This window comes from Pseudorca crassidens, chromosome 9, assembly GCF_039906515.1.
Source record: "Pseudorca crassidens isolate mPseCra1 chromosome 9, mPseCra1.hap1, whole genome shotgun sequence".
Classification (NCBI taxonomy): Eukaryota; Metazoa; Chordata; class Mammalia; order Artiodactyla; family Delphinidae; genus Pseudorca; species Pseudorca crassidens.
The window spans coordinates 67,053,525-67,197,703 of record NC_090304.1 but is presented as its reverse complement, the minus strand read 5'-3'; the positions used below and the strand labels follow the sequence as shown (position 1 = coordinate 67,197,703).

The 144,179-nt window shown below is 36.4% G+C and overlaps 2 protein-coding genes and 3 pseudogenes across 6 annotated transcripts; 3 read left to right on the top strand and 2 right to left on the bottom strand.

Moving 5' to 3' along the window:
* Window positions 1-31,416: 31,416 nt before the first annotated feature.
* LOC137229676 (disks large homolog 3-like) lies at window positions 31,417-33,442 on the bottom strand (annotated as a pseudogene).
* A 13,927-nt stretch (window positions 33,443-47,369) lies between these two features.
* On the top strand, window positions 47,370-90,333 carry CHORDC1 (cysteine and histidine rich domain containing 1). 3 transcript variants are annotated; one of them, XR_010946230.1, is made up of 13 exons: window positions 47,370-47,629; window positions 51,031-51,080; window positions 53,878-53,934; window positions 56,526-56,683; window positions 58,684-58,787; window positions 59,926-59,984; window positions 64,243-64,313; window positions 65,536-65,641; window positions 67,323-67,442; window positions 68,196-68,258; window positions 68,547-68,693; window positions 71,619-71,676; window positions 90,050-90,333. XR_010946230.1 is itself a non-coding variant. In XM_067750674.1 (12 exons), the coding sequence occupies exons 1-11, from the start codon at window positions 47,566-47,568 to the stop codon at window positions 68,691-68,693; spliced, it is 999 nt and encodes a 332-aa protein (XP_067606775.1). In that variant the 5' UTR covers window positions 47,370-47,565; the 3' UTR covers window positions 90,050-90,333. The 3 variants fall into 3 exon arrangements, 2 of the variants coding, with proteins under 2 accessions (XP_067606775.1, XP_067606776.1); XM_067750674.1 differs by lacking the exon at window positions 71,619-71,676; XM_067750675.1 differs by lacking the exon at window positions 90,050-90,333 and having other exon boundaries at window positions 71,619-80,510.
* On the bottom strand, window positions 79,133-137,898 carry NAALAD2 (N-acetylated alpha-linked acidic dipeptidase 2). 3 transcript variants are annotated; one of them, XM_067750672.1, is made up of 19 exons: window positions 137,758-137,891; window positions 136,962-137,073; window positions 126,093-126,279; window positions 124,882-124,983; window positions 124,057-124,182; window positions 121,775-121,961; window positions 117,508-117,601; window positions 116,270-116,368; window positions 111,244-111,329; window positions 110,848-110,967; window positions 110,660-110,742; window positions 108,359-108,422; window positions 107,329-107,396; window positions 104,223-104,314; window positions 102,068-102,158; window positions 100,238-100,502; window positions 98,427-98,508; window positions 97,139-97,231; window positions 79,133-79,823 (listed from the first exon to the last, which is right to left on the bottom strand). In XM_067750672.1, the coding sequence occupies exons 1-19, from the start codon at window positions 137,837-137,839 to the stop codon at window positions 79,778-79,780; spliced, it is 2,079 nt and encodes a 692-aa protein (XP_067606773.1). In that variant the 5' UTR covers window positions 137,840-137,891; the 3' UTR covers window positions 79,133-79,777. The 3 variants fall into 3 exon arrangements, with proteins under 3 accessions (XP_067606773.1, XP_067606774.1, XP_067606772.1); XM_067750673.1 differs by lacking the exon at window positions 79,133-79,823 and adding an exon at window positions 88,136-90,157 and having other exon boundaries at window positions 137,762-137,898; XM_067750671.1 differs by lacking the exon at window positions 79,133-79,823 and adding an exon at window positions 88,161-90,157.
* LOC137230726 (mitochondrial import receptor subunit TOM6 homolog pseudogene) lies at window positions 112,919-113,151 on the top strand (annotated as a pseudogene).
* Window positions 137,899-138,129: 231 nt separating the features above from the next.
* LOC137230725 (heterogeneous nuclear ribonucleoprotein A1-like) lies at window positions 138,130-142,943 on the top strand (annotated as a pseudogene).
* The last annotated feature ends 1,236 nt before the right edge of the window (window positions 142,944-144,179 follow it).

The window sequence follows — 144,179 nt, the reverse complement described above, 5'->3', positions numbered from 1 at the left end:
GGCAGGTGGTGCAGTGCGGGGTGAGGGACCCTGCTAGCTTAACACAGAAGTCGGGCCTGGCTGACCTAATCTTATCAGTATTTATCTGGCCACACAAATAGGAAGATGACCTAAGCTAATTCAGTGTGAAGCCAAGGACTTATACTGAATTGTGCAGCCTCTGGTGGGGATTGGGGAAGTTTTTCTTGCTTGCTTGCTCTACGTGATGTAGAATGCAAGTGTGAGGCTTTGAATTGCTGCAACATTGTGTAACCATGAAGAAAACCAGCCTGAGTAGAAAAACCACATGAAAGAATGGCTTCAAGGCCTGATAAAACTGCTCATGGACCCTTCTCTTTATCTTCTTTTTTCACTGGCATGAGCCCTTATTTCCTTTATTAATCATACCAATTTGAATGGTTCTCTGATCTAACTGCTAAAATATTCACAAAGGAATTAGCATCTGAGCTAGAATTTGAAAAATGGTTAAGATTGAAGCCTAAAGGGATGGAAGGAAACAATCCAGGCAGAAGGAATAAACACTTAGGAAAGTAGGGAATTTCTGTGGCTAAATGTAATTTTGACTATAATAAAGACTGAATGAGGATTTAGCATGAAAGTGATGGTTGAGGTAAAGGTTCTAGAGGAAATGAATGCCTGGCTAAGTAACCCGGACGTCGTTCTATGGCCCAGTGGTTTTCAATGATTAATAATCATGCACCTTATTTAGAAAAATATCTCACCCCCACTTTTATATTTATTTGCTTATTAATAAAATATAGATTCTTTATTACTATCATAATACAAATAACGTTTTCATATTGTATTTTCCATATCCTAGTGCTCGTGCTTTCACTTAAATATGCTCACGCTCCTTTGGAATAAGACAATGACAAGCCACAGCACATTGATAACTATATCTTAGAAAGATTTATCTGAGAGTAACATCTAAGATTAATTTAAATAGGTATACTGGAAATAGGGCAATTTGTTATTGTTTTTTTTTGTAACAAGCCAATAATTCAAGAATAATTGAGATCTTTATTTTGTATAGAGACATTGGAAAACAAGAGAAGGAGGTAAATCTCATAGCTATCATGCAGATAGAACTGGTTAAAAATATATGTTAAATATCAACCCAAGGCCAGTCACTTGATAGAAACTCAATACATTATACTAGTTTCCTTTTTATTTCTCTAGAATTGAACATACATACTTACCAAGGGAAATAAAACTGGACTCAACATTAATCAGGCCAATTTTATTGCTGTATCCATTAATGCTTTGAAGATAGGGAGTGGAGTAAGAACCAAAAAAATACACATTTATGATCTAGCTTAGGTCGGACATTGGAAAATTGGATAAGATGTAAAGAAAAAAGAATAGGAAAATCAAGGATTATCAGAAGAGCCTAGTTGAAAGTTAACCAAGCAGTCAAGACTGAGTAGGAAGGCATTGAAGAATGTGATCTTTCATGAATGGAAGATGCAATCCTTTGTGAATAAAAGATGCTGTCAAGTGATTATAGACACCAATCTGCCTAAATCACATAAAAATGCCATTCTGTGCAGTGTGAGCAGGAGCATTTGAGGAGTAATTCTGGCTGACCCTGACAAAGTTATAGTTTGTTGATATATAAGGTTTCCCTACCTTCATCAACAAATGGAACATCCAGAAAAATCAGACTGAGTACAAAACTGAAAGCGTTTTGAATACATTACTAAATGTAAACTGAAATTCAAACACCACACATAAGTGCTAGGGAGGAAATAAACCAGCATAATAATAAATTTAGTGACACACTATAACATACTTATTTCAGTAACACATTATAACATTCTTATTTCCTACTTAAAGAAGGTACTCTGCTAGGCACTTAAAGAAATGCCAGTGATCTAGTCTCAGCAAATACTCTAGTGCTTGTCATTATAGATTATGAAAATTTCATTTACAGAGCATTCAATACTTTGCTTTTTTTTAGTGTTCTTTATATTTACATATCATTATGCTTTAAGAACTTTTTTTTTTTTGGTGTGACTTTCAGAGTTTTATTCATTGCTGAATTTTGCAAACTTGGTCTCTGCTCTACTTGAACTTACAGAACTAAACAGTTTTCCCAGAATTTCTCAAGGTCACGTTTATTTCCAAAGATCATTCAAATCACGATCTAAGGGAAAATGATGACCTCTTAGTGGTTTGTTTAGTCTCAACCTGACTGCATTAGAATCACTTGGGGAGTCTTTCAAAATAGTGTTGCCTAAGCCCTACCTGCAGAGTTTCTGATTTTAAAAGGCCAAGGCATCAGTATTTTTAAAAGATACCCAGGTGATTCTATGTACCACTAGGATTAAGAACAATTGAGCTAGTCAATATCTTGGAAGACATTTACTCATTTCTTTTTTTTTTTTTTTCTGCTAGTTTTAAGTTCTTTTTTTTTTTTTCACACGCACACTGTATTTTATTTTTACAAGAGAAAAATAAACTGACACCAAGCATTGTAAATGCATGACCATAAGAAAAGCAACAGTGATTGCAATTACCAAACACGAAACACACTCATACTATGTCATAATATTGACATTCAGTACAGTAATCCTCCACTGTAACAGCTCCTTCACTTTGCAGTGAAAATTGATTTGTGTATTTTTTACCTCTGAGTCTTTGTGGGATTTTTTTTCTTTTTATTCAAACAGAAAATCACAAAAATTATAATCATCCTCATCAGTTCACTCAGTCCCATGTAATTAATTGTTTTTTCTTCTTGATGTTTTGTAAGGCACTTTTATGAATTCATCAGTTTGCCATTAGAGTTCTGAAAATGCTTATTCATTCAGTTCAGCAGTATAGTCAGTTATCAGAAACCTGTACTTGTCAGAGTCTTCTCCATGAATTCCTTGAAGAAGAAACCCTTTCATAGGAACATTTTTGCAAAAGCATCAGAGTACACACAGAACTGTCTGTAAATGACAAAAGACTTAAAAATGACCACAGTTAAAGATTTGATGAAAGTTCATAATAATGCAATCGACAAGTAAATTTAGTTATTTCTGAGATATACATTTTAAAGTAATAACTAGAATTATGACTTATAACATACCAGAACATATAAGATTCTTAGAAATTTCATGTAATGTCTGAAACACTTATATTAACATATTTCCATACAAATAACCCAAAGAAAGTTTAGTGTTATTTTTTGTTTGTTTGTTTGTTTATACTGCAGCTTCTTATTAGTCATCAATTTTATACACATCAGTGTATACATGTCAATCCTAATCACCCAATTCAGCACACCACCATCCCCACCCCACCATGGTTTTCCCCCCCTTGGTGTCCATACGTTTGTTCTCTACATCTGTGTCTCAACTTCTGCCCTGCAAACTGGTTCATCTGTACCATTTTTCTAGGTTCCACATACATGCGTTTTTATACAATATTTGTTTTTCTCTTTCTGACTTACTTCACTCTGTATGACAGTCTCTAGATCCATCCACATCTCAACAAATTACTCAATTTCGTTCTTTTTTATGGCTGAGTAATATTCCATTGTATATTGGAATTGCAGGATTGTCTTTAAGAAATGTAAAAAACATATTCTGGGTAATATGCACTGATGTGAAACAGTCATTTTTCATGATTTGTCAATGAGATTATTGAAGAAATTGTGCAACTAATTAAATAGGTATTTTTAAAAAATTTTTTTAGGTTTTTTTTTTTTTTTGGCCGCACACATATGATCTTAGTTTCCCAATTAGGGATGGAACCATGCCCCCTCCAGTGGAAGCATGGAGTCTTAACCACTGGACCACCAGGAAAGTCCTTATTTTTTTAAATACTATCAAACAGTTGAAATGATTGGAAAATACAAAAAGATATTCTTCTTAGAATGATGCAGAGCTATATCTTTTAATGTGTAGCTGCCAGACAGAAAAGGAGAGGAACTTTTAGCCTGATGAAAAGACAAGCTGAGTGCCCAAACCGCTAAACATATTCATGTAGTAATTTCCCCATCATCATCTTCCAAGTCCTGCAAAGACAGATCCACCACAAAACACTATGAGTAATCACTCTTCAAATGTTATCAGCACTTGTAAAAGATTCCTTTTGAAAATTTAATTCTTACTTAAATCTTAATATTTATTGCTCATAGATATTGTTTGGAGCATTTTTGTCTAAATGTATTTCTGCACTTGATAACATAGAACCACACGTACTACTTCAGCATGGTGTCTTGAGAAGAGCAGTTGGCTGGAAAACCTGGGTTCCAGTCCATGCTCTGGTCACTAAGGATTGTAAGACTTTGGACAAGATCCTAATCTACCTAAAAGTTAATGTCTTTATTTGCCTCTAAGTCTCTCAGAACTTAGATTTTACACTACTTCATCACTTAGTGCTGTTTGTAAAACAAAACGAAACAAACAAAACAAAACCAACATATATTATCAAATATTGTCATTAAAAATGTTAAAGTACAGTTGGCCGTTGAACAATGCTGGGGCTAAGAGCACCGACCCTCTGCACAGTCAAAAATCTTAAAATAATATATGTAGGCCTTCCCTATTCTGTTATTGCATATCCAAGGATTCAACCAACCATGGATCACATAGTACTATAATTTTTACTCTTGAAAAAAACCCACATATAAGTGGACCGTGCAGTTCAAACTCATGTTGTTCAAGGGTCGACTGTACTTTGAATCCCTTGGGGGGAAAAACAAACAGGTGCTTTGTTAATCATTAGCCAGAAATTTATTTCCTTCAAATATCAGCCTCCTGGGATATGTGTCTCCTACTGTCCAAAGACTATGCTAAAAGTTCCTGAGAAATATGATGTCAGAGATACCACCTTTAAGTATATTCTTAATTTTTAGCTAAACCTTTGCTCAAAAACCCTGTCTACTATCTTATCCTGAAAACACAATAACATTTTCAACTCTCACTCTTAAATCCTAGACAGGGTCATCTCCACAAATTCATTCCATATCTCCTTTACTCTTGGCCTACCATATAGATCTGTTTGACTTTTCCAAGTGGAGGGCTTCCCAAACAGAACACATACTTGGTATTAACACTCCAAATGCAAATGACAGAAGAAAAACCTTCCACTATAAAGAAGAGAACCTTAATCTCTTTACTTCCAACAACATTCTATACTGCGTTTGTTAGCTTAGTTGTTTGCCTTTCAGGGGTCATGCCAACACTTTGTATGTACATACACACACAAATATATTTACATAGATAATTACTTTATTAAGTTGTGGTCATAATAAATACTTATAGTTGAGTTATGAAAACATAGAAAGGTAGGAAACTAACCCAAGATCACATCTGAGAACTGTGAGAACTGTGCAGCCATTTGAATTTAGAGTGAAAAGGGTGAGGGTATATGACAACACAACTGTCCATGTGGAGTTCTGGCTACTTCTGTTTACCTGTAATATCTTAGTAAAGTCATTTATAATAAAATCAAAACTAGAAATCTGTTAGGACTTTTATATTTATGTAGCTCTTGGTATAGAAACTTATCAAAAGCTTTATTGAATATCCAAATAAAGTACATGAAATAGCTCACACTTACCATATTTACATTTTATTATCTCACACAATCTGAAAAGATTACATATGCATGGTCCTTATAGAGGTATAATCATATACTTTGTCCAGTTATGTTAAATACACTTTGGAAGATACTTTACATATATTATCTCATTTAATTCTCAAGAGAAAATATAAGTAACAATATTTCCATTTTTAAGTTGAAAAAATAGAGAATCAGGCAATTTAAACTACTTTTTCAAAGTCACCCAGTTTCATAGTTTCATTCCAAAGCCTGTGATTTTTCTTTTGTACTACACTATTGTAGTATTTTTGCCATAAATTATGTTTCCTTAAATTTTTCCTTAAATGTTCCTGAAGTTCCATACCGTTACTTGTTAAAAAAAAGAGAGAGAGACATTTATTCATTTGTAATAAGAATACACCCACTCTTTATTAAGATAGATATTGTATCACAATCTTATTTAATTCCCACATCACCCTCATGAGGTAGATATTGCTATTCCTACATTACAGACAATGGATTTGAGTCTCAAAATATTTAAGGAACTTGGTCAAGATCCCATAGCTAGAAAGCAACAGAACCAGAATTTGATCACAAATGCAATTGTTTCATACTAAAGACCATACTTTCAACCATTACTCTAAACTTTGTAGATCTAGAGATGCTTGGAATAAATTTTATTTATGGAGATCATATTAAAATCCTGCAGGTTCTCTGGTACAACAATTACGGGAGCATTAAAAATAATGAAAGATAATAATAGGGGAAACTGTGCAGGAGGAGAGGAGCTATATGAGAGCTCTCTATAATTTCTGCTCAGTTTTTCTATAGACCTAAAACTGCTTTAAAAAATAAAGCCTGGTAACTTTAAAAGATTATATTATTTTATCTTTGAGATCCCTTACAATCATCAGATGAAGGCCTGTAGTATTAACCTGCTGATAAGATCTGAAACATCCTAAGCACAGTTCTATGAACTGTAAGGATCCAGTATAATGACCACAGACAGGTGATTTGCCTCCTAACAAATATCCAACTGTTTTTGGAAGGAGTGGAAAGGTATTTTAAAAATTGCCTGGACAGGGCTTCCCTGGTGGCGCAGTGGTTGAGAGTCCACCTGCCGATGCAGGGGACACAGGTTCGTGCCCTGGTCCTGGAAGATCCCACGTGCCGCGGAGCGGCTGGGCCCGTGAGCCATGGCTGCTGAGCCTGCGCGTCCGGAGCATTGCCTGGACAAAATCTACCATACAAAAGCTATTTTTATTGTCAGTGAACTTGAATACCTTTTTTTTTTCCCACAATGCCTGTCTGTTCTCTTAATTCCTGTGCTTGACTGCATCCCTTCAAGAGTTCTTGGTACCTTGTTGAAAATACTGGTTATTGATTCTTCCACAGGATTGTGCCACTGAACTTGTTTCCACATGTCTGTTGCATAGCCCCTGACAACAATCTGGCTTCCAACTGAGAAATATAGATCATATAGATGTTAATAACAGCTCTATATTTTACATTACAGTAATAGTTTCACGTTAAATTTTAAGTCAAAAAACTATAAATTGATACATACACCCACTTCCAAAAAGTAATTTATACTCTGATTTATCATTAAAAGTGTTTAATGCCAGGTATATTCCTTAATCCTCATTTAAAAGGATTTTATTTTTTAATTTTCATTAATAATTATATTACCACGTAACAAAAATTATATTCTCTATACTCCAAAAGTAAGTGATAAAGTCTTATGTCTTACAAAAGGAATGGACAGAGTCTTATATGACTACTATTGTGCTGTTTGTTCCAGTTAAAAATATCACTAGCCTCTTCTTCCTGACATATTTACAGATGTCTATACACTGAATACTGCTAGTTTATGCCCTTCTTTCTTTGTACTTTTCCAAAGTACAAATGGAAACATTTGTATTCTGTGCCTTCTATATTTGGTATTTTAAAAATATCCTATCACTTTATCTTACATTTTCATGAATTATAGTCTAGACTCTAAACATGACCTATTCAGACCATGAAAGGTATTGAAAATGTAAAGAAACCAGAAAAATAAAGCTTACATGACACAACAACTGAGGATGTATTGATTTTAAAATGGATAAAATTAGATCTATATGGTTGCAGGGAAGGAATGTAATATAATGTAGTAGTGCAGGGAGGGAGAGATGAGTAATATATATTTTAAAGGGTGTATTTTAAAGACAAGAAAATAATTATTTTGAGTAACTGACTAAGGAACTTTGTTAATACTGATATAGAATAAGCATTGTAAACACTAATAGTAAAGCAACTAGATATTACAAATATTATGCAACATTGCAGGTACCCAAGTATGTGTAACTAAATATAAAACATGAACAATGACATAAATAGCCCTTAGGGATTTAGTGATTCAGACTATATTGACCCAGAGAGATTGTGGTAAGTTCTGAGTTTGAAAAAAAAGTAATATAAGGACTTCCCTGGTGGCACAGTTGTTAAGAATCTGCCTGTCAGTGCAGGGGACATGGGTTCAAGCTCTGGTCCAGGAAGCTCCCACATGCTGCAGAGCAACTAAGCCTGTGTGCCACAACTACTGAGCCTGAGCTCTATAGCCCACGAGACACAACTACTGAGCCCATGAGCCATAACTACTGAGCTCACGTGCCACAACTACTGAAGCCCATGCACCTAGAACCCATGCAACAAAAAGAAGCCACCGCAATACGAAGCACGCTCACCGCAACGAGGAGTAGCCCCCACTCGCCGCAATTAGGGAAAGCCCACACTCAGCAACGAAGACCCAACGCAGCCAAAAATAAATAAATAAGTTTATGTTTTTAAAAAGTAATATAGCTCCTCTCCTCACGGAGCTTATATTTCATTTAGGAAGATATGCAATAGCAACTAATGTTTAGAGCTTGTGAGAAGCATAAGAAAGAAAGAAATAGACTCTATAGTAGAAAATTAAGAGCGTGGGAGTGAGTAGGCAGAGAGAGCCTCTCTAGAGAAGTGACATTTGAACTGTGACATGAAGGATAAGAAGTAATAGGATAGCAAGAATAAGCACAAGATATCTCCAGGAAGAGAGTACAGCAAGCGCAACTTCCCTAAGGTGGGAAAATAACTTTGCCTTAAAAAGAACTTTCATCTAAGAGTGTAAGTGGGTGAGAGAGAAAGTGGCATGGGTTGAGACTGAATAGTGAAAAGGTTCCCGGTAACATATGGTCTTATAGCCATTAAAAGGTGCTGGAAATGTATTCTAAATGCAGTAAGAACCATGAATGAGTTTTAAACAGTAGTGAAATAATGGAACTCAAGTTTTAAAAATAAGCCTACTGATATGTGGAGAATGTATTATTGGAGGACAACAGTGGAAGTGGTGGACATATACTGTTTTCCCAACATCCACTTTCTCATCTCTTAGAAATAGTGACATGATGTTCCTTTAGGGAATGATCTTTCCCTTCTCTCTGTTCCTGTGGATTGGGTAGGTTTTACCCTACTTGAACCAGAATTCCAAAAAGCTACTAGTGACAAACAAGAGCAATGTTTCCCTCTGATACAGTACTTGGATCTGAGATGCCCTTATGATATGGGCCACGCTCATGAGAGCCCTACCATGGATATTTTTTTTTAATTTACTTATTGGTAACTTTTTTTAACATCTTTATTGGAGTATAATTGCTTTACAATGTTGTGTTAGTTTCTGCTGTATAACAAGTGAATCAGCTATACATATACATATATCCCCATATCTCCTCCCTCTTGTGTCTCCCTCCCATCCTCCCTATCCCACCCTTCTAGGTGGTCACAAAGCACTGAACTGATCTCCCTGTGCTATATGGCTGCTTCCCACTAGCTATCTATTTTACATTTGGTAGTGTGTATATGTCCATGCCACTCTCTCACTTCGTCCCAGCTTACCCTACCCCCTCCCCATGTCCTCAAGTCCATTCTCTACACCTGTGTCTTTATTCCTGTCCTGCCCCTAGGTTCTTCAGAACCATTTGCTTTTTTTTTTTTTAGATTCCATATAAAGCATACAGTATTTGTTTTCCTCTTTCTGACTTACTTCATTCTGTATGATAGACTATAGGTCCATCCACCTCACTACAAATAACTCAATTTCATTTCTTTTTATGACTGAGTAATATTCCATTGTATATCTGTGCCACATCTTCTTTATCCATTCATCTGTCAATGGACACTTAGGTTGCTTCCATGTCCTGGCTATTGTAAATAGTGCTGCAATGAACATTGTGGTACATGACTCTTTTTGAATTATGCTTTTCTCAGGGTATATGCCCAGTAGTGGGATTGCTGGGTCGTATGGTAGTTCTATTTTACTAGAGCAAATAATTGGAAAAGAAAAGTGATCTTTCTCTGGGAAGGAAAGCTTGACTAAAACTGAAGTCAATGCAGTTAGGAGACACTTGAAGTAGAGCTGACCCTTGAACAACTGGGTTTGAACTGCGCAGGTATATTTTTATGTGGATTTTTTTTGCAATAAATATGTACTAACTACAGTACTACAAAATCTGTGGTTCGCTGAATCTCAGATGCAACAAGTGGATACAAAGGGCTGACTGGAAAGTTACACTTGGATTTTCTAATGTGCAGAGGATTGGAGGCCCTAACCTCCAAGTTGTCAAGAGTCAACTGTAATCTAGAAAGAGATAATGGTGACTTGATATAGATGGGTGGAAGGAGAAAGAGAGAAGAGGGCACACTGTAAAATATCTATGAAGTAGATTTGACTGGTCTTCCTAATGGAATAGATGGAAATAATGAAGAAAAATACTTCAGACTTTGCCTTATGAGACAGTATGAATGGATGGTGATGCCAAACAGTGAAAGAAAAAGACTTAAATTGGATTTGGTGAATGAGGAAATCAATAAATTCATTCTTGTACTAGTTAAATTTGAGAAAACTTAGGCCGTTTTGAGTGGATATGTCAGGAAGACAATTGGATATTGAATCTTAGGAGAGAGGTATGAATGGTGTATGTATATGTATACATATATCTATATATATATGTATATTGAAATTAGAACAGGTAATGGGGTGAGTGCAGACAGAGAACTTAACAGGGCCCAGATCAAGTCTTAAGTAACCTCAACAAAGTACACTGAAATGGAGCAGAGTATAAGACAAAATATAGGAATTGTTAATATTCATTATAATCCTGTTGCAAAATGTGAATCATAAAGAAGAATCTTAGCAGATGCTTAATTTCAAAATGCTAAATATGATCTTTGCTATCAAAAAACACCTGCAACCCCTTAGGGCTGTCAAAGCAAATATCTACATGAAGGTACCATTTTATCATTATTCAGAAAATTGTGTTTTCCGAAATGTCTATTCACTTGCACTGAGGAAAGATTTCTAATTGACAATTTACTCTCAGAAAAAAAATAAATGCTATCAATTCTGAACTCTTCATGAAGCTACTGGATCTTTCCAGTCCTGAAACTAATTTTAATTCATTATGAGGGCCATGAGGGGAAAATAAGGAGGGCTGTTACAGAGCAGAGACCAATTTAGTGAGGAAAGCATCAGTAAGTTGTCATACTTCCTCCACCTCTTTTCAAGTATAGCACTTTTCAAGTAAAGAATATGTGGATGAGCCAAATGTTCTTCCTTGCAGAGGACTTAATAAAAAGAACAAAGTGTATGAAGTTTCACAGAAAATAGTTCTAAATTTAGACAGAATATAATTATTTATACTATTGTACAACATAACCATGAGTTGGTGCTTAATCACTCATCATGATGTCACTTTTTGTATCATAAGAAAGACAAATTCAAAATGGGAAATTACTCCAAATTGTAGGCACTTAACAGCAATATGAAATTTTATAAGGCAAAGTAACTTCATATATTAGACTGAGGTATATCATCCTCAGAATTATATAAGTCACCTGGATTGAAAGGAATGTAGGATCTTCTCCATTTAAGAAATAATGGTGGCTGTCTAGGTACGGTAGATGTTATGGTAAACAAGAGAGATAGAATCATTGCTTTTTGTTACTTCAAATTCAAGTAAGTAAGCTAACATAAAAGTAAACAAGTAGCAGTTTAAGATAATGGTAATAACCTCTATGGAAATAGATAAACAATAGTGATTAGGGTGATGGGTAGCTATACCAACTGAATAGGTATGGAAATTATGGCCAAAGTACATGCCCCCTTTCCGTGAGAGACCGTGTGGCTTGTGCTCATTTATCCATAGTTCCAAGTCACAGTTGTTCTCATCGTAGATGATGACTCCAGGAGGAAAGAAAATATCTCACACCCCCCCCACATTTACAAGACCTCCCTTCCAGACCACAAGTGCATGAATTCTGTAAGGCCAAAATATCTTTCCTTCCTCAAAGGACTATTGGTACTAAATTCACTAAATGCCTCATATCCCTGCTTTCTACCACAGCTTCTATGTAGAGTCTATGTGAAATGTGTGCCACTGTGGCAGTGACTGTGACTTCACATTGTATCTGTGAAGCCAGATAGATCTTTAAGCTATCCCTAGCTCTATTCTCATCTGTCTGTTTCCTCAGTATGTCTGTTTCCTCACGTGCCACCCTACTCACACTTATTTTTCCTCCAAAACAATCACATTGGGCTTTCTGGAACACTCCCCATGGAACCAGCAAGTCCCTACAATCCTACCAGCTTCCCCAAACATTACTTTAACTGAAAATGGATGACTACTGAGAAAACTTCTGCAGCTTTCCCAAGTAGAAATTGTTTAACATTCTAGAAAATAATAGCCATAATAATTGCAAGCATTTATTGTGCACTTCCTATTTACAGCACTACACCTATACTGTACATGGATTTATTTCATGAATAAATTTCATAACCTTATTTCATTTAATTATTATAGCAATCCAATAAAGTAAGTATTTTATTCATATTTTAGAGATGTGAAACTGAGGCATAGAGAGATTAAGTAACATTAATCAAGGTCACAGAAGTATAGAGAGATGGAGCCAGCAGTGGAATCCAGGCAGTCTGAATCCAGAGCTGGGACTCTTAGGCAACATCTTCTTCTCATGTGTTAGAAGTGGGGCTTGAGTTGTCATTGTTGTTCTACAGAAGCTCTTTCAGCCACCTTTAAAAACTCCTGTTCTTTGTTGTTTTTATCTACCAACCTCCTGTCCAGTTCATCTCATTCACTAAAGATTTTGGTACCCTGCTCATGGTATTCCTTTCCTTCTCTATTCTTACCATCATCTCAGGAAACTCAGTGTCCATACGGACAATGTATCCAACATCGTATTTTAATTGTTCCCTAACTTTCTTATCATTAATGGTATAGTTCAGATCATCTCCACCAATCCCTTATAATTTAACACTGAAAAAATTTCCACTTTCAAAATTACAAACATTTCACTTTCTTCTGAAAATTTCCATTTGCCTGCTCAGAGCCCCAACTCTCACTGTTCTTCAGCCTCTGAGCCTTCAGCTCCACTGACCTCTCCACTCCTTCCAAATATCAAACTCCTTATACCTTTGTTTGATTCTACAATATTTTACTTCAATCATTTTGGTGCCAATGCACTAACCTCCCTTGTCCATTTGTCCTTTTAAAGCCTCCAACGAGAAAAACTCCAACCCTGAATCCAGCAATCTTTGTTACCTGTGTCTATGTCTATACTCAGATAGCTAAGCACTCATAAATGGATTGACAGTACATAAATGGATTGATAAATTCAGTCAACAACTTCACCTATACACAATCTTAATAGAATTCTCTAATCATCTTGATCTAATTTCTGTAACAAATATTTCATATGTCCTTTATTCTTTACAAGCTGTGATACCCTGTCCATACACTTCACTCTCAGCAGATGATTGCATTGTACTTAACTAAAATGATTCGAGCCATCAGACAGGAATTCTTTCAATATTCTACTGCCAAATCTGTCATTAACCTGCATGTGTACCAACCTTCTCCTCCTGCCTTCCTGATACAAAAAGGTGCATGTCTCTCCTCTTCTTGAAGGCCAATTCTTCTACATGTAATCTGAGTCCCAGTTTCCCCCACATTCTTCAGAATCTATGCTAACATTTAATGCTTTCACTTTCAGAGTATTTTTTTTTCTTTTTACTAAGACCCACAACAAGGAATATATGTATTACATTGCAACCCAATAAATTCACATTATACATATATAATATATGTACTTATCACATGTAACATATGCACTGTATATAAGTATCATGTATAAATGTATAAAATATATCTCACTGTGCTTTGCAGTTGACAATTTGTACCAAAAAAACACAATTTTACAAGGTAAGATCACCTTACTTGCATGATACACTGATATTATCTTTTTTCTTTTTTTTTTAATTAATGCTGGTCACCACTCACTAAGTTAATGCTACAACACAATAGTGAGTCATAACCTGCAGTTTGAACCACAATGAATTACTCTATTCCTCTACAAATTTGTCTTTAAATTCTTTCATCTAAAAGTTAAAAAAACCAAATTTTACCTCCGATGCTCTTTCAGCTCATATACTTCGCACATTTAGACTTAATAGAAAAGTTATTTTAGTCTGCACTTTTTTGTCCCATTAACTTCTCAGACCAATTTAATCTGTCTTCTACCACACTACCGCATGAAAACCACTTTCCTTAAGTTTCAGTTAGCTCTCTACAGTGAGTCCCCTACATATGAACATTCAAGTTGCAACCTTTCAAAGATGCAAACGTGCATTCTCATGTCCGATCACGTAAGTTAGTTCACGTGTCTGGAGTACATTGTCACGTGCGTGCAGCCTCTACAAGTGGTTGTGCTTTTGTATACTTTACTGTACAGTACTGTTGCTGTGCAATACGAGGAGCTTACTAATGAAGACCTGATGGAATTGGAGACCCAGAGAAAGGACGAAGAGAGACAAGAGGAAAAAGAAGTACCCTAAGAACCCAAGAGATTCACGATGCAGGAAATGGCAAGGGAATTTTCTTTATTTGAGGAGCGACTGTTAGTTTTTGAGGCACAGGACCCAAACGTAGAACAGTACATGAAGGTTGCAGCAGCTGTTCAGAATGCAATCCAGGGCTACCATGTTATCTATGACAAGGAAAAAAGAGCTACTACCCAGACATCACTGGATCGTTTCTTCAAGAGGGAAGATAGAATTGAATCCAGCAAGGAACCAGAACCTGTGCCATCACCATCAGGCATGACTGAAATTGCAGCTTGGCCTCCATCTCCTATTGCCGACGGTCCTTCAGTTCTACCATCTCCTACCTCCTCTCCCTCTTCCAGTCAGTAACTCTCCTTGCCTGTTCACTTGATGCCAGCAGCTGTATGCCAGTTGTTGTACTGTACTTTTCAAGGTACTGTACTATAAAATTAAAAGTGTTTTCTTTATTTTTTTGTGTTTGTTTTTATATGTTATTTGTATGAAAAGTATTATAAACCTATCACAATACAGTACGATATAATGGATTGTGTTAATTGGGTACCTAGGCTAACTTTGTTGGACTTATGAACAAATTGGACTTAACGAACGTGCTCTCAGAATGGAACTTGTTCATATGTAGGGGACTTACTGTATAACTAAATTCAGTGGACACGTTTCTGCCTTCACACTACTCAGCATCTCAGCAGCATTTAACAACTGATTACCCCCTCCTTGAAACATTAATTTTGCTTTGCTTTCATGACACTACATCCCATTTGTTTTCCTCCCTTCTCTCTGTCTACCTCCTTTCAGCCTCTTTTCGCTGGCTCCTCTATCACTCTCAGGTACTGGGGGCCCTCTATTCATTTTACTCTTCTCTCTTAGCACCTCCTTCTCACTCTTTAGCTTTTGCTCTAGTTCTCCCTTTTATTGTTGGAATTACCACCTTGATTTAGGAAGCAAGAGAGATGTCGTATTTATAGGCTAGAGGTCTTTGGACATTAGTTGTGAAATAAGTCTTCCTATTCCTAGGGAATATAGGAATATTCATAATAATTCAGAATCCAAACCTTCTCCTGAATCAGTTCCAGGCATATGCAGTTACAGAACTCAGAAACATTGCTTTTTATATTCTATGCCCATGAACCTGACTGCTTTATCACATTTAGGATTCACTGTATAATTTCTGACATATAAAGGAATATCAAGATTTTCTCTGCATTTCCGATTTAGTTAAATTCAAGGTTTCCTTTTCTCCCTATAGGACTTATGTATCCCTGCAAGTTAACAGCTTCTCTTGGAAGTCAGCTGGAAGCCTTTGAATGTTACATGCTCAGTATCTGAGGAATAGATTTGCATGATGTATGAATCATCACACCAACCTTTCCTAGCTTTGAAAATTCTGTGATCTGTTCCAAGAGATTTGGCAATTTCTCCTATCTTTAATTGCATTGCCTGGAGGGTAACCAGAAATCCTTTTTTAAATGTCTCAATGACAAAATAAAACTTAGCTTTATCTTCTTGTATATTTTCTCTCCCATTAGGTACTGTAAATTACTTGGTTGATACTTTAAAAACATGCAGATAATGCTCTAGCAAGAAATATTTGCCCAATTTGTAATGTTTTCATCTTACAGATCTGTGTTATGCTCTTTTGAACCCAGTACTTTCCATTTCAATGTTGCATCCCAATATAATAATTTTTATGAATTTTGGGCTACAATTATGGTTCCAAATTAATTTAAAATTCAATCTTGTTTGGATACCAATTTGCAAATAACCTAGCTGAGTAGACAATTAGATAAATAAGCACCTACACCTACAGAGTTAAGTTCACAGGCAGGGTGGACCACATGGCAACTTATTTCTTTACCAAGTTTTGGCATTGAGGCTGCAAATGAACCTTGGATTATACAAGGTACCTCAATTTCAAAATGTTAAAATGTGGAGACAACGTATTTCTGAATCAAATAAAAATGTCCTTCACTAAAATCTGCTGATTAAATTCCTAAAATTACAAAGAATCAATAAACATTTTGAACACTTGTTGCTTAAGCTGTGTAACAAAATAATTTCATTTCACATGCATTAACTTATGCATATTGTAATTAGAACTTTGATATATAGCTTCAGGCTGTAAACATATAGATATCAGTTATAAATATTCACATTTTATTGAAATTCATTCTATTTCTCCTCTAAATCACTCTGATTATTCCTTCTGCCCCCAGGCTACCTTTTTTTTTGGTTTTAAAATGACTAAATAAGTAATTCCTTTAAAGGATCAAACCTATGTCATTTCTTCTCTGAGAATCATAACCAAACAAATCATATTTGTATACCTTCACTGTTATATTAACAATTAAATAGGCACAACAAATAAGACTATAAAACTTTTATTAGAGTAACTAAGTTATCACTCTCTAAGCATTTGGTTTCTATGGTTTAGTAGTTATGGGGACAAGCAATTATAAAATTATAGTGATATGTTGTTAATTAAATGGCTCAGAATTAGAGGAAGAAAAAGCCCAAATTATCAGGTCATCACTAAAAAGAGGTTAACTAAGTTTTATATTTACAATTTTTTACTCAATAGTAAAAATGCACTTAGTGAAAAACATTTCATCAAATTTAAGTTCTATTAATATTTTTTAAAATTTTTATTGGAGTATAGTTGATTTACAATGTTGTGTTAGTTTCAGGTGTACAGCAAAGTGAATCAGTTATACATACACATATATCCACTCTTTTTTTTTTTTCTTAGATCTTTTCCCATATAGGCCATTACAGAGTATTGAGTAGAGTTCCTGTGCTATACAGAAGGTTCTTATTAGTTATCTATTTTATATATAGTAGTGTATATATGTCAATCTCAGTCTTCCAGTTTATCCCTCACCCCTTTCCCCCCAGTAACCATAAGTTTGTTTTCTACATCTGTGACTCTACTTCTGTTTTCTGAATAAGTTCATTTGTATGCTTTTTTTTAGATTCCACATATAATCGATATCATATGATATTTTTCTGTGTCTGATTTACTTCACTCAGTATGACAATCTCTAGGTGCATCCAGGTCATTGCAAATGGCATTATTTTGTTCTTTTTTGTGGCTGAGTAATATCCCATTGCGTATATGTACCACATCTTCTTTATCCATTCCTCTGTTGATGGACATTTAAGTTGCTTCCATGTCCTATTGTAAATAGTGCTGCAATGAACATTGGGGTGCATGTACCTTTTCAAATTATGGCTTTCTCTGGGTATATGCCCAGGAGTGGGATTGCTAGGTCATATGGTAGTTCTATTTTTCGTTTTTTAAGGAAACTCTATACTGTTCTCCATAGTGGCTGTACCAATTTACATTTCCGCCACCAGTGTAGGAGGGTTCCCTTTTCTCCACACCCTCTACAGCGTTTATTGTTTGTAGATTTTACGATGATGGCCATTCTGACTGGAGTGAGGTGATACCTCATTGTAGTTTTGATTTGCATTTCTCTAATAATTAACGATGTTGAGCATCTTTTCAAGTGCTTTTTGGCCATCCGTATGTCTTCTCTGGAGAAATGTCTATTTAGATTTTCTGCCCATTTTTTGACTATTTGTTTTTTTTGATATTGAGCAACATGAGCTGTTTGTATATTTTGGAGATTAATCCCTTGTCGGTTGCTTCCTGTGCAAATATTTTCTCCCATTCTGAAGGTTGTTTTTTTTGTTTTGTTAATATTATTTTTGAAGTTACAAAACAAAAGAAAATCATAAACAAAAACTACTCTTAACACCGATTGGACTAATTCATGAATGTTAAAATTGTCAACAGTCAAAATTGACTTGAATATAGAAACAGTCTTTAAAATATATCAATATAAGCCAAATAATTTCCAACTCTTGTAGGTTTATTTGATCGTAATACATTGTTTTCCTGATTCTTTTTATGCTTCAACATGGCCAGACAGGAAATAAAATCTTTGCATTAAATGCAATGCCTTTACCAGTCCAACCCAGGGCAGTTCAAAAAAGGGTCAGTCATTCTGAAGGAGCCTCCCAAAAGAAAATTGAAAATATTTAGGTAGTGGAGCTTTTTCCTAAAAGTGTAATCAAATTTGGCCATAATAATGACCAAATAATTTCCCCAATTATATACAATTTCCAAAAATGGTTGTGTTAATGTACTGACTGCATTGGCAAAGGGGTGTAAGATGGTAAAATGCAACCTGTAGAACCAATTGACTCAAAGCCTGGCTCTGATCAACCAATCAGATGATACTAATTTCCTTTTGGAGGAAACAATACTGAGTAAGAATTAAAGTCACAGGCTATTGAATCAGATTGCCTGGTTTGAATGGTACCTTCACCAATTATTAGCTGTGGGATCTTGAACAAGTTACTTTAACTCTCTATCCTTTAGTTACTTTAGTTGTCCTTTAGTTACTTAAGGTAGGTAAACAGAACCTACCTTATAAGGTTATATGTATGAGTAAATCATTTAACACATGTAAAGACCCTAGAATAGAACCTGGAAAATAGTAAGCTTTTGATAAATGTTAGCTACTGATGTTACAAACTTAATGTGAATGTCTTGTTTTCTAAACTGGTTAATAAACTGCTCCAGGGCAGGGACGAAGCATTAATTTTATTTTCATTTCTGGTACTAGCACAGTAGATATTCAGTGAATACCTGTTAAATAATAACACAAAAATGCATTATGTTATATCTCAGAAGAACATTATAGTACTAATTAGAATTCAGAATCTGATGACAAGGATTCCATGTGAATCCTTTAGAATAAATTAATTATACCAAAGCAAATACCTGTAGGTAAATTACATATACCCATTTCTTCAAAAGCCTATAGATATGTTTAGACAGATATTATTTTCATGAAAGACCGTGCTGCCAGCTTTAAATAGAAAGATTCAAGATCAGCATTTCCCAAATGATTTTTATGATGTTTTATGTCTTTACAGGGCTTATTGTTTACAAGATTTTTTAGCTTTATGATTTAATTTATATGATATGATATTTAACGTAAGTATACTCTGGATCTTGTGAAAACCATCTTAAACATAAGAATGGCTTCATAAATTCAGTACCCAGTTGGTGTTTATAAAAATAGTACAAGGAAGAGCTTTTAATTGTCAGAGTCTAATAAGAATGTGACCATTTACATGTAACTAGTGAGGTGTGCCAAGTGAAGGCCAACGATATCAGTGTATTGACTAAACAAGGTATTCAAAGTAATTCCACAGACAAAAGTTATGGAGAATTGAGTCATCTCATAGTCATTTCAAACTAAAAGTAGTCCTTGTTTAAGAGAGTCAGTACCATTTTCAACCTCAGAAAATTATTTATTTTGAACAAGACATTCATTCATTACACCAAATTAATTTTCTTAATGTTAGTTTATTTGCTTCATAGTCTTTCTTATACAAATACATAAGAAAATTATACTTATTTCTGTGTTTTTACATATTTCAGTAATATCACAGTAAAGAGTAACTTAAATGACCGTTAGCAATATACAAGAGTGCTTTCCCTTTAAAATGGTTCCTTACATTACTCATGTGAGAAATATTGATTAAGATGATAACAAGGCCATTAGCATGGGAAACATGGTAGTGGCTAGAAGGAAGTTAGCAGTATTTTATAAATATCCAATAGTTTCTGGACAATGAGATTTTTACCTCAGTTATTACTCTCTTCTTTAGAAGAAGAATTGGCAAAAGCAACATCCCTCAAAAACCATAGTCTATGGGCCAAATCCAACCTGCTGCATATTTTTGTAAGTAAAGTTTAATTGGAACACGGCCACCCCCATTCATTTATGTATTATTTATGACTGCTTTTGCCTGACAACAACAGAGCTGACAGAGACTACAAAGGCAAAAATATTTACTATCTGAATCTTTACAGAAAATATTTGCTAACTACAACTCTAGAATTTTCACTTTTTCTTAGTATTAAATATATCTTAAAATATCTTCACGGGACTTCCCTGGTGGTCCAGTAGTTAAGACTTCATGCTCCCAATGCAGGGGGCCTGGGTTCGACTCCTGGTCAGGGAACTAGATCCCGCATGTCACAACTAAGAGCCCGCATGCCGCAACTAAAAGATCCTGCAAGCCACAACTAAAGATCTTGCATGCTGCAACTAAAGATCCCATGTGCTGCAACTAAGACCCAGCACAGCCAAAATAAATAAACAAAATGAATAAATATTTTTTAAAAATCTTCACATAGCTCCATGGAACAGAATGGAGAATTAAAAAATAGACCTACACAAATTATGTCCAACAGATTTTTTAACAAAGTTGAAAAAAACAATTCAATGGAAGAAAGATAATCTTTTCAAGAAATGGTCTTGGAGCAACTGGACATTCATGGGCCAAAAAACAAAACAAAACAAACTTCAACCTAGACCTTAAATGTTATATAAAAATTTTTAAATTAATCACAGGGACTTCCCTGGTGGCGCAGTGGTGAAGAATCTCCCTGCCAATGCAGGGGGCGTGAGTTCGATCCCTGGTCCGGGAAGATCCCACATGCCGTGGAGCAACTAAGTCCATGTGCCACAACTGCTGACACCACGCACCACAACTACTGAAGGCCACATGCCCTAAAGCCTGTGTACCACAACTACTGAGCCCATACGCCACAACAACTGAAGCCTGCGCGCCTAGAGCCCATGCTCTGCAACAAGAAGCCACTGCAATGAGAAGTCTGTGCACCTCAACAAAGAGTAGCCTCCACTCACCACAACTAGAGAAAGCCCACACACAGCAATGAAGACCCAACGCAGCCAAAAAACTTTTTTTTAATAAATAAATAAAATAAAATAGCAAAAGTTAATTTCTTAAAAAATAAAATAAGTTTAATCACAAACTTAAATGTAAAACATAAATCTGTCAAACTTTTAGGAAAAAAACATAAAAAAAATCTTCAAGATCTCTAGCTATAGGAAGAATTCTTATACTTGATGCCAAATGCATGATCCATAAAAGAAAAATTGATAAATTGGACCTGATCAAAATTAAAAACTTTTTTTCTACAAAAGACTCGGTTAAGAAATTTAAAAGATGAATTATGATCTGGGAGAAAATATTTGCACACCTTACACAAGGACTAGTACCCAGAATACGTAAAGAACCAAAAATAAGTATCTGGATTATATGAAAAAACTCTCAAAACTCACCAGTAAAGAACAATCCAATTAGAAAACAGTCAAAAGACAAACAGACATTTCACAAAAGAGGATATGTAAATAGTAAATGAAATTTGCCTTCTATATACCACTAAAAAGGATAAATTGATGACATGGGAAAAGATGTTCAATATGGCTTGCCATTAGAGCAATGAAACTTAAAACTACAATGAGATATTACTACACACCTACCAGAATGGCTAAAATTTAAAATGGTGGCAATAGCAAATGCTTGCAAGCATGCAGAGAAACTGGATCATTCATACGTTCCTGGTGGAGATGTAAAATAGTATAGCCACTGTGGAACAGTTTGTGGGTTTCTTATAAGACTAAACATGCAACTACCATATGACCCAGCAACTGCATGCTTGTGCATTTATCCCAGAGAAATGAGTACTTATGCTAATGCAAAAACCTGTAGCCAAAAATTCATAGTAGCTTCATTTGTAATGGATAAAAACTGGAAACAGCTTAAAATGTCCTTCAGTGGGAGAAAGATTAAACAAACTATGGCACGTACACACCATGGAATACTACTTAGGGATAAAAAGGCAGGATTGATATATATATATACAACAACTTGGATAAATCTCCAGGGAATTTTACGTAGTGAAAAAAAAGAAAAAAAAAAACTAAAGTTTTATACTATAAAATTCCACTCGTATAACATTCTAGAAATGGCAAAAGTATAGAGATGGAGACCAAATTCATGGTTGTTAGGGATTAAGGAAGAGGAGGAGGAGCTGGAGTGTTTTTAAAAGAGTACAATCGGCAATAGATACCCTTGTATTGATGGAACTGTTTTGTATCTTGACTGATAGTAGTTCCATGAACCATTACATGTGACAAAATTGCTTACATCTGAATACACACACACATACACACACACAAATGAGTACAGATCTTCCTTCCTTACGATGGGGTTACGTTCTGATAAATCCATCATAAGCTGAAAATATCAAAATTCAAAAATGCATTTAATATACCTAACCTACTGAACATCATAGCTTAGCCTAGTCTACCTCAAACACACTCAGAACATTTACATGAGCCGGCAGTTGGGCAAAATCTTCTAACACAAAGCCTATTTTATAATAAAGGATTGAACATATCATGTAATTTATTGAATACTGTCCTGAAAGTAGAAAACAGAATGGCTGTATGGGTACAGAATTGTTGTGAGTGTATCAGTTGTTTGCCCTGGTGATCGCATGGCAGATTAGAAGCTGTGGTTCCCTACTGCTGCCCAGCATCACTAGAGTATCTTACCATGTATTGCTAGCCTAGGAAAAGATCAAAAGAGATTATCATACTAAGTGAAGTAAGTCAGAGAAAGACAAATATCATATGATATCGCTTATATGTGGAATCTTAAAAAGTGATACAAATGAACTTTTTAAAATAAATTTACTTATTTATTTATTTTTGGCTGCACTGGGTCTTTGTTGATGCGTGGGGGCTTTCTCTAGTTGCAGCAAGCAGGAGATACTCTTCGTTGCAGTTCACGGGCTTCTCATTGTGGTGGCTTCTTTTGTTGCAGAGTACGGGCTCTAGGTGTGCAGGCTTCAATAGTTGTGGCACGCGGGCTCAGTAGTTGTGGCTCGCAGCTCTAGAGTGCAGGCTCAGTAGCTGTGGCACGCAGGCTTAGTTGCTCTGTGGCATGTGGGATCTTCCCAGACCAGGGATAGAACCTGTGTCCCCTGCATTGGCAGGCTGATTCTTAACCAATGCGCCATCAGGAAGTCCGATACAAATGAACTTATTTACAAAACAGAAATAGAGTCACAGATGTAGAAAACAAACTTGTGGTTACCAGGGAGAAAGGGGGTGAGGGATAAATTGGAAGATTGGGATTGACATATATACACTACTATATATAAAATAGATGACTAATAAGGACCTACTGTATAACACAGGGAACTCTACTCAATACTCTGTAATGATCTATATGGGAAAAGAATCTAAAAAAGAGTGAGTATATGTATAACTGATCCACTTTGCTGTACAGCAGAAACTAACACAACATCATAAATCAACTATACTCCATATTTTTTTTAATTCAAAGTACAGTTTCTACTGAATGCATATCCCTTTTGCACCATTGTAAAGTCGAAAAATTGTAAGTCAAACCATTGTAAGTCAGGGACCATCTGTACGTGTAAAATTGGAAAAATCTGAATAAGAATGGATTGTATCAATGTCAATTTCCTCATCATGGTATTTTTACTATAGTTTTACAAGATATCATCATGAGGACAAACCAGGTAAACGGTACATGGGAGCTGTCAGTATTATTTTTTTACCACTTCATGTGAATCTTCAATTATCACAAAATAAAATTTTAATTAAATTTTCTTAAAGCTTGCTCCATAGAATAAAAGTAACTTCAAATATTGCTCCTCCCCCTTTTTTGAGCAACTTTCTCTGTGAAATTTTAATATATAACTTATGCGACAAATATGCATTAGGTATCCACAGAACTATATAATGACATCGTATCGATACTAGGCACGTAGGAATGAAAGTAAGACTTAATTTTGACTACAAGAGAACAGTTACTGAGAAGATAGTAATAGCCAATTTCCAACTGAAAGTGTCTTCGAATTAATTACACAAGTGCTACAAAATATATTAGAACTTTGTTGTGTTAACTACATGACTCCCAGATACTATAGAAGCTTATTCTAAATGCTTTAGACAGAGCCTCAGAATATGAGCTCTGGATTCAGAATGTCTGAGTTTGAAATAAGTCTTTGGGACCTACCCGCTGTGATAACTTAGGAAAGCAAGTTAACTCCTTTATGCCTCATTTTCCTAATATGGAAACTTGGGGTAATAAAGTATTCATCTTGTCTTTGTGAGGATTATTTAATGTAAAGAGCCTGGAACAGAGTAAGCACTGAATTGTTCTTGTTGTCATAAGCAGTAATGAATGTAAAAGAACAGAATAATCCCATGTTCTCAGCTATTACTAAAAATTAAGAAATCATATTTAGATGATTCAACTGAAGCAAAAACAAGCACGTATTTAGACATTATTTAGTTGGCTTTTGCTATTTTCAAAGACCCCTGATTTGTTAAAATAAATATGGTATACTGTAAATATTACAAAAATATATGCTGATTGAATTACTACTGACCATTGAACAATGTGGTGGGGGGTGTTAGGAGTCCCCACCCTCTGTGAAGTCAAAAATCCAAGTATAACTTATAGTTGGTCCTCTGTATCCATGGTCCCTCCTTAACTATAGTACCCTATTGGTGGATTCAACCAACCTCAGATTGTGTAGTACTGTAGTGTTGACTATTGAAAAATCTGCTAAGTGGACCTGTGAAGTTCAAACCCATGTTGTTCAATGGTCAACTGTACTCTTAGTTTCTGGAGTTGTAGTTTACATCATTGTCTTTCAGACATACTTATTTTAAATGATGAAGAATGAACTGAAATATTATGAAACAGATATTCAAAAGTTTAACCAATGAAATATTTTTTACATGAGATCTTGAAAATGATAATGCTACAAGTAGAAGGTCACTGTTCACAAAAATAGAGAATGTTAACTTTAACACATTTGGCAGAGAAACATCTGGATTTCTTTTTTATCTTAGTATGAATAATATCCTTGAGCTGGCCCCATTACAGCCTGATGCCATTTAAGGTGCCTAGCAGATGTTTTCTGCTTTCCTTCTTATTTATTTTTTCCTTCTCACTATATTAGTTCCCTTTCTTTCCCACTTTCCAGCTTATAGAATTCTTTTTCCAGAGAAGTAATATGTATCAATAAAATATGTAATAGAACCTGACAATACTTCATAACATTTTTTATTTTCAAAATTATTTGAAAATCATCATTGCTCCTATTATTTTATAGGTTAGTAAAATGTGACTGCATTTTATTAAAAGAATTGTGTTACCTGTGCTGGTCACATTATTTTTTAATTTCTCCTTTCAAATGGCAGGTACTATATAAAAGTTGCTATTTTACTTGTCATACCAAGTAGATATGGTAAAGGCCTATTAGGCTCCTAGTTGGCTCAACCACTGTATAAAATTACTCCCTAGGGTATATTTTTTAATGCTGTTTCCAGACTGGTTTTGAATAACTGAAGTATTCACACTTCCCATGGGAAGATATTTCATAGCATGACTTTAGTATTAGAACACTTTTCCTGAAACTCTATTTAAACTTTCTGTTCTTGTATTACAATATGATCTTATTTTCCTTCAGTCCTCTAAACACATTCTGCTTTGATTTTTATGAATTCCTGACTCATTTATCTCATGACCAACTGAGTATTTTTTCATTAATATTTCCCATAAAATAATTTATATTAATTCAGCTATTCAAAGAAATGGAGAAAAGCATAAGCATATATTATTCAGAACCATAGATAATTGATCAAATATATAATTTTTAAATGTCTATTAAATGTTATCTATTAAGCTGACTCACTTTGAAGACTTTAAGGAAAGAAAATGTATGTTATAAATATAGTAAAACATTGAATTAGAAACATTGGTAGTGGGACTTCCCTGGTGGCGCAGTGGTTAAGAACTTGCCTGCCAATGCAGGGGACATGGGTTTGAGCCGTGGTCTGGGAAGATCCCACGTGCTGCGGAGCAACTAAGCCTGTGCACCACAACTACTGAGCCTGTGCTCTAGAGCTCTCGAGCCACAACTACTGAGCCCGCGTGCCACAACTACTGAAGTCCGTGTGCCTAGAGCTCGTGCTCCACAACAAGAGAAGCCACAGCAATAAGAAGCCTGTGCACCTCAACGAAAAGTAGCGCCCACTCGCTGCAAATAGAGAAAGCCTGCGCAGCAACGAAGACCCAACGCAGCCAAAAATAAATAAATAGATGTACTTTTTAAAAAAAGAAACATTGGTTGGACACAGAATGATTGAAAAATTATGAATAATTGGCCTATCCCCAGCCCTGGATATTAGCTTAATCTTAAATTATCTGAAGGCAATTGTTCTATATATTGTCCTAAGATTAGTCAAGAAATAAATGTACCCTTTCAGTCTTTGAAATTTTGGTGAATATGACTGATACGAATAAGACAAATAAATGTATAAATAAATAAAACTCCAAGTATAACATTATGATATATAAAATTTAATGCAAGCACATTGGATTTGGTAGAAATAATGGTGACCAAATAAAATTCCCAATAGTATGAGTTATAAATGAGTTATATGAGTTATAAATGAGTTATATGAGTTATAAATGAGTTATAACATTTTATGCAGACAAAAACTAATAAATGGATCAACTCTTAGTTTAAAATTTTATTTTAAAAAATTATTAATAAAAATAACTTCAGTAAATTTAAAATGAAATGGCAAAATTGTGAATGGCTAGCTGTGAAAGAAAATTGGTCAACAGATTATACTGACATAATGACATCCATCCAGCCAAATATATTTTTATTTTCCCCCAAATATTTTCACCAAAAAAAATCAATTTTTGTTGTAACTCTGATTAAAATATTTTACTTTTGTGAATGAAAATCAAAATGATCCTAGAATCAAAATCTAAAGTTAAATACCTATTTGCTGAAAACAGATCAAAATATTCTGTATCTATATTTAAAACATAATAAAGATCTTCTGATTTTTAAAAATAAATTATTTTGATAAGACTTGGGATAGACCAATTATTCACTATTAATTCATTTAATAAAAATTTGCTGAGGGACTTTTAATTGGCCACATGTGCTTAGTTATAAGAAGCAAATTGCTGTGAATATGGATTTCAAAATCTGTAAAACTTATAGAGAATTGTATACTGTAAATACAGTAAAGCTTCTTAAATAAAAATTGGACATACTTTTACATGAATGCTTCTAAACAGTATACTAATATATTTACAAGACTTTATGGTTCGCAACATATTTTCAAAAATTTTTTTCAATTGATCCTCCTAACAACCTATTTTTAGGTTAGAAAGCATGTGAACCAGAGAAGTGAGGCAATATGCTCAAGCTATATATTTGGATTCAATGTCAGGTCTTCTTACTCCAAATTTAGGCTCTTCTCATTACTTGTTTTTGATTACTATATTGATATCCAACTACTTTTTATTATATTCCTTAATTTTATTTTTCTTATATATTGATAAAAACTCACAGCTTATATAAGCAATTTAACAAAATTTTAGAATTACCTTTGGGAAACAAACAGAAACAAAACAAAAATAAACATTTCCTTACTTTTCAGCAAATCAAATCTAATACACATTTTACATTGACTAAAAGAGAGTGAAGTTTGTGTTTTCAAAATGCAGCAAATTGAATTAAATTTTAAGAGAATTAAATATATTTTCTAAAACTACTGAGCCAGATGAAAACAAAGAACCCCTTCCACTACCTACAAGATTCTCATATGTTTTCAGACCATGAAAGATCATATGCTGTAAGATTTTTCCTTAATCACCACACACACACACACACACACACACACACACACACACACACACACACACACATCTTGTTCCCCTCCAGTATTCTATACTGGTTCTGTTTTGGGAGGTATCATTGACTATTTAACCTGTAACTTTCAGATATGAGAACTCACACTTGAACTGCATCATATGGTGAGTATAGCTTCAAGTAGGAGGTATAATTTGTTTGGAACTTTAAAAATGTATCAGTTTTTTGTTTTTTTTGTTTTTTTTATTTATTTATTTTTGGCTGTGTTGGGTCTTTGTTTCCGTGCAAGGGCTTTCTCTAGTTGTGGCGAGCGGGGGCCACTCTTCATCGTGGTGCGTGGGCCTCTTACTGTCGCAGGCTCTCTTGTTGCGGAGCACAAGCTCCAGATGCGCAGGCTCAGTAGTTGTGGCTCACGGGCTTAGTTGCTCCAAGGCATGTGGGATCTTCCCAGACCAGGGCTCAAACCCGTGTCCCCTGCATTGGCAGGCAGATTCTCAACCACTGCGTCACCAGGGAAGCCCAAAATGTATAAGTTTTAAACAAGGAGATATTAGAAAAGAGAGAATGAATTAAAGAAAACAAAGCATTACAGAAATCACAGGACATATCAGGGCAAGAGGAAGTAATCCAGTTTGACTCATGTATAAGTCAGGCGAAATGTATTAATGAAGGATAGAGACCATGGTGTGAAGATCCTTGAATGCAAACTCTCCACTCTATACCTAAAAACTTAACTATACTTACACTGATTTTTATATCATTTCTTTCAGACTCCAAAAGAAAAAAATGTAATACTCTCTCCATGTATGAACAAATGCTTCATCTAGGTATTGATCACATCTGACCACTTCCAGAATCTTGTTTTATTAGCTATTCCCTATTTTTCTTATATTTTAGCCCTCTATTTGTCTACCAGCTTGTTTCTTCACAAATTATATTCATGCAGAGGTCACCATCCAGGATACTAATTGCCAAATCCAATCGATTTGTCTGAGTTGTCTTCTCAGTTAATCACTCTGCAGAATTTGACACTAAACTATTCTATTCCTAAAAATCGTTCAGTTCTTGTGATACATGGCACTATTCTCCCCATTCCTTTTTTTTAATTTCAACTATCATTTATTTAAATATGTATATATATATATATATATGCCTCCTTGGAAGGAACACTGGTAAACCAACTAGTGTCATGCTTGCTTTGAATCTCTGCTTTCCTTCCCTGGAAGGGGTAGAGGGTTGAACATCATTCAAACTACGTTATTTAACATCAGAGAAATCAACAACACTCCCAGCTCACCCTCTCCTCACCAGAGTCATAATCGGACACCATTTTACCCCTCTTGCCTCCAATCCAGTGTACTGCGCGGGTAAAGCTGCTGCCTTTTTTTTTTTTTTTTTTTTTGCGGTACGCGGGCCTCTCACTGTTGTGGCCTCTCCCGCTGCGGAGCACAGGCTCCGGACGCGCAGGCTCAGTGGCCATGGCTCACGGGCCCAGCCGCTCCGTGGCGTGTGGGATCTTCCCGGACCGGGGCAAGAACTCGTGTCCCCTGCATCGGCAGGCGGACTCTCAACCACTGCGCCACCAGGGAAGCCCGCTGCTGCCCTTTCTTTACTCACATTCTGGGCTCCACACTTTACAGTTAGCCTCATCATGCTGGTAGGAGAACTGTTAACAGACTTCCTAAATCTGGCTGGTAGCACTCAAAGCATCTTCAACATGTATCCTTTGCACCAGTTGTAACACAGTGGGCTAGGAAGCAACAGGCTCAACCCTGGGGCCAACCATGTCCACACTCTTCTCCCCTGGGTCGTGCTTCCAGCGTGGAGCTGAGGGAGGCATGGTGGCTTCAAAGGAGCATGGTGGGGCGGGGCCCGGGCCACACCTGCCGCCTGCATTTGTGGTCAGAGAAAAACCTTCTTGACCACAATCACCGCCATCTGACTCTGGGAAAAAGCAACAAGTTTTCACATCTCAACAGTAAGTGAATCTCAGCTCTACAGCTCAAATTGACAGCATTAAAGTCTACTTTCTTCTTGAAGAAATAGTAAGCTACCAGCTGTTGGTGAGGGATTGGGGTAGGTAGGGCATATGAAGCAGCTGCGAAAAAAACCCAAATCAAACTTTTCATTACGCGGCTGGCCAAGCTCAGGGCCATCCCACTGTCTCTGCGCAGAGCCTGAAGGCAAGTGACTCTCCGTCCCTGCCAGTGGGCCCCATGACAGGGCCTCAGCTGAGCCCAGCATGTCCCTGGCAGGTGAGTGAAGGGACACGTTACAATAGGAGGCCCAGCTCCTGTCGGTTCTCACCTGCCCCCACTTCCCTTTCCGCTGACAGGATGGCCAAGCCCGGGTTGCCTAATCTATCACGGGGCCCGGCTCCTCCAGAACATCTTGAGCCTTTAGAACATGGTCAAATTGGATTCTACACATTCACTTAAATAGTAAAAGTAAAATTTGGAAGAATGAAGAGGCTGACACAGTAGCACAACATGGTTTTGGTTTAAGAGCAGCTTAAAAATGAACAAAAAGGAAACCTTTCATGCAGACACATCAGGTGGCATAAAACAATCGGCAATTTAATACCGTGGGAGCACCGTTAGCCATTCTCTCACTCCCCACTTGCGGGCCTGACTGTGCCCCAAGGGCAGCATTGGCTCTAGGGTCACAGCTCCAAGCCTCTGGCCCCCGGGCAAAAGCCCTTTCTCACCATCCTCCAGCTGACCCCTCCTAAAGAAAAGCCCAGGTCTCAAAAGAATGACCAATGCAGGTGCCCTCCGTACAGCACTTAACTACCACTTTCACTCCCTCCCCAACCAGTTGAGATATAAGATGCCATCTGATTGGAATATGAAAATTAAAGCATTTCTCTAATAACACAGTACCATTGATGATATCTCCATAGATTTTCTAGTCCAAATGTGTGTAAATATATAATAAACTATATGAGAGTATATAATATATATAATTTCTATATATTTCTATAAATTTTATATATATATATATATATGATACTTTCTATCGCCATGACCATGCCATCCCAAGCCTCAAGGCAGTGTACAGATCGTAGCAAAGCCTGGGAGCCTCTCCTCGCGGGGTGCATGGGGCTCACTTCATAAGCCGCACAGCAGTCCAGTCTGTCTTTTCATCAGTCCTCCTCTCTTCTCTTCGCTTCAGCTTGGTTTTATGCAAACAATGACTCTGATGGATTTGCACTTGTGCTAGTGCTTGGGAAAGGTCCATGCAGGAATGGGCACAGTCACATGATGAGTAAGATGACATCATCCCCCAAAATAAACTAAAACAAAACAAAAATTAAAAAAAAACAGAACAGGACTAGAAAACTCAATTTTTTGGATATATCTAGAAAAGGGGACAAGAACAGTAGTCGTTTGTTCTCCCCATGGAGACAGGAATGAAGAGGGAGGAGGGGAGGGGGAGTTGATTTCTTCTGTTCACAATAGAATGGTTGGAGGGGATTCTTCAGAGTTTTTCAGGGGAGGGACCCAAATGTAGTGCCCAGACTGGTCCTCAATGATTTCTTTGATTTTGTTTTAAATCTCTTCCAGTGAGTCACCCTGTACAATGGCTGTGAAGTATTCTTCAAACTCCTGCTCCAGTTCCATGGCTTTGTCATAGGTCTTATTTGCTTGTTCATACCTCTGCCTTCAGTTCATTTCCATAAGCACTTCAATGGACTTGGGCTTGATGAAAATGGCAATGGGATAAAGTTGTGACTGCTGCAGCCTCTTGATAGCATTGCCAGAAACATCTAAGATGCAGTGCTTTCCCCTCTCCCCAACTCCCTTCACTGACTAGATGCTGGTCCCATAGAGATGATCACTGAATTGGCCTGCCTCAATGAACTTGTCCTGAATATCCTTCTCCATCTGTTCTCGGGAGACCACAAACTGGTAGTCTTGCCGATCCACTTCATCATCACACTGAGGCCAGGTAGTATGTTGTACACAAAATCCAAATTTATGCGGGAACTCCGAAATCAGGTCATCGTTGACTCTGTCCTTCATTGGGCCCAGGATGATGACAGGCCTTGCATAGTGAATTTCTTGCTGTGTCACTGGCTCATATGACAAAATAGCATCCTCCTGTCCTTTGGAACTGCTTTCACTGTCACTGGTGTTGGACGTCACTCCCTGTTACTGTACCCTGCTCTCCTATACCATGTTTTCTTTGCTCTTGTAAAATGAAAACCTTTGAGAGAGGTGGAAACTCTTTTTATGTTTCGTTTTTTTTTTTTTTTTGACATCTTTATTGGAGTATAATTGCTTTACAATGGTATGTTAGTTTCTGCTGTATAACAAAGTGAATCAGCTATACATATACATATATCCCCATATCCCCTTCCTCTTGTGTCTTCCTCCCACCCTCCCCATCCCACCCCTCTAGGTGGTCACAAAGCACCGAGCTGACCTCCCTGTGCTATGTGGCTGCTTCCCACTAGCTATTTATTTTACATTTGGTAGTGTATGTATGTCCATGCCACTCCCTCACTTCGTCCCAGCTTACCCTTCCCCCTCACTGTGTCCTCAAGTCCATTTTCTACATCTGCGTCTTTATTCCTGTCCTGCCCCTAGGTTCTTCAGAACCATTTTTTTTCTTTTTAGATTCCATACATATTTGTTAGCATATGGTATTTGTTTTTCTCTTTCTGACTTACTTCACTCTGTAAGACAGTCTCTAGGTCTATCCACCTCACTATAAATAACTCAATTTCATTTCTTTTTATGGCTGAGTAATATTCCATTGTATATATGTGCCACATCTTCTTTATCCATTCATCTGTCAACGGACACTTAGGTTGCTTCCATGCCCTGGCTATTGTAAATAGTGTTGCAATGAACATTGTGGTACATGACTCTATTTGAATTATGGTTTTCTCAGGGTATATGCCCAGTAGTGGGATTTCTGGGTCTATGGCAGTTCTATTTTTAGTTTTTTAAAGAACCTCCACACTGTTCTCCATAGTGGCTGATGGACCTGCTAGACACAATCATCCCCCTCCTGGCATGAAACTTCACGTTTTTCAGTAGAGCCCTTTCTTTCTTTTCCACCCTCTTCTTACTGGGGATCACACTGATTTGCTCACTTTCTCCGTGTGGGGTCACCAGTCTCACCTGCCACCACTCATCATCAGAGGCGTTAATGACAGTAGACTGTCACCAAAGGAGAAGCTGAGGCCTTGGCTTGGCAGGCAGTGGTCCCAAGTCTGGTCATAATCAAACAAGGCCCTGACATACAAGGACCTCTTCTCACTCATTTGCAGGGACCAACCCAGACCCAGAGCTCATGCTGCTGTTCATCATTTGCTCTTGCAAGTCATGTATCTTCGATTCAAAGCGACTGTATTCTGGTGCCAGGTGGGAGTCCAGGTCTAGTGCTGAGAAAGTGTCAGCTCAGGCCGGCCCCTCTGTCTCTCACGGAAGACCACGGACCTAAAGTGGGGCATGTCGGGGGAGGGGAGGAGGAGGGGGAGGGGGATAGGAGGAGGGGGAGGGAGGAGGAGGAGTTGCCTAAGCACACGAGGCAGGGCGGGGGGAGGAGGAAGGAGAGGAGCCCGCCACCCTCTGCCTCTCTCCCCATTCTTATACTGCTTCCTGACCACTTTTTTTTAGTCTCATTTGCTGTCCCCTCCAGGTCCCCCTTCGTGACTTACCATTAAGTGAATTGCAGTTACAAAAACAGAATATGTATTATGACCCATTTATGATATATTTGTATATATAAATATTTAAGAGTATGCAAGTACGAGTTGTGTCTGTGTAAGCTAGGTCTAAATATATATATATATATATATATATCTCAAAATGTTAGTAGGCAATGGAGATATTCTGGGTGAATTTCACATTAATCATTTCTATAGTTTTTTAAAGCTTTTGCAATTATCATGTATACATTTTAAAATTGGAGAGACAATTAAAAATTCACCAATAATATTTATGTGCTGTTTAATTATACTTGTATATTAATTATTCCCTCAAGCCCCAATTTTTTCCCCTGAATTACAGATCAGGATGACCATAGTCACACTCAACTCACTCCCCCATCTTTCTTCTGTGCCTCAACAGTACCCAAATCATACTTTTCTCTAGGTGAGTACTTTGCTGCAGCTATATCTTTATTTTATTCTCTTTTTTTAAATTTTATTTTACTTACTTTTTTATACAGCAGGTTTTTATTAGTTATCCATTTTATACATATTAGTGTATACATGTCAATCCCAATCACCCAATTCATCACACGAGCCCTACCCCCATGCCCACCATTTTCCCCCCATGGTGTCCATATATTTGTTCTCTACATCTGTGTCAATATTTCTGCCCTACAAACTGTTTCATCTGTACCATTTTTCTAGTTCCACATCTATGCATTAATATACGATATTTGTTTTTCTCTTTCTGACTTACTTCACTCTGTATGACAGTCTCTAGATCCATCCACATCTCTACAAATGACCCAATTTCATTCTTTTTTTATGGCTGAGTAATATTCCATTGTGTATATGTACCACATCTTCTTTATCCATTCATCTCTTGATGGGCATTTAGGTTGCTTCCATGACCTGGCTATTGTAAATAGTGCTGCAATGAACATTAGGGTGCATGTGTCTTTTTGAATTATGGTTTTCTCTGGGTATATGCCCAGTAGTGGGATTGCTGGGTCATATGGTAATTCTATTTTTAGTTTTTTAAGGAAACTCCATGCTTTTCTCCATAGTGGCTGTATCAATTTACATTCCCACAAACAGTGCAAGAGGGTTCTCTTTTCTCTACACCTTCTCCAGCATTTGTTGTTTGTAGATTTTCTGATGATGCCCATTCTAACTGGTGTGAGGTGATACCTCATTGTAGTTTTATTTGCATTTCTCTAATAATTACTGATGTTGAGCAGCTTTTCATGTGCTTCTTGGCCATCTGTATGTCTTCTTTGGAGAAATGTCTATTTAGGTCTTCTGCCCATTTTTGGATGGGATTGTTTGGTTTTTTTAATATCGAGCTGCATGAGCTGTTTATATACTTTGGAGATTAATCCTTTGTCCGTTGATTCGTTAGCAAATATTTTCTCCCATTCTGAGGGTTGTTTTTTCGTCTTGTTTGTAGTTTCCCTTGCTGTGCAAAAGCTTTTAACTTTCATCAGGTTCAGTTTGTTTATTTTTGTTTTTATTTCTATTACTCTAGGAGGTGGATCAAAAAAGATCTTGGTGTGATTTATATCAAAGAGTGTTCTTCCTATGTTTTCCCCTAAGCGTTTTATACTGTCCAGACTTACATTTAGGTCTCTAATCCATTTTGAGTTTATTTTTGTGTATGGTGTTAGGGAGTATTCTAATTTCATTCTTTTACATGTAGCTGTCCAGTTTTCCCAGCACCACTTATTGAAGAGGCTGTCTTTTCTCCATTGTATATTCTTGCCTCCTTTATCAAAAATAAGGTGACCATAGGTGCGTGGGGTTATCTCCGGGCTTTCTATCCTGTTCCACTGATCTATACTTCCGTTTTTGTGCCAGTACCATACTGTCTTGATTAAGGTAGCCTTGTAGTATAGTCTGAAGTCAGGGAGTCTGATTCCTGCAGCTCCGTTTTTTTCCCTTAAGACTGCTTTGGCTATTCAGGGTTTTTGTGTCTCCATACAAATTTTAAGATTTTTTGTTCTAATTCTGTAAAAAATGCCATTAATAATTTGATACGGATTGCATTGAATCTGTAAATTGCTTTATAGTCATTTTTAGAATGTTAATTCTTCCAATCCAAGAACATGGTATATCTCTCCATCTATTTGTATCATTTTTAATTACTTTCATGAGTGTCTTATAGTTTTCAGCATACAGGTCTTTTGTCTCCCTAGGTAGGTTTATTCCTAGATATTTTATTCTTCTTGTTGCAGTGGTAAATGGGAGTGTTTCCTTAATTTCCTGTTCAGATTTTTCATCATTAGTGTATAGGAATGCAAGAGATTTCTGTGCATTAATTTTGTATCCTGAAACTTTACCAAATTCATTGATTAGCTCTAGTAGTTTTCTGGTGGCATCTTTAGGATTCTCTATGTATAGTATCATGTCATCTGCAAACAGTGACAGTTTTACTTCTTCTTTTCAATTTGTATTCCTTTTATTTCTTTTTCTTCTCTGATTGAGGTGGCTAGGACTTCCAAAACTATGTTGAATAATAGTGGTGAGAGTAGACATCCTTGTCTTGCTCCTGATCTTAGAGGAAATGCTTTCAGTTTTTCACCATTGAGAATGATGTTTGCTGTGTGTTTGTCGTATATGGACTTTATTAAGTTGAGGTAGGTTCCCTCTATGCTCACTTTCTGGAGAGTTTTTATCATAAATTGGTGTTGAATTTTGTCAAAAGCTTTTTCTGCATCTATTGAAATGATCATATGCTTTTTCTTCTTCAATTTGTTAATATGGTGTATCACATTGATTGATTTGTATATATTAAAGAATCCTTGCATCCCTGGGATAAATCCCACTTGATCATGGTGTATGATCCTTTTAATGTGTTTATTCTGTTTGCTAATATTTTGTTGAGGATTTTTTGCATCTATATTCATCAGTGATATTGGTCTGTAATTTTTTTTGTACTATCTTTGTCTGGTTTTGGTATCAGGATGATGGTAGCCTCATAGAATGAGTTTGGGAGTGTTCCTTCCTCTGCAAATTTTTGGAAGAGTTTGAGAAGGTCGGATGTTAGCTCTTCTCTAAATGTTTGATAGAATTCACCAGTGAAGCCATCTGGTCCTGGACTTCTGTTTGCTGGAAGATTTTTAATCACAGTTTCAATTTCATTACTTGTGACTGGTCTGGTCATATTGTATATTTCCTCCTGCTTCAGGTTTGGAAGGATATAGCTTTCTAAGAATTTGTCCATTTATCCCAGGTTGTCCATTTTATTGGCATAGAGTTGCTTGTAGTAATCTCTTAGGATGCTTTGTATTTCTGTGGTGTCTGTTGCAACTTCTCCTTTTTCATTTCTAATTTCATTGATTTGAGTTCTCTCCCTCTTTTTCTTGATGACTCTGGCTAATGGTTTATCAATTTTGTTTATCTTCTCAAAGAACCAGCTTTAGTTTTATTGATTTTTGCTATTGTTTTCTTTGTTTCTATTTCATTTATTTGTGCTCTGATCTTTATGATTTCTTTCGTTCTACTAACTTTGGGTTTTGTTTGTTCTTCTTTCTCTAGTTCCTTTAGTTTAAGGTTAGATTGAGATTTTTCTTTTTTCTTGAGGTAGGCTTTTACTGCTATAAACTTCCCTCGTAGAACTGCTTTCACTGCATCCCATAGGTTTTGGGTTATCATGTTTTCACTGTCATTTGTCTCTAGGTATTTTTGATTTCCTCTTTGATTTCTTCAGTGATCTCTTGGTTATTTAGTAACGTATTGTTTAGCCTCCATGTGTTTGTGTTTTTTACCTTTTTTTCACTGTAATTGATTTCTAATCTCATAGTGTTGTGGTCAGAAAAGATGCTTGCTATGATTTCAATTTTCTTAAATTTACTGAGGCTTGATTTTTGTCCCAAGATGTGATCGATCCTGGAGAATGTTCCATGTGCACTTGAGAAGAAAGTGTAATCTGCTGTTTTTGGATGGAATGTCCTAAAAATATCAATTAAATCTATCTGGTCTATTGTGCCATTTATAGCTTGTGTTTCCTTAATAATTTTCTGTTTTGATGATCTGTCCATTGGTGTAAGTGAGGTGTTAAAGTCCCCCACTATTATTGTATTGCTGTCGATTTCCTCTTTTATAGCTGTTAGCAGTTGCCTTATGTATTGAGGTGCTCCTATGTTGGGTACATATATATTTATAATTGTTATATCTTCTTCTTGGATTGATCCCTTGATCATTATGTAGTGTCCTTCCTTGTCTCTTGTAACATTCTTTATTTTAAAGTCTATTTTATCTGATATGAGTATTGCTACTCCAGCTTTCTTTTGATTTCCATTTGCATGGAATATCTTTTCCATCCCCTCAGTTTCAGCCTGTACGTATCCTTAGGTCTGAAGTGGGCCTTTTGTAGACAGCATATATATGGGTCCTGTTTTTGTATCCATTCAGTGAGCCTGTGTCTTTTGGTTGGAGCATTTAATCCATTCACGTTTAAGGTAATTATCAATATGTACGTTCCTATTACCATTTTCTTAATTGCTATGGGTTTGTTTTTGCAGGTCCTTTTCTTCTCTTGTGTTTCCCACTTAAGAGAAGTTCCTTTAGCATTTGTTGTACAGTTGGTTTGGTGGTGCTGAAATCTCTTAGCTTTTGCTTGTCTGTAAAACTTTTGATTTCTCTGTTGAATCTGAATGATATCCTTGTCGGGAAGAGTAATCTTGATTGTAGCTTCTTCCCTGTCATCACTTTAAATATATCATGCCACTCCCTTCTGGCTTGTAGAGTTTCTGCTGAGAAGTCAGCTGTTAACGTTATGGGAGTTCCCTTGTATGCTATTTGTCATTTTTCCCTTGTTGCTTTCAATAATTTTTCTTTGTTTTTAATTTTTGTCAATTTGATTACTATGTGTCGTGATGTGTTTCTCCTTGGGTTTATCCTGTCTGGGACTCTCTGCACTTCTTGGACTTCGGTGGCTATTTCCTTTCCCATTTTAGGGAAGTTTTTGACTATAATCTCTTCAAATATTTTCTCGGGTCCTTTCTCTCTCTCTTCTTCTTCTGGGACCCTTATAATGCAAATGTTGTTGCGTTTAATGTTGCCTAAGAGGTATCTTATGCTGTCTTCATTTCTTTTCATTCTTTTTTCTTTATTCAGTTCTGTGGCAGTGAATTCCACCATTCTGTCTTCCAGGTCACTTATCTGTTCTTCTGCCTCAGTTATTCTGCTTCTGATTACTTCTAGTATAGTTTTCATTTCAGTTATTGTATTGTTCATCTCTGTTTGTTTGTTTTTTAATTCTTCTAGGTGTTTGTTCTTTAATTCTTTTAGGTCTCTGTTAAACAGTTCTTGCATCTTCTGAATCTTTGCCTCCATTCTTTTTCCAATGTTCCGTATCATCTTCACTAGCATTATTCTGAATTCTTTTTCTGGAATGTTGCCTATCTCCACTTCATTTAGTTGTTTTTCTGGGGATTTATCTTGTTCCTTCATGTGATACATAGTCCTCTGCCTTTCATCTTGTCTATCTTTCTGTGAATGTGGTTTTGGTTCCACAGCCTCCAGGACTGTAGTCATTCTTGCTTCTGCTTTCTGCCCTCTGGTGGATGAGGCTATCCAAGAGGCTTGTGCAAGTTTCCTGATGGGAGGGACTGGTGATGGGTAGAGCTGGGTGTTGCTCTGGTGGGCAGAGCTTAGTAAAACTTTAATCTGCTTGTCTGCTGATGTGTGGGGCTAAGTCCATCCCTGTTGGTTGTTTGGCCTGAGGTGACCCAACACTGGAGCCTACCTGGCTCTTTGGTGGAGCTAATGGCAGACTCTGGGAGGGCTCACGCCAAGGAGTCCTTCTCAGAACTTCTGCTGCCAGTGTGCTTGTCCTCATGGTGAGACACAGCCACCCCCTGCCTCTGCAGGAGACCCTCCAACACTAGAAGATAGGTCTGGTTCAGTGTCCTACGGGGTCACTGTTCCTTCCACTGGGTCCCGATGCACACACTACTTTGTGTGTGCCCTCCAAGAGTGGAGTCTCTGTTTCCCCCAGTCCTATTGAAGTCCTGCAATCAAATCATGCTAGGCTTCAAAGTCTGATAATCTGGGAATTCCTCCTCCTGTTGCCAGATCCCCAGGTTGGGAAGCCTCACGTGGGGCTCAGAACCTTCACTCTAGTGGGTGGACTTCTGTGGTGCAAGTGTTCTCCAGTTTGTGAGTCACCCACCCAGCAGTTATGGGATTTGACTTTATTGTGATTGAGCCCCTCCTACCATCTCATTTTGGCTTCTCCTTTGTCTTTGGATGTGGAGTATTTTTTTTGGTGAGTTCCAGTGTCTTCCTGTTGATGATTGTTCAGCAGTTAGTTGTGATTTTGGTGCTTTCGCAAGAGTGAGTGATCGCACATCCTTCTACTCCACCATCTTGAACCAATCTCCTATATCTTTACATATTTGTAATTCCCAAACTGGAAAGCTCCATGTATTATCTTGTTTATTCTCCTAGGGCCTATCATAGTGCTTTGTAAATAGAATATAGCTACTGAGTTGATTGAGTGAATAAACTAAAAGAATTATTCTTTATTTTGTATGGTTTAGGGAATTATTGATTTTTTTTTTTTTTAGTTAATGAGTGACATGTTCAGATTTGTAATTTAAGGTTAATCTGGAAGTATATGAAAAGTGAAATGGAGGTGGAGCATTTAAAAGAAAGGAGGCAAGTATAAGGAATCACAGAAACTCTAGCCACCAATGAGAAAACCTTCCTGATGAAGTGGTACCTCCAAGGAATAAGAGAAAATATGCCCCACATTCCTTATACATTATAGCTTTTAAAGATGTACATCATTTTGTATGATGGCAGAGGTTGTCTAATTATTCTAAAATAAATCTTTGCTGCCATCTTGTGGAAAAAATTTATACTTTATAACAATGTTTAAGCTTTGCAATACTTACTGAACCTGTAATTATTCATAGTTTTTAAAAATAATAATAAATTTCAACTTGGTTTTTTAAAAAGTTACTTTATCTTTTAAAAAATAATAAATTTCAACTTAACCCTTAACATTTAAAAGTATTCCTTCTTCTGCCTTCATGCAAACTGACTTTTCAATTTACATGGACTTTTTAATTTATATATTTTCTGGAGTCTAATTTTGTTTTGTTAATTGTAATATAAATATCTCTAAATTAATTTCTATATTTAAATTTGTTCAATTTTGCTCCAAATTCTACAAACTAAAGAAAAACATCAGCTACAAATTAATTATGAATTTACCACCTGTTAGCTCCTTTCTACTGAGTACATATCAGTTCATTCATTCAATTTATTTAATAAATATATACTGAGTGCCAGCCATAAAAAGGAACAAAGTTGGGTCATTTTTAGAGACATGGATGAATCTAGAGACTGTCATAGAGAGTGAAGTAAGTCAGAAAGAGAAAAACAAATATCGTATATTAACGCATACATGTGGAACCTAGAAAAATGGGACAGATGAACTGGTTTGCAGGGCAGAAATTGAGACACAGATGTAGAGAACAAACGTATGGACACCAAGGGGGGAAAGCGGTGGGGGAGGTGGGGATGGGGGTGTGCTGGATTGGGCGATTGGGATTGACATGTATACACTGATGTGTATAAAATTGATGCCTAATAAGGACCTACTGTATAAAAAAATAAATTAAATTCAAAAAAAAGAAAATATATATATATATATATATATATATATATATATATACTGAGCGCATATCTTGTGTCCGTCATTGTTCTAAGCATTCAGGATATGGTAGTGAATAAATAGACAAAAAGCTCTGCTTTCAAGGATTTTACATTTTAGTTAGATATATAAAGTGGATTTGTTTGTCTTGATGTTCTTTGAAAACATCTTTGTTATATACTATAACAAACTGCATAAAAGTTTCTAATTTTGAAGCAAGGAAGATATAAAAGAAACTATCTCTAAACTGGGATTTCTTCTTGGAAAAAAATGTAGTCTAGAATACTCCAATATTAGGACCATGCATATAAAATTTTTGAACTTAGAAACTGTAAGTCTTCGTGATTATTTCTGTATTTATAAGATGACATATTTCTGTATTTATAAGATGACATAAAAGATGGCTACAAATAAATGACTTAGCAACAAATTTTACAATTTTGATTAGTTTATTCAAATCTAAGCAAAATAAGTCATTTAGCGCTCACATGCATCATCTAAGTTGTCAAAGTTTAATGAAAATTGAAATTGTTTGGAAAGGCTTGCATTTTAGATGATGTAATGTAAAACTGTAATTTGATGGAAATACTAGCAATTATTGCACAAGGAAATCATTCTTCCTAATTGACAACATCTTCAAACTTACAGCCTGTAAAATTATCTTTTCTTTTTCTATTAATAGAGCATGTAGTCCATAAAATTCTGAGATATGATGAATTTCATTTTTTGAAGGTTTAATTTTTTTAAGAAAAGGTATTCAGTGAGAATGCACACATTTCAACATATTTCAATTTGTTTCAGTATGGGTCCTCTCCAAAAGCAGAGCTGGAGACAAAAGCTTATTAATAGACAGTCTATTTTAGGAAGTCACCTCAAAGAGGAGGAGTGGGAAACTGCAAAGAGAAGGAGAGAAAGAAAATTGAATCCTAGGATATCTTATTGAGCAGTATGATTATTGCAGTAAATAGTTGGCCTCAATCCCTCTAAGAAGCCTCATAGGATACATTTCAGATTTGTCCACTTGAGACACAGACTCAGGTGCACTTACCCACTAGTCCCCATCCAACACTTGGTCAGGGCTGTACCATTACATGTTTATTCCTACCACTTTCAGGTTTGGTAAGCATCAGAAGGGCTGACTGGATTCTCTTGGACATTTTATAATACATACTAGCACCAGAGAAATCTGGGAATAGAGAACGAAAAGTATGTGATTCATTTGAAATGAGACATTAGGTTATATCCACAATGAGTAGAGTAAAATGATGGGGCAAGAGAATGTGAGGTGGGGCACAAAACATGTACAATTCTCACCTCTCATTTTATGATGCTGTTGAAACTAATAAGGACACCCTCTTAGGTGGGAATTTAAAAAGTAAAAACAAATAAGTAAGAATTTATTATAAGAAAAAGTACTTTCCAAATTTGATATGAGAATTTAATAAATTATTTCCATCAGGATTGCAGTCTATATGGAAATTCAAATATGGGTAACACTATGAAAAGTTGTATTCTTCACAAAGCTCACACATGCTGAAGAGTATAAACATAAACCTATGTTTTTTAATATACAAAATTATCATTTCTAGTTTCTCTGATTATTTATATTTTATTTCCTCCTTTGTTTTGTAGGGATAAATTTCAATGTATTCTTGTTTGTAATCTTTGTTTTTTTAAATTGCAATTTTCAAAGGACTTCAAAAGCTGAAGGGTTTCTGGTAATCCAAATTTATAAACTGTTTCTGTTAAAGATGTTCAGCTTATTTTGAAAAAAACTAACCAAATTTTGGAAGAATCACTTACAAAATATGCAACACTATTGTAGGGCATTGATACTGGTTTACAAAGTAGTGAAATAAATTCAGGACATTTCTAAAAATGTGATTGATGCAGGGAAGCAAAAAGAAAAACAGGTACTGCTATGATTAGGTCTTTTTTTTCTTTCTTTCTTTTTGATTCAACATAGGCTTCACCACAAAAAAGAATTCAGTTGTTATTCCATGTAAAAAATATTTGCAAATTTTGACGATCAGATTTCTAATGTAATTCTTACACCATCACAGCATAAGTAAATAAAATTGTACGTGCACCATAACTAAGCCCAAGTACATTTCTGCTTCATAAATTTCTTAATCTGATAAGAACAGTTTGTGCCATGATGTTGTGCTCCAACAAAATTGGTATTCATATTGTTACCATCTAATCTTTTGTATAAAATGTGTATGTTATAATATTTAAAAGCTATGTTACCACTGCAAATTTCAAATACTTAAATATCTAGTCCTCAGATTCTTGTGATATGTGATATGAAAATATATACATAACCACAACTTTAGGCTATTCAGTAAAATAGCAGAATGATAAGACTACATAATTTATGAAATGGAGCTAAAGTATGCAAGGGCAAATTTATAGCCTTAAATTATTTCATCTGTGAACAAGGGGAAAAAAAGAAATTAAGGCTTTTAACCTTAAAAAAAGAAAAAAGAACAAATAAAATTAAGGAAAACAGGTGAAATAATAAGTGAAACAGAGCAGATAATAATTTAATAGAATTGAATAGAAAGCCCAGAAATAAACCAGAGTAGGTATACATGTGTGTGCATACACAGTATTACGGGAGTAGTTGATTCAACGGTCCTAAGTATAAAAGCACTGGGAAAAAAAAAACACAAAGGAAAATATGCATAAATTTGATTGCATAAAAATTAAATATTGCTCTACTATCAAAAAATGATAAATAAGAAAGGTCAACTATGAAATAAATATTTCAAAAATGTCTATTTTAATATTTTAAAATTATAAAAATCTATTCAAAACCAAAATAAAAATCTTTAGTTCTCCAAAAGATAAATGAGCAAAGGATATGAGGAGTGAATTCACAAAACAAAAGAAAGCAAAATTATTAGAAGTTACAGTATTTAAGGCTGGAAGGATGCTCTGAACTTAGGACTTTCATCTATTGCTGTTGGGAGTGTAAATTTGTATAATCTATCTGGAAAGTAGCATAGGTGTATATTTCATCTTAAATTTGTTCATATTATTTTACATAGAAATTCCACTTTCAAGGATCTAAGCTGAGAAAAAAGGAGATACAAATATTTGTATATAAGGATGTTAATATTATTATTTACAAAAGAAAAATATTGGAAGCCACATCTATGTGCAACAACAAAGAATGCCTATGTCATCTAAGAAAATATTGGTATTTGTGGCAGTAGGATTGAATACCATTTGGTCATGCTATTTCTGTAGAACATTTCAAAGTAAAAATAGTTTTCATTTATTGAGCACCTACCATGCACAAGGCAATGCACTAAAGAGCTTTACAAGTGATTTCCGCACTTTGATTGATTTCCATGCTTTTAACACTAACAACATTTACATGATCTCTAAAGAATTATTATGATTTACATTTGACAGAAGAGAAAATTGAAGTCTAGACAGATTTCCTGAAATGATTAAAGTCTTTTAGGCACTATATTGCAGAGCTAAGATTTGAATCCCAGTCTGACTCCAAAGGTCCACTTCCCACTTTCAGCTATTCTACAGCACTGCTTTCATAGCATGGGAAAAATCTCAAGATACTATGTAATAGTTCGTGTGTGTTGGGGGGTAGGGAGGTGGGAGCTGGATTTAAAGGCTATATAAATTATGCGTGTTACCACCACAAAGTTTCTTGAACAGTTCCTGGTAGTCAGCACTGGAGTGTGGGAATGGACATGAAGTGTTGGGGGTGAAGTGGAATGCACTGTCTCTATACTTTCTTTTCTTACTAAGAATAATTTAAACTTCTGTAGACACTATGACTCCAGTTCTGTTTTTTTTTTTTTAACATTCATACCAATACTTGCCTGGGGGGAGGGGGGAACCACTGGAAATAATTTTATCAGTTATTTTAGTGATCTCAATACTTATTGCTGAGAAGTAGAATTATTGTTGATTTATTTTTCATACATTTCTATATTTTCAAATTATCTATTATAAGCATTTATTATTTTCTGATTGTAAAATGCTATAGTTGAAAAAACTGACAATAAACATTAAAGCCATTTAAATGAGTTAGCTTACTGATAAACAGTGCAATGTTATGATAATGCTAGGCTACTCAGAAAGTGGATTTGGCCACAACCAACTTTTTAAACCTCTTCATCGCTCCTCCTCACATCCATGGCTGGTGAAAAAGCAAATTAATACCACCTTTTTGGAAACAATTGACAGTATATACCTTTAAAGTCCCAAAATTATTTTAAAAGGCTTAAGCCCTTGCAAAACAAAGAATGTCACACACCATTCACTTCTACAAGGATCAAGTCATTAGCCACTGTAGTCACTGACCAGCAGTACACCCTGAAAGGAATTAAAGAGGAAGAACAGGATGAGGCACTCTGTGCTTTGGCAAAATAGGTCCTCTAGATAGTTAGATATCTCAGGAAGAATTTTAATGAAACCAAAATCTTGCATCTTCCCTTACATGAAAAAAAAAAAAGGCACTAAAATCATTAACTGAGATACTTGTTCCTCCTGGCTAGCGATAACCTTTTATTGAGATGTGTGCTTGACTGCATGTATTCCCTATCCAAAATCATACACACACACACAGACATACACACACACACTGGCTCCTCCCCCTACTTCTTCAGAGCAGTTCCTCAGAGCTGCTCTGGGCGTAAGTCCTCTATAATACTCAGAATAAAACTCAACTCACAGCTCTTATATTGTAGGGTTGTGTTTTGTTTTGTTTTTTCAGTTCATACACCTTACTGCTACTTCTCAAAAATCTAAAATAAGAAAAACAGCATACAATAAGTTTATCACTGAAGCTTATTGTATAATAAAGTTGGTGAGATTAAATGAAGAATGGTTATAGTGAATTTATTCATCAGAAATCTACCTCATCATTCATAATATGATTATGAAACAAAACAGAAAAATACTCCTTAGGTAAAATAAAGGAGATTACAACATTGTACATATCTATGTTAGAATGACTACATAGAAATTTAATACTTCTAGGTATGGAAGAACGAATATGGAAAATGAAAAGTCTTCTTCATTGGGGTGGGAGGACTGAACTCATTTCTCATGAACAGACTTGGGATCGTTAGAAATATTGTATAGCTTTTTACTTCTACTTGACAAATACTGATATTCCCATTTTGTTCAGTATACCTGTTATCAAGAAGCATTTGCTTTTATTTCAAACACACCAAGTCTGGTAAACATACAAGTTGGAACTAGGGTTGTTTGCGTGTGCCCATTAATGTATCACTACACTTTTTAAGATGCTCTTGATAGAATCTTACCAGATGATCCAGGATTGGAGAATTCAGCATCGCAAAATGATTAAATGGAAGCTAACACGAAACAATAACAATTACCCCAGCGTCTTAGAGCAATAGTGACCACTTTAGCGCTGTAATTGAGCAACATTTCTCCTTGATATTCTAATTTTCAAGTGCTTTGTATTTTCAATGTGATTTGACCTCAATTACTTCGTTACCGAAACTGCTCCCGATGCCTACACTTCTTCAATGCTTCTGAGATCAGGCCAGTGGAGGCACAGAGGGAGATTCGTCCACCATCCCCCTCATCATTTATTAAGCAACCACGTTCCAGGAAGAGGATTCGGAAATACTGAACGACTCTACAATCACTCTCAGGCAGCTTAGGAGCAAACATATCGACCAGGCTTTTACGGGTAATTTCAGTCTCGAAAGGAAGCAGGATGACTGGCTACGGGGGCCGAGAGGGCGGGGCGGTCCGTTCGCTGTGCGAGATACCCGCAGCCAATGAGTGAGGAGATCCGGAGAGAGCGCATCAGTGCCCCGGATGCCTACATTTCCAGCCTTTAAGGTTTCTCTCCGGCAAATATCTTGGCTGCATCTCCGACCCCGGCCCCCTACCCATCGTAGTCCCACCTAAAGGGGCCCCCGCCTGTGGCCGGCCGCCGCGCTTCCTCCGCCTCTTCCCATCGCCTGTGCGCCTGCGCGACCGGAAAATTCGCGAAGGTTCGTGAAGCGGAACTGGCCGTTTCCGGAAGCCGGCAGCCGCCCCAGTCTGCAGACGGGTGGTTGCGACAGGGGAGTTGTAAAGGCAGTGTCTGGCGGTTCTGGGCGTTTGACCCTGACCCGGAGCGGTGGGAAGAGAAAATGGCCCTGCTGTGCTACAACCGAGGCTGCGGCCAGCGCTTCGATCCCGAGACCAATTCCGATGGTAAGGAAAGCGCGCCGCCGGCCCTCCCTCCCTTCCACCTCCTCCCGTGGACGCCCTTGGGCCGGAGGGCCTCCCGGGTCTCCGCGCAAGCCGGCACCGCGCTGCCCCCCGCCCCGGGCCTCCCCTCCCGCCTGACCGCCCAAGGGCGCGGGACCGCTCTGGGGGCGCCCAGGCAACGACGTCTGAACCCCTCCCGCTGCAGCTTCCGGACCCACGGACCCACTACCCCCCGGGCGCACGTGTTTGCCTAAGTCGTCCGCTCACTCTCTAATTGGCCTGGAATTTAGAGCATGTTTATCCTCGCCCCCCCCCCCCACAGCGTCTCTTAAAGGAATCAAAAGTTAACCAGCTCTGGGCTCGCTTTGCGGTTGATTTGCTGGGTCCGTGTGTCAGAGGCAGACCGACATTGCCTGGAAGGCCTTATCCTAGCGTTAACCCGGGCGGGTTATCCTAGCGTTTAAGTTCGGCCTCTTTCTATTAGTATAGAAGTGTATTTGTCTGAAAGCCTGCTGTCGATTTATTCATTCGATCCACTCACTTGTTTTAACCTTACTCTTTAAAACGTTCTTGGTTAAGAAAATTATTTTGTATTTTTACGCTGTTAAGTTTTGATACATCCGCCCAAATGGGAGATACATTCCTCATCCTTTATTTTGTAGCCATGTTTGTTGGGTATTTTTGCAGTGGTCTTTCCATTTAGTACCATGCGGTCTATAGGATACAGTGATTGAATGTCCTCTATGGCACCCAGGTGTAGAGTTAAGGATGTAAGGTGAAAGTTAGTGATTAGACTAGGTGAAGAATAGAACCTGACCAGTGGATTTGAATTTTGATAGGTGAATGGGATAAAGAAGTGAGTTGAATCCTTGAAAGTTGTAAGCATTGTAACACTTTCTCAATTCGACTAGCATTTATTGTATGTTTTCTATATGCCAGACATTGGTCTATCACTTTATTATGTTATTTCATTTAACCTTGACAGCAACTCTGTGAAGTGTGTAGTGTTATACGCATTTAATAGAGAAGCACAGTTCAGCATGGTAGCAACATGGTTCTTCATTGTGTACAAGATTAAAATAGATACTTAAAAAATCTTTTTCACCTCTTGAGATGTCTCAGTGTTTATCTTGGTGCACAGGTGAATTGGGGACATAATTTAAAATGATAAGATCTTTGGTAGGATTCTGAGGAAAAAGGTAAGTTTAATCGTTTTTATGATATTAATATGAAGTTCAGGTAGAAAATTGTGAGACTTAAGTGGCTGAAAACATCGAGGAATGAGGGGTTTCAAAGCCCTTAACTGTTGGTAGCCTGCGTAAAAAGTAAATTGCTTTAGTGTCTGTACACATTTTACTTTAATATTGAAGGGAAGACTGATGCTTTGTTGAATGGGACAATGTTTATTTATAGGGTGTTATGTACCAGCCTAATTTTAAGGGGAGGTACAGCCAATTTTTTGGAAGTCAGCTTTGTGTGTGTGAAATGGTACAGTGCCCAGGAAAGAGATGGGGGAAGCCAGAAAAATCAGAGGAGTAGACCGTCTCAAGCATTGAGCGTCAACCGTATTAAATTCAGCAGAGTTCCATTAAGGTTGCTTAAAGTTTATCCGCTTTAGCAAAATTGGGGTTATATTAGAGACTTAGAATAAATACTCCAAGTAATTGGTTGATGGAAAATGGGGCTAGGGAGTAAGGACAAGAGCTAATAGAAAACTGTGGACTTGATTAGGAGAAAGTTTTATAGGATGGGAGAGGTTTGACCTTGTGTATTGCCTAAAATAAGAAGACTCCTTTCTAAGATGATAGGACATTTTCATTTGAAACAAAAGTTAAATGAGTGTTTTAAAGAGACGTGGTAACTTGCGTATGTTAAAAACAGCTATTCTGGAAGAAACACCTCTTCACAAACAATATTTTATTCAATCCACACGTGTGAGGAAACTGAAACAGCTGCAAGAGGCAGAGGCAGAATTTGAGCCAGTGTCGGACTCAGTGTTAAAAGCCCTTGGCTCTTAATCGCTACTGTGTTGTAGCTTCTTGCCCATAATATTACTTTGGGCAAAACTGGCAAACCTGATTTAAAAAGAAAAGAAACACTAAAGATGAAAATGTCCATCTGCTTGTTATTTAGCAGTGATTTTCAAATTTTGTTTATACTAGTTGTATGGTTAAGACCTGACTCACTCCTGCTGCCATTCTGCCAGAACTGTCCATTATTATGATCATGCCTCTTACTGTGTCAGACATGTGTTTTATGCCTCTGACTGTATGTAAATTTGATATTTGAAAATATTCTACCTGTTCTCTACTTTGATTCCCCTCTCAACTTCATATTCCTCTGCATATTCATTTTTACTTTGAATCTCCTTTTTCAGCCCTCAGCCCCACTACTACCCTTAATTAATAGCATCTTCCTAAACTGGGCTTACTTACTGTACCATGAAACTACCTGACACTTTAATTGCTTCATTAGCTAGAATGGTCTCTAGGTAGTAACGAAGGAAAACATACTGACTTAATACAGCGATAGGGAGAAAAGTACCAGAAATTAATCATTTTGCGACACCAGGAGTCAGAGGTTGTAGACAATTGAGAGCTAAACAGACGTGAAAGTCTGAGCAAAGTAGCCTTATAAGAAAATTGCACAGGTGTGGAGCTGACCTGCTTTTTCTGAGCTCATGGTGCTATCTAGCTAGGGAATGTGTGTCTGTTATCTGTTGTTTTGTTTTTTTAAATGTAATTCTATATATTGCAGACTATAATAAGTCCATTTTCATAAGAGTTAAGTAAAACTTGGTGTTATAATGGGGAAGGGGTAGGGAAATAATAGACTAACAATCAATGACAAGCCTGAAAATAGATTGTAGAATTTAAACTTCTTTTTAATGAGGTTTATATCTAGGAATTGACACCTGTGTAGGAAAATTAAATTAGCAATTAGATATTGTATCAGTTTTTTAAAATTTGAACCTTTTCTTCCAAAATATCTTTTTAGGTAATCCCTTGGGCAACCTTTATGGATCGATGCACATAAGAACATTTAAATTTGATAGTATTTTTGTAAAAACCGAATATGATGGTCAAAATTTAGAGCTTGAAGTTCGGGTACTAAAAAATTTTACAACGAAGATTAGAGGAATACAAAATATAATTTGTTATACTTGAACTATTTGTGTTTTTATTTATAGCTTTCTTACGCAAATGAGAATTTTAACCTTTACTATTTTAATACAATGTTATATTAAGCACTGTGTGTCATGCATCAAATTCGAGCATTACTGAATTTTTAAGGAAAAGAAAAGTATTACCTGCATATGGAAAAAGGGTTATATGTTAACACTGAAGGAAATGATGATTTTTCTTCATTATAAAGTGTTTTTTTTTTCTTTTGTTTTTGACCAGACGCTTGCACATACCACCCAGGCGTTCCAGTCTTTCATGATGCATTAAAGGTAGGAACTTGATACATTTCAGTCTTTTCACATTTGTATAGTAAACTCAGAGGTATAATACTAAATCTTGAATTTCTCATTTTTTTTTCCTCAGCTTGTGACTCTCTGCTTTCTTAATGACCATTTTGGGGTGCTTTGAGCAAGTGCTCCACTAAAGGCAAAGAGGACAGTAGATGGTGATCTTAAGAGCTTTTCCAGTTATAAAATTGTTACTTTTATCCCAGTTCTCACTTTCAGTGCCCCTCATTTCTTCACTTTGAGGGGAAATGAAAGCAATTGTAGAAGCCATAACACTTCTTAATCTTTCAATATATCAGGCAGGTGCTGTTTAATAAGAACAGCTCTGAATTTTAGGGAACATTGTTATAAATACTAAACAGTGCCACTCTTGGGACAGACATGAAAGTTTAGAGTAATACTGTACAGAAAAGAGATGCCACTTGTTTTCCTTGATGTTCTGTAGATTTAGAGAAATAATAGAATATTGTTTGATCAGGTTTTTTTGTGTTGGGTTTATTGATCTTTTAAAATTGATGATAATGTGGTACATTTTCCCTTGTATATCTCAAAAGAAACTGTTGCAGTGTGGCTGCCATGGTTTTAGGTATTCTTAGGAACATAAACAGTCATATGTGTTTATATATTATCGATGCCCTTTGAATTTCTAATTTTACCTTTCAGGGAGTAGTTGGACCTTACTGGTTTTTAACTGTTAGCTACATATAAACAAATGGTACAAGCAGATAGCAAGTTTATGTTAATATGGTTAGTTCTGAGTGAGAAAAACAGAACAAACGTTCAGTAGGGCAAATTATGATCTGACTCTTCCTTACATCTTTTTAGCCTCTTTACAAGCTTTTATGGGGATGGAAACTGTGGCTCTGTGGGAATACTTATTTTTGCTGGGGGTGAGGGGATTTTATCTTTCCTAAATTGCCATTTATTCTGTGTTTGCTTTTCTTGTTTTACTTTGTTTTCCTGTGATGTTTTCCTCCTGTCTCCTAACCATGGGCATACTTCACTTCTCAGATTTGGCTTCCTGTTTTCTCTCATTCAGCTCATTCATTCTTGTCCTTAATTTATTCTTGTCACCTCTATGCCAGTGACTTATACAACATATTTTCATTTATGTGTGTCATTGGCAAGCACAGACGAGTTCTGAAGTGACCCCTTATTCCAAAAATAGCCTGCCTTTCAAGTTTGCTGCTGCTAGTAATGATATCACTAACTTTCTAGTCATTTAGTCCATTGCTCCTCTTTTTACTACCCAACTGTTAATTACTCTGATTAATTAAACTTACTGATTTTACTTTGAAGTGTTTTTGTTTCTCTACTCCGATTCTACTGTTTATTATTGTCTCTATAAACATATGAAGACTTAGATTTTCCAAGCCTACTGAATTCCACAGCCCTGTAGATTTCAGGCAAAATCTACAGGATTTCTTCAGGATTTCTATTTAATCAAGTGAGATTTGATTTCTATTGATTTCTATTTAATCAAGTGAGATTTCAGGCAAAATCTACAGGATCTTCAGGATTTCTATTTAATCAAGTGAGAAGTTAAACATTGCATTAACAGAAAAAAAAAACATTTTAATATTTAAATTAGAAAAGGCATATTCAGGGAAAAGACCAGTCCTTAAGAAAAGACAGTTTGCAACCTTATGCTTACATACTTTAATTACCTTTTCACATTTTACTGAGGACTACCATAGATCTCAGATCGGCAGTTGGGAACAATCTATGTCATGTATGTATCCCAATATTCCCAGAATACCTAATTCTTCATATAGAATTGAGACAGTAAAGCTTTTTTCATATAGAATAACTTTACTGGTGACAATATTATCTATATTAGTTAAACCTTATATTTAATTTTGTAATAATTAGTAATTTTTGATCTATATTTCAGTTCAGAGTAAAAGAAAATTAAATTTCAGAATAAAGGAAAATATGAATTGTAGAATATTTAACATTTTCCTTTTAAAAAACTTCAAGGGCATATTGTGAAAAAAGTCACTACCAAATTCTTCATGCATACATTGAGAAAAACAGTGAGGCCCAGATGGATATGTGCAAAGCTGACTCTTAGTCCAAATTTGAGACATCCCAAGCTTTGAGACTGCTGCATTTTTATTTCCTTATTCTTTATACTACATTGGAATTATAGGTGATAACTTAAAACCATTTATTGTTTAGCTGCTTGATACTTCGTTCAGAAATCTCATACGGCATTACAGTTTCTATATTTGTATGCTTCTAGCTGAAAAGATCATTTAACCTTGAAAGATCTAACAGTGCTTAAGCTACTACATGAATTAATGTTTTTCTGAAAATAGAATGCTTATTGTTGAGGAACAACTATGCTGAGTTTGTTTAGAAACTGAATTATTATAATTATTATCTCTAACTTAATGGATTTTTAAAGTAAAGCACTTCACTTACTCCCTAGATCCTTTAAAATAGTTTTTAGAAATTATAGATTGCTTTTCTTCTAAAAATCAAGTACTATTCTTGAAAACGAGCAATTTCTGTTTCCATATTTCAAGGTGCTTCCTTTCATGATGGGTCACAGCACAAATCACTTTTAATATTGGTTAATTCATTTTTTAAGTCAAAAACTGATCATTTCACTTGATTAGGTGAATTATTTATAACACTTAAAAACTATAAAACTATGTTGTGTATACAGGTTACTTCGGGATTCAAGGAGATAAATCCAAATAGAGTGTTTTAGTGGGTTGTGGTTCTCATACAAATAGGATTTTCATTTTTTTTTCCCTCTTATGTTTCTTAGGGTTGGTCTTGCTGTAAGAGAAGAACAACTGATTTTTCTGATTTTTTAAGCATTGCAGTAAGTATTAATGGGTTTCTTTTCCCCTAGATTATCTCCCAAAAAGTACATATTATGGGGAGCTCCAGAGTTGAGGAGTCTGATTTTGGACATCTATTGACTAGTCCCTGTTAACCCACAGATAGTACCTTTCTTTTACTCACCTCCCTTCTGTGGCATTTAAAATAAGGAATTTATCTGTTTTTGAGATTAAAGTTTCAAGATATTAATTAACCACTTGTCAGTTTAGGGTTTTTTGTTTGTTTGTTTGTTTGTTTTTTTTTGCGGTACGCGGGCCTCTCACTGTTGTGGCCTCTCTCGTTGCGGAGCACAGGCTCCGGACGCGCAGGCTCAGCGGCCACGGCACACGGGCCCAGCTGCTCCGCGCCACGTGGGATCCTCCCGGACCGGGGCTCGAACCCACGTCCCGTGCATCGGCAGGCAGACCCCCCAACCACTGCGCCACCAGGGAAGCCCTAGGTTTATTTTTGATAGCAGCCATTTTTTTTTTTTTTTATTTCTAGTGTACTTTGTTCCTTTATATACATCAAAATTACAGCCTAGAATACAGCTTATTATTTTTCCTCTAGCTTTTTATTTATTTATTTTATTTTATTTTATTTATTTTATTTATTTATTTATTTATTTTTATTGAAGTATAGTTGATTTACAATGTTGTGTTAGTTTCAGATGTACAGCAGTGACTCAGTTATATATGTACCTATTCTTTTTCAGATTCTTTTCCATTATAGGTTATTACAAGATATTATAGTTCTCTGTGCTATACAGTAGGTTCTTGTTGTTTGATGTTAGTAGTCTTAAAAGACCGTCAAAAAGAAGGAACGCAACAATCTAAAGCATTTTCAGTTAGGAACAGTAAATTTTTATCATATCTAAGATACCATAGAGATGCACTGTTATTTTGTGTACTCTTAAGAAAGAAATCTAAAGTTGTTAATTAAATGACGTACGATTTACCTTATGATTTCAGGGATGTTAAAATGTATGTATAACTCAATGGAATATAGAAAAGGTAGCTAGCATTTATTGAATGTTTACCACCTGCCAGATATGGGAAGTATTCTATTGTTTTATTTAATCCTCTCAAAAAAGATCTGAATGCCATTGCCTCCATTTTACTGATGAGGAAACTGACTTCAGAAAGCCATAATTCAAAAAGACACATGTACCCCAGTGTTCCTTGCAGCACTATGTACAATAGCCAGGACATGGAAGCAACCTAAATGTCCATCAACAGAGGAATGGATAAAGAAGATGTGGTACATATATACAATGGAATATTACTCAGCCATAAAAGGGAACAAAATTGGGTCATTTGTAGAGACATGGATAGACTTAGAGACTGTCATACAGAGTGAAGTAAGAAAAACAAATATCATATATTAACGCATATATGTGGAATCTCAAAAAATTGGTATAGATGATTTTATTTACAAAGCAGAAATAGACACACAGACATAGAGAACAAACGAATGGTTACCAAGGGGGAAAGAGGGGGGATGGGATGAATTGGGAGATTGGGATTGACATATATACACTACTGATACTATGTATAAAATAGATAACTAATGAGAACCTGTATATCACAGGGAACTCTATTCAGTGCTCTGTGGTGACCTAAATGAGAAGGAAATCCACAAAAGAGGGATTATATGTCTATGTATAGCTGACTTACTTTGCTGTACAGTGTAAACTAATACAGTATTGTAAAGCAGCTATACTCCAATTAAAAAATAAGTAATTAAAAATAATTTTAAAAATAATAAAGTCATAAAGTTTTTGGAGCCATGTATGTCTCTCTCTATATATGAACTCTTTTGGAATTTGAGATCTGTTGAAATCAACTACCCTTGTTGTTAATAGAAGTAAAACATTTAAACTTAATTTCTCTGTAAAATGTTTATGCCTTATTCTTTGAATAAAGTTTTAACTGGTGGTTTCAAAAAAAAAAAAGATTAACTAACTTGCTCGAGGTTATATAGGTAGGTAGTAGGAGAACTGAGACTCAAATTGGGGCCCTTTTGTATAAATAACTTGTAGAATTCTCTGTGTGAGATCTCCAGAATTTGTTTTCTGTAAACAAGTTTATGCTGCACCTTTATAGAATAAGTATAGTAGATATTTATTAAGTGTAATTTAAAGGCCTGGGTTTTTTTGTTGTTGTTGTTGTTTTTTGGCGGTACGCGGGCCTCTCACTGCTGTAGCCTCTTCCGTTGCGGAGCACAGGCTCCGGACGCGCAGGCCCAGTAGCCATGGCTCACGGACCCAGCTGCTCCGCGGCATGTGGGATCTTCCCAGACAGGGGCACGAACCCGTGTCCCCTGCATCGGCAGGCGGACTCTCAACCACTGCGCCACCAGGGAAGCCCTAAAGGCCTGTTTTTAATGCATTATTCGCATGTGAGAACTCATTTACAAATATATTAAGTTTAGAGTTCTATTTTTAGTTTCTTAAAATAAGTCAGTGTGTTAAAAGTGGAGAAAACATGCCCTTGAATTTATTAATAAAGAATTGAACAATAGTATTTCTGTCATGGCATGTGAAGTAGATGATAGGCTAACTCTCAGTGAATGAATACCTCTCACCAACAGGGCTGTACGAAAGGAAGGCATAATAGTGAGAAGCCACCCGAGCCAGTCAAACCTGAAGTCAAGACTACTGAGAAGAAAGAACTATCTGAATTGAAACCCAAATTTCAGGAGCATATCATTCAAGCCCCTAAACCAATAGAAGCAATAAAAAGGCCAAGGTATACTTTATACAGTTGTATACTTTTGTCGCACTTGAATAATAGCATTTGTTCCTGGTATTTCCTCTTCTGATTTTGCGTAATATCATTTGCAGCTACTGTGTAGTTCACCCACTTTGAACCATTTGGTTTTCTCTTAGATAATGCCTTTCATTTCTATTCCCTTGAGGGCATATACACGGTAGAACTGCAGTACAGATTTGTTCACTGTGTACTCAGTTATGCTAAGGGCGGGGGAGCCACACATCTTTCTTGTGCCTTGGTGTGTATCCTTTTCACGGTGGCATAGTGGAGTTCTGTAAAAGAATCGGCCTTGTCAGGGAATCAGTTTGAGTTGAAAAGAACTTAGAGGCTTTCCTTTCCAATCTACCACTGTTTCTTAAATAATTTCTAGAACATTCTTGATAGAAAAATATTTAATTTCCTTTCAAATAATTCTATTGAAGAAGAATTTACTTCTATTTTAAAGCAATTCATTTTAATGTTACTAACTCAGTATTTAACTTTTCCTTGTATTGAGTCAAATTCTGTTTCTTTCATTTGTCCATATTTTGCCACTTAGAACAAGCCTAGTCACTCACCTTTTAACAGTTTGCCTAAAAACTGTTAGTCTCATTACTGATCAGTTTTTAATGTATTCAATTTACATGGCATATTTGTTAAAGTACTTTTAAAATAGCTTTTGGTCATTTTGCAGTAGAATTACACAGGTACTTCATACTCACCTCCTGATCCACTAGAGACTATTTTACAATCCCACACATGCATGTTGGGTACACCAGGTCGTCTTCATATTGCACTTGAGTATTGAATTGTTTTAGAACCAAAATACAGGACTTAAAAAAACAGATGGTTTTTGGCCTCAAACATGGCCTTTGTTGATATTTTTATTTCACACTGTGGACTCATGATTTTCCCAGCTTTTGCTTTATTGATCTTATGTAAATAAATTTATAGCATCTTGAATTATACCCGACCAAGATAAGAACCCAAAGAGACTTTCTCATGTTTATTTTGTCTTTTAAACCAAACTACTTAGGATGATTTTATTCTATATCCAGCTTATTCATACCATGAGAAATTTTATCAAATGCCTTACAGGCTGATTTGCCAATGGGAAAAAAAATGTCAGAAAAAGCCAAGAATTTTGGCATGGCTCATTATTAAATATTATAGTGGAGTCTACTATAATTGACAGGATGAGTTAATTTTTTTTAAAATTATGGGCTACTAATTTCACTTAAGAGAAAGTGAGAGAAATTAAATATTTTATCGTAAATTCATTAGATAGTATTGGAGAGACAGAGGATGTAGGTTTTTGTGTACTTTGTTAGTGCCTCCTATATCAGTAGGTTTTTCATTAAGGATGTAGAATGAATAACCTAGGATTTTCAGTTTTATTGTTACATTTATTAGTATTCTTAACACATATTGAGTGCCTTAACCAGATTGTACATATAACACTAAACCATTGTGAAATGTTAGGGGACATTGTTGTTACTGTTTTTTTAACCCTGCTAAAACTGCCTTGTGATATAACCGTATCTGAATTTATAGATGCATATACTAGTGTCCACATAAAGTGAACTATCTCTACCAGTAGGGATATGGATTCACTTAGTACCTGTTTATTGCCTATTACATGCTCAGTGTTTTGCTTAGGCATGGAATGTAAAGGTACTTCGCAGTCCCTTCCTTGGAGTTGCTCATCTTAACAAATTTGTATTCTTACTCTTTACTTCCTTCCCATTAGCCCTACTGATTAATAATTTAATGTGTTGACAATAGCATGATTATTTGATATTTAATATCAGAACTTTTTCTGCTAAGACTTAGAAATGTAGCTGTATTAATAGCAGTTATTGTAAAATACTTTTTAAAGAGAAAACCTTGATTGACAAGGCATTTGACGTATCGTAAGTAGAGCCTTAAGTATATTTTTAGTACAAAGAAATATTTTGGTACATCAGTAATGGTAATAAAGTTTCCAAATTCTCCAGCCCGGATGAACCAATGACAAATTTGGAATTAAAAATATCTGCCTCCCTAAAACAAGCACTTGATAAACTTAAACTATCATCGGGGAATGAAGAAAATAAGAAAGGTAAGATTTTGTTTTGTATTTTGTAATTTTTTCTGTTCAATTAACCAGTTATCTAAAAGAGATAGGAGCAGTGTAGTTTACTGTATGTAAATGCGAAAAAGTAGTACATTGTAGCATATTTGTAGAGACATGGATGGACCTAGAGACTGTCATACAGAGTGAAGTAAGTCAGAAAGAGAAAAACAAATACCGTATATTAACGCGTATATTTGGAATCTAGAAAAATGGTACAGATGAACCTATTTGCAGGGTGGGAATAGAGACGCAGACGTAGGGAATGGACGTGTAGACTCAGACGGAGATGGGGGATGAATTGGGAGATTGGGATTGACATATGTCCACTGCCATGTGTAAAACATATCTAGTGGGAACCTGCTGTATAGCGTAGGGAGCTCAGCTTGGTGCTCTGTGGTGACCTAGATAGATAGGATTGAGGGGGGCGGGAGGGAGGTCCAAGAGGGAGGGGATATATGTATACATACAGCTGGTTCTCTTCATTGTACAACGGAAACTAACACAATATTGTAAAGCAATTATACCCCAATTAAAAAAAAAAAGGAGTACGTTGTAGTAAAGAACTTATTTTTGATTTTTGTTTACTGAATGCTGGTAAAACCACAAAATGAATATGTGGATTATTCCATTTTGTCTTTAATAAAAATGAGAACCTGTTAATTAAAAATTTTTTCTTCTATTACTCATTACTTTTTAACAGTGAGTTAAAATTTTTTGATAGTTGTAAATGTTTCATTGTGCGTGATATAAAATATATTCAGTATTCTCTGACCTACACCTGGTATCTGCGGAAAAAACCCTTTCATGATTTCTCTTTTACGTAAGGTTAAGTTATTGGATATAGTCTTGCATTGCAGAATAGAAATGTGTCATGTCATATATCAGTTTGGGGATATAGGCAAGACTTACTCATGGTAGTTGGTTTCTTATTAGCTTTTAAGTGTATTACATGAAAGGTCACACAGAAAACTTAGTTATCTAAAATCATTTTAAAAATCAGGTTTTTTTGTATTTAGATTATTTTATTAAATACTTGTGTTATGGAATAGTTTACTTTTTAAGAATAGCACTACAGTAAACTTCTATTTTAATGTTTCTATTTTGGTTTTTTTCTTTGTTGTAGAAGAAGACAGTGATGAAATTAAGATTGGAACCTCATGTAAAAGTGGAGGGTGTTCAAAGGTATATACTGTAAAATTTGTTTGTGTCATGGAAGTAAATTTTTACCTTTGAGAAAAGAGAGTAATTGACTTAATTAGACAAACATTTGGGTGTCTTTTATGTGTTGGGCACTATTCCATGGAGCAGGGCTATTAACATGGATAAGAGACTGTCTCTAAGGAGCACCGTGTCTAATAGATCATGGGAATAAATAGTTCTAATTCAGTCAGCATTTACTGAACACTTACTATGTGCCAGACATTGTTTTAGGGGCTGGGAATATAGTATTAAATAAAGCAAAATCTCTGTTCTTATGGAGCTGATATTCTAATTTTGGGGGAAGGATAACAAGTTTTTAAATGCTGTGAATTTAGGTAGACTTGAAGAAAATTAAGCAGACAAGGAGATAGAGTAAAAGTATTTAAGTGCACTTGTCAGGGAAGTCCTTTCTGATATGGTGACACTAAATCAGAATTCTGAAGAATGTAGCAGATGAGTTATGTAAACCGTGGAGTAGATGTGGGAGTAGTATGTGTAGAGGCATTAGAACTTGGCTACTCGAGAAATCATGAGAAAGGTCAGTGGGGGCTTGATAAGTGTGCGAAAGTAGGGAGTATGAGAGGCGGCAAGATTATGGAGGTCCGTCCTTATAAGCTACAGTGAGGGGTTTGGGCTTTAGGAAGTGTAATAGGAAGTGTAATAGGAAGCCATTGTCTGTTTAAGGAGGGGCTTTGAAAAAGATGTCTTTGGCTGATAAGTGGCAAATTTAATGGGGCAGGAGTGGAATTGGGAAGGAAAACCAGCTAGGGTGCTACTCTGGAGACCAGGCATTAAGATATGTTTTTGAGAAGTGGTTAAATGTAGGATGTATTCAGACATCTCAGTGAGGCTTCTTTCTGCCTACTCAATATAATATTACACACCCTCCAACATTCCATACTCTCCTTTTTTCTCCACAGCACTTACCACCTTATTACACACTATTTGTTTTACATATTTATTTTGCTTATGCTCTATCCCATCTAACTTTCCCTTCCCTTCCCCTTTTGAACTAAGGTTTAAAAGGAAAGAATGTTATTTGTTTTCTCTTTGCTGTGTCTTGAGTGCTTAGAACAATGCCTGGCACATGACAAACACGTGTGGAATGGATGATATTTGGAAGTATTAGCAGGACTTGCTAATAAACTGGAAGTGAAGCATCTAGGTCAGCGGTTCCCAACCTATTTGGCACCCGGGACTGGTTTCGTGGAAGACAGTTTTTCCACGGACCGGAGTGGAGGCAGGGGGGATGGTTCAAGCAGTAACATGAGCGATGGGGAGCGGCACATGAAGCTCCGCTCACTTCCTGCTGTGCGGCCCGGTTCCTAACAGGCCGCAGGCTGCTACCAGTCCGAGTCCTGGGGATTGGGGACCCCTGATCTAGGTGATTTGTGCACCATTAACTGAGAAGGAGAAAATGGAGTTAGGGTTGGGGGCAGCTTTGCAGTCTTCCTTCATGTTAAATTTGACGTCACCTTGCTCATTTAGAGATGGAAATATGAATGCATTCACATGTGTATAAGGTAGAAGTAGTAGATAAAAGAGAATGATTAATTCTTGGGGTGAGGGAGATATCGTGCAAGTGGTAGGGTAATGGAGGAAGATCAGAGCAAAGGTATCCTAGATGAACTTTGAGAAGTGAATGGCAGTTCTATAAATGGACAAAAAGGGAAAGGATATCCCAAGCAGAGGTGACAGCAGTAATATACAGAAAACAAAAAATAGTCAATAACAGTGGTACAAAATTTGCTGATGTAAAGTTGAGATTAAAAGAGATAAGTAGGGTCTAGATCCTGAAAGGCTTCTATACTGCTCAAAACCTTACTTTAGGTCATGCTGGCCATTGAAGAAATTTTTTTTTAAGTTTTTTCATTGAAATATAACATTAAATATATATAAATATGTTAATTCTATATAAGCATAAGGGATTTTCACAAAGCAGAGCCTTCCTTATGCTTCCTCTCATTCATTATTTCCTCTCCCAAAGGTAACCACTTTTTTCTATCAACATAGATTAGTTTTGCCTACTTCTGAACTTACTGTAAATAGAATCATGGAACAGGTACTCGTGTCTGTCCTCCTTTGCTTAATAAAATGTTGTTTATCTTGGTTTCATGTAGCTGTAATTTGTTCATTTTCATTGCTTTAAAACATGCCATTGTTTGAATGTACCAATCAAGTTATCCTTTCTACTGTCCTATAAAGTTTTTTGATTAATGTTACTGTGAACATTTTTGTGCATGACTTTTAGGATACATGTACACATTTCTTTTAAGTATATGACTAGAAATGGTGTTGCTGATTCAGAGTGTGTGTATGTGTGTGTGTGTGTGTGTATGTATGTTTAGCTTTAACATACTCGCACATAGTTTTACAAAGTGGTTGTATTTACGCTCTTACCAGCAATATATTAGGCTGGTTCCTTTTGTTCTACACCTTGGTAACACTTTGTAATATCAGTCTTTTATATTTTAGCCATTCTGGTGGATGTGGAATGTTTCCATTGTGGTTTTTTTGTTTTTTGTTTTTGCGGTACGCGGGCCTCTCACTGTTGCGGCCTCTCCCGTTGCGGAGCACAGGCTCTGGACGCGCAGGCCCAGCGGCCATGGCTCACGGGCCCAGCCGCTCCGCGGCATGTGGGATCTTCCCGGACTGGGGCACGAACCCGTGTCCCCTGCATCGGCAGGCAGACTCTCAACCACTGCGCCACCAGGGAAGCCACCCATTGTGGTTTTAGTTTGCACTTTCCTGATAATGATGTTGACTGCCTTTTTGTATGTTTATGGCCATTTGGATATCCTGTTTTGTGACATGTCCAAAATCTTTTTTATCTGTTTTTCTATTAAATTGACATTTTCTTAATGATTTTAGGAATTCTTTATATGTTTTAGCTACAGGTCCTTTGTCCGAGAGGCTATATACCTTTTCACTGTCTTAATGGCTTTAATGGCTTTTGATAAACAGAGTCTCTTCAATTTTAATGAAATTCAACTTGTTCATCTTTTCCTTTATGACTAGGGCTTTCTATATCCTATTTAAGATATCTGTTTATTTTAGGGCCATGAGTATTTTCTCATATATAGAGGCACATTTAAATGTGCAAACGAACTGGAACTGATTATTGTATATGGTGTGAGGTAGATGTAATTAAAGGACTTTAAACAAGAGAGTGATACGTGTTTTAATTAGGTAGTAGAGTCCAGAAATTGAAGGCAGAGAAATTAATTAGAATCTTTTAGCATAGTTTCATTGCCTAAAATCTGCTAGTGATCATGAGGAAGTTTAGCAAATTAAACTGATAGATATTTTTAAGTCAGATTGACAGGATTTTGTGATAGACTACATGTGGGTAGAGGGTAAAGAGAAACTGAAGAGAACTTACAGAATTTTTGCTTTGAGAGACTGAGTGGATATGGTGCCATCAAATAAGATGGGAAGAAGAGTAGGAGGTTTGGGGGGCAGTAGTGGTGTAAGTTCAGAATCTAACATACTGAGTTTTGTGTGCCTATGGAATATCTTCAGGAGGTACACACACCCCGTAATTTGAATTTACAAAAAGTAAATGTACAGAATTCTATTTTCTCTAACTGTAGGGTGGTTGCTGTAAATACCAAAATAGACAGAAAATATACTATTGGCTGCATCTATGTTTTATTAACATAACTTTTTGTGAATTCATCTGTAGAGCCTTCATCTACAGCAGCAATGGGGCCCGGATCTTCCAGACAAACCCTGGATATATATATAGGTCTGCAGCTCATTTTACGCTTCGTAGGAAAAAGAAATCATCATCTGGGACTTCCAGAATTGCTTATTAGATTTTCCATTTTAATTCATAATGTTCACACAGAGTTTACTATGCACATAAATCATCCTATAACTGTATTTCTGATGAGAGTACTAATCTCTTGGTTTCAATATTGTTCTGTAAATTTATAGAACATACCTGAATGTGTTTGGGTGTGTCCTCATATGCAAAAGTCTGAAAGTATCTGAATACATCCTTTTGCCTACTTTTATATTTGCCTTTTTTCACAGGGAACTGAAACTTAAGCATATCCAAAAAGGAATCATTTTTCATTCCTTATTGGAATGGCCTGAGGTGAATTTATGAATGTTCTAGGTAATTGTTATCTCTTGGGCATTTTCATAGTTCATAGAGGTCACCAGTACTTGCAAATACATGTGAAATGTAACACTGAGATGTGAAACTAATTTTTTGTCTCTTTCTCTCTTTTAGACATATCAGGGTCCACAGAGTCTAGAAGAAGTCTGTGTATATCATTCTGGAGTACCTATTTTCCATGAAGGGTAACTTATACCAGGCTAATTAAAACTTTATGGTAGATGTTAGAAATGTTAATATGCCTTCAAACATTAAATGCCATGCAGCAATATTAGGTATTTTACTTACATTGTCATATAATTTTTACAATAACCTAGAAATGTGGGTTTTGTCTTCTTTTTACACATGGGAAAACTGAAACAAAATTATAGTGAAGTGGCCGTTGTGATTCAAACCTCATGTTTTTTCTGTATTCCCTTCTATTACAGTGTGATACTTTCTGTTTGAGCTGAACAGGTGTTTTTTGGTTTTTTTTTTTTTCTTTGAAGGACCGTGCTGTGCATTGTAGGACATTTGGAATTTTGGGCCCTGGGACACTAAGACATCAACACTGTGGCATCTGAGAAAACCCATACTTTCCCACAGCTCTCAGTTGAGAGCCTCTCAGTATATTATGCTGTAGTTTATAGAAACGCAGTACTGTATTAAAATCTTCCACTCTGTTTCCATATTCTTCAGGACTCAAACCCAAAGTTTTACTGTAATTTTTGTCTTCCAGTGTTAGATTTTTCTCAAGTAAATAATACTGGATTTCACCTACTTTGGGCTTGACCATCATAGGTTGTGTAAACAGTTATTTTTAGGTTGTTTGCACGTTCTCACTTTGCTGGTTTATTAAAATACGAACGTATTCTATCTTTGGTCATACCACTTCATGGTAGCTTCATGAGGAAACTGGAGTGTAAACTACCAGTGAAAAGCTGATTTTGGATTTTGTGATGGTTTTAAGCATCTTCACTCAGGAACTCCAAAACTGCTATACTAAATGGCATTCTGGTTTTAACTTTAGTCTTCTGGTAGTTTTTTAAGGTTTTTTTTGGGGGGGAAGGGCGGGGGGTGTTGTTTTGTTTTTTTGTTTTTTGTTTTTAACTTTTGTGTAGTTGCTTTATAATATTGTGCCAGTTTCTACTGTACAGCAAAGTGAATCAGCCGTACGTATACATATATCCTCTCTTTTTTGGATTTCCTTCCTGTTTAGGTCACCACAGAGCATTGAGTAGAGTTCCCTGTGCTATACAGTAGGTTCTCATAGTCTTCTGGCAGTTTTAAATTGTTTAGTAATTTAGACACTTGTAAGATACTAAAGTTACACACTTATTTCTTTTTTGGTTAAGTCACTTATCACTTAACACTTCTGAACTTGATTGTGAGATTTTATTGCTGAAGTTTTTCTATAATAATTTACAGGATGAAATATTGGAGCTGTTGTAGAAGAAAAACTTCTGATTTTAATACATTCTTAGCCCAAGAGGGCTGTACAACAGGGAAACACACGTGGACTAAAAAGGATGCTGTAAGTAGCATTTTAAATATAGCTTATTGGAGTGTATTTATCTGAGTCATTTTGAAGAGATTTGAGATCATTCTGTCTTTAGATTTAAAAAAACAAGTTTTTCTCTCCGTCACACAGTAAAGTTTGATGAGCCTAAAAACTGAAGTTAATCTGAGTCAAGCTCTCTCAAAGCACTGCTCTTTGATCAAAATAGCCATTATGTATGTTGATGCACATATGTAGGTTTTTGTGAAATAGTTAAGCTAGCCTAAACTGAAGCATGTTTTTCTGTAATTCCATACCTTGTTCCCAGTTTTTGTTTTTTAAAAATCACTTTTCTGGTCATTTGATGTTATTAATCATTTAGACTTCTGATTCTCTTTTGGCCACTTAACATCATTCAACCATATACAGATGTACAAATACTCTTAGTGGCCGAAGAGAAGGATTGCACCCTTGTTTTATTGGGATTGTTTTGAAAGCCTCTGCTTGCTACCAGGAAATTTATCAAAAGAGAAGAGAAAGCATCAGTACCTACTTCCCTAACAGTATTTTAAAAAGACTTGTGTCTGTGTAAATAATCCCCCCAAATCCCATTAAATTGTAAGAAGGCAAGCAATTATTTGCTAAATAAACGTTTGTTGGCTATTATTAATGTATCTTAAATTAGTTTTATGTGCTGTATTGGCACTAATAACCTCAAAACAATGAACCTTTTCAGTATGTGTGTCTTTATGTTCAAATTACTTTAGGAATTCATTTAGCCTACATTTGCATATTTTATAGTTTCTGCTTTTTAATAACACATGGGTTTAGGTATTATAAATGTATCCATTAAGTTATAATAATTTATCTGCCACAAAACTTCTAGGAATGTTTTATTAGTAAAAAGTGAAATCTCCCTGTATTTTCTCCAAGGTTCAAAAGTTTGAAAGTTTTGGTTTGAAAAAATAAAATGTTTTATGCACAAAAGTTTTCATAGTATGATCCTTGATGAAACACATTTTTTGTTATTTTTTAATGCATGTAGTTATCGAGTATTGAGTGTCTAAGCCAGGTGGCTAAGGGCAAAAAAATGTAAGTCATATAAGTAATTTAAATTCAGTTAGTGTAATTGTACGAATATATAAATACTACTTTTTAAAACAGTAGTGTCTCGCAGTTTCCTGCATTAAATTACCCTCAGTTATAGAACAAATCATAATTTGTCTTTCAGATAGTTATTGTTATAGCAGTGTATCACTCATAGGTAATAATATTTTCATAATAGTAATCAAAAGATTACTTCCACAAATTCTCACCCTTTTTTGCATGTTATTATGAGAGGAAAGTATTCAATAACAACAACAGATAGTTATAACTAATCAATTATTTTTCCCAAATTTCAGTTTGTAGAAAATAAATGGAAAGTTCTTATGCATGACGTTAAGATGTTGTCTGGTTTATCCTGCTAAGCAAATGTGTTTTTCACTTCAGTCTTCAAAAGTGTGTTCTCAAATCATAAAGCTATAAGATTGTTTGTATTTTATTTTATTGGTTTAACTTCTTGATGGGAGCTTTAGAAGTTGTTTGTGCTTAAAAGCATTAAGGGCTCAGTTTTGTGTGGTATTTTTGTTCTCAATTTAGATGGGTCACATTACTCTTTTTAAGAGGTTAATTATGTGGCACTTTGTAAATTCATAAAGTTTCTCTTACATTACAGGGGAAAAAGGTTGTTCCATGTAGACATGACTGGCATCAGACTGGGGGTGAAGTCACCATTTCAGTATATGCTAAAAATTCACTTCCGGAACTTAGTCAGGTAGTAGCAAATAGTACATTGGTAAGTACGCTAAATATCTTTCTTTTTTTGTTTTGTTTTGTTTTTTTTGCGGTACACGGGCCTCTCACTGCTGTGGCCTCTCCCGCTGCGGAGCACAGGCTCCGGACGCGCAGGCTCAGTGGCCATGGCTCATGGGCCCAGCTGCTCCGCGGCATGTGGGATCTTCCCGGACCGGGGCACGAACCCGTGTCCCCTGCGTTGGCAGGCGGACTCTCAACCACTGCGCCACCAGGGAAGCCCCACTAAATATCTTTGAGTAAAAATTATACATTATTATTAATGTTAATGTGTTATAAAATATTGATCTTGTTTGAGCTGTTTTTAAGATCTTTTAATTTTCCCCATTTGAAAATTAGTTTGAAATTACTTTCACAGAAACTACTTTAAGTGAAGGTTTCTGCATAGTAGTTATTTCTGAAGCATGGAGATACTGTAGTAGCTTAGAATATCAAATAATAATGGAACTTAATTCTCAATATGAAACTCCAAGTTAATTTTTCTTGGTTTTTTCAAATTAAAAAAGTATAGTATTGGTAATTAATGGTTTTTTCAAATTAAAAAAGTACAGTATTGGTTTTTTAATGGTTTAAAAATGGTTAATGGTTTTTCCAAATTAAAAAAAGTACAATATTGGTAATTCATTAAAATAGCTTAAATGATTTTTATCAGTATCTTCTTATTTTTATAATCAGTGTTTTATATCATAAGTCTTTACTTTGGTTTTGATCAATTAATCAACTTTTTCTTTTTCAGTTAAATGTGCACATTGTATTTGAAGGAGAGAAGGAATTTCATCAAAATGTGAAATTATGGGGTGTAAGTATTATGAATCCAGCAGAATTTTTTCTTAATACTTAAAATACCATTGTATAATAAAAGACAGTACTTTAGTAAGCATTGATGCAAAGTGTATATATAACTTACCATTATTTCTTACCAAAAAGTTTAAACTAGGGATAGAAATGGCCGTAGAAGCTTGGAATTTTGACTCTTAGCAATAGGCATAGGCATAGACATGAAATCTTGTTTATCGTTTCAACCTACTTGCCTCTAAAACTAATAAAAGCACCCAGGTGTACTGTAATTCTCTTTGATATGTTGCAGGTGATTGATGTAAAGCGAAGTTATGTAACTATGACTGCAACGAAGATTGAAATTACCATGAGAAAAGCTGAACCTATGCAATGGGCAAGCCTTGAACTGCCTGCAGCCAAAAACCAGGAAAAACAAAAAGAAGATACAACAGAATGAGTTGAGAAGGAAAAGAAAGTTATTGACTATTTCAGAATCCTTAATATGTGGTGAAGTGGTGGCTTGCTGCTGTACTCTTGTTTTCTTGTTGTTGTTGTTGTTGTTGTTGTTGATAATGAATCTGGCATTTCAGGGTCTACAGTAGGTCCAAGCCAAAGTCAGTTTATCTTTTTGTGCCTCCCATATCCCTTTTGAGTTACCTAAGACTGATTATTCATTTCTCCTCACTAATAGAACTGTAGTTGTGTCTTATACTTGAAGCAGCTAGAAAATAGCTCACAACAGTTACAGCATTTCGTAGTATATTATGTTAATCAGAGAAATGTAAAGAAGCATTTGTTTTTACATTTCTTTCTTTTATCCTGTAATTAGTAAAGCAAGATGGAATGTCAAATTTTTAATTAGTTTATTCATGAGTTTGTGTTCCTATGATACTTGAAAATCTTTAAGAAAGAGATGAAGCTCTGCATTGCTTTTTCCACTCATCAATTATGTTTTGTGGGGGCATTAACTTGAGGTAGTGTAGTAAGTAGTAACGGGGAATATATGTATTGATTAACAAATTTCAATTCATTTACAACTAATTGGATTAAAAATTGCATCAGTACCTATATAACTGGCTAAGCAGTATGATTTAAGAGTATAGGAAACATAAATAAGAGTATAAAGGTATCAATTTGGTTAAAATTAACCATTTTATGAGACTAAGCAATAATGTTAAACATCTTTTTCCTGACTATTTATAAGGTCTTTGTATGGTGTTATGACTGAATTGTACCTAATTTATAGCCTACACCCTCTTAGAATCTTTTATTAGTTACAAAGATCTGGCCTCCCTGATGGAAAAGTGTTTGTAAAGTTGTTGACTAAAAGGCTTATGGAAATACATCAGGATATCAGAAAAGTAAATATTTAAGCTTTGCTTTATGACAGTTATTACATGTTAAATAAACAAAATAGCTTATTCTTTTGGAGGTTTTTTTTTTAAGGCTTTCATGAACAGCTTGACAATTCTAGGTGATACAATATGATTATATATTGTATTTGATTAAATATAGGTATCACAGAATTAGATTGTTTATGCTAATTGAAGTCATTAAAGGATAGTTACTTTTTGAGGCAGTGCAGAGCTCACAAAGAAAACTGATATTAAGACGTGTTATGAAAGCCGAAACTCTGGCAGAACTTAATACGTTTGGGTGTGAATTATGTTTATATAGATTAAAATGATTATTTTCTTAAGCTCCTTGAGTGTTTTTCTTTTCTTGGTATTAATGGACTTCTTATACAGAAAAGTTTGCATAAGTGCAATTTTAGTTAGTAGCATATCTCAGTCTACTACCCTTAACAGGTAATTATTAGATGTAGTTATATAATTCTTAAACGGTTTAGCTGCGTTATGTATAAAGACAGAAAAATTGGCAGCCAGCTTTTCATGACACTAAAATACCATGGCAAGAAATTTTTGCAGTGAAGATTGGACTCAAATAGAGTATATGTTTCTAGTACTTGGGGTTGTATTTAAATTTTTTAAAGTTATCTTTCATAATTTTGGAACGTGTGTTCATTTGGAGACATGAAACCTTGTATATTGTTAGGGGAAAGGATTGATAATTGATTCGATTTGAGGTAATGATTAGTAGACCCTTTTTTTGTGTGTGGGGGGGTACGCGGGCCTCTCACTGCTGTGGCCTCTCCCGTTGCAGAGCACAGGCTCCGGACGCGCAGGCTCAGTGACCATGGCTCATGGGCCTAGCCGCTCCGTGGCATGTGGGATCTTCCCGGACGGGCGCACGGACCCATGTCCCTTGCATCGGCAGGTGGACTCTCAACCACTGTGCCACCAGGGAAGCCCTAGGTAGACCCGTTTTCGATGATTCCTTCTTGAGGTTTTTTCCCCTGAGCAGTATCTTTATATGTTATGTGCCCGTGAACTATTTAAAGCAAGCGTATTATTCACCTAAGAGTTAGTTACAAAGCACTGACCTTTTTATATATATGTGTGTGTGTATATATATATATACTATCTCTCAAAAAAATGCTTATTAACTTTATTAAGTTGTTTCTCTAGAAATGCTTCATCTTTCTTAGCATTCATAGTAATTACTATAGCAAAGCAGTCAACTAATCTGACAGCTGACTCAACATGGGAAACATAAAATACCATTTTTCTTGCCTGGCACGTTTACTAGTATAAAGGAGAAAAGTGCTAAGAATTTGAACTTTTATTATTTTTTAGCCTCTTATTTTTGAGATAATTTTAGATTTACAGAAGAGTTGCAAAAAAAGTAAAATTTTTTATATACTTACATTAATCTTCCCTATACGTTAAAATCTTACATACCCGTAGAACATTTACAAAACTAAGAATTAGCCTTGGTACAATGCTGTTAACTAAAGCTGAACATTAATTTTGACCATTTGTTTTTAGTAGAACACGATTTAAAGAGTAGTTCTTGAGACCTATCCTAATATTTTGGTAGTAATTAAAGCCAGTAATTATGAGCCATTAAAAATATAAATTGAGGGCTTCCCTGGTGGCACAGTGGTTGAGAGTCCACCTGCCGATGCAGGGGACACGGGTTCGTGCCCCGGTCCGGGAAGATCCCACATGCCGCGGAGCGGCTGGGCTCAGCCATGGCCGCTGAGCCTGCGCGTCCGGAGCCTGTGTTCTGCAGCGGGAGAGGCCACAACAATGAGAGGCCCGCGTACCACAAAAAAAAAAAAAAAATATATATATATATATATATATATATAAAAATTGAAATCAACCTATCATAGACATCTATAGGTCAATGTTGTAACTTCTTGCTGTAACCATATACTGGCAAAGTACTGCAATGATCTATTTTATTAAAATTTATATTTTATGCCAGAGATTTTAATTCTTATTAAGTGAAACTTGTTGTGTTTGGTTTTCTTTAGACAGCTCAACCAACTAAGGGTGAAGAGAACCTTAAAGAGTTCTTGGAAATATTTTAAGGTGACTTTTGGCTATTGCTTTACCACCCCTTGCTTTAAAAAAAAAAAAAATCAGTCATTGCCCAGCCCAAAAATGCATGTCATACATATACCCATATTAAGTAAATTCACTTAAAAGCTTAAAAGTGGGAATTGCCGGGTGGTCTAATGGTTAGGGTTCCGTGCTTCCACTGCAAGGGTTTGGGGTTGGGGGGTCGGGGGGAGGGGAGGGAAGCTTAGAAGCTCACTTATGAGGTCTGCAACCTTTTATTATTTTTTTAATGGTTGGGTACTTTTAAGTTATCTATTAGAATGTTAATAGGTTTGGTTTGTTTCATTGCAGATTATTTTGACCTGGCATACATATTTGATATTTATTTTTGCCTATGTTATAATTCTGTAGCCTCAATTCTGGAATGCAAGCTAAGTCCAGCTTGTTTTTAAGTTTTGTTAATAGGTGTTTTCTTTCATTTCTTTTGTTTGTTGGGTAGGTGGGAAGTTGGTTTTTTACCTGATTGCTTCCTTATTTCCCGAGTACAACTTAAACTTACCTGGAGTTGTTGCATGCCTTGCTTATTTTATTTACGCGTAGATAGATACCTGCTGCTTTAAACATTTGGCGTTATCTCTAAAATACTGGATTTGCAAAGGTTTTCTTGTGGTTTTTTTTTTTTTGTATAGTTGTTTGATTTTAAGTTTTTATATAATTCTTAGTTGTGAAGAATTCCTTGAAAAACAGTTTTTCTAAAGAGCATGTTTTTATTAAATGCTAATTAATGCCTTTTCTTAGTTTTCCAATTGAGTAGGCCACGTTTAATGTCTACTGAAGTGAAATAAAACTTCCAGCCTTAAACATTTTTATGTTGCTTAAAGATTATGTGTCAAAATAATTTTATTTGTTAATCTTTTTTGACTAAGCAGATACAGTGTTCAAGTGATTCAGTTCTTAAATTATCTTTTTTAAGACTGCTAATAGAAGTAAGATTACTGATTAAGCCTGGGAGAGGGTAGTCTCCCTGAACCTGTAGTACTTTCCCCTCCTCCAAAAATGAGACTAGCTGAGTATATTAATGTTTTTGAAAACACTATGATCCTTTTCTTCATATTGCTCATTTCAGTTTATAGTTCCATATTTATTATTTATATGATTAATTTGTTAATGTTCGTATACTCTTATAGACCACATACAACCTTGACTGTGTTTTGGCCAACAATTTTGTCCCCATTTTCTAGTACAGTACTTGATAAGTTGGTTGGCTCATGTAAATATAAAGATGTAGCACTTGTTATGGGCCTGTCACTGTTCTAAGGAGTTTTATGAATATGAACTTAATCCTCATGACAAACCTATGAGGTAGGTTCTCTTGTTACAGTCAAGGAAACTGATTTATGGCACAAGTAACTTGCCCAGTGGCAAAACTAGTGAGTTGTAAAGGAGAGATTTCAAACTCAGGCACCTGGCTTTCTGTTCTGTGCTCTTAACTACTATTTTATGCTGCTTATGTCTGTCAGTTGAATTAGTGGGTTCCATAAAACTGGCACATAGCATGGAAAACTAGTAACACTGTGTTTAGTTACTAGGAACAAATTTTACTTTCATATGTTTTGTTAGAAAATAAATTTATAAAATAAAGTATGTAGTCCTTTTGTCTGTACGGTTTTGGTTATAATAATAGCTGGATTAAAAACTTATCGTTTATGTTTTGACAACTCTTACGGTCTCTAGTTTCTCTAAACAGCTTCCAAAGAAATGTCAGAATCCTCAGTTCAAAAACGTTTCCATTGCCATTTTGATAGTGATGTATTTTGTATATAGCTTGTAGATAGGAATTGTTATCTGTGTGTTGGATAAAATGTGTAATGAAACAGCATCAAACTTATCTTTGTTTTCCCCATTAACATGAGAGTTGGTTAAAGCAATCGTGTTTGGAGCATAAGATATGCAGAGGAAGGACAGATAAGATTGTAAACATGGGGATAAATAGCAAAGGATCATTTGAATTGTTGGTTTTCATCTTGTAGACCAGGCCATTGGTTATCAAAATACCACTTCAAGACCAGAGGTGTCAGCATCTTGAAATCTGTTAAAAATGCAAATTCTTCATCCCCAACCTGTCAGACCTACTAAATCAGAAACTGTGGAGTGATACCCAAAAGTTTGTGGAAGAATTTCCATTTTATTCTGTTGTACGATAAGTTTGGGAAACACTAGCAGCGTGGAAATCTAATTAGGCTTGCATTCTTTTTTTCATCAACTTAATTTCTTTTAAGTTAACTTTTTGTTTCAGAACAGTTTTGGATTTAAAGAAAAGTTGTGAAGATAGTACAGAGTTCCCATATATTCCACCCCCATTTTCCCCTATTTTTAATATATTGCATTAGTATGGTACATTTGTTACAACTAATGAACTCATATTGATACATTATTATTAACAAAGTCCGTACTTTATTCAGATTTCCTTAGTACTTTACCTAATGTCTTTTTTCTGTTCCAGGATCCCATCCAGGTACCACATTTCATTTAGTCATCATGTGTCTGTCCTTGGTCTCTTCTTGATTTTGGCAGTTTCTCAGACTCTCTTCAAAACCCTTAACGATTTTGAGAAGTACTCGTCAGGTATTTTGTAGAATGTCTCCCAATTGGGATCTGTCTGGTGTTTTTCTTAGGATTAAATCGATGTGTTTTGAGAAAGAAAAGCACAGGGGTAAAGTGCCATTCCCATAAGTGCTGTCAAGGGTAAGTGCTGTCAACATGGCTTATTACCATTTTGATCTCCTGGCTAAGGTAGTGTTTGTCAATTTTTAACTGTAAAGTTACTCTTTGTCTGGTCTTCTATCGTTTAGTTCCTTCTGTGTGCAGCCCACACTTAAAAAGGGGTGGGGAGCTATGTTCCACCTCTGAAGGGTGGAGTATCTATGTAAATTATTTAGAATTTTTGTGTGTGGAAGATTTGTTTCTTCTCCTGATTATGTATTTATACCAGTGTAGACTCGTTTTTATACTTTGAATTATAATCCAGTGTTACTTTGTTTCTCAGATTGTCCCAGCTTTGGTTATTGTAGCCTTTCAGTTGGCTGTGTGTCCCTTTGTCATATCCTTGGCCTGTCATTGTGGGTTTACTTTTGGTTTTGTTTTGGTGGTGTTCTTTAGCACTTTCTTACCTTCTGGCACTCCAGCATGCTCCAGTCAGTCATTTCTCCAAAGATTCTAGGTTCTTTTTACTGGAAAATGGTATTAGAAACCAATATCTGGATATTAGGTGTACTCATTGCTGACTTATCTTTGTGTCTAGGTACACTCAAGCTGATAGCAAGGAAATGTATGTGTGTATGCTAACCTGTCTATACACATATCTATAAATATTTCTGTAAGTAACTATCTATAGTAAGGTGAACGTGAGTTCATACTTAGTTCTCCACCACTACTCCGTTACCACACAGATCACTGCAGCCTCCTCCCCTAGCTTATGTGTAACTTCGCACTCCTACAATAAAAACCTGGCTTCTGTCATCCACTATCCATTTACTTGTTCAGTTTCAGTATACATGTACAGCAGTATCAGAATTTTTAACCTAATCTCCTATAGGAAACAGATTTATTAACTGGAATAGTGCTTAGGTAGTTTTTCGCCTGTAGTCTTACATTTCTAGACTCCTACAGTCTCAGAGTTAGCTGAGCACCTTTTCCCCCTCACTTCTTTCTTTGAGGTTTTTTCATATATTTGTGATAAGGCTTGTATTTTATTTTAGAAAGATCATTGTAGGGAATTCCCTGGCAGTCCAGTGGTTAGAACTGCACGCTTCCATTGCACAGGGCCCAATTTTGATCACTGATAGGGAAATAGGATCCCCAGGCCACACGGCACAGCCAAAAATAAATAAAATAATCATTATAATGAAAGGTGCAATTACAAGTGTTTTAAAGAGGAAGACCCTTTAGGACGAGGGCATGAAATATACCAGAAGCAGTAGGAAGAGAAGAGGATAAATTAAGAGATTGATCTTGAATTCAGAGGAATTAGGGATTAGAGGGTGAAATTTCAAGGATAACTCCTAGATTTTGAAACAGAAGGAGCCCCTAAACAAGATAGGGAATTTTGGAAAAAGTGATTTTTTTACGGAGGACTCTTGAGTCCAAGGAATCTGTAATGCCCAGGTAAAGTAGTCCAAGCTATTGGTAAGTTCTGACGCTTACTGTGAGCCCATGTCTGGCTCTCAGAATTTGGAAGTCATAAGTAAATAGGTGGTAATGTAAATATACCATTTAGCTAACTTTGAGAATACAAAGTTGATACTGTTCTGAACTTTTGAGAGCATCTTGCTTTAATCCAAAAGCAGTGACAATTCCTGTCCTTTGTATCATGCAGGAGTACACAGGCATTGAGATAAGTAAGCCTGAACAAGGAGTGTTGAGGCTTCCATCCTGAATATGCGGAGTGTGCCACCTAAACCACCTGTAATGGGTCCCCTAGATGAAAGGAAAGTTCTTTACCAGAAGAATGCAGAAGGAAGGCTGGGTGGATGAAAAACAACATAAATTCACCACAGACCCTTGATTCTGTCAGTATGATCATTAAACAATTTTAGTGCTAGGCATAATATATTCTTATGGTGGAGGAAAATGTAAAGATTATTTGTTGGAAATAAAATCCACAAATTTTAAATGATGCATTAGGCTTATTAGAATTGATGGCTTCCTTATAATTACAATTGTTTGTAAAACTTTAAAAGGCTTCTGAATTATGAAAGCTGGATTCCGATAACAGACTGATCCCAGACTGGCCTGAAACCAAGTTGGACTGTTTTTGTTACCTTAATGATTCCTGCCAGCCCCACCCTCCCTTGCCCATAACGCTACTTAAATTATCATTATAAAAAGGCTGAGTTGGACACAAAGGAGGGGAACCAGTTTAAGGAAGCAGAAAGCCAATGTCAGGATGATGAAAATCAGAATTGAGAGATATTTAGTTAGGTGGAATTCTTGTCCCATTTAAGTAGGTGTATAGTAATAGGGCTTTATAATTGATCAGATTAAAATACTTCATAAATTCTGTTTGTGATTTAGGTGTAGGAATTTAGGAAGTACTGGTTACAAGTAATTCAGAACTGTAGACATAATGATGACTAATTTTTTATTCAATAGGTTGGCAATTCAAGTGTGCTAAGCACTTTGCTAAGTGCTTTTGATAGCTTTTCATTTTATCTTCAGAATACCCCCATGATTATATATTATTATCCGTATTTTATGGATAGAGAAACAGAGGCAAAGGAAGCTCCATAACTTGCCTCAGGGCACAATAGGTAGCAGATGGCAAAATTGGATTTTAAAATGAGGGCCTTCAACTTCAAAGTCCTGTTTAAACTCTCCACCATGACACTGAAGACATCTGAGTCACCATGCAAAACCTAACATTGGAACTGCTATTTCTTTATTAGTGTTTAGTCTTTTCTTCCTTAGTATCAAGTGAGTGAATTATCATGAAAAGATAATGTGCTTTTAACTTCTGCAGTAGTTAATTGAGCCATTGACTTTCTTGATAAGGACCTCTATAGGGCTGATGGGCTATTGACAAGAATTAGGGATGGCTTCTGCAGGACTGTAAAAGGCCCACGGCAATGAATTTGTCCTTTGCAGGCAGTTAGTTCTAAAGGCTTGTGCATATAAATAACCTTGGACTTACTATCATTTCAAATCTGGAACAGTTTTCTACATCTGTATTCTTAGATGTTGATGATTGGAAGACAATGTACATAGGCAGATAACATGTCACTTTAATGGGGTGAAAGAAGCAATGCATTAAAATGAAGTATTAGTACATTAGACAAACAATTCACTCGTAACCTAATTTTACATGATTGAAGTTTTCATTTGTGAAAAGTTAGGGAAGATGTCCCCATCAAAGTACAGGGAAAGACACTTAAACCTGAGCTCTAGAGTGTTTTAATGAATCAAGAACCACATGTAAAATTATTATGTTATAAATTATAGGACACTTCTTCCAAAGAGAGATCTGTAGCCTACATGGGTGATCTTTTTATATATTATTATGCTTTGCCAGATAATCTTGAGGCTAGTTGAGGTTAGGTTTCTTAATATTTTTTCCTCCCAAAGGAATTGTTCTGAGTTGGTAGGTATGAAATTTACAGATTTTATTAATGTTTTTGGTAAGATATAAAAGTTTGTGAGCATCTTCAATTATTATAGCCATCCCTTTGCTTAATTATTTCATTTCATTCAAGAAAACATTTTTAGCTACTTCGTATGTGCTGGGGATAATTACCAAACACACTGGCCTCTGCTTCCAAAGATTCCAGCAAGGAAAGCAAAAGGTCATCAAATAAAAACTATGCTGAAGATCAACCTGTAAAGAGTTGCTGTGAGAGCATGTTTGGTAGATTTTATACATGGATTTTTGGAGGGGTAGACACTAGAGTCCTGAAAAAAAAATGGGTAGGAGTTAACCAAATAGGAGGGAGGGATGGAGAAAGACAAGGATGTGAAAAGAACTGGAGTTGAGAGATGACAGTGGCCTCTTAAGAAAACTCTTGTTAGTCTGCTTAGCCCCAAAGCTTTCTAGCTTGCCCTTGCCCCTAAGCAAACACCTCAGCCTTGGTTTTAGGTTCCTCTAGATTCCAATACGTCGTGGTAGTTCATACAGCCATCAGAAACTCTGCTGATATTCCCCTTAAAGTGCCTTAGTATAGGATGAATCTGACCTTTAGCCCATGCCTAGAATTGGCAAATGTCCCCAAGGAAGTAAACAGTTGTTGCTCTCAGCAGTATTTGGAGACTTTTAGTACATTTAGTTTTCATTGCTTCCACAATTTTTTGATATATCTAAAAATATTGTGCCTTTAATACATTTTTTTTTTTTAGTAGCTGGAACTGGAGTGATTGCCTGCCAGTACTTACTATATCATTCCTGGGAGTGTGGAAGTCCTTATTGAAAATATGTAAATAGAATGTAGCATGATCACATTGAGGAAGATCATTCTGGCTGAAGTTACTATGATTGTGATACAACAGGGGAAAGGAAGTTGGGTGATTTGAAAGGAAGTTTTTACATCATTTAAGTGAAAGATATTGTTGGCGTGAATTCAGAATAATCACACTTGGGATTGAAAGAAGTGGATGAACACAGACTTACTAAAAAGAGAGGAAACAAAGAGCAAATGACTAAAGTTAAAAAGCAATGACAATAACAAAGACTAAAATCCATTACAGTGTGGTAGTTATTTCTCACGTTACTGTTCTACTAAACTCATTTCTGTACTTCAAAAGTCAGGATTGGAGGAGAATTATTTTCTTGTATCTCATCTCCATATATAAACTTGAAAGTTGGAAGGTCAATTGATAGTTTTGAAATTCTGAGCTAATATGAAAAATATTAAAATAGCCCATGTATGCATCTGTAAATAAGTGTTGTTTGTATCCTCAGAACAGAAAAACTAGTAAATTACAAAGATAGAAAAAGAGGTTTCTATTTTTGAACTTTATTGCATCCCAGAACTTTTTTTCTCTTCAAAGTTAAAACAGCCTTACTGTAGTTTTTATTATAAGAGGAATATATTCCAATGTAAGAAATTAAAGCAATACAGAAAAGTACAAAGATTAAAAGTCTACCACCCCAGTGTAATAAGTACTGCTGATACTTGTGTGATATCTGTACATTCAGTTTTATCAACATATTTTTTTTCCAACTCAACAATAACTCACAGACAACTTACCAAAAATGAAAAATGTTTATCAGTTTATCAGCTTTATGACTATTATACCATAAGTTAAGCAGTTTCCCATTGATGAATATTTAGTTTACTTTTTTACTATGATAAAATGTTGCAGTATCTTTGTCACAAATATTGGCATTCTTTCCAATTTTCTCTAGAATAAATTTTTAGAATTTCTTAATGTATATGCCTATATTACATTTCATATGCTTTTTATTAGTTTACTTTTATATTACTCAATATAAGCAACATGTTTAGATTTTTTAAATGATCAAATTATTGCATTATAATAGAAATTTATGGCTTATTTAAATTGGATTTTAAAAGTCAGCAACAGGGAATTCTCTCACGGTCCAGTGGTTAGGACTCAGTGGTTTCACTGCCATGGCCTGGGTTCAACCTCTGGTCCTGGTCGAGGGAACTAAGATCCCCCAAGCTGTGCTGCAGAGCCAAAAAAAAAAAAAAAAAAGTAATAAAACATTTGTCACTAGCAAAATATTTCTTTGCTATTTCACAAGTATCCTTATGAGAAATAATCTCTTACTCAGGATGTGGACCAAGAAATAGGATATGCTTAGGGGAAAAAAGGTTTATTTTTTTTTTCTTTTTGGGGGGATGATTCTTTGAGCTGGGAGATGGATAAATGGGAGTTTATTGTATGTTCTCTATGTTTGTGTAAGTTTGATGCTTAATGAGACTTGAGGTGCTGTTCTGGGTGTACAGGACTCAATCTCTTCTAGAGTGTTTTTTTTGTTTGTTTTATTTTAGTATATCTGATATGTAATGTGTAAATTTAAAGTGTAAAACATTAATTGGATACATTTATATATTGTAATATGATTGCCATTGTGGTGATAATTAGCACCTCTATCACCTTACCTAGTTATCCTTTTTTTGGTAGTTGGAATAAGTTCTCTTAACAAGCTTGATGACTGTAACACGATACTATTGTCTGTACTCCCTGTACTGTGCATTATATCTCTAGAGCTTTTTTACTACTTATTGTAAATTTGTACCCTAAACAACATTAGTCTTGTCCCCCACCCCTTAGCCCCTGCTAACCACCATCTTATTCTGTTTCTGCAAGTTTGACTTTTTAAAATTCCAAATATAAGCAATATCATACAATACTTGTTTTCTGTCTGACTTAATCTCACTTAGCAAAATGTGCTGAGGCCATCCATGTTTTCACAAATGGCAGGATACCCTCCTTTCTTCGTGGCTGAATAATATTCCATTATATTATATTCCATTATATATATTCCATTATATATGTACCATATTCTCTTTATTCAGCCATTGACAGACGCTAAGTTTTTTTCCACATCTTGGCTATTATAATGCGGCAATGAATATTGGGGTACACATATTTTTTTGAGTTAGTGGTTTCATTTTGTTCTGAAAAATAACCCAGAAGTGGAATTACTGGATCATGTGGTAGCTCTATCTTTAATTTTTTGAGGAACCTCCACACCGTTTTCGATAGTGGCTGTGCTGTGCCAGTTTATGTTCCTACTGATAGTGTACCAAGGGTTCCCTTTTCTCCACGTTCTCATCACCGGCACTTCTTATCTCTTTTCTTTCTGATGATAACCATTTTAACAGGTATGAGATGATGACTCACTGTGGTTTTAACTTGCATTTCCCTGATGATTAGCGATATTGAGCATCTTTTCATGTACCTGTTGTCTTTGGAAAAATGTCTTTTAGGTCTTCTGCCCATTTTTTAATCAAATTATTTGCGTTTTTGTTTCTGACTTCTCTATATTTCGGATATTAACCCCTTACCATATATGTGATTTGCAAAAAGTTTCTCCCATTCTGTAGGTTGCCTTTTCATTTTGTTGTTTCTTTTGCTGTGCAAAAGCTTTTAAATTTGATATAGTCCCATTTGTTGATTTTTGCTTGTGTTTTTATATCCAAAGAAATCATTGCTACCACCAGTGTTGAGGAGTTTCTTCCCTATGTTTTCTTCTAAGAATTTTAAAGTATCAGGTCTTATGTTTAAATCTTTAATATATTTCAAGTTAATTTTTTTGAGTGGTGTAAGATAACGGTCCATTCTCATTGCTCTGCATGTGTTTATCCAGTTTTCCCAACACAATTTGTTGACGAGACTATTCCTTTCCCCATTGGGTGCCCTTTACTCCCTTATCCAATATTACTTGACCATATAAGCAGAGGTTTAATTCTAGGCCCTCTAATGTGCTCCACTGATCTATGTGTCTATTTTTGTGCCAGTATAATACTTTTTTTAAAAATTGAAGTATGGTTCATGTACAATATGTTTCAGGAGTACGACATACTGATTCACAATTTTTAAAGGTTATATTCCATTTATAGTTATAAAATATTGGCTGTAGTCCCTGTGTTGGACAATATATCATTGTAGGTTATATCTTTTATACAGAGTAGTTTTTAGTTCTTAATCTCCTACCCCTATTTTGCCCCTTCCCCCTCCTCACTGGTAACTACTAGTTTGTTCTGTATACCTGTGTGACTGTTTCTTTTTAGTTATGTTCACTAGTTCATTTTATTTATTTGTTTTTTAATTGAAAGGAACATGCTTTAAATTCTATAGAACTTTACAGTTTTCAAAAGTTTCACACATGATTTCATATAATCCCATAAAAACCCTTTTTTTAAATCACCTGCCTCTGTATTGCTCCCCCTTCCCTCTCTGCACTGATAAACACTAGTTTATTTTCTGTATCTGTGAGTCTGTTTCTTTTTTTGTGATATTCATTAATTTGTTGTATTTTTTAGTTTCCACATATAAGTGATATTATACAGTATTTGTCTTTCTCTGACTTATTTCACTTAGCATAATACCCTCCAAGACCATCCATGTTATTGCAGATGGCAAAATTTTCTTTTTATGGCTGAGTAGTATTCCATTGTGTATATGTGTGTGTGTGTGTGTGTATCACATCATCTTCATCCATTCATCTGTTGATGGACACTTAGGTTGCTTCCATATCTTGGCAGTGGTAAATAATGCTATGAATATTGAGGTGTGTATATCTTTTCAAATTATGGGTTTCCCTGGATATATGCCCAAGAGTGGTATTCCTGGATCATATGATGGTTCTGTTTTTACTTTTTAAAGAACTCCCCCATACTTTCTCCAAAATGGTTGTACAAATTTACATTCCCTCAACAGTGTACAGAGTTCCCTTTTCTCCACATCTTCATGAACATTTGTTATTTGTATTCTTTTTGATGACAGAGATTCTGATAGGTCTGAGGTGATATCTTACTGTGGTTTTAATTTGCATTTCTCTGACAATTGATATTGAGCATCTTTTCATGTGCCTGTTGACCATCTGTATATCTGCTTTGGAAAAATGTCTATTCAGGTCTTCTGCCCAGTTTTTAATCAGGTTGTTTTTTTGATGTTGAGTTGTATGAGTTGTGTATATATTTTGGATCATATCATTTTCAAATATTTTCTCTTATTCACTAGGTTGCTTTTCATTTTCTTGATGGCTTCCTTTACTGTGCAAAAGCTTTTAAGTTTAATTAGGTCCCATCTGTTTACTTTTGCTTTTATTTCCTTTGCTTTAGGAGACAGATCCAAAATAATACTGCTATGATTTGTATCAGAGAGGATTCTGCCTATGTTTTCCCCTAGGAGTTTTATGATTTCCTGTCTTATATGTAGGCCTTTAATCCATTTTGAGTTTATCTTTATATGTGGTGTTAATATTCTAATTTTATTATTTTACATGTAGCTGTCCAGTTTTCCCAGCACCACTTATTGAGACTGTCTTTTCTCCATTGTATATTCTTGCCTCCTTTGTCATAGATTAATTGACCGTAAGTACATGGGTTTATTTCTAGGCTTTCCATCCTGTTCCATTGATCGATGTATCTCTTTTTATGCCAGTACCATATTATTTTGATTACTGTAGCTTTGTAGTATAGTCTGAAGCCAGGGAGTGTGATTCCTCCAGCTCTGTTCTTTCACCAGATTATTTTGGCTTTTCAAGATCTTTTGTGTGTCCATAGAAACTTTAAAATTTTCTTTTCTAGTTCTGTGAAAAATGCCCATGGTATTTTGATAGGGATTACATTGAATCTGTCAGTTGCCTTCAGTATTATGGTCATTTTAACAATATGGATTCTTCCAGTCCATGAACATGGTATATCTTTCCATCTGTTTGTGTCATCTTCAATATTTTTCATCAGTGTCTTACAGTTTTCAAAGTATAGGTGTTTTGCCTCCCTAAGTAGATCTCTAGGTATTTTCTTTTTGATATGATAGTAGATGGGATTGTACCCTTAAATTCTTTTTCTGATCTTTTGTTGTTAGTGTATAGAAATGCAACAGATTTCTGTATATTAATTTTATATCCTTCAATTTTACTAAATTCATTGATGAGCTCTAGTCGTTTCCTGGTAGCATCTTTAGAATTTTCTACGTAGAGCATCATGTCATCTGCAAACAGTGACAGTTTTATTACTTCTTTTCCAGTTTGGATTCCTTTTATTTCTTTTCCTTCTCTGGCTGCTGTGGGGAGGACTTCCAAAACTCTGTTGAATAAAAGTGGTGAGAGTGGGCATCCTTGTCTTATTTCTGATCTTAGAGGAAATGCTTTCAGATTTTCATCATTAAGTATGATGTCACCTGTGGGCTTGTCTTATATGGCCTTTATTATGTTGAGGTTTGTTCCCTTTATGTCCATTTCTGGAGAGTTTTTATCTTAAATGGATGCTTAATTTTGTAAAGCTTTTTTTGCATCTGTTGATATAGTTTTTGCCCTTCAGTTTGTTAATGTACGTTACATTGATTGATTTGCAGATATTGAAAAATCCCTGCATCCCTGGGATAAATCCCACTTGATCATGGTGCATGATCCTTTTAATGTATTGTTGGATTTGGTTTGATTATATTTTGTTGAGGATTTTTGCATCTATGTTTATCAGTGATATTGGCCTGTAATTTTCTTTTATTGTGGTATCTTTTTTTGTTATCAGGATGATGCTGGCCTTGTAGAATGAGTTCACAAATGTTCCTCTGCAGTTTTTAGTATAGTTTGAGAAAAATAGGTGTTAACTCTTCTCTAAATGTTTGGTAGCATTCACCTGTGAAGCCTTCTGGTTTCGACTTTTGTTTTCTGATAGTTTTTATTACTGTTCCACTTTCATTGCTGGTAATTGGTCTGTTCATATTTTCTGTTTCTTCCTGGTTTAATCATGGGAGATCATACATTTCTAGGAATCTTCCATTTTCTTCTAGATTGTCCATTTTATGGGCGTATAGCTGTTCATTGTAGTCTCTTATGATTCTTTTGTATTTCCTTGGTGTCTCTTATAACTTTCATGTCTGATTTTGATTTGGCCCTCTCTTTACTTTCTTGATGAGTCTGGCTAAAGGTTTATCAGTTTTGCTTATCTTTTCTATTTTTAGTTTCTATTTTACTTATTTCTATTCTGATATTTATGATTTATTTCCTTCTACTAACTTTGGGGTTTTGTTTTTCTTTTCCTACCTCCTTTAGGCATATGGTTATATTGTTTACTATAATACATTTTTAGTACTATAGCTTTGTAATATAGTTTGAAATCAGGAAGTATGATACCACCAGCTTGGTTCTTTTTCCTCAGAGTCGCTTTTGCTATTTGGGGTCTTTTGTGGGTCCATACAGATTTGAGGATTGTTTTCTACGGTGAAGAATGCCATTGGTGTTTTGATGGGAATTTTGTTGAATCTATAGATGGCTTTGGATAGTATGGACATTTTGACAATATTACTTATTCCGATCCATAAACACAGGCTGTCTTTCCATTTATTACTTTTGTTTTCAGTTTCTTTCAGCAATAATCTTTCACTTCCTTGGTTAAACTTATGCCTAAGTATTTTATTGTTTTTGATGCTATTGTGATTGGGATAGTTTTCTTTATTTCCTTTTCAAATGTTTCATTCTTAGCATATAGAAATGTAATTGATTTCTGTATATTGATTTTTGTATCCTGCAATTTTACTGAAATCATTAATTCCAACAGTTTTTGGTTTTTTTGTTTTTTTTTTTTTGGTTGAGTCTTTGGGATCTTCTATATATGAAATTGTAGCATCTGCAAATATCAACACTTAGTTCTTCATTCTCTATTTGGATGCCTTTTGTTTGTCTTGCCCAATTGCTCTATATTGAGCAATTTAGTCCTTCAGTACTATATTTAATAAGAATTGTGAAAGTGGGCATCCTTGTCTTGTTCCTGATCTTAGAGGAATAGCTTTCAATTTTTATCCATTGAGTATCATGTTAACTGCAGGTTTGTTACATATGGCCTTTATTATGTTATGGTATGTTCCTCTATACCCAGTCTGCCTAGCGGTTTTTTTTTTTTTTTTTTTTTGCGGTACGCGGGCCTCTCACTGTTGTGGCCTCTCCCATTGCGGAGCACAGGCTCCAGACGCGCAGGCTCAGCGGCCATGGCTCATGGGCCCAGCCACTCCGCGGCATGTGGGATCTTCCCAGACCAGGGCACGAACCCATGTCCCCTGCATCGGCAGGCGGACTCTCAACCACTGCACCACCAGGGAAGCCCGTGCCTAGCATTTTTTAATCATGACAGGATGTTGTATTTTACCAAACGCTTTTCTGCATCAACTGAGATGATCACGTAATTTTTATCTTTCATTAATATATTACATTTATTGATTTACATGTTGAACCATCTTTGCATCAAAGGGATAAATCCCATTTGGTCATGATGTATAACCCTTTTTGTATGTTCTTAAATTCAGTTTGCTAAGATTTTATTGAAAAATTTACACCTACATTCATCAGGGATATTAGCCTATTGTTAAAGTGTCCTTATCTGGCTTCAGAATCAGGGTAATGCTGGCCTCGTAAAATGACTTTGGAAGTATTTCTTCCTCAGGTTTTTGCAAGAGTTTGAGAAGGACTGTTGTTAATTCTCTTTTGAATGTTTGGTAGAATTTGCCAATGAAGCCATCTGGTCCTGAGGTTTTCTGTGTTGTGTGGTTTTTGATTACTGATTCAATTTCTTTGCTCATTAATGGTCTGTTCAGAATTTCTGTTTGTCCTGATTCAGTCTTGGTAGTTTGTGTTTATAGAAGTTTATGCATTTCTTCTAGGTTATCTCGTTGGCATATAATTGTTCATAATAGTCTCATATGTCTTCTGTATTTCTGTAGTATTTGTATCTCTGTAGTGTCTTCTTTTTCATTTCTAATTTTGAGTCTTCTCTCTTTTTTTCTTAGTCTGGTTAAAGGTTTGTCAATTTTGTTTATCTTTTGAAGAGCCAGCTTTAATTTTGTTAATTCTGTTTTTTTCCTCCCTGGTCTCTATTCATGTATTTCCACTTTGATCCTCCTGCTTTCTCTTTCTAGTTCCTTGAGGTGTAAAAGTTAGGGGGATTTTTTTTTTGAGATGTTTCTAAATTTCTCAATATATGAATTTATTGCTATAAACTTTCCTCTCGGAACTGCTTTTCCTTCATCCCATAAGATTTGATAGTTTGTATTTCCATTTTCATTTGTTTTGAGATAATTTTTTAATTTCCTTTTTGTTCCCCTCTGACTGTTTAGGAGTGTCTTGTTTACTTTCCACATATTTGTAGATTTTCCAGCTTTCCTCTGATTGTTGATTTCTAGTTTCGTAGATTGTTATCTGAAAAGATAGTTGGTGTGATTTCAGTATTCTTATTTGTTGAGATGTGTTGTTTTCATTTCTTCTCGTATCATGATTTATACTAGATAATGTTCTGTGTGCACTTGAGAAGTATGTGTATTCTGCTACTTTTGGATATGTCTGTTAAGGTCATTTGTTATACAGTATGGTTAAATTCTAGCATTTCTTATTGATTCGATGTCTGGATGATCAGTGGTCATTGCTGGCAGTGGGATATTGAAAGCCTCTACTATTATTGCATTATTGTCTATCTCTCCCTTTTGATCTATTAGAATTTGCTTAATATATTTCAGTGTGCCAATGTTGGGTGTATATATATATTTATGATTGTTGTATCTTCTGGATATATTGACCTTTTTATCATTATATAATGACCTTTTGTCTCATCATTTTTGGCATTAAGTCTGTTTTGTCTGGCTATACCTGCTTTCTTTTGGTTTCCAGTTGCACGGAATATCCTCATCCACTCACATCTTCACCCTGAGCTTATGTGTATCTCTAGAGCTGAAATTATATAGTTAGGTCTCTTTAATCCATCCAGCCACTCTGTGCCTTTGATTAGTGAACTGAATTTATTTCTATTTAGAGTGATTACTGATATGTAAGGACTTACTACTGCCAGCTTATTGTTTGTCTTCTGGTTGTTTTGTATCTCCTTTCTTTGCTTTTCCCTCTGTTTCTGTCTACCTTTGTAAAGTGGTGATTTTCCACGGTGATTTGCTCAGTCTCCCTTTTTTTCATGTTTCATGACTACTCTAGATTTTTGCTATGTGGTTACCAAGCATAAACATCTTAGACATAAAATAATCCTACAGGAAAAAGACTAAAACAGTAGTTCAAACACGTTCTGTGTGTTGAACATGTGGTAGTACATATTCTCTATCTAATATCCTGAGTTTATTACAGTGCATACCACATAATCATTGTTCTGTTCAAATGGTGAATTGTTGATTAAAGATGATAAAAACAAAATAACTTACCGATTAAAGTAAACAATAAGTTGAAAAGGTTACTATTTTTCTCTAAACCCATATTTCTAACCATACATGCTTTTTTAGCAATAAATATCTTTCTTCTGGAAAGCTGCCGGTAGGAAAAACATAAAAGAGATTTATAAATTTTTGTATTTTGTCCCCTTTAGAAATGATACAATAGAGTTAGATGGAACCTTAACAATCCTTACTCTTGAAGAAACTGATGCCCAAAATTATGTAGTGATTTACTCAGTTGGGACAGTAGAAAACCCAATATTGTCTCTACAAGACAATGCTTTAAGTCAAAAGTTAAAATACAGTTACTCCTCTATCCTAAAATAAAGTCTTATGTTAAGGTAATATAGTATGGTAGAAAATTAAATTCATAGATTGGCTAAAACAAACTTGTCACAGAAGTCTAATTTAATATGCTTTATAAATTTATTTATGCTTCATGAGTAGTGTCTTTTATTGCCCTTTAAAGCTTCTTCTTGTAGTTAGTGTGCCTGCCTATGAGGGCTCATTTAATTTTGATTCTCAACTCTTTTTGGCAAAGTAATTAAACGACCAAGCTTTCTGAAGCTTTCATCTCAGATTACCCACAATTCTGAATCATTAGGCTCTGCATGAAAGTTTGCACATGCTGATATACTTCTGTTCAATAGGAGTCAGAGTGTGAAGATTTGTGGCAACTACAGTAGACCTGTGAACAACACAGCTTTCAACTGCATAGGTCCATTTATCCGCAGATTTTTTTCCACTAAATACGTACTACAGCACTACATGATCCATGGTTGGCTGAATCCATGCATGCAGAAACAAGGATATGGAGAGGCCAAGTGTCAAGTTACACATGGATTTTCAACTGCACAGAGGGTCAGCACCCCTGACCCCCATGTTATTCAAGGGTCAACTGTTTTCACCTATCAGATATATATTATTCAGTAGAGTTGAAGTTATCAAAAGTATAGCTGTTACTCACTTTTCCTTACCATTTGTACTCCATGATGGTTTCGCAAGAGAAGGTGTGCTATTCCAGTCTCCTTGCCAGACATTTTTTTTCTTGGTAATCAAATTTATTTATAAGGTATCATTGTTACACATTTTAAGTTTACTGTTTGATGAAGTTTGACAACTGTATATTCCTGTGTAACCATCATCCAGATCATGATACAGAAGACTCCCATCATCCCAGAAACTTTGCTCTTTGTAGCACATTTCCTCCCTGCCTGCCCCTTACTTGACCCAAGCAATCACTGATGTAATTCCTAATACCATAGATTAGTTTTGCTTCTTCATATAAATTGAATCTCATACTAGGCATTCTTTTGTGTCTGGCTTCTTTCCCTCAACAATGTCTGCCAATAATATTACATGTATTGGCAGTTATGTCGTTTTTATTGCTGAGTAGTATTCCATTGTGAATATACCACAATGTATCCATTCATTTATTGATGGGCATTGGCATTATTTGCACATTAAGCTGCGATGAACATGCAACAGTCTTTTGGTGATCATGTTTTTGCTTTTCCTTAGTAAATACCTAGAAGTAGAATTTTAGAGCTATAATATAAGTATATATTTAACTTTATAAGAAGGTGCCAGACTGTTTTCTGAAGTGGTTGTACTGTTTCACTTTCTGGCCACCAATGTCTGCAGAGTTCAAGTTCCTTGCCATATTTTATTTTAGGGAACTTTCACTTACTTTATCTCTTTCTCCATATGACTAGAGGTTTTTTTGGTTTGTTTTATTGGATTAGCACTTTGATGATGAAGTTATAAATTTTCAAAGGGTCAAAAATCTCTTTGCAGATGAACAAGGTGGAAGTCTAAAGTCAAAACATGACATGAAAAGCAAGATTTTAGCATGCTCTGGCTTCATGTGTTATCAGAAAGAAAGACGGATTTTATCCTCAGACTTTTAATGGCAGCTAGTTGGCTGAGACCTTACTATAACAACTCTTTCAGAGTCCCTGCTGCTGCTTGAATTGTAAAGGCTGCAATTGAAATGTGTTTCTTTACTTCTTTCCAGGCTGAACGAGGATCTGCTTTATTTTCAATATCAAATATAGAATCAAAGATGCCAGGAAATGATTCGCCAGCATATTTGTTGTGGCTGCTTGGAGCAAAGATGATGTGCCTAGTAGAAAAAAACAAAGAGGACAGGTTGAACTGAAGCGTATACATATATTACATTTTATATGCTTTTTCTTTATTCATTCTGCTTTGTTAGACCGTATCTTACTAAGTATTCTGTGTCTCCTCCTGGCATTTACTTTTGTTACTCCAAAATAAAAACATATATAATTGGTTTGAGATACTTAGTTAATGGTATAATTTTAAGCAAAGAAAGGAGTTGATAAGACGCATCTCGTGAATCATATGTTGCCATCCCATGCAGTTGGAAGTAAGTAGATTCTTTCCTGTAAGTTATGGGCATTAGTTGTCTAACTGCCTAGACATCCACAGACTGACATCCATGAAGCATGGATAATTTATGGATATGTTTAATAAGAGATTAAAAAAATACCGCTGTATTGCCTTTTTTAGAGATTCAACAAGAATGACAGTTGTTCCCAGTACTCTTCAGACATTAAAAAGCAATAATTAAAGAAACTTGTATTACAAAAATATCACAAGTGGCAAGGATAATAAAGCCCATTCCACAAAGGTAAAATGGCTATATATGGGTTGCCCACAAAGACACACTTTTTTGATCTAGAAGGAAAGTTTGCAGTTGATTTCCTACTTCACCTCATAAGTAGCTCAAGAGATAAGTTACTTCTCTCCCCAGTGTGTGGAATTCTGCCTTCCACAAATGTACATATTTTATTAAACCCTCTTATCAGGAATTAGGCCCAATAGTCAAATCCTGTAGCTGCTTCAAGCTGTAAATCTACTGTAGGACACAATATGGAACTCTATGTAAAGACACTATATTAATGATCAAAGAGAAATTCATAATGTAATCATTTAGATTTCCCAAAGTACATCAGGATTTATTGCTCTTGGCTTTTAAATTTTAGTATGGCCTCAAATGGATCTTTCTTATTAAAAGAGGTATATGTGCTAAACTGTTTATAAACATTAATATTCTGACATATATAAGCTGAGATTAGAGATACAGGTCATAGGTATTCCTTACTATACATGCCGTCTTCTGGAGAATTGTAAAGGGAGAGTATAGTACAGTATTATTGATATAGCAATCAAGTAAACCTGATGAAATTGTAAATGGGGTGTTTTCCTAATTTCTTTGTGATCATTAGTGTGTAGAAATGCCATAGGTCCCTGTATATTGCTTATGTGTCCTACAGCTTTACTGAATTCATTTATTCTAATAGTTTTTTTGTGGAATCATTAGGTTTTTCTACAAACAGTACCATGTCATCTGCAATAGTGACAGTTTTACTTCTTCCTGGTTTGGTTGTCTTTGATTTACTTGTCCTAATTGCTGTGGCTAGGACTTCCAGTACTATGTTGAATAAAAGTGGTGAGAGTAGGCATACTTGTCATGTTTTGGGTTTTTCACCATTGAGCATGATGGCAGCTCTGGGTCTGTCATATATGGCCTATGTTATGTTGAGATACACTGCCTCTGTATCCAGTTTGTTGAGACTTTTTTTTTTTAATTCGCTCTGCGGCATGTGGGATCTTAGTTCCCCGACCAGGGATCGAACCCATGCTCCCTGCAGTAGGAGCACGGAGTCTTAACCACTGGACCACCAGGGAAGTCCCGCTGAAACTTATTATAAGTGGATATTGAATTTCGCCAAATGTTTTTTCTCTATTGAGATGATTATATGGTTTTTATTCACTTTGGTTGGGAATTTTCTCCTTTCAGCACTTTGAATACATCATGCCACTCCCTTCTGGCCTGAAAAATTTCTCCTGGAATATCTGCTAATGGTCTCAAGAGGATTCTCTTGTTCATAAGTTGTTTTTCTCTTGCTGCTTTTAAGATTCTCTCCTTATTTCTACCTTCCTTGCCATTTTAATTATAATTTGTCTTAGATGGGTATCTTTTGGTTCATCTTATTTGGAATTGTCTCAGCTTCCTGGATCTGGGTGTCTGTTTCCTTCCCCATGTTGGGGAAGTTTTCAGCCCCCTTCTCTTCTCTTTTGGGACCTCTATAACATAAATGTTGTTTCACTTGATGTTGTCCCAGAGGTCCCTTAAGCTGTCATCACTTTTAAAAATCCTTTTTGCTTTTTGTTGCTCTGTTTGTGTGAGTTCCACCACCTGTGTTCCAGGTCACTGATTCTTCTGCTTCTTTTAGTCTGCTGGTGAACCACCCTAGTGTATTTTTCAGTTCAGTTATTGTATTCTTTCTTTAACACCATGACTTCTATTTGGTACTCTCTTATATGTTCTACAAGTTTCTCAAAGTTTTCGCTGTGTTCATCCATTCTTCTCTCACATTCAGTAGCCTCTTTGATGACCACTACTTTGAACACTTTATCAGGTAGATTACTTATATTTAACTGTTTTTCTCCTGGGGTTTTGTCTTTTCTTCTTTGTTTGTAACATATTCCCGTGTTTCCTCATTTTGCTTGACTCTCTGGAAGAGGTGGCTGTTGCATCTAATGCGTAGAAACCAGCAGTCTTGATGGAGTAGCCTCATGTGATAAACCTTACTGTCCAACCTTTCCCTAGCTCTGGTTGTCTCTCAAACCTCTGGGATTCTCCAAGCCACCTATTTTTAATAGCTCCCAACAGCTGAGTGTGTGCCAAGACCTGTCAGTGTACCAAAGGGGAATATCTCAGTCAGCACTTAGATTCAGGATGATTGGAAGCCAGGCCCTCAGGCAGCAGCTTTTAAAGTATGCAAATGTATACCATCCTGTGGAACACGAGAGTAGGTCTGGTGGCCACTAGAGCCAGGTCATAGGAAGGTGTCCCCTGGGTAGCAGTCAAAACTCGGGGCTCCAGACAAGTGCTTAAGCTCCTTTCTGGTATATACTAGCAAGCTGTAGCAGAGCAGAGGGAGAACGTAGACGGCGTTCCCCGGCCCGTGTTCTCTGAGAGGAGCTCCACAGGCCTCTAGATGTGTGCCAAGCGTGAAGGCTGCCCCTCAGGCTGAAGCTCCAGGACAGGCAAATAGGCCTCTTCTACGGAAAGGGGGGGGGGGGGGGGTGTTTCCGCCTGCTATCTGTGCAGTGACCTGAAGGTGGCAGCCTCCCACGCACTGACTCTCGGATCGTTGTAACCCTGTGGGACCCAGGAAAGCAATACCACCTGGCCGCCAGAGGCAGGGGATGAAGGGGTATCCCCTGGGCAGCAGCCACAAAAGCTGAGGCATCAAACGTGTAAGAGTTCCCCTGAGAGATGCTCGTTCTCTGGAGCGTGGCAAAGGGAGAGCATGAAGACAGCACCTGCCCTCCTAGGTCTCTGGTACAGTTTACAGTCAGCCCTTAGATGGGTAATGTGTTTAATCAGAATCCTGCCTCTCGGCCTGCAGCTGTGATTATAAGCTTATAGGCTTCTTTCCCTGGAAGACAGCCCTTGGTTCTGCTGCCTCTCTCTTGCTGTGCCTGACAGTGGTAGCTGTTTAATATCTATTCCTATGACACCCGCAAGCATAATCCCCTCTGGTCACCAGAGCCAGGCAATGTAGAGGTATCTCCGGCAGCAGCTTCAAATATCAGGGTGCCAGAAAAGGGTATAAGCTCCCTTCTGAGAGAGAAGGTCAAGCTGGAGTGAGGCAGAGGGAGAGTGCAAAGAGTGCTTCCACCAGCCTCCATTCCTCAAGAGAGCACTCCGTGGGCTTTTAGAAGTGCGCCGGAACGAAAGCCCTCTCCTCAGGCCAAAGCTCCTGGACAAGCAAATGAGCCTCTTTCTCAGAAAGACTGGGGGTGTTTTCAGTCTGCTCGTACCTTGGGGATGGTAGTCTGCCAAGACTGTCTCTCCAGTTGTTACAGCCTCATGGGATGCAGGAATGCAAGCCCTCCCACCCGCTACCCCGCGCCAAGCAATCAAGGAGTGTCTCCTGGCGACAGCTACAAAAACCAGGACACCAGATGCAAAAGGCAGAGTACCAGCTGCAAATAAAAGCTGCGCTCCAGAGATACTGGTGCTCTGGAGATCAGCAGAGGGAATGTGTAACGATCATCACCTTCAGGGAAGAGGAGGGAAAGAAAGATAGTGCCCACGAGCTTTAGCAAGGCAGAGGAAGAGTGGAAATCGGCACCCACCGGCCCCCATCTCGGAGAGTATCCCACCAGGCCCCTGCCCCTCCAGCCGGTGCTTTAAGATCAGCAAGTGAATCTCTTTCACATAAAATCTGGGTGCTTTTAAGGACTGCTCCTGTGCTGGGCCCTGTGCAGATGAGTTCCAGCCAGTCCTTTCAGCCTGAGCAGTTTCTCAGTTCTGTACATCCCTTTGGTCTTCGGGATGCAGCAGCTTTGTTGGTTCTCAAAGCCAGATGTTTGGGAGGCTTACCTCTCAGGCTCTGGGCCTAAAAGTTGAGGTGGCTGATTTGGGTACAAACCCTTTGCTGTGGGCTTGGTGGCAAGATTGGGCCTCAGCCTCACCTACCCACATCCACGTGGCCTTTTTCTCCTTTGCCTGATTTGAAGGAGTTGCTCGGCTAATCGTCAGGTCTTTTTCAGAGGACAACTGTCCCATCTGTAGCTGTAGATTTGGTATGTCTGGGAGAGGTGAGTTCGGTATCTTCCTACATTGTCATCTTGAACCACCTCTCCCTGGCTGTAGAATATAGTCTTCATGTTCAATTAATAGTTCCAGAAAGTGTGTTTACCCTTTGACCCTGAAATCTCAGGTACTGATTATAGAGATATTAAAACAAATGTTCAAGTAGGGCTCAGGGACATTTTATAGCAGTACTTTTCATAGTACTAAATAATTGGGGGGCAAAATCTAATTAAAAACTCAATAAGGACTAAAAAAATTACACATGAAAGCCATACAGTGGAACACTATGCAGCAGATGAGAAGAGCTAAAATTATATATATTGGGCTTCTCTGGTGGCGCAGTGGTTAAGAATCCGCCTGCCAATGCAGGGGACACGGGTTTGTGCCCTGGTCTGGGAAGATCCCACATGCTTTGGAGCAACTAAGCCCATGTGCCACAAGTACTGAGCCCACACTCTAGAGCCCGTGAGCCACAACTACTGAGCCCGTGAGCCACAGCTACTGAAGCCAGCACGCCTAGAGCCCGTGCTCCACAACAAATCCGCGCACCACAACAAAGAGTAGCCCCCGCTCGCTGCAACTAGAGAAAAGCCCGCTTGCAGCAACGAAGACCTGACACAGCCAAAGGAATAAATAAGTAAAAAAGTTGTATATATTGACATAGATCTCTGAGATAAATTTTTACCAAAAGCAGTTGCAAAGTGATATATGGTCCCATTTATGTAAACAGAAATGAATAAATAATAAATAAATAACTATACATGTGTACATAACTGCATTCAAAATTTAACATCAAACTCATCACTGATTTTCCCTGAAGGAAATAATAGAAATGTCCGTGTGTTAGCACTGTCCCTTTTTATTCTATATAATTGTATCGAGCCTGAATTTGAAAAAGAGATGTTTGCTTATAAATCATATAAATTAAAAAATAAGGACTTCCCTGGTGGTCCAGTGGTTAAGAATCCATCTTCCAATGCAGGGGACGCCGGTTCGATCCCTGGTCGGGGAACTAAGATCCCACATGCCACGGGGCAACTAAGCCCACACCTCAACTACTGAGCCCGTGAGCTCTGGAGCCCACGCACCACAAGTAGAGAGAAGCCGACGCACTGCAACGAAGAGCCTATGCACTGCAACAAAAGATCCTGCGTGCCGCAACTAAGACCCAATGCATCCAAAAAAATAATTAAAAAAAAAAAAACTTAAAAAAATAAAAAAATAAATATATAAAGATGGACTAATGATAGGCAAGAGAGTATTAACGTGTAGATTAGCTTTCAACCTTTGATTTATGTAAATAACTGATGGCTGCTATTTCATTTGTATTGATAAACATTTATCCTTACATTATGTAAACTATTATAAAAATAGCAGCCATTTACTGAGTATACCCCCTCTGAGCTGAACCTTCTGCATGCCTTAAACCTACAGACCTATGGGGTAAAAGCACTGTAATCTCCATCTACAGCTGAGGAACCTGAGTCTTAGAGAAGTAAATTTGCCCAGGTCACATTTAGTATTTGGCAGAGCTGGGCTCTAAATGCCTGGGCTTGTAATCAGTTAAATTATTACTAATATTTATAAGAAAGGTAACATAGAAATATCTTTTGTATATGTCATTTGATGATAAACAGCCTTGTAAAATAGCAATTATCACCATCCTAATTCAGATGAGCAAACCCTAGATATGACTTGCTCTAAATCACACATGTGCAAGTGAACTAGAACACAGATTTTCTGACTCTAAATGCTAGGACCTTTCTAATTTTTACCAAGAAACCACGGCTTAAAATGTACGTCAAAAAACTGGAGGCTATCCAAAAGCAGCCAAGATACTGAAAGAAAACCTGAGATAGAGATAAAAAAACAATAACGATATTTCTTTAGGGGAAACTATGGCATCCATCTTCAAAAACCTGAAATGTTATATGGAAATAGATCTAGACTAATTCTTTTTGACTTCGGAGAGCAGAACAGGGTCAGAGGGAGAAAATTACAGGGAACTATATCTTTATGAAGAAAACTTTCTATTAAGTAGAACTTTACTAAAACAGAACGAACTTCCTCATGTGGTAGTAAGCTTCCATTCACTGGAAGATTCAAACAGTGGCTGGATAACTACTTTTCTGAGATCCTACAGAAAAGATTCATGTAGAAAATTGAACTACATGAGCTCTCAGATCCCCTTTAAGATGCTGTGTCTTTTCGATTTTGTTACAAGAGTTCTTTTTCAACTATCATCTGCCGTTTACATCTGCAGCAAAGCAATACACGATATGAAATTAACTTTTCTGATAGTACAAATTATACTGTTATGCAGAATCTCACCCATATTTCCTTCAGTATACATATCCACTTTCCACTTGTCTGATAGCAGGAGTTTGAAGCACACCTTGGGTGTGCTGGTTTTGGTCACAGTGACATATTTGGTGTCCTTTAGTGGAACAGCTGTTGCCTCCTTACCTATAGAATGGCCTCCCTGGTAAACCAAGGGGATCGATGAATGCCCTTTCCAGGAACATCAGTTGGTCATTCATAATTCTCACTGCAGTGGGGCTTTGAGAATAAGAAATAGATAATTAAAACCCTTACCATGCAGCCACATTTTAAAATATTAAATAAGGATAAGGCATGAGGAAATAACCTTCTAAACTCATAGATTTTTTAAAGAAAGTGCATATAAAACACACAGTAAGGCTCATATGGTAAGCTACATATAACAGCAGGGGCATTTTTCTATTATTTATAATAAGCAGAGAGACTGATTGGGAAATGGTTTGTTTTGTTTTTCAAGATCACAGACCAGAAAGAAGTGAAAGACATTTTAAATTCTTTGTAGGAGGAGAGCCAGGCCTCCTGCAAAGGTAGACAGGGTGGACTACCAAGTTGTTCTTGATAAACCAGTTAATTCTACTGTGGAAGAAAGGAGCAGAGTAAGGGCTAAACAAGACAGAATGAAGGGAAGATGCAGGAGTCTGCAAGGAGGGAGACAGCTGCTCCTAGTGGGCAGGGAGTCCCTTCCACACTTGGAATCTGCCAACTCTCTTTGGGGTGCTGCAAAAGTTCCCTACGCTGTCCTACAGCCCCAGGGAGAGAGGCCCCTCACAGTGACTGATACAGCTTTCTGCCCGGATGGGAGGTGGGAAAGCTTATTCTGATAAATCTGAAAAAAATTAAGAAATGTGACATGGACTGTAAGGTGGAACAAATTATGCTTGTTAAATAATGCTTTGAGTATAACTTTCAAATTATTTTTCAACCTAACAACGGCACGAGGTTAAATGAAACGCAAAAAAAGTATTAGTAAAGAAAGAACTTCTACACCATTCACAGGAATATTGTGACTGTAGTAAAATATGCTACAAATGCACTTAAACCCGTAGAATTATGAATTACCAGAAATAGTCAGAATTCTTATCATGCGAACTTCTGAAGACATGTCTCCCTGGCCCTTGCCATGGGATGAGTTTTTAGTCTATCATTCAACAGCTATGCCCCTCAAACTTTAATGTGAATACAAACTACCTGGAGAGTCTTGTTAAAGTGCAGAATTCTAATAAAGCAGGTCTTGGATGGGGTCTGATATTCTGCCTTTCTAACAAGCTCCCAGGTGATGTTGATGCTACTGGCTGGCACACCATAATTTGAGTAGCAATGATTCAGAGTTGAATGCTTCTATAAGTGTACCCAGTTCATTCCAGTCACCAGACTGCTTTTCAAAACAGTAGGGAGCTTTACATTTGAAACTTACTTATTCAGATCAACTTGTGAAAGTCTTCTATGAAAATCGGAAGCAGACTTTGAGAAGTTTTTCACAGCAGAAAATAAGGAATCTTTTTAAAAAAAATAGAAAAGTAGAAGGGAGATTAGTAAGCATGAGTGCTTCATATTTCAAAGGTTCATTTTCCAACCCCGCCCCATTCCAGACTGCTGTGACTAAATAGATGTTGAAACTATTTTTCTACTGGGTTTTCTTTCAGATCCATGGAAATTATTAGAAAATATTGTAACAAAGAAATAATGTATCAAATTGAAAATGGCAAAATTGGTTCTTAAGGAAATAACAAATTTCAAGAGTTTAAGACATAAAAAATCCTTTTAACTCAATTTATCAGAAACCCAGCATTCATTTATTTATTCATTCAATACTTACTTATTGGGACAATTCATATAGATCTAAGCACAATTTTCTAAATTTTCTTTGCTTCAGTTTCTAGATCTTAGTGCCTGCTGCTCGTCGTAACTTTCTGAAGGTTACTTTTTTTTTTTTTAACATCTTTATTGGGGTATAATTGCTTTACAATCGTGTGTTAGTTTCTGCCTTTATAACAAAGTGAATCAGTTCTACATATACATATGTTCCCATATCTCTTCCCTCTTGCATCTCCCTCCCTCCCACCCTCCCTATCCCACCCCTCCAGGTGGTCACAAAGCACTGAGCTGATCTCCCTGTGCTATGCGGCTGCTTCCCACTAGCTATCTACCTTACGTTTGGTAGTGTATATATGTTCATGCCATATGTCCATATGTCTCACTTTACTGACTACCCGCTACTCATTCTCAGTACCCCTATAGTACCCTCTGTGCACCCCTTTAATAGATTTTCCCCTGCATTTTGTCTTCTCCTTCCCCATGAGAATTTAAGCTCTTTGAACACAATGACTATTTCTTAATCTTCTTTATATCTCCCAGGAAATAACACAGCACTTGGTACACAGTAGACACTCAGTACATATTTGCTAACTTTGATATATACTAAGAATATGTACTCCCAGAATAATAAAAGAAAATGGTTGCAATAAAACAGTAATAATAGCTAACATTATGAGCACTAAGTGACAGTCGCCATTGTTTCCACACACCAACCAAATGGAATCTCCACAGCAATCTTGGAAACATTTTACTTTACTATTTCACTCATAATAAAACTGACACATAGGGGGTTAAGTAGCTTTCTCAAGGTCACACAATGCCTAAATATTAGAGCCAGGATTTGAAACAGGAAACTGCTTCCAGACCCAATGCTTAATGCTGCTACACTACACTACACCACATTTCACTTCTGCTTTGCAGGAGATACATGATGTGGAACAGCAACCACAAAATGGCCAGATATAAAAGGAAAGAATGCTGAAAACCAAGTAAAAAATCCTCCATGTAGAAAAACATTAATAGGTAAATGCTGCAGTAATAGTGATAATAACGTAATACTACATATATGTAGTAGAAGTGGTGGCTTTCTCTACTTTCCAATCTTTGTGTAATATTGTTACATTTTAATAGTATTGTTCTTATGACAAAACATTTTTAAAGGCAGCAATATGGGGAAAATATTTACCAACCCAATGTTTGTAGCACTTAGCAAAATGGATTCATCCTACAAATATCAAACTAAATCACATTCTTTAATAGGTGTTTAAAGTTTTTTTTCTATAAGTCAGGATTAAGAAATGAGGCAGGGATAAATTCTAGGATGAAATGGTATGCGTGGATGACAATAGGAGGTGATATCTTAAAACTCTAACTTGATGATTATAAAATATCTGTCCAGCCATTTCTTACCAAATGATACTTGATGGTCTCTTAATTGTTGGTCATATTTCTTGGATAAGCTGTAGATACCTGTTGCATAGTTTTCCAAAGATTTTGCATAGTCTTGAATGTTGAAAGGAATGATTTTAGAGTCTGCAAGCTCATAAACCAGTGCTCCTCGTAACTGAGCTACAGCAAGCTGTTTTTTAAACGTGGGGTCATAAAAATTCTCTACCAATTCAAATGTCTCATAAATTGTATGGTACATTGGATAGCTGCTGTAATTATCTGTTTTCTGAAAAAAAAAAGGTGGGGGGGACCGAGTATATACAAACATTAAATATTCACATTATAATATTTTATGGAATCATAAAATGATTGTATTAAAAAACATAACCATATGGCACCCTGAGTTTTATCACAATGAGTGAAAAAATTAAGTCTAATTAACTAAAACCCCACTACCAAATTTTCACCAATTTAAAATTTTACCATTATTCATTTTATAATTCATATAATCTTTGTTCAAAACACTGCTTCCTGAAACTTTTCCCTATTGCTTTGCTGACAATTAAATTAAGGAGTACATGCTCAAATTGCATACCAGCACAGTTTAAAATTATCTATCAACTGATTGAGAATGAAAGGTTCTGAGCAGCTAAGTATTGTTATAGCTGAAGGATTATTCAGCTGACACTTTAACAAGTTTGAACTACAGGGGTTCAACTTATACATTAATATTTTTTCAATAAATATGTACTACAGAACTACACGATCCTGAATGTAAAGCTATGTGTGGGTTTTCAACTGCTGGGAGGGTTGGCACCCCTGTTGTTTAAAGGTCAACATTTCAGCCCCTTCCCTCCCTTCCCAAACAGTATATAACCACATGCCATTTAACCTTTGTTACAAAATTAAGGGTTACCATTATAAACATAAATTGTTACAGGGTGGTACTCCACATAAATATTTTTTACTTCTTAGGTCTGCCTTTCCTAACTTTAGTTTTTACCTATCTGCTACTTTGCCATAAAGCTATCATTCTTATTGCTTTTAATATCACTAAAAGGCATCCCTGTATCAGTCTCTCTCCCTCTATCTGATATTCTGCTTTAAATCTGCATTGTCTTAGAAACTAGAAAACTTTGTTCAGAATGATGACAGTATAAAAGTGAAGAAGATTTGACAGAGGTAAAGCGCATCTTTTATGTATGAAGTGTAATGAGTATTAGTCTACAGATTTATGTATTTATTATGGGTTATTCTGAAGCTGTTTTTGCTTACTTCTCTGTTAGTTGTATACTGGATAGTCAAATTTGCAAGGGATATGTATTCTAGACAAGCAAGATGTTGGCATACTGCAATTATGATTAGAAAATTATTAAAATCTGTGACAAATTTGAGTTTACTGATGTAATCTTCAGTTTGGTTTATGACATAATTTATAACAAACAAACACGGTATAGGTTCAAAACCCGTGTACTCACATATCATCAATGTGTTTGAGTGGCAATGGTGCAATGCAGGCAATGCAGATCAGAAAAGAAGAATTAGATTTTCCAACAAAGCCCACATCAGGAAAAGGATGCAAACCCCTCGGTAGTGATAACCAGCTAAGTACCTGGCATTACTCTATCAACTACCACTTCACTGAATAACCCTGGCAGTGAACATTCACAAAATAACACAAATGATTTCCTAGTCCATCTACAAAGGGACCTACAGGCTATCTCTATCCCTGCAATTCTTCCCAGGCCACATGTCCACTCGGTGCCTGGTACCCAACAACTAAATGACAGAATTCCTAACAAAGAGAATGTGGATGAAGTGCTATGTATCCAAAATAATAAAATGGCTTACCCTATTCTTAGTGTACCGGACTCTTCCTGAAGCAATTCCAAGTCTCTGAAAATAAGCTTCAAAATCACTTCCAGATCCCAGCTTGTTGATTCTAAATGTAAAATATGATACACATACACGCACACGAAGAAATCAATGCATAAATAAATAATATAAAATTAAATAGATGGCACCATGAAACTGCCCCAAGAACTGCAAGGAGTTGTATGGCACGTTTATAAAACTTAAGAAAAGGTATACCACCACACCTATTCATATGTGTGTAAACCTATAAATCTGAGCTGATTGAAACCAGAGTCGGGCAGTGACACTAAATACGGCAGCCTGGTAACTAGGATATCTTCCGCGTTTATGGTATTTGTTTTGAGGGAAAAACAAATAAGATACAGTCTCTGCCCTTAGAGGACTATAGTCTAGTAAGAAAACTGCCATGAGAAAGTCTACATTTAAGATCATGAAGACTCTAAAAGTGCCTTAGTTTATTTCAGAAATAAATCTAATTATAATATATTGCTTTGCATATAATTAAGAAGCCACTACATACATACATATATATAAATAATATATACATATATACATATAAAATGTAATGATGGGATTTCCCTGGTGGTACAGTGGTTGGGAATCCTCCTGCCAGTGCAGGGGACACAGGTTCGATCCCTGGTCCGGGAAGATCCCACATGCCGCGCAGCAACTAAGCTCGTGAGCCACAACTACTGAGCCTGCGCTTTAGAGCCCTCGAGCCACAACTACTGAGGCCTCGTGCCACAGCTACTGAAGCCTGTGCACCTAGAGCCCATGCTCCGCAACAAGAGAAGCCACCGCAATGAGAAGCCCACGCACCACAACGAAGAGTAGCCCCCACTTGCTGCAACTAGAGAAAGCCCGCACGCAGCAATGAAGACCCAATGCAACCAAAAATAAATAAATAAATAAAAACTTTTTAAAAAAATGTAATGTCATAGAAGATTTTCGTTCAAAAATAAGTCAGTAAAACAGAATATAAAATTACATATGCATTAAGAACCTAACTATATACTTCCAAACTATTAGACATGTTTTTGAGATTGAGACCTTGGGACGTTTTCTAAATCTTTTTTTCTACTCTAGTGTTTTTTTGAATAAGCATTTAAAACATAGTGGAGGGGCTTCCCTGGTGGTGCAGTGGTTGAGAGTCTGCCTGCCGATGCAGGGGACACGGGTTCGTGCCCCGGTCCGGGAAGATCCCACATGCCGCGGAGCGGCTAGGCCCGTGAGCCATGGCCGCTGAGCCTGCGTGTCCGGAGCCTGTGCTCCGCAATGGGAGAGGCCACAACAGTGAGAGGCCCGCGTACCGCAAAAAAAAAAAAAAAAAAAGAATCCGCCTTCCAATGCAGGGGATGTGGGTTGCATCCCTGGTCAGGGTACTAAGATCCCACATGCTGCAGAGCAATTCAGTCCCTGCGCCACAACTACTGAGCATGTGAGCCACAACTAGAGAGCTCACATGCCACAACTACAGAGCCCACCCGCTCTGGAGCTTGCACGCCACAACTAGAGAGAGAAGCCTGCGCACCACAACGAAAGATCCCACGTGCTGCAACTAAGACCCAACGCAGCCCAAAATAAAATAAATAAATAAATATTTTTTTAAAAATTCCTGTAATAAGAAAAAAAGCATAGTGGAGATACATTTAAACTTTCACAAGACTTATTTGCAATATGGAATGAAGCTATAAATTGCTACCACCAGCTGGTTTTAGAAATAGTATAGGAGTAGAAAACAAATATAAATATAAAATAAATACAAGAAAGCTGCTATTGTATAAATGAGAAATAAAAGTTAATTCTTACATAAAATCTAAACTAATTAAAGGTAAAGACATAACTTGGTAGTTACTGATAATGCACCTTAATAAATTTAGAAAGAAATAATCCATCATTCATTTTTCTACTTCATTTGAATTGTATTTATTAATTAATGTATGTATTTAATACATATCTTAATGTAATTTTATGCAAGAATGCAAAATAATGGCTAATAATTTTTTACTAAAAATTTGCAAAAATACTCTCAAATTGTTGAGACATCTGAGAATTGCCTGTCTGGAGAAACAAGGGGCAAAGGGGAACTCAACTGATCGTGTGGTAGAAAACGTACATACAAGTAATTTACCTAGGCAAAGTTTTATTTTCAGATGAAGGGTCCTTTTCTAACCAGCTTTCATAAAGAGATTTACTCTCAAAACCATCATCCGGGCTGGAGATCTGGAAAGATAAATCAAATATTGGGAATAAGAGGTAGAACAACTAAATTTACTCCAATATAAAACCACATGTTAGTTAATATCAACTTCTACGTTTATCTATGTGAACATTTGTGTATCATATTCTTTACAGAAAAATATGTTTTTGCAACTTGCAAGAAAAAAATCCAGCCCAAATTCTTGTTCATTTATAATTCCCACTTACTTGTAATTTTGCCATGTCCTTAGGAAAAAATTTCTTGCTTATGCTGGTAAACTTTTCAATAGCATTTCAGATTTTTAACAAGTGTCATCAGTTCAATGTTGGGCAGCTTAGATTTCTTTCAGTGGGAAGTCACTGGGAGAAAACTTTATATATATAATATTTACTTTAGTAAATTGCTTTTGTCCAAGATGACCTACAGGGAGGCCTTAGGGCAGGAGACAGACATTAAGAAGCTGAGCTTGAAATTGTCAATATGAGTCCTGGTTTTGTAGGGCAGGTGGGGTGAGGAGGAACTGTTATTTTAGAAAGTCTGTGTTTAAACAATGTTGGAATTTGATGGGTTTTTTAAAAACTACATAATCTCAGGTTTCTAGCTGAGAATTTTAAGAACTTATGTATATACATAAACATTTTTTATTACCCTCATTAAACATATACTTACAAACTTATACTTTCCTTTTCTTTCTCCACTCTAAGAAAAGCAGAAGCATGTGGTAGAAGAAAAATCATCATACATATTGGCTGCATTTTGTTTGTTGGTTTACAGCTCTGCTTTGTTCAAAAACGGACCAAAGACAGACCCTACTTATGAAATGCTGAAAGCATTATAACTTTTGGTGTATTGCTTCCTTTCTTTAAACCCTAGTTTCCCACATGTGGAAATGGGGATACTGGTACCCATCTTAATCCAAACAATATCTTCTCTGATATCTTCTCAGGTCTTTACACAGAGTTGGTTATTTCTTCATCATAGCATACAAGGTCCTCAGCTTAGAAACAGTCTCAGCACTCCACAGAGACACCCCCTTCCCACCAGCCTGTGGGAGCTTCAGGGATGTTCTGCTCATTTCCAGCCAAATGACTGGGTTCTACTCTGTACTCTGCTTCTGCCAATTTGCACCAGCTGAGATCCTGCTCCAATTCCTACAAACTGCTTGAACTGAATTCCCTGCAAAATCCTCTTCATTTTCCAGAATCATACCATCCAGGTCTAGCACCAGCCAGAACTGTGTCCCTATGGCCTGTACAGCTAAGATCAGAATTTTCTGTTTCAGCTATATGCACTGTCATAATTGCTGGTTCTCCCCCATTATTTCAACACCTTGTCCATTTCCTGCTTCTATCAGGCAGGTAGGTTCCCTTCTCTCCAAGTTCAGCCCTCTCCACCACACTCCCCAGCATGGTTTGACCGTGCCAACACACACTAGGGGTTGATAAAATTGTAATAAACAGTTTAGGAGGATAAAAGTCTCCTTTTTCTACTGGGTTTTTGTATGGCCACAGATAAGCATCTGCCTTTGTACAAAGGGGGGATAGAATGAAACTTCTGCTTATTGGCCCTGAAATTATTACTATCCCTCACATCAAAGGCAGGAGCCACCTCTGTAGGACAGAACATGAATGCATACCTTGAGGAGGGTTCTCCCAATAAAGATTGTCTTTACAACTTGCTTTCAGATGAGGTGTTTTTATGGGACATTCCAATGAAAGGATCAAGGACATAAGCTACCCAATACAGTGAGAGAGTTGTGATAAGAATAATGAGAGGACTCTCATTTGGGAGAATAAGATGTTAAAGACACTAACAGTGAAAAGGAAAGGGCAAGATTAAGGAAGATTGGGAAATAGTACCTACAGAAAATTGATACCTACTTCACATTGTCATCTACGTGATACCTACTTGAAAGAAATACGTCTATAGTTAAATCCTATAACAGGTAATTATTTAATGATGTACACAGATATTTAATGAACAGATTACATAATTTTTAGAGATTTAGAGTACATTAGAGTTTTCAGAGTATTTTATATATCAATAAGTAATACTTATAAAATTCCTGTGTGGTAAGTAAGCATGTGGAATTATTTCCATTTTGCTTTTAGATTTACTGCAGCTTAACCTATTCACTACACTGATACAGAGTAATCTTTCTAAATGAATAAATATGATAATGTACAACCTTGTTAAAGATTCTTGAATTTCTCCATCACCAAGTTTCTGAACCCCTATTTGTCATGCCCCATTTTGTACCAGCCTTTCACCAACACCTTATGCTTAGGTCACACTAAGTTACCTACAGGTCAAGAAATACATTCTTTCATACCTCCACATCTTTTTTTAGGTACTGCATCCTCTGCTGAGAAAGCGTCTCCCTTACCTTCACATCCCTCCGTATTACAGCCCAACTATTAATTCTTCAGGAAACATCCTCTAATGTTTTCCCACTTCCCCAGCTGCCCCAGGATTTTAGCTTCTCTGTTCCACAATTGTTCTCCATTGTATATAGTATCCAATACTCTAGTGAAATATATATAGTTCCTCATTTATAGGTCTGTATCCTCTCTAGATCACAGAGTATTTGGATTCAGTAATCTTTTCCTTTTATCATTGCTGCTGCTAGAATTCATTTTATAGGGCCTGATACATAGTAACCACGTAATAAACACTTGTTGAATGAACGAATGAATGAGTAGCCAAGGCAATCTTTGAAATCAAGGCTTTTCCATTCCAGCTCAGCGTTCTTTCTGTTATATAAAAATGCCTATGCCAGACAAAATGACAGACCCCATATTTTATAACAAACGTATACAATTATTAAGAACTATTATTAGGACAGAAACTAGCGCTACTATTTTCATAGTTATGTCACATAAGTAAATATTATATTAAAGATTTTGTTCTGCTTAGTTATTATATCAATACAAATCAGCTATGTGTCGCCAGTTTAAAAATAAGTATCACTAATTTAGAAAACAAGTTATTCACTTACTATTCATCAGAAAACATTAAGATAGAACTACTTATATACCTCTTTTGTCAGTTTATACACCAATTGGTAAAGAAGGGGTGTACAGTCAACTCTGAGAGTATAATTGCCTGAAAAATAAATAAGACACACAGAGTATATTAATACTTCCAAATGAAACTCCAATCTATTTAATTCTAACTTTATTTTCTAATTATAAACAAGATATAATTACTTCAAATTGAAGGCATCATTCCCAGAGAATTAAAAATAGTGTGGAAATAATTCTTCAGGGGTGAGAGAGGCTGCGGTAAACACTTAGGACATTGGAGGGCATAGTTGGATTTTGCTGCTAAGGCAGCAGCTCTCATCCTTCAGTAAGGCAGTATCACTTAGGGAGACTTTAGCAAAGGAAGTGATAAGGCCACAGTATTCTTTCTTCATTCATTCAATTCTGCCTTTTTTTCTTCTTTCCCTGGCTGTGCCGCTCGGTTTGCAGAATCCTAGTTCCCCGACCAGGGATACAACCCAGGCCCACGTCAGTGAAAGCGCTGAGTCCTAACCACTGGACCGCCAGGGAATTCCCTCATTCATTCAATTCAATAGTATATATCAAGTCATTAGACTACAGCATGTCAGTAGCTAGTAAGTGTGCTTTGACATTTATCTAGAAGTAATAATACAGTGAAAGCCTATAGATACAAATGTCACATGTCAGGGTCAAAAGGAAGTCTGTAGTTTGTACTCACTTCAAATTTGCTCCAGTACATACAGGAAGTATTTCTGTATGAAATATTCTGTAGACCAATCCTTTTACTATCTGCACATGAAGAATGTAATTAAGTACTAGAATTTTAACTAGTAATCCAAGAGAGGCAAATGGTAAATATACTAAAGAAATTAGGATCAATAGCTTAGTTATGAATCATATTGATTCATTGGAATCATAATGATTTTCTCTCTGGTAAAAATGGAAAATGGAGGTATTATAGAGGTGTCTCATAGGAGAGGATAATCTTAGAAAGTTTACAAGCTGAATTTATAGACTTAAATGATGGTATACTATTTAATAACAACCCAAAATAAAATTTACCTTCTATAGATGAATCTGAGTTGATATAAGCAACGCTTCTCTCCTGAAGTGATTTTACATTCTCCTATAGTTGAAGCAAAAGTTGTTACTTAACTCACAGCATTTAGAATTGTGAGAATGTAAAAAAAAAAAATTTAGTATAAGAGTGGTCTGCAAATACCTTTATAAATCAAATGCCTATGCCTTTGACAATAATTTTTGAGAAATTATCTGATTGGTTGACAACATTTACTCAGTTAAAACAAGTAAGAAAAATATTATGATGCTGTAGCTACTGTTTATAGCAATAGCAGTGAGCCCTGAGGCAACAGCATTTTGAAAATGTCGTTCCTTGATCCCCTGCAGCAGAATATGAAGGGTAAACCTCAAGGAATCTCAGCCCCACCCCACATCTACTGAATAAGAATTGCTCAAAGTAAGGCCTGGAAATCTATAATTTTTAAAAGGTATCCCTGGCAATCCTTACCTACATTAAAGTGTGAGATCCACTGAAATTGGACACCCATGGAAATTTATCATTTTAAAAATGAGTAGTTGGAAATTTCCATTTATCTAAATATTTTTTTAAAAGATATGAAGAAAAAGAACAAAAAAGCAGGAGAATTGAGAAAAAAACAAGAGAGAAAGAAGGATGGACAATAAAAAAAGATGTTCTCTCTCTCTCTCTCTCTCTCTTTCTCTGATTCACACACACACACACACACACACACACACACACACACACACATCCAAGAAAAATAAATCAGAGAAAAACTAATGTCATCACCCTCAGATGAGAATATGCTGAGAGACCACTTTACTTCTCTCTCTCTCTAGCTTTGTACCTTATAAGAACATGTTACAATAAAATCATTTAAAGCTGTGAGTGATTATCACACAAATGAGGATTCTTGCCTCTACAGTTGCCCACACAGGCCAGATCACAGCTGACTGTACTGTAGATAGAGTAAGCGTTCCCATTATAACAGATGTAGAGTAGAAATAAAGAAGATTCCTTAACTATATTTAAGGAAGGTGGGACTTCCCTGGTGGCTCAGTGGTTAAGAATCCGAATGTGAATGTGATCAAGAATCTGGTAGAAAACTGGAAACAGTATTGAAACTGTCTTTTAACCCTCATGTATTTAAATTAATGCAAGGCATATTATATCTTGGATTTATTTTAAGCTGCTGAAATTATAGGAACAGAGACATGTATTTATATATACATGTATTCATAAGAAATTACATATTTCTAAAAGTAAATGACCTTAATGAAATTTGATTCATCTAAATTAACAGTCTATTCCAAAATACATATTCATAATACCAACATAATAGTAAAACCTCGGAATATAAATGGAATAAAGCAAAAGTGATACAAGTGACTGTATGTGTGTGATTTTACTCCCATATTTATTTATTTCATATTATTATTTTAAAGTAAAGTAAGAGGAAAGGAGTCAGAAGGAAAGCATTTAAAAACTAGACACAATGGCAAGAATTATAAGACATACTTTAAAACAATTCTATAATATCTGGACTTATAAAAGATAAATAGAGGATGGTGGAGGGAAAGTACTTTATGGCGCACTTGCCTTTATAAAAATGCACAAGCTTACCTTGCACATTTAAGAACTTAGAGATACTCAACAGAGAGGCTAAGGGAAGAAGATAAAAGAGGGGGCCTAGGAGAGACACTTAAAGGCTAAGCATTAAGACCCAGTGACAAATAAAAATTAATCATAACTGAAGGAAAAATAAACCCTTGAAATTGTAACTCAGTTTACAAAATTATCATATTATACTCAACAATCAGGAACTCTTGTGAATGGTAAAATATACCTATGGTTACAGTTATACATGGAATCTGTAAATGTGAAATTACAATCAAAGTATAGTCACCTTAACAGAACATCTTATGTTCTCTTAGATGGAAGAACTCCAAGGAAACTTCAGAAGCTTGAAAATTAACTCCAAGTATCTGTATCAGTTTTTACATAAGTTAATTCATTTGTCAGAAACAGCCTGCTAGTTTTAACTACTTTTGGAACTTAACAGATTTTTTACAAAACAAATACAAATAGAAACTAAAATATTTTGACAATAATAAATAAATTTGTTTGTAGCCCAATAATTAAGAGGATATTCTGTTTTGCCAATCTGATATGATAGTAAAAGTAAACTCTAATTCCTAAATTCTCTTGGGTATTTATCCAAATTAAAACCATATTAGGTAATGGAACCTATCTGCGATTATCCAGAGATACATATATTTGTTCCCTGTTGACCAAGAAAATAAGAACTTCTCTGTCTTATTTACCTCAGCCCATTCTGTGGAACCCAGAAGTCCAAATTCTTCTGCATCCCAGCTGGCAAAAATGATAGTTCTTCTTGGTCTCCAGCCTGTAATCATTGTTAACATACACAGTTAGGTACACCTGCCTAAAAACAAAGGAAAATTCAGCGAAGTCACTTTTTGTCATCACCTACCAAAGAAACATTACTTACCTCTACTCATCAGTTTGCCAAAACTCTGAACAACTTCTTGCAAAACAGAAGCCCCACTGGTTGGGTCAATACCTCCAAATACCCAGGAGTCCCGATGACCTCCCAGAATAACATACCTGTCTGGGAAAAAATGTGTTCAAAAGAACTACAACTTTGAATACATTATAAAGAGTAGTAATTTATGTTTTTAAATTAAACTTCCTCTCGCTTGAGTTTTCCCATAGAAAATAATCAACACCATAAGGTAGAGTCTTCTTTTAGAATTATACTTTTTTATTCCAAATTTAGTTGTTTCACATCAGCCAGAAAAAAAATCAATTGTTGACTAAAATTTATCTTCTCTTACTCTTGTAATCTTTGTAAGAACAAAATGTCTAAAATAATCCACCAACTCACCAGGTTCCACAGATCCTCTGATAGTTCCGATTACATTGTAAATCCTTGTGATTTTATTGATGTTATGAACACGCATTCTAACCTTCCTAGAATTTCAAAGGGAACAAATTACCTCACATAGAACATTATGTCTAAGAGCTTTCTTCCATTGTTTTATTATGAGAAATCTCAGAAGTACAGAAAACTGTATAATAGGACAATAAATTCCCAAATACCCACCACATAAATTCAATAATTGTAATATTGTTGAATCACTTGCAAGGAAGTTGCAGACATCATGACAGATCACTCCTGTGTAATTAAGCATGCTCCTTAAAGCCAAATTTTAAAAACCAAATATCAATATTTTATATTTTTCCTCCCTCATAGCTCTACTGTTGATATTTATTTAAAGTTCAAAATATTCTATTATTAAACATGTCTTGGGTATTCATTGTAAAATTTTTAAATACACCCTATACAATTACAAAAAATAAGGGAGACAGCCCATTATCTATTAAAGGTCAAAGAAGATTATTTTTAATGTGTTTTTATATTTATATTAATTCCTGCTATTCGGTAACATTTTCCAAGATTATTGAAATAGTCTATCAGTACATTGTTAAAGGGCTGACTGAATGCTGCCTATAAGAAACATGATAAATTCTATTGTTAAATGGTAATTTGAGAAGCACCTGCTAAAATGTACAAGACAACTATACGATGAAACCTTTCCAGGTCATCACTGTTGATTCTGATTTGGGCCTGCCTTTTAAATATTCATTCATCAATTATAATTAACCAAATTAGAATTCACGGGAAAGAACAATCAAGCTCAGAAAGTCAGAAAAAAATGCCATTCACGTTTTATAAATCAAAAATGATATGGGAAAATGTTGAGCCTCTTTTTCACAAAGGAACAAAAGTTTTTAATCTATGGTGGGCTTACAGAAGGTGGGCAGGGAACCTACTTAGTACTTCTTTTTTTCGGTACGCGGGCCTCTCACTGTTGTGGCCTCTCCCGCTGCGGAGCACAGGCTCCCGACGCGCAGGCTCAGCGGCCATGGCTCACGGGCCCAGCCATTCCGAGGCATGTGGGATCTTCCCGAACCGGGGCACGAACGCTTGTCCCCTGAATCAGCAGGCGGACTCTCAACCACTGCGCCACCAGGGAAGCCCGGTACTTCATTTTTGAATGGAAGAACAAACAAGTCAAATCCTGTATATTGTTAAGTGCAAATTCTGGTTTTTCTCCCCCTAAAAGTACACTGTGCTTCTGAATGCATATGTAATTCATGTGCAGTATTCAACTAAAAGTGCCTTTGGGGGAAAACTAATCAATGGGTGTTGTTTTGCATTTTAAGACATTAAGTAAAAGATTTATTTTTACTAGAATGATAAAAATTAATAGCAAAAATACTCTTTAGCATGTTTCTAAGTATATGAGCCTAAGATCTATTAGTAAGAAAGCCAGTTTCATTGATGTATGTCATTAAATGAAGAAAATTAAGTAAAGAATACTGTAACAATGAAGAATGAGGAAAAAAATCTATTTTAATCTAAACATGAAAATAAACTGGCTATCTGCTCAGATTCTCAAAGAAGCTCATCTACATCTTTAATCCTTATATCTTTCTGGTTTTTAGTATCATTGACTCCAGAAGTACCTAAAAGAATTATCTAGAGAGGTGCTGCTATGGCTTCCAGTGGGGTTGGTGTGAACGATGTGGGCTCAGCAAATAAAGTTCCCGAAATTCTGAAATTCCGGACAACTTGGGAGGTTGACTTTGGGGCATCTACTGCTTCACCACCAATAGGAATGACTTCCAGAGGAATTTGATCCTCAGTTTGGGACTCTTTGCTGTGGGAGTTTGGCTGGACAGGAATTTGAGTGACAATGACCTAAAGGCATCTCAGCCAGGGGTGTAGCCATAAAAACACATAGAACCCCTGTGCTGTATCTGAACCTTCCAAACACAGTGCCTCCCATCTGTGACCATTACACGACTTGCCCTGATGGCAACTGAAGTTTGATTCAGATGGGCAAATTTCCTTCCCTGCCTTGTAATAGAGAAGAACTTCTTGTACTCTATTACAAGTTATTCATTAAGGGATGTAGCCTATAAACTTAAATTATACATAATGGCCCATCTCTGGGAACCCTGCTTCCCAGGTAATGAACATTAAGTTAAAATATCTTTTTTTAAGCTCACAGGAAACAACCTGACCAGGCCCACCAGTGAATGACTGCAGGGAGGAAGAAATTAACACATCCCCTCTGCAGGCTGACAGGAACCAGGAAATGTTTGACTTTACTCCCTCCCCTTTTAGTATGAAAGGAGCCTGAATTCTAACTCAGGCAAAATGGTTCTTTGGGGCACGCCATCTTCTCGGTCTGTTGGCTTTCCGAATAAAGTAGTTATTCCTTGCCCCAGCAGCTCATCTCTCAATTATTGGCTGGTCGTACAGCGAGCGATAGAGCTTAGACTTGGTAACAGCCTGATTTCCTTTTCTTTGCTGAGTCTATTCAGAACACCCTTCTCTGGTCAGCAGGCAGGTTTCAGCTAAAGTGTTGTCCTCTATTCCTTAAAGTTCTGTACATAGTTCCTAAGTTTCTGAAGAGTATGGTCTTTGCTCTTGTCTTTGTTCTTGATCTAATCTAATGGTATTTTAACAAATATTTGAAATAGAGATTATGCACAAAGGAAAAAAAAAGAATTATCTACAGTTGACCCTTGAGCAGCATGGGTTTGAACTGCATAAGTGCCCTTACACGTGGATTTTTTTCACTAAATATGCACTACAATACTACATGATCTGCAGCTGTTTGAATACACAGATGTGAAACCTCAGATATGGAGGGCTAACTGTAAAGTAATACGCAGATTTTTGACAGGCGGGGGGCTGGTGCCCCTAACCCCTGTGTTGTTTGAGGGTCAACTGTATTTGTTTGTCCTGTTATCACCTCAAACTCATCATGTTCCAAATAAACTAAACTTCAGAATGTAGGCTCCACAGGGCAGGGATTTTTGCCTGTTTTGTACACTGCTGAATCCCCAGTACCCAGAATGGTACCAGGGGTATAGTAAATGCTCAGTAAATAATTGTGAATTGAATGAATACACTCCTGTACGGAAAAACTGAGAACAACCTTAGCTCAACCATCAGAGTTACCTCTGCCTATCATTATCTTTGACTAGACTATTTTACAACTCTGTAGTGACGGAACTTAACTTGTAGTAATACAAATAATTCATGCCCACTGAAATGCACAATTTCTCTAGTGAACGTTCAATTGACTTACTTCCCCCAATGTGGAAGAAATCAGTTTTTCAGCTATTAAGCGCACTCATTTCAGCATTCCTAAGGAGCTCGTTTTTTGTACCATCTTTGAATTCTCCTTCGAACCAGTTTTAACTCCTTTCTGGTCCCCTTATTAATTAATGCATTAAATAAAATTTTTACACATGTTCAGTTTATATTTGTATGAGAATTATGGTTTTACTTAAAAAAAAAATCCTTTATCGTTTTTGAAGTCCCACTGAGACGTACATGGACTCTGCTTGAAGAACCAAGAATGGGCAGCTTAAAACCAGACATGTCTTCTTTTGGCTCTCAGAGGTAAATCCCAAGCAGCAGTAGAATTTTAACTTTGCTGAAACTCTGTATCTCTAACTTAATTTTTTTCTACTGATTCTGTGTTTTGTTTATGTTTCTAGTTTGCTTACAGTAGGTAAATTATTCCCTATTTGTGGTAGCAATGTTTAAGAATTTAAGGTTTCATGCCTTGTCATTTGGCAATCTCTGTAAATGGATCCACAGATTATCAACATCTCTTGTGGGTGAGAAATTACATACATAGTCCTGTTTTTAGCAATTTTTAAAAAAAATTTGTGTATCTGCCCATTTTGAGTTAAAATCAAATAGGATTTTGTGCCCATGGTGAAGGTGAACAGTTTTTTGATATCTTGACCAAGTAAATGTTCTCTTTCTGAGTTTACTCTTGAACTGTGACTGAAGCTATATGTTTATTGATTTCTCTGTCTGTATGTTTCTGTTTATAAATCAGAAAGGCCTATATCTTTCATTGTGTGCCTCTAGACAGTATTAATAATTAGACAATAAAGTCTTTTATATTGAAAGAACTCCATTCTAATTGAGAGATAGAGATAAATAAGCACTTATATAAAAATATTTCTAAAATCCCCATAAAATAAAATTGAACTTCTAATACTTTAAAAGTTCAGAAATTAAAAAACATTCTAAGAATACAATTTCACATTGTTAAAGTAAATTGTTAGCAAACAAGACTGATTTAATCATTTTAGCTTAATAAAAACAGCTATATTTTCTCTGATTTATCAGTGTTAAGTTTCCCTTCCTCTCTACATTTCAAGCAAATCAAAGTACGTAAAGTTCTGATCATGTCATGATGTTCTGCAACTCTGTGTAAGCTGTTCTCTGCCTCTGGCATTTTCTGCCTATCTTGATACAGTGGAAAACTTATTTTTTCTGTAGAATTAAGCTCAATGAACACATATTCTGTGATCACTCCTCGAAGTGCTCTCATGGGTTAATAACAATAATACCCAAAATGCTAAGTGTATTGAGCCTTACAGTAGTTACTTGCTTACCCATTTTAACTCATCTAACCCACCCACACAGGAAGTGATCAACAAAGGTTGGCTCCTTTCTCTCTTCTCTTTTACTCCTTCCCTCAAGTTAACCTAGTGCTTCACATGCATAGCATTTTGACAGTTATCTGAAAAACTTAAAAAGGTTAGGTGAAGAGGGAAGTTAAAATGTTAAACCTATAACTCAAATGTAATTTTTGAGATTTACAAAACAAATGCTGTGATATCACTGTTGGAAGAAGAATTTAATACATCATTCCATAAGTAATTCTTAAGCAATATAAAATAATTATTCATTATGAAAAAATGACAGAAAGAAGATAAGCAAAATATACCTGGCAGAATATTTATCTTGACATTTTTCCATTAAACATATAAACCTTTTCTAGGATACTAAAGTAACATAAAATTACCTGAAAGAATCATGTCCTATGAAGCCAGGCCCGATATTATAATTCACCTTAAGACTTCCCTTCCAGCTCTCATCTGGTGGAGCAGTTCCTCCCAAATAGCTGTCAGGAGAACACAAAAATGACAGATAAATGCTGAGCATCACCATTTCTTAGAAGACATCATAAAGTGTGGTGATGAGATATTTCACTCATTCATTTAACAAGTATATACTGAGGATTTACTAAGTGCCAGGTACTGTAAAATTTCCTTGCCTTGTGGAGCTTACATTCTAGTGAGAGAGCCATAACTGAGATAAATGAGGAAAATGTTTAATATATTACTGATAAGAGCCAAGGAGAGGAATTCCCTGGCGGTCCAGTGGTTAGGACTCGGCACTTTCACTGCCTGGGCCTGGGTTCAGTCCCAGGTCGCGGAACTAAGATCCTGCAAGCCCCACAGCATGGGCAAGAAAACAAAAAGAGCTAAGGAGAAAAAAACCAACCAAGATAGTGAGGGGAAATGGGAAGCATCAGCCTTTCTACTTTTGACTTTATTTACATAGGGAAGCATTAGGTCCAAGAAATCCTGAACATGTGAAATTCATGACTGTGTTAAAGAGAAGAAATTTCTAGAAAAGCTGCTGATTATATAGTAGCCACTCACAAAGCAATTACCAAATTGTATTGGTACATACATTAAACAAAAATAGAAGTTAGGTGATTTGAAAAGCAACACAGTTATACAATACAATAATAACAAACATTAATTGAATATCATATTATAGATACTTTATATACATGATCTCATCTACTTCTCATAATAACTCTGTCAGGGAGAAACTATTTCTGTCTTCATTTTACAGAGAAGGAAATTGAGTCAGAGAAAGACTGAGTAACTGGTATAAGTTCACACATCTGGTAAGTGGTAGACATTACCACATTTTTAAAATGCAGGTCACATACAAACATCGAATGAAGATCTAAGACAATCTAACTGCTTGAAAAATCTCAAATCAGTATTTTTATCTTTGGACATAGTTTTGCTTTTGAGACTTTCATTTGTAGCAAACAAAGTAATGTATTCTTATTATTTCTTAGTCATTAAACTGACTGCTCTTCTCTTATGGAAAAAAAAGAAGATGTGGTCTGTTTTTCCAATTTCAGGAGCCATTCTGATACAAAACATATTCGTTTTAGAAGAGAAAATGGGCATACTAGTGTAAAATATCTTATTCTCAAATCCAACTAGAAAATTATACCGTAATAATATTTCTGCATCATTATATCCAATGGGATGTACAGGGATTTGAGGGATTCCCACTCCTTCTTCAACATCAAGTCTGAAAGTGTACTCTGCAAAAATCAATTGCATAAGAGGAAAACGATTGAAGAATCTGAGCAAGGGGTATAAAGGAATTTCTTTTATTACTATTGCAAATTAGCTATATGTTTGAAATGATATTCAAAATTTAAAGTTCCCCAAAAGTCAATTATTGTTTTATCTAATATGGTCTATTTAATTTGAAAGTAAGAAATTAAATCATTTACACTTTAATATAAAATCAGTTATAAGGATTACAGACTCCCCAACTTGCTTTGACATTTCACATAATTCTCTTGAATTTTACAAGAATATTTTATTTCCTCAAGGATATCTCAAATCCTTCTTAAAGAAGCTTCAGTTAACCAGATACATGGAAAATGCATCCCAGATTCTGAAACTAGAAAGATTGTAAAAAAAAAAATTAAAGGGAATTTATGAGATATTGTGAATAAGTGATAAGGTTCTTACTCAAACAGTAACAATATTCTCCTTAAAGGAAGATGAAAAGTATTGTCAGGCTTAAAACCTAATTGGGACTTTGGCTTTCAGCCAAAATAGAGTTCTCTAGAGCATTATTACCACTATCTTAGAAAAAAGGGAGGTTTCAGGACTTCCCTGGTAGTCCAGTAGTTAAGACTCCGAGCTCCCAATGCAGTGGGCCCAGGTTTGATCCCTGTCAGGGAACTAGATCCCATATGCCACAACGAAGATCCTGCATGCCGCAACTAAGACCCAGAGCAGCCAAATAAATAAATAAATAAATATTGTTTAAAAGAAGAAGAAAAAAGGGAGGTTTCAAACAAGTGACATCAGATTCCACTTAAGAAAGTAAAAAAGAAGAGCAAATAAAGCAAAAATAAGCAGGAGAAAGGATATACTAAACATCAGAGCAGAAATCTAAGAAATAGGAAACAGAAAAATGATGGAGATTATCAATGAAATCCAAAGCTGGTTCTCTGAGAGGATTAATAAAATTGATAAATTTCTAGCAAGACAAATCAGGAAAAGAAGAAAAAAGATATAAATTGCTAATATCAGGAATAAAGACAAGAATAGCACTCCAGTACCTGCAGAAAAAGAGAGAAAAAGAGAAAGAGAGAGAATGTATTATGAACAACTCTAAACCCATAAATTTGACAACTTAGATGAAATGGACAAAATTCTTAAACAACACAAACTACCAAATCTCACTCAAGAATAAATAGATAACCTAAACAGCCATATATCTATTAAAGAAATTGAATTTGTAAAAAACACCAGGCCCATATGGATTCACTGTAGGATTCTACAAACATTCAAACATTCTACAAACATTCACAGACAAAAATCAAACCCATTCTATATAAACACTTGCAGAAAAATGAAGAAGATGAAATAGTTCTTAACTCATTCCATGAAGCCAACATTACTGTTACCAAAATGAGACAGAGATATTACAAGAAAATAAATTGATAGCAATAAGGGATAAACAATATCCCTTATTACTAAAGACAGATTCTTAATAAAATTTTAGCAAAAATCCAATAATATACCAACACTATGAAAAGAATAATACATTGTGACCAAGTAGAGTCTGTCCCAGGATGTTGTGGTTTAACATTCAAAAATCAATCTGGGGAGTCCCCTGGTAGCTTAGTGATTAGGATTCTGGGCTTTCACTGCCATGGCCCAGGTTCAATACCTGGTTGCGGAACATCCTGCAAGCTGTGCAGCATGGCCAAAAAAAAAAAAAAAAAAATCAATCTGTATAATTGAAAAAAACATAAATATGAACAACTTAAGATCACTCCAATAGATGCAGTAAAAGCATTTGACAAGGGGCTTCCCTGGTGGCACAGTGGTTGAGAACCCACCTGCCAATGCAGGGGACGTGGGTTCAAGCCCTGGCCCGGGAAGATCCCACATGCCGTGGAGCAACTAAGTCCGTGTGCCACAACTACTGATCTTGTGCTCTAGAGCCTGCGAGCCACAACTACTGAAGCCTGCATGCCTATAGCCCATGCTCCGCAACAAGAGAAGCCACTGCAATGAGAAGCCCGCACACCACGAGGAAGAGTAACCCCAGCTCGCCACAACTAGAGAAAGTCCACGCATAGCACCGAAGACCCAACGCAGCCAAAAATTAAAAAATTTTAAAAAGCATTTGACAAAATCCAATACATACTGCTAGTGAAATGAGATAAATGTGCTAAGATAAAACTCGTAGCACTTTAGAAGTGAACTTCCTCAATCTGATAAAAAGAATCTATAAAAAATATACAGCTACTACTATACTTAACAGAGAAAGACTAGGACAGTCTTTGGGGCAGGAACATGGCAAGGATATCTGCTCTAACAACTTCTTTCAGCAATGTTCTAGAGGTACCAGACGCTACGATAAGAAAAGAAAATAAAAGGCACCCAGATTAGAAACAAAGAAATAAAACTGTCTTTATTTGCTGATGACATGATCATCTATGCAAAAACTCTGATAGAATCCACAAAAACCTAGTAGGATGAATTAGTTTAACAAGTTTTCATAATACAAGATCAATATATTTCTGCTAAAAATAAAATAGGGCTTCCCTGGTGGCACAGTGGTTGAGAATCTGCCTGCCAATGCAGGGGACACGGGTTCGAGCCCTGGTCTGGGAGGATCCCACATGCCACGGAGCAACTAGCCCCGTGAGCCACAACTACTGAGCCTGCGCGTCTGGAGCCTGTGCTCCGCAACAAGAGAGGCCGTGGTAGTGAGAGGCCCACGCACCGCCATGAAGAGTGGCCCCCGCTTGCCACAACTAGAGAAAGCCCTCGCACAGAAACGAAGACCCAACACAGCCATAAATAAATAAATTTATTTATTTATTTATTAAATTAAAAATAAAATAACATTTCTATTTACTAGCAATGACCAACTGGAAATTGAAATTTAAAATGTAATTTAAAACAGCATAAAACTTGGAAATTTTTATGGGTAAATGCGAAAATAGACATGCATGGTCTGTACAGTGAAACTACAAACATGCTGAGAGAAAGTAAAGAATACCTAAGTAAATGGAGAGTTGTGCCATATTCATGGATCAGAAGATTCAATATTTTTAAAATGTCAATTCTGCTCAAACTGATCTATAGGTTTAATTCAATCTCAAATCAACCTCCCAGGAGACGTTTTGGTAGAAATTGATAAGTTGGTTCTAAAATTCACATGGGAAGGACCTAGAATAGCTACCAAAACTTTGAAAAAGAATTGTAACTTGGAGGATGTACATATCTATTAGAACGTAAAGTTAACAAGATTGACCATACTAAGTGTTGACGACGGTGTAGCAGCTGGAACACTCATACACTGCTGCTGCAATATAAAATGGTACAACCAATTTGGAAAACAATTTGAAAATCATCTATCATATTATCCAGCCGTGCCATTTCTATGTATTTACTCAAGAGAAATAAAAACATATGTACATATGAAGACTTGCATACAACTGTTCATAGCTTTATGTGTGATATCTCCAAAACTTAAAGCAATCCAAATTTCCAACAAAAAGTAAATGAATAAACAAACTGTAGAGTATCCATTCAATGGAATACCATTCATCAAAAAAAAAAAAAGAAATGAAATACTGACACAGACATCAACATAAATGAATCTCAAAATAACTATACTGACAGAAAGAAAATCAATGATTTCCTAGGGATTGGCAGGGAGGGGGTAGGGTTGAGAGGAAGGCTGTACAAAAAGATGAGAGGAAACTTTTTTGGGTAATGGATATGTTCATTATCTTGATTGTGGATATGGTTATGCAGATGTCAAAACTTTTCACATTTCACATATTAAATAACACAAAAAACCCATTGGTATTTTTAAAAATAGAAATACATGATCTACAGAAGAATAAAATCGTTAGACAATTCAGAAACCCTAAGTTCTGGTTTGGTAAGAGTAATATTACTTTGGACGTAAGAATCTGTGTTTCTGAACCTCTACTAAAGGTAGAGAGAGAATTGAACTGACCCCTTCCCCTCTCCATGTCCTCACTTCATGAAAATTTAAAACTGAAATAAAAGGGAAATGCTTTTGAATTCCTAGCAATAGCAATCCAAGATATAATTGCACACAGTTTTAATGTTATTCTATAGATGTTTGCTTGCTTTTATGCCTTCTATAAGGGCAAGTAATATTTTTGCAAAAATGAGTGGACCATAACAGGCTTATCTATTACCTTTAGCTGGATAGCCTGGAGTGAGCGGGTCACCAGCACCATTCAAGTTTAACACATTCCCTCTCTGGGCTGCAGTTCCAGGAAGGTTCCATCCTTTTGGGTATGGCTGTACCCCAGGGGCAGAGTAGTCAGCTGGATCTGAGTACAAGATGATTCCTTTGGCTCTTGCTAACATGGCATTTTTAACCTATAGGAGCAATGTGCAATCCATAATGTAGAAATGGAAAATGACTGATTTACAAATCTAAGAACAAATCAATTTAATGACATAAGGAAATTTACACACTTTTATCATCACACTGTTACACATTCAGTTCTCTTTGCCTTGAATACAATTTCTGTCTTGGTAGACTTAACAACTCTCATTATTCAACATAACTCCAAACAAGTTATTGCCTTTTCTGTGAAGCATTCCTATTATCACTAAAACTGCAAAATTAATGTCTCCCTTCTTGGTACGTCTTCTATATTTTGTATATAATTATATTACAAGATGGATTAAAGCATTATAAAATACGTTTTAAACATCTTTCTCCCCTACTACATTGAGGCTGTTTTTGAGAATGGGACCCTGTCTTACTCATTTTTAACTATCTACCCTCCAACATTTAGTACATCATAGAGTAAGCATGATGTAAATATTTGTGGAACTAAACTAATTTAAAATTCTACACAGGTGAAGTCCCTGGCGGTCCACTGTTAACACTCTGCAGTCTCACCGCAGAGGGCCCGGGGTCAATCCCTGGTTGGGGAGCTAAGATACCACACGCCACGCCGTGTGGTCAAAAAATAAATAACATAACATAAAACATAAAATTCTACACAGAACATAGTGTGTGAAACATTGCCCATAGTGTTTTGTAAACATTTTTTCTAACAATTCAAACTGACCACAAATAGGAAAATCTCTCCTGTAAGATACTGAATTCTTTATTACCAGAAGTATTATAGCGAATGATAGATAACTATCAGTCAACTTAAACACTTTCCAGTATTCAGAAAGCACTCTTTTATAATATTAGAAAGAATAAAATCTGGCACAACTCAATGATGCCCATCAAACTTTTGAAATAATATACAATTGACCCTTGAACAATGCAGGGTTAATCCAAGAATAACTTATAGTTGGCCCTCTGTATCCGCCATTCCTCTGCATCCGCGGCTTTAACTAACATCCAACCATGTAGTATTGTACTACTTATTATTGAAAAATATCCACGTATATGTGGACCCATGCAGTTCAAATCTGTGTTGTTCAAGAGTCAACTGTGCATTATGATTTAGTCATTCAACTTCTAGGAATGAATCTATATTACAAAAATCTTCACACGAATGTTCAAGTACATATGGACAAAGATGCCAACAATATAATTATTTTAATAGTAACAAATTTAAGACAAGCCAAGGATCTGTCAACAGAGCAATGGTTAAATAAACTGCTTATCAATTCTGTGAAATACTACATAGCCATCTAAAGTAATGAGGTATTTACTTGATAAGCAGTTACCGAGAAATTACTAAGTACCGGTAACCATCCTAAGCGCTGTCAAACCTAAAGTCGATTAATCCTACTGTGGATTCTAAGAGATTAGTGTTATTATTAGCATTCCTATTTCATATATGAGGAAACACTGGCACAGAGAGGTTAACTAACTTGCTCACAGGAAAAGATCTAGAGAATAGGGGGCCCAGACCAGATCAGAACCCAGGTTGTATGGATCTAGCTTACTCTTAACCACTTTATTATACAACTCTCAATGTGTTGACATGGAAGAATACCCTTGAGTTATTATTGAGAGAAAAAATAAAGTTATACAATATATAGTATCTAATGCCCTCTTTGTAAAAAAAAATTTATGCAATATGAGTATATGGAGAATACTTATATTCATATAATATATTCATATTTCATAGGCCTGGAAAGACCTGTTAAGATTGATTATGTCTGGGCAATGAAATTGAGTAATACATGGGAGATTTTCATTTTTTAGGTTATACAGAATTTCTTCAATTAAATAAAAAATAACATTGCTTTGGTAATAAAACTATTAAGAATAATTTCCCTTTCTAGATATGTGAGGTAGCAAAAAAACAAACAAAAAAACCTCAAAAATAAACCAGGATTTTCTGTGCAACCACGAAAATAGCAAATTTACATATATATATATGTGTGTGTGTGTATATATATATAGCAATTTTGGAAACCATAATGCAAGCTGATCATTTATATTCACAGGTTATATCCTGTCTTTTTCCCTCTAGAAAAGCAAATAACACAATACTTTATTTCCTCTGAAGATTTTCCCATATCTTGCAATAACAATTTTTCCAGTGCAGTTGATATTCATCTCTCTTTCTAGTTTGAAAAAGTCTTCAGTACGAGCGTAGTTCACATATACAAGCTCCCCCTGTAGGAAAACAAAAATAAAACAAAAAATACATAATACTGCTATAATTAAAAAGAAAACCAAAGAATAAGTTTGCTCCGCAATACTGCATCATCAAAAGTTATCTTTCCTGCCTTGGGCTTAATAAACAGATCCATGCTAATTCTGTAGAAGTCTTTAAAAATATTTCAGTATCCTGAAAGTTTAAAAAAAAAAAAGACAATATGTAAAACATTTTAGACAGTGTGCTCTGTCTTGAGGAAATTATTAGCATATCCTGAGCCATGGGAAATAGGATAAATAAAAGTAATTTTTAAAATCCTAACTATGTTTGATTTCCAACCATGGTATTAATTTAAGAATTTCTGTGGTACGATTTATAAATTCAGATCTATAAATCTATAACAAAGTCAGACTATGAACAAAGGAAAAAAGCTTGAAAACCATCTACTGTCATTACTGAATTAAAGACATGTTCAGCAGTTTCTTAATTATTTCAAAGAGCGGCATCTGCTTATCAGGGTCCAATTTTCATGTATTTATTTTCTTTAGTTTTTTCTTTTTCTTTTTTAAAAATTATTTTTAGGAAGGCTGTATATAGCATCAAACCTCAAAGTATGAATTAGCGTGTATGATCCACCTAATCTTGGTTTTAGTCCTCTACATAGGTTTCTTTAAAAAAGATTTAAACAGTTGAATAAAAAATGTCTTTTATTTTACCTCTGGTGTGCCCTGCGGTGAAAAGGCATTATAGGGTGGTACAATATTTTTAACATCCTCATATCCATCTGGTGGTGGCTCATGGTATGATGTATTGAAAATCTAGCAAGAATTGAAACACATGAAGTTAGAATTATTTCAGATTGCTATTAAGGAATAATGCATTTTGTGGGCAAAAGACCTAAATAGACACTTCTCCAAAGAAGACATACAGATGTCAAACAGACACAGGAAAAGATGCTCAACATTGCTAACCATCAGAGAAATGTAAATGGAAACTACGATGAGGTATCACCTCACAGTGGTAAGAATGGCTATCATCAAGAAGTCTACAAAAAACATGTGCTTGAAAAAACCATAATGGAAAAGAATATAAAAAAAAGAATGTCTTTATGTGTATAACTGAGTCACTTTGCTGTAAAGCAGAGATTGGCATAGCATTGTAAATCAACTATACTTCAAAGAAATTTTAAAAAAACAAATGCTGGAAAAGGTGTGGAGAAAAGGGAACCCCCCTACACTGTTAGTGGGAATGTAAGTTGGTACAGCCACTATGGAGAACAGTATGGAGGTTCCTTAAAAAACTAAAAATAAAGCTACCATATGATTCAGCAATCCTACTCCTGGGCATATATCCAAAAAAGACAAAAAATCTAATTCAAAAAGGTACATACACCCAAATGTTCACTATTTACAATAGCCAAGACATGGAAACAACCCAAGTGCCCATCAACAGATGGTTGTTTTAATAAGATGTGGTTTATATATACAATGGAATATTACTCAGCCATAAAAAAAGAATGAAATTGCCATTTGCAGCAACATGGGTAGACCCAGAGAATATCATGCTAAGTGAAGTAAGTCAGAAAGAGGAAGACAAATATATGATATCACCTATATGTGGAATCTAAAAAATAATATAAGTGAATCTATATACAAAAGAGAAAGACTCACAGACATAGAAAATAAACTTATGATTACCAAAGAGGGAAGAGGGGGAGGGATAAAATAGGAGTATGGGATTAACAGATACACACTACTATATATAAAGTAGATAAGCAACAAAGATTTACTGTATAACACAGGGAACAATATTCAATATCTTATAATAACCTATAATGGAAAATAATCTAAAAATATATATATATTAAAAAAAAACTAAATCACTTTGCTATACACCTGAAAGTCACACAATATTGTAAAACAATCACCTCATTTCCATGTTCATCCGTGATTGATATGTAGTTGGCATTTGTCTCATTAGGGTAAGACAGGAGAACATCATAATGAACCAACTTGGCTGAATCAAGTCCAGATTTCTTCCACTGGGTTTGGATTTTCTTGGCCAGCAGCAAATTTTGTTCTGTTCCTGCCAGATGAGGTAGCTCTGTAAAAGAACTAAAATGAAAATAAAGGAGGAGTTAAAGACTATATTCAGAAAATGTACCTAAGAACTATTCTAGATGCATAACTCATATTTTAGGCATTAAGTTATCATTTCTATAACAGGGATATAAAAAACCCAGCTAGAGCTTTCTAGATATGCCAGTTTTTAAATATTTGTGTGTAACTGCAGTTTTCACACTATGTTCCCACAGAAAAGAACACATCCCATGGTGAACACATTCAATCAGCAGTGGTTCAGGTATGAGAAAACATGCTGGAAGGATGGCATGCGTCTACATCAGTGGTGCTAACTTCTTGCTGCTTAACAGGAAATGAGGACATTCTGAAAAACAGATCATAATGTTTGCCAGAGACCAGTTGGGCAGTCTTGTTAACATACACTTCTACTGCTGTTTTCATGCTATTGTACGCAGTTGTCTATTTATCTCATTGAAGCTAGAGTCCATGCATTTTTATGTGTATATTCCCTAATGCTCAACACTGGCCTGTTACCCAGGAATTACACAATACAGGTTTGTTGAACTGAATTTGAGCAATGTTCTCTAGGTTCTGAGTCTAAATGATTTGGAACAGTTAAATGACTTCACAGACATAGTTCTGAATGAAATTCACTTGGCTTGAGGTAAATAATATTTTAAAAGTTTCCCAAACCCTCTCCCTCCATAAGTAGGGTAATGATACTTTCGTAGATTGTTTTTTTAATCAACCATAGTACAACCAAAAAAGACAGACAGTAGAGAAAAACCAGTACTTATTGAAAACTTACTATATGCCAGGAACTGGAACAGGTATTTCACCTGGGCTTTCTCATTCAATCCTCACCACCCTTCTGCCATTGTCCCCGTTTTGCAAATAAGGAAACAGAGAGTAGTTAAATACCTTGTCCATAATTTCCTAAGTATTAAATACCAGGGCTGGCATCTGAAAGTTGCAGTTGTCTGACCTTGAGAAATTGTGTTATTTTTAAATCATTCATCTGATCATTTTGATCAACTGCTTTTAAAACCCTTCTATCTTCTACATTATAAAGTTCACACTAGGCATGGCATTTGCGCCCTTTTTCAAATAATCCACTGTTTCACCTTTCCAGCTTCACTTCCCACCACTCACCTTTATCACTTCTTCACTCTATATCATTTAATATGTTAATTGGTCTCCTAAAATGACCACCATTGTTAGCCTTTGCACAAGATCTTCTCTCAGACATAAATATCATCCTATTTACATGAATCTCCCTGTATCACCACTGCTAGTCATTCACCTTCCCCACCTGTAAGCTATTAATCATCCATTAGGACTCTTCAAGCATATTCTCCTCTGTGAAGCTTTCCACTTCTATATCATTAAGTCAAAGCTGCAAGTTACTGATATTTAATATTGTACAATATTTGTAAAAAAATATTAATGTGTTTGTAGACAGAAGTTATTTTACATGCATAGTAAAACCACTGAGGCTAGGGATATTTAAAATTCTACTTCAGGGCTTCCCTGGTGGTGCAGTGGTTAAGAATCCACCTGCCAATGCAGGGGACATGGGTTTGATCCCTGGCCCAGGAAGATCCCACATGCCACGGAGCAACTAAGCCCGTGTGCCAAAACTACTGATCCGGTGCTCTACAGCCCACAAGCCACAACTACTGAGCCCACGTGCCACAACTACTGAGCCGACATGCCACACTACTGAAGCCCGCGGGCCTAGAGCCCGTGCTCCGCAACAAGAGAAGCCACAACAATGAGAAGACCGCACACCGCAACGAAGAGAGTAGCCCCCGCTCGCCACAACTAGAGAAAGCCCACGCTCAGCAACGAAGACCCAACACAGCCAAAAATAAAAACAAATAAATAAATAAATTTATTTTAAAAATAAAATTCTACTTCATATAATTCATTATTGTTTTATTTTCTGTAGTGAGCAAATAATATTCTTACAATTAGCAAAAAAATAAGTATATTTCCTTCATTTAAGATGGAGGATTAACCATGAAGTTTTGCCTCCCATCTTTTAGGCAACCCACTGAAATGAAAGACAGAAGTGCAAAAAACAAAAAGCAACAGGGAATAACTTTACTGAATTTCTCTTTATGGTCCCAAGTGGGACACTGCAGCTCCAGGCATCATATATTCATGCTGCAACATTCAGGAGAAGCAAGTACAAACAAGAAAAGCTATTTCCTCTTTTGTGTTTCTTTCAACAAAGGAAAACTTTTTGTAGAGGATCTCAGCTAAATTTTTCTCCCATTTCATCAGGGATAATAGGGTCATATACCCCTTCTCCAACTAACCCTTGTCAGAAGGAAGTTATAATGATTGGATTATAGACCAGATTCTTGGGCTGGATGGAAGGTAACCCTCACTGAACACAGGTCCCCCTTAAGGAGTGCGAACATGAGCAGTTGAGGCTCTGTCAAAAAGGAAGTGGCTGGGGAGAAAATCAACTTTTTCCCACTACATTAATCCCTTTAAACCAATCTTGAAACCTTCCTTTCCCTGGGAGACTCTTTCACTGGTCATAAATCTCTATTCTATAATCAATCAATTCTATTTCCTCTGCCCGTTCCTGAATGTTTACTTGACTTCTTTGCCTTAACTGGTTTCTTCGGGGGACCCTGCTCATGCTTCCACATACCTCAGGCCCAGATGATCATTGAGGAGGAGTCCTGCTTGCTCTCCATGGGCTCTTTCAAATATTTTTCCTTTATCTTCTCTCAAAAATAACAACTCTTTTAAAACTCATACCAAAAGTCACCACCTACTATGCCTTCTAGGTGCTGTCAAAAATGTGGATCACTCCCTCTTCACTCACTAAAGTCTTGGGCTCCTAATTCAACGCATTTCACTCTACCACGATTCTTGTCATCATTCTTGGTATGCAACTTCTGTCTTCAGTTGGATGTAAAGAAAAGAAAAGCCAACTCTAACAAGATGACATCATGCAAACTATTCATACATAACTTATCACCTTATGCTATATTATACATTAAAGCAAAGGAGAGAGAAAATAAAGACATAAATTTTAATGTTTGGTCAAGAGCATCACCAAGGTTTGCTTCTGGCACCTCATGTATTGATAATTTTCTAGGTAATTTCTTCTGGACACTTTATGATATGCTGCAGTTCAACAGTGTTTACATTTTACCTGGTCTTTTACACATTTTTATTTTGTTTTATTTAATTTATTTTTTTGGCCACTCTGAGCAGCTTGCAGGCTCTTAGTTCCCTGACCAGGGATTGAACCCGGGCCACGGCAGTGAAAGCACTGAGTCCTAACCACTGGACCACCAGGGAATTCCCCACATTTTTAAATATAAGCATTCTGTCTTACTTGATGAGACAATTGGCTATTTTCATATATTGCATGAGAAATATAGAATGAGTCTTTCTTCAAATGACATCCACCCTACCGCCTATAGATTCTTTTCCTATATCTCCAAACAAGCACCTCAGAGCAGACATTTTGATTAAGCTTTCCTGATACCTGTGTGCCTCAGTCATAAATCAGCTCAAATTTCTAAGGAGTATAGCTGTTTTCATTCCTCTACTTCAGCTTGCTATAGTTCATCCGTCAAAAGTAAGATCGAACTTTGTGATCCCATCAAATCACAGGACAGATGGGGAGGAAATATACTACACCATATGAACTTCACCTTGTTCATTTGATTCTAGGGTTTAATTGGAGTCTCAAAAGGAGAGAAGAGAAAGAATGCTGCAGAAAATTTTCAAGAAATAATGAACAGGGGACTTCCCTGGTGGTCCAGTGGGTAGGACTCCACACTCCCAGTGGGGGGGGCCCAGGTTCGATCCCTGGTTGGGGAACTAGATCTCACATGCATGCAGCAACTGGGAGTTCGTGTGTGCAACTAAGAAGTCCGCATGCTGCAAATAAAAGATCCTGCATGCCGCAACTGAGACACGGAGCAGCCAAATAAATAAACAAACAAAAAAATAAATAAATATTTCAAAAAAAAAAAAAAGAAAGAAAGAACAAAAAGTAGCGTTCCTAAAGTAGTGAAAGAAAAAAGTTTACAAAGTCAAAAAGCTCAGAGAGGATTTCCCTTGTGGTCCAGTGGTTAAGACTCCATGCCTCCACTGCAGGGGGCATGGGTTCAATCCCTGGTTGGGGAACTAAGATCCTGCGTGCCATGTCGTGTGGCCAAAAATAAAAGAATAAAAGCTCAGAGAGGGGCTTCCGTGGTGGCACAGTGATTGAGAGTCCACCTGCAGATGCAGGGGACGCGGGTCCGTGCCCCGGTCCGGGAAGATCCCACATGCCACGGAGCGGCTGGACCCGTGAGCCATGGCCACTGAGCCTGCGCGTCCGAAGCCTGTGCTCCGCAACGGGAGAGGCCACAACAGTGAGGGGCCCACGTACCGCAAAAAAAAAAAAAAAGAAAAAAAAGCTCAGAGAGACTTAAATAGAATACATTTGAAGAAAACTATACCTAGGCACATATTAAACTGCTGAAAATTAAAGACAAAAATGATATATGTTATATAACTTAAATAACTGTGGCCTGCTAACCGGATGCCACTACCAGCCAGATGACAGTAAAAAAAAAATATTTAAAGCTCCGAAAGGAGAAAAAACAAGGTGATCTCAGAATTCTATACCCAAGAAAAATTTTCTTCAAGAATTAAGATGAAATAAATGTTTTATAGACAAAGGAAAACTAAGAGAATTTGTCAACACCAGACCCGACATTACAGGAAATGCTTAAGAAAGTTACTCAGACTAAATAGATATACTACAGGATAACCTAAATTTTCAGAAACAAATAAAGATACTAGAAACAATAAAAAATAATATTTCACATTTCTCAGATATTTAACTCTTAATTGCCTTTCAATAGGTATAACTGTTCAAAGAAAAAAATTATAACATTGTTTTGTTAGGTTTACATTGTATGTGTATATGATAATTTCAACAACTATCATATAAAGGATGATAGAAAGATGGTAAATGGACATATAGAAATGTGAGTTTTCTGCATTTCATGTTAAATTGTACAGTAGTAACTTTAAAAATATAGTGAAATGTTAGACAAGTATAATGTAATCTCTAGAGTAACTACTAGAAAAGAAAAAAGAATCAATGCAAAGAGGTAGAGCCAAAAGATAAATTGAAATGAAATAAAATTTCAAATACTCTCCCCACTACCAAAAAAAAAAAAAAAGCAGAAAATGAGAAGTAAAGGAACAGAAATAAAGGGAGCAAACAGAGAACAGTAAAGGGGTTGGCCTAAGTTTAACCATATCAAGTTACATTATATGTTACCAGACTAAATGTTCAAATTAAAAGGCACAGATTCCAAAATTAATAAAATAGCAAGTGGTGATCACATGCTCTCTATAGAAGGTACACTTTAAAAGTAACTGGATGGAAGAATACATATCATGCAAATGTGAGTATAAGAAAGCTGATGTGGCTTAACTTATACCAAATAAAATATGCTTAAATATAGAGATTATTACCAAAGATAAAGAACATCTCACAAAGATAAAAGGTTAGTTCTGTCTTGAAGACATAATATTAATGTGTATATGTCTAATAAATGAGTTTCATAATACATAATGCAAAAATTAACAGAATTAATGGGGGAAATAGACAATTTCACATTCCTGGAGGAGATTGTAACACTATTCTTGACAGAATTTGATCCCCCCAAAAAGTCAGTGAAGAAATAAAGGAATCACCATAGTAATCCGCTAAAGCAGAAAACAAGAAAAGTTATATGATCATATAAATTGTTGCAGAAAAACTGAAACTGAGCGGGGCCCTACGGGCTTCCAGGCACGGAGGCCTTTTTGTCTACCATTTCTTGTAGGCAAGACTCCAGCCTCCACGACCTTCCAACAGTTGCAAATCAAAGGAGGAGCAGCCAGGAAACCACCTGAGGCCCTGCACACACCCTAATCTTGTCAGCAACCCCACCCTTTTGAAACTCTGCAGAAGAAAGAAGAATGCAGGACTGTTACTGCCTAGATCCTTATCACATACCCCTGACCAGGAGCCCTGACTATAAGACCTCTCCCTATTCCCCAGGGAGAGGGACACAGTTCCTGAGGTGCTAGCCTGCTGTGTTCCCCTCTTGGCCTGGCAAATAATAAAGCCACCCTTTCTTTTTCCTCCAAAATTCTGCCTCTGTATCTCATCTCAGCATTGATGTACAGGGAGCCAAGATTTTGGGAGCAAAACCATTTTACAACTTCCAACTAAAGTGTGTCACTGGCCATCTGGCTCTACAAGGATTAGCTCAGCCACTGCATTTGCTGATCTCCAACACACTCTGAAAGGAATTCAGGGTAGAGATCAGGAATGAGATACCCTATGCTCTGGGAAAAACTGGCAGAACAGGCCTTCAGATAGTTAGATATTTTCAGGAGAAAATTTTATTTACCCAATTTCTTGTATCTTCTCATACATAGAAAAGCACTAAAATTATTAACGGAGGTATCTGCTCCTTGTGACTAGCAGCAACCGTGTACCAAGATGTGCGCTTGATTGCATGCACCCCCTTCACTAAAATCATATATATATGGACCTGGACTTCCACCCATCCCCACCTCCACCTCTTGGGAGAAGTTCTGCAGAGCTATCTGAGAGAATGTCTCCTGGGTATAGTCTTCTGTAAGTCCCCAAATAACAGTGAACTCACAGCTCTCTCATGTTGTGCTTTTTTCTCTTTTCCAGTTGACACAATATTTAATATCCATTCATGATTTTAAAAAAAACAACAAACCTCTTAGCAATCTTGGAATAGAGGGACATTTCCTTAATCAGTAAAGAATATCTACAAAAAATATACATATAACATCACACTTAATGGGGAAACTCTGAATGCTTTCCCACTAAGATCAGACATAGGGAAAGAATGTTTGCTCTCATCACTTTTATTCAATGCAGTACTGGAACTACAATCAGCACAATAAGGACTATATATATATATATATATATATATATATATATATATATATATATATGGCATACAGTTTGAAAACAGAGAAATAAAATGGTCCCTGTTTGAAGATGGCCTGATTTTCTACATAGAAAGTAAATCCTAATGAATCTACAAAAACTCCTAGAACTAACACATGAGTTTAGACAAGCCACAGAATGCAAAATCAACAGTATTTCTATATACTAGCAACAAAAATGTGAAAACTGAAATTAAACACAATATGATTTTACATCTGCTGCAAAGAAAATGAAATACTTCAATATAAAGGTAACAATACATATACAAGATCTGCATCCTGAAAATTGCAAAATGTTGTTAAAGGAAGACCTAAATAATTGTAGAGACTTACCATAATCATGGATGGAAAGTCAAGACATAGTAAAACTGCGAAGTGCCCCTAAATTGCTCTGTAAGATTAAAGCAATTCTTATCAAAATCTCATCAAGGATTTTTCTAGATATAGATATATTTATTCTATATTTTATATGAATAGCAAATGATATAGAAAAATAAAGTGGGATGAATCATCCTATGCATTGTTAAGGCTTACTACATAACTTCAGTAATCAAGACAACATGGTACTGGCAGGGAGTAGACACACAGATCAGCAGAGCATCAGAGAACTCAAAGAGACTCACACAGATATGCCCAAATGATTACCGACAAAGGAGCAAAAGCAATGGATAGCCTTTCAACAAATGGGGCTAGAGCGACTGGACATCTACAGGTAAAAAAAGAATGACCCTCAACCAAGCGTTACACCTTATGCAAAAATTAACTCTAAAATGAATCACAAAATATATTGTAAAATGTAAACTATAAAATTTGGGGGTAAAAAGAGGAGAAAAGGGATCTAGGGCTAGACAAAAAGTTCTTAGACATGAACCCAAGAGCGTGATCTATAGAATGAAAAATTGATAAATTAGACCTTATTAAAATTAAACACTTCTGATGTGCAAACAACCCAGTTAAGGTGTGAAAAGACAAATAACAGACTAGGAAAAATATCTGTACACCACAAAGCCAACAAAAGACTTGTATATGGAAAATATAAAGAAACCTCAAAGCTCAGTAGAAAAAAAAAAAGTATCCAAATAGTGAATAGGTCAAAGGCATGAACAGACATTTCACTGCAGATGGTATACAGATGGTGAATAAGCACAGGAAAAGATGTTCAATATCATTAGGTACTAGGGAATGCAAATTAAAACCATAATAAGGTATCTCTATGCACCTGTCAGAATGGGTAAAATTAAAAAGAGTAATAATTCCAATGAAAAATATAAAATGATATAGCCATACTATAGTTTGGCAGATTCTTCAACAACTAAAAGTGTACTTTTCCTACAAACAAGCAATTTTCACTCGGGGGTACTTATCCCAGAAAAATGAAAACCTATGATTACATAAAAGCTGTACATGAATGTTAATGGCAGCTTTATTCATAAAAGCTAACAAGTGGAAGCAAAACAAATGTCCCTCAGTGGGTGAAAAGTTAAACTGTAGTACATCCCTATGATGAATGAAGAGACTGAAAGACTCTTCCAAATTTATCTACAGATTCAATGCAATTTTAATCAAAGTTCCAGCAGGCTTTTTTTTTTTGGTAGGAATTGAGAAGTTGATTCTAAAATTTATTTGGATATGCAAATGACTTAAAACAGTCAGAGCAATTTTTAAAAAGAAAAATTTGTAGGATTAACTCTACCTGATTTTCAGACTTACTATTAAGCTAGACTAAACCAGATAGTGTGGTACTGAGATATATAGATTAATAGATCAATAGAAGAAAATATAAAATCAAAAAAACAGGCCATGGATTTATGGTCAAGTGATTTTGGACCAAGTACCAAGGCAATTCAACAGGGAAAGAAAAGTTTTTAAACAAATCTTGCAGGAATAATTAAATAATTGTATTTAAAAAATCATCAACTCTTACATCATACCACACACAAAAATTAACTTGAAGTGGATCATTGAACTAAATGTGCAAGCTAAAATTACAAAACTTCTAAAAAAAATAATGTAAGAAAATCTTCACAACTTCTCATAGGCCTAGATAGGACACAGAGTATGAAACATAAGACAAAAATTGTTCAACTGGAGTTTATCGAAATTAAATATCTCTGCCCTTCAAAAACTCCACTAGGAAAACAAAAAAAGCCAACCATAGAACAGAAGAAAATATTCACAAAAATGTGTGACAAAAGAATGTATAAAGAAAGAACTCCTATACTCAATAATAAATCAAAACAATTTAAAATTTTAAAAAAGTGAACAGAGACCCTATAAAACAAGATATACAAATGTCCGATAAGTGCATGAGAAGAGGGGTGGGATAGGGATGTTGGGAGGGAGACGCAAGAGGGAGGAGATATGGGGATATATGTATATGTATAGCTGATTCACTTTGGTATACAGCAGAAACTAACACACCATTGTAAAGCAATTATACTCTAATAACGATGTTAAAAAAAAAAAGAAAATGCAAATTAAAACCACAATGAGATACTAGTACACACCCACTAAAATGGTTAAAATGAAAACAACTGACAATACTAGTTAGGAATGTAAAATGGTACAACCACTTTTGAAACCTGTTTGCCATTTTCTCAAAAAGTTAAACACGTGCTTATCATCCAACACAGCCATTCAAAAAGAAATGAAATCATATGTAAACATATGCTCATAGCAACTTTGTTCACAATAATGAAAAACTAAAAACAACCCCAGATCCATCAACTACATGTTGGAGTCTCTCCATTCAATAGAATACTACTCAGCAATAAAAAGCAATAAACTACAGATACATGCAACAACCTGGATGAATTCCAAAATCATTCATTATGCTGAGTGAAAGACACAAAACAGCACATACTGTATGATTCTATTTATATAAAGTTCTAGAAAATATAAAGGAGACCAAAGGAAGGGAGTTGAAGGGAGGAATAAACTGCAAAGGCATGTAAATTTTCTGTATCTTAATTGAGGAGGTCGTTTGCTGAGTATATTGTGCATCTGTCAATACTCTCAAATCGTAGGCGTTAGATGGATGCAGTTTATTTTACGTAAATTATGATTCAATAAACTTTTTTTAATTATACTCCTTTGAAAGAGTCGGAATATAGAAATAAATGTCATAACTGCCTTCAAGGAATTCATAATCACTCCCCTGGATGAATGTCACTCCTCCTCTTGCCAAGAGACTGGTGGGTTTGCACTGATCCTTTTGCTTTCACTTTGTCCTATTTGTGTTACTTAAATTTGCAACACGGGATAAAGGTTTAATTTGTAGTGGACAGAATCTGAAACTTTAATCTCCTTTCCTCTAAATCAGAGTTTACAACCATCTTCCTCTTCCTGGCAGAATATGACATTTAAATAAAATTCCTGATTAAACCCAGGCACGGAGAACAAAATAACATTGAGCTGCAGTCCAAAGTACATGAAGCTGAAACATCTCTTAATAAAGTAACCAGATACTTTTTCTGCAGATGAAGTTGGGGAAGAAAGGCTCCTTCAACATTCAAGTAGATTTGACTCCAAGAGTGGAATAAAGGAACATTTAAACTACCATGATGTGGTATCACATTAATGTGATATCATATAATTTCACACAAAGGTTACCCACATGAGTAAAATCAGTTTTCATACAGTTCTCACTCTGCAATATTTTAAACACTATTTTTAAGATCAAGTATATGAAACAAACCTACCGAAGAAATGATTTAATATTTTCAGCTTTCATCTCAGACACCAGTTTCCACCTTAGATTTTGGTGAGTGTCCCCTGAAGTGGCTGTTTCTTTGAGAGGCTTACTAAGCCAGCCTGGGAGGAGAATACACACACATAAGCATACTACATACACAAGAAATTGCTTTTGACTTTTATAAGAACTAGAAGCCAAAGGGGAAGAAGGGAAAAAAAAAAAAAGCCCTTACCTAAGAAACAGATCATGGTGAGCTTTACAAAAAAATTCATACCAAATGCAGAAAACCTTCAAATTCTGATGTGTAACTTTGAGTTGGTTAAACGAGTTTTAGGTGAGGGCTATTCTTTTCATTTTCCCATGAGTTATGCATCAAGGCACGGGTCTTTATCTTTCTTGTTCTCCCATAGGGGTTAAGTTCATAGCACAGTGCCTGACACACAGGGAGCATTCGACAAATATTTATGTAATAAATGATTACAGAAGGGCAGTTGAAAGTTTTGACTCATTAATGGTCTTGGAAATGAAATCATCTTTTTGACCCCTGCGGATAGTGGCAACTCTAAATTGTCTTAACAGCCCTTAACAGTACCCTGAACTCAGCGAGCATTTAATGAATTTGAATTTCTGGCACACTTTATTAGGAAGGCCGAAATGCATTCCACTCAGTTTCCGGTTGGGCTGAAATTCGAGGAGCTCAGCCGCCCCGGCGCCCAGCGCGCAGCCCAGCTCTTCAGCCCCAGGCTCTACCGCTTTTCTCCGGGGAGGCTGGAGGGATCCGGGGAAGGGGTCGGAACACTTACCCACCATAAATCCACCCAGGAAAGATGCCAGCGCTGCAGCCAAGCACACCCAAAGGTATAGACGACCCTTGGACTTGGCCATGGCTTCCTCGGGACTGAGCAGGAGGTGCCGGCTACCGGAGCGAGCCTCGGGAATGAGGGCGAACAGGGAGAGCGCGCCCGGGAACGCGGGGAACGCCCAGGTTGCGGCAGACCGTGGCCTCCGCTGACCTTCCTCAAAGCCCTGCCTCTGCTCTCCTGGTGGGTCCAGAGGCGAATGGAAACCGGCCCCAAACTCCTGGCTCCTGCGATCTCCAGGGGGCCTCGAGGGGAGAGAGGAAGCCCTGCAGGAGGAGGACACATTCTGCTTGCTGGCAGGCAACGCCCACTCTGTTGATCCTGGATAAAGTCTGCGTTCCGGGAGACTACTGAAAACGTCCCTGCTTGTCCCCTGAAGAACTCTACTTACCAGCCTCATTCCAGGAGCTGCCAGATGCATTTAACTGCAGCTTTTTCTTCCCTGTTTATTGCCCTGCTGCCAGATTCTGACTAATTTATAACTGGTCACACTTGGGCAGCATTTCTGGTTCTGGCTGCTCTGTGATAACACATTAGTTTCTTAACCACATACAACCTCAAAACTGACGGGAGATACGTTCGGTAGATTACTCCTTTCTGCTCGTGGACGCCGCCGAGTAAGCATCGTTGACGTCTCCCCCCACCTCCACTGCCGTTATGTCTAAGTCAGAGTCACCCAAAGAGCCCGAACAGCTGCGGAAGCTCTTCAGCGGAGGTTTGAGCTTTGAAACAACCGATGAGAGTCTGAGGAGCCATTGCGAGCAGCGGGGAGCGCTCACAGATTGTGTGGTAATGAGGGATCCAAACACCGAGGCTCCAGGGGCTTCGGGTTTGTCACATATGCCACTGTGGAGGAGGTGGATGCGGCCATGAATGCAAGGCCACACAAGGTGGATGGAAGAGTTGTGGAACCAAAGAGGGCCATCTCAAGAGAAGATTCTCAAAGACCTGGTGCCCACTTAACTGTGAAAAAGATTTCTGTTGGTGGCATTAAAGAAGACACTGAAGAACATCACCTAAGAGATTATTTTGAACAGTATGGGAAAATTGAAGTGACTGAAATCATGACTGATCGAGGCAGTGGCAAAAAGAGAGGCTTTGCTTTCGTAACCTTTGATGACCATGACTGTAGACAAGACTGTCATTCAGACACTGTGAATGGCCACAACTGTGAAGTAAGGAAAGCCCTATCTAAGCAACAGATGGCTAGTGCCTCATCCAGCCAAAGAGGTCGAAGTGGTTCTGGAAACTTTGGTGGTGGTCGTGGAGGGGGTTTTGGTGGGAATGACAGCTTTGGTCATGGAGGAAACTTCAGTGGTCGAGGTGGCTTTGGTGGCAGCCATGGTGGTGGTGGATATGGTGGCAGTGGGGATGGCTATAATGGATTTGGTAATGATGGAAGCAATTGTGGATGTGGTGGAAGCTACAATGATTTTGGCAGTCACAACGATCAATCTTCAAATTTTGGACCCATGAAAGGAGGAAACTGGAGGCAGAAGTTCTGGCCCCTATGGTGGTAGAGGCCAATACTTTGCCAAACCCCAAAACCAAGGTGGCTATGGTGGTTCCAGCAGCAGCAGTAGCTGTGGCAGTGGCAGAAGGTTTTAATTACTGCCAGGAAACAAAGCTTAGCAGGAGAGGAGAGCCAGAGAAGTGACAGGGAAGCTACAGGTTACAACAGATTTGTGAGCCCAGCCAAGCACAGTGGTGGCAGGGCCTAGCTGCTACAAAGAAGACACGTTTTACACAATACTCATGTGTATGGGCAAAAAAACTTGAGGGCTGTATTTGTGACTAATTGTAATTCTGGTTTATTTGGCCTCACTGTGTATCAGGCACACGAACTTTTTTCAGTAACAGTTATACCCCCAATCTTCACTGCATTGTCTGAGGCCCTGATAATCTTAGATAAGGCACTTTTCTTTGCTCCTAAAAAGTTGCCAGAAGGGTCTAATTTCTTTTTCTTGCACTGCAATTGTTGATAAATGTATTTGATGGTTTTTCCTTCAGAAATTTTGTAGAAGAAATATAGGTTTCTGATAACTGTCAGACCATACTACTGAACTGGGTAACAAATTACAGAACTCTAATTGAAAAACTGATGGCTTCCTAAAACTGCTAACAGCAGATCAAGATCAACAAGAATGAATTACATTAATGATTGAATGAACTGATGAATATTATTATAATTTTTATGACTTTTTGTTTGAAATATTACTGGTTTTTTAATCTTTCATTTTCAGATATGAGGAAACCTTTCCTCTTGTGTAATGACACACGGCAATTTGGTAAATCATACTTTTGTATAATATCTTTGTATTTACATAAAGTCACTAATAATCTGCTCTCCTTGTAACAGGGCACAATTGGAAACACTGTTTACATTAACAAGGCTTTGACTGGAAGGCAATATTTGAGAATATGCATTGAATCAGATATGACCAGACAGCTTTAAGGAACTAAGATTGATTTTATGAAGCTATAAAGCCCCTTAGAAAACCAGCCGGGTACCTTGCTTACTTACAGTGTTCCTAGCAGCCTTACCAGGTGAGTAAGAATGGTCGCTTCCTGGCAGATGGAAGAACCTCAGGATATTTGGGAGAAATTCTCCCAAATCTATAAGTATTACATGCAAGTGTGATGGCAAATACTTGGCCTGGCTTGCTGGCCTTGAGAGCTATTAAAAATTCAGTCTGGGACTTCCCTGGTGGTCCAGTGGTTAAGACTCCATGCTTCCACTGCAGGAGGCACAGGTTTGATCCCTGGTTGGGGAAATAAGATCCTGCATGCTGTGCTGTGTGGCGAAAAAAAGAGCCTATGTGCTCAATTGCTATTCTTGCTAGACTTAAGTAAATAATCGGCCAATTTTAATGAAACTAAACTTATTTTGCAAACAAATTAGTTTTAATTTGGCTTTCGTTGGTAGAAATGAGAGTGATTTTAAAGAGAAAAAATTGCGTTTCAGCAAAAACTCTAATACACAGTTATGAATATTAGATTTGTGTTCTATCAATCATCTTTTTTTTTTTTTTTGCGGTACTGGGGACTCTCACTGTTGTGGCCTCTCCCATTGCAGAGCACAGGCTCCGGACATGCAGGCTCAGCGGCCATGGCTCACGGGCCCAGCCGCTCCGCGGCATGTGGGATCTTCCCGGACCGGGGCACGAACCCGTGTCCCCTGCATCGGCAGGCGGACTCTAAACCACTGCGCCACCAGGAAAGCCCTATCAATCATCTTTGAAGTTTTGTTCTTCCACCTAAAAACTGGACTGGGTTCTGAATTCTTCTAGTCTCCTCAAATATTTGGCAACAACTGTTCAAACTAATGTTTCCAATTTTTCTCCCCCTTTTGACTTGGAATCATTTAGAACTAAAGCTGAACAACTTGATATAAACTTAAGAGAGATCACCACAATAGCCCATGTTTAGACAATCTCTGTGCCTGTCACTTTGTAAGCCACTCAGAAAGTTTACCTGAACACCTGATGACATCATCAGAGACATTTCAAACTACAAAAGATGCTTCAACCTTAAGATCTAGAAATCTTCTCCACTGGCAACTCTCAGGACTCAGACACTGGGTTTAAAATTTGCTCCAACCATTAACATTTGTTTTTATTTTGTCTCCTTAGAAACGCATCTTATTAAATACCTGATTGCTTACACCCTATAGGGCTAACTTTGTGAGCCCACTTGCATCACTGCCTCCTGAAATGAGTAACTGATCTGACCTATTGTCAGAACTAAGAAACTGGCTCAGTGAGATAAAGCAATCTATCAACCCAACTTCTGGACTGTGAAATCTCTTAAAAGAAGTTTCAAAGGCAGGACTGTAGTAGAGCAAAATTTGCCAACTCAAAATGTCTCTTTGGCATGGGTACTATTTCTAGATGAAAACAATCAAGGCCCCAAAGACTCAGGAATAAACTTTGATCTTCCTCCTAACTGCCTAAAAGAATGTAGTTAGAGGACCTGTTGCAGGAATGGAGATATCAAGTAGAGAACTATAGGATGAATAAGTGTGGTACACTGGAAGGAACCTGGAAAAATCTGTTAAAATTCCTCTCTGTGTCCCATTGTCTCTGCCTGGCTCAGCAAACTTTTTTTTTTTACTACACATCTGCTTTCTATCTCCATGTGAATACTTTCCTCCCCTTTGAAGTCCCAAACTACTTCCCCCTTTTGTCTTTCGCTAAAGATGGTATTTAAGGTGAGGGTTTTGGCCATTTGGGGGAATTACTCAATTCTTCTGGGTCTCTCCCATCTATACATGTTAAAAAAAAAATGACTAAGTTATTTGTGAAATTTGTTTTTTCCTACTCCTATCTCAATTTTTATAGCTAATTATATGTTGACTAATAGAAGAGATCAGTGTATTAATTAGCACAGTTCCCAACTTGATCAATATTCCCAAATTAAAATTAGATTATTCGTTCATTCAATGAGGCTATAGCATTCCAGACATTGTGAAAAATTCTGAAGATATGGTCCTTGACTTTAGGAAGCTTACAACAATGAGAAGGCAAATATTGAATAGGTAATTAAATGTAAGAAGTTCTAAGAAGGAGCAGTATTACCTTAAATGTGAAGGTTGTCGCTGCCTTAATAGGTGGCCTCTGCAATCTTGATCTTGGCAATCCATTGTAAATAGTCCAGTTAGCTGGTTCAGCAAGCTTTCACCTTTGTAAAAATATAGACACAGAGTCATTATTTCATCTTCTTAATTAAGCATATAAAAGAATGCTGCTATCACAGTTTCTAATTATTAGCATCTTAGAAGATATTTGCATCTTACAAAGCACACTTAACAAAGCAACATTGTTTGATTTATGCCAACCCCTTTCAGTCTTTCTTGGAAAGCTAAAAACTGTATAGGAAACTTCTAGTATTGGAAAATCAATCTCTCAGTAAAAGTATTTAACACATTTGATCTGCTCAGTGTTCAGAGTCTCTAACATGACAGGATCTCACTATCTTCTCCATTCATGAAGTTAAATTGTTCTTATATAATCCTTTTTTCCCTTCTCCTCTCACATCCTAGAAGAGGCAATCTTGTAACTTCAAAGTCCAAATTCTATCAAATGGGTCACAGCAAGGTTGGAAAACAAAGTGTGACTTGTGTACTAATAAAGCAGTATATGTAAGTTTCTTAATAAAAATACCAATAATTAAGATTTAATAGAGAAGAAATAATATCTAGTGTCAAATTTCACATTTTCCCTGAAGATGTTGCATTATCTTTCATAAAAGAGGGATCGCCTAGATGCTCACTGTACAGATATAGACATGATGCCATTAATGATGTCACAAGGTGATAGGATGATCTGGTCATCAAGATAGCAACATTCTCTTCCCAAAAAAGTGAAAAGTTAATGTCATGATGGCTGAAATTCATGACAAAAAATACATTCCAATTGAGTATTTCTAAAATCCTGGGTCCAAAAACTGCCCCAAATTAGTTTCAAATTTAAGATGTGAGAATGTTAGTATATTGTACAATAAACCATAATACATAAAGCAGGTGAGAAGTGAGACAGGAGTATAGTGTGAAAAGTGTAAAAGACTAATAAAAGTAAGTGAGAAGAAATTCTAAAAGAAAAGCAGAAAACCATGATTGGATGATTTCCTCCTGATGTCACAATTACTCTACTCAACAGTAAATGTAGAAATTAGAAAAGATCCACCAAGTTAAAGTGTAAAACAGAGAGAGGGCTGCCACCCATGTCCTCCTATCAATACAGGGTGTGTGTACCATGATGCTAACATTCCAGGTGGTACCCTGGCGCTGGTAAGTTATATTTATTTGGCCTTTAAACCATGTTTTCCTATCCAGTATTTCTCATCCCTTATAATTAACATGTAACTTCAGCCTATTTTCCATGATAGCTTGTACATAATAGTGCTAGGATCAGGGGACCACTCATGCTTTTTCTTCCAACACTCTCATCCTCTATCCTCATTTACATCCTTAGTCCCTGTGTACTTTCCCTATCATTAGATTATGAATAAATCTCTCCAGATTTTTGATCTTCCTTCTGACAGCACTTTCTCTATTCCATCTTACCTGACACCTGTTTTTACTTATGATACCTCTTGTCCTAAAACCAGAGAAAAATCCACTTCATGGGGATGTAGGAATGATTCACATAGGGACTCATGGGGTCAGAAAGGAAGGATGGACCTTTGCTCTGACTTCATAAATCACTGGGTGTTCTCTTTTGAAGTTACTACCCTCTGATTACATCATCTGCTTCTTATTCACATCATCGTCCCCAGTTGAGCACCAAGATATTCTCCCACTTTCTGCAATGGTTTTAACAGCTGTCTTGTAGATTTTTGGTGCACCTCTGGCCCTTCACTCTTCC

Excerpts from the sequence above, each read along its gene's own strand:
- CHORDC1 (XM_067750674.1), top strand. The coding sequence starts at position 47,566 with ATGGCCCTGCTGTGCTACAACCGAGGCTGCGGCCAGCGCTTCGATCCC. Across the intron at positions 58,788-59,925 it reads GAATGAAGAAAATAAGAAAG|AAGAAGACAGTGATGAAATT; the intron begins GTAAGATTTTGT and ends TCTTTGTTGTAG. Across the intron at positions 59,985-64,242 it reads AAAGTGGAGGGTGTTCAAAG|ACATATCAGGGTCCACAGAG; the intron begins GTATATACTGTA and ends TCTCTCTTTTAG.
- NAALAD2 (XM_067750671.1), bottom strand. The coding sequence starts at position 137,839 with ATGGCCAAGTCCAAGGGTCGTCTATACCTTTGGGTGTGCTTGGCTGCA. Across the intron at positions 104,315-107,328 it reads TGTATAAACTGACAAAAGAG|ATCTCCAGCCCGGATGATGG; the intron begins GTATATAAGTAG and ends TTATCTTTCCAG. Across the intron at positions 98,509-100,237 it reads AGACCATCAAGTATCATTTG|ATTCCTTATTTTCTGCTGTG; the intron begins GTAAGAAATGGC and ends TTTTTTAAAAAG.